Source organism: Lactuca sativa, chromosome 7, assembly GCF_002870075.4.
Source record: "Lactuca sativa cultivar Salinas chromosome 7, Lsat_Salinas_v11, whole genome shotgun sequence".
In the NCBI taxonomy this organism is placed as follows: Eukaryota; Viridiplantae; Streptophyta; class Magnoliopsida; order Asterales; family Asteraceae; genus Lactuca; species Lactuca sativa.
This window is the reverse complement of record NC_056629.2, coordinates 62,908,091-63,052,269: the sequence shown is the minus strand read 5'-3', so window position 1 is coordinate 63,052,269 and position 144,179 is coordinate 62,908,091. Positions and strand designations below refer to the sequence as shown.

Genomic DNA, 144,179 nt, shown 5'->3' with positions numbered 1-144,179 from the left:
AAGGTTACTATTATAGAAAATATAGGATTTTCTGAGAGATTCAAACTTTTGCAAATACTTTTAAACATTTATTTACATTTTTACAAACTTATACATTGGGACAAGTTCAAACGTTTTTGACAATGAACATTGACACTAAAATTCTTATGAACTCACCAGCTTAATGCTGATAAACTCTTTCAAAATAACTTGTATTCTCAGGTCATCAGTAGACAGGTACCGATGCCAGCTTTTGAGATGATGGAGCGTACTCAAGACTCATCATTTTGTTATTTTGATTTACGTTATATTTTTGGTGTCTAAAAATTTTACAGAACACACATGTATTAAATTTATATATTTAATGCAATGGATGATGTTGTTTGCCTATTTACATTTACTGTGTTGTGATTACCTTACATGACGTCCTCCGCCTCAGAACGTTTCCGCCGTTCTTGGTTTTGGGGTGTGACAATCTCTTTGGTCAAAGTCAACTTCCAGTTGAGTGGACTCACCGAGTCGTGGCACAGACTCGCCGGGTACTTCTCCTACTAACCCGATCCTACTCGCCAAGCCCCTCTTCCCACTCACTGAGTCACCCTTAACTCACTACTCGGGACTATAGAACCGAATCGTGATCTGAATCGCCGAGTTCAAGAACAACTTGTCGAGTCCCCACGAGCAGATCTCCTACTCGCTTCCAAATCCTCACCAGAGCATCCCTTAAGAGGATTTGGGGTTCAGGGACTATTGCTACACGTTAAATTGCTAATTCTGCATGCAGATACGAAGGGTTGGACCTTCAACACTTAAACCCCTCTTACTCAGTCAAAGTTGATATGACTCGCCGAGTTTGAAGAACAACTCGTCGAGTTCTAGGAAATCTTCATAGGACTCGCCGAGTTGTTCATCCAACTCGCCGAGTCTAAGACCATCTTCATAGAACTCGCCGAGTTCCACTTTGGGACTCGCCGAGTCCCTTCGACCCACCTCCCAAACAGACCAAAACTGAGACATGCAACGCTTCTAAACCATTGATCTATGCTCATTGGGCATGCTTATCACGTAAAGTTGCAAACTTTACGTGCATGCATGGCCTTATAAGCTCAAGAAGGCAAATCCAATCTCTTTAAGAGGTCATACACTCAATAGGGACCTCAATAACTCCAACCACAGAGACTTTACACTTCTAAGATGTCTATAAGGTCCCAATCTAAAGTCCTTTCAGAACAGAGAGCATAAATACATGGAGTTTGAGGTTTTAGGGCTTGAAAACCACTAATGTGGGACAAAAAGGGGATCTAATGAACTAGTGATCAAGGTAAGAACTTTTCTACCTGAATGGAAGCTTCTCACATTGTAGATTCCGGATCTACCTCCCCTCCTTGCACACTTCAACCTCTTCCTTCTTCTTCTAAGCTCCAAACCTTCTTCACAAAGCCAAAAATTACTCTCAAAAACAATATGGGGGCTAGGGTTTCTTTCTACAGCTCTCTGGAAGTGTTAGGGAAAAAGGAGGCCAAGTTAGAGCGTTTAAATAGGGTGCAAACACCCAGATTAGGGTTTTTGCCCAAACAGGGTCTACTCACCGAGTCCGGGGACCGACTCGCCGAGTCCAAAGTTCAAACCCCGCTTTTTATCCCGCTCCTACTCGACGAGTTGATCCTTCAACTCGTCGAGTCCAAGGCAAAAATGCACTTTATTAAAATATTAATCACAAGGAGTACGTACCAGGAACCAGGTGCTACATTTGTATTAAAAGGTTACACATCTATTTATTATTTTTATTTTTTTTTTGTGCGAAAAAGGAATGAAGTATAAAGTGGTTGGTTGAAATGGTCCTTAACCCTTGATAAAAGGTTTCGTGCCAAAAAAAATGGGTGAGGTGGATACCTACTCACTGCTTAAGTTGTAGCAGAATGTGGTCCACAATACAACCCACCCTTGGTCCCCAAGAGTAGCCACGATGGTCCTATTATATTATGAAGCGATACCCTAATTAGTTCATCCCGCCCACTTTGTTATCCTTATCGGTTTCTCTCTAAGTTCTTCCTTTGTTCCTAAATAGCTTTTAACCCTGCTTATTTCCAGACATTATCTGAACAAAGTTTCTCCTATAGTGGATTTCACGAGTCGAATTTGGATATTCCGACTACGGAATAGGAGCTGCTCGCAATGGAAACCCAAGTGGAGCTAGAGTAGATGAGACAACATTTGCGGGAGGAAATGGGGGTGATGAGGACCGAGCTTTGTGTGATGAGGAACATTTTGAAGGCAATGGTAGCGATTGGTATGACTCTCGTTCCCGCTATTATTGTGGGGTATTTTGTTTGGGTGGATGTAGTTTGTGGGTCGATGGTGGCAATTTTAGGGTTTTAGGGTTATGGATTGTTGGGGTTTTTTGTTGGTTTTTGTTCTAGTCGCCGTCATTATCGAATAATAACGCGATATGTTTAAGTTTGTTAGTAACAGTGGTATTTAGATGGGTTTAACCTGTTTTTTGGGGGTTTTGGATAGTAGAAAACCCCGTGAATCATGTATGTTGTTTGGAATCAAATGGAAACTATATTTTACTACATTTTCATGTTATATTTTGATTTTTTTATTAGTACATGGATTTCAAATCAGAATTCCTTGCATCAATGGTAGATTTGTGTTTAAGCTTTTCTTTTAATGTTAAAGATTGTCTTTAGATGGATGAAAGTACATTGATATGGTACCTATTTGTCAACAAACAAAGTATAAACTAAAGTACAATGATATTTAGGTGTATACTTGATTTGTGTTTATTATTATATTTTGATGTTAAATTTTGTATTTGGATATATAAATGAAAGTACACTAGGAAGGTACCTAATTTTGAACAGACAAATTACAAAACAAAGTACAATGTTATTTTCGATGTAGTGTTTGGTGTATCTTAGGTTTGGGTCAGCAGTCAAAGTAAAATGCTTATTTAGGTGTATAGTGGGTAATAGGGCTGTCAAATCGAGCAGTCGTATCATGTTTGTGTCTGAAAAAAATGTTTGTGTAAAACGAACACGACACGACATGATGTCGTGTTTTTTTCACGAACACAAAAATGAACCTATTAAAACACAACAACACGACATTAAACAACAAAGATTACATTACATAACTATTAGTTTATTTAATTCATACTTAGTCATATATAACACGACAAACACAGAAAACACATGTTGATTCATGTAAATTTTGTGTCGATTTGTGAACATGAACACGAACACGACACGACATCATGTTTTTTAAACTTGACATGAACACGACATAGACATGAATTCAAATTTTGATTTCATCCTGATTTCATTTCGTGTCGTGTATTTTTGTTGTGTCGTTTCATAAATTGACACCCTTAGTGGGTAATTATCAACAATAAAAGTACGTAATTGTCACCATTCAAAGTACAATGCTATTTTTAGTCGTTAGTTGTAAATGTCAACATACAAAGTACATTGTTTTATTTATCAATTAGTGTTTAAACCACACAATTACAAACAAAACAAGACCGTAACTAGTGTAAGGTCCCGTTTGTTTACCTCTTATTGCCTCTTAATAAGAGGCAGATCTGAATCTTTACAACTTAGAGCGTTTGATTAGCTCTTATTTTCACATCTTAATCTTAAAAATACATCTGACCGAATAAGTGTTGGGAGGAAGTCTGAAAAGAAAAATTTACACGCTCGTCCTCTATTCTCCTAATACCCTTCCATCGCTTTCTCTCCTCCATCAACGCCTCTAGCATCGATGCCTCCCACAACCATCGATTCCTTCCACGATCATCGACCCCTCTACCATCCATACCTGCAACCTCCATAATCCTCCCTGCCTCCGACGATCTCCTCCGGTGATCTCCTCCCTACCTCCGACGATCTCCTCCGGCGATCTCCGTTGTTGTCCTATGCTACGCTCCTCCTTCCCCACAACCGGTGTAGCCCTCCTCCTTCCACGCAACCAACAACGCTTCCCTAGAAACGAAATTCCTCCCTTCAGCCGCTCAAGAAGCTTGACATCGATGCCTTAGATTGATCACCTCACAATTCAGCAGAAACAGGTTAGGCCCATGGTCGTCTTTCTCATATGATCTGTGACAACCCGAATTTTTCATTCGGAAAAACTCTAAAGTCAATCACTTCAATTAAAATTCAATTACATTTCTAATAGGTGTTAGCCAATTTAAAAGTCCGTTTGAGCGTTTTTAGTGTTTATTCTTTAAACGAACGAAGGAAAGGAAGTACCGTCTCGGGTCGTGGAGTAGCAAACCCACCTATTGCACCCTAACCAAGAGTTCACGGCCAAACTTTTGGAGTTTGGGCCGTAAACTCTCCCTAGGCCGTGAACTCATGCCTTAAGCATGAGTTTACTCCCCAAACTCTCCATTTCCAACTTCCACCCACAAGTTTATTCCCTATTCTCTCTCAACTATCATCCCGTCTTTCACCCAATTTCCCGAAAATTTAAGTGGTTCTCGACTTGATTTGTTGTTATAACATAACATCTAGTGTTTATACATCATTTCACCCTTTCATTTTTGTTTTTTACTTAGATCTTCAAAACACCAAGAACACACACTAGTGTTCTTGGACCTTAAACACCCAATCAAGCTCCTATCTTGTAAGTACACTTGCCCTAGCTTCTTGTGTTCTTAATGTGAACTTGATAACGCTTAAAAATCATCAAGAAAAATAGGATTCAAGGAGTTTATAGCCAAGGGAGGTTCTTGGGCTGTAAAACCTTCTTAAGGGGATTAAAAGGACTTTAATCCCTTCCTAAGCCTAGGGTACTAGTCTAGATAAATTCCTTGAAGTATTTAGGACCTTAAACATCAAAGAAACTATATCCCATAAGAGTTTACGGCCGTGAACCCATAAGGAAATGGTCCTTAGGCCGTAAACTCCACAAAGTGGTCTTATTGTGCCCCTAATGCTTTCCTAAGGCTTGGACTTGACCCTAGAATGCTTACCCTTGATTTATAGGACCTTAAATCACCAAATGGCACTTAGTACCATGAGTTTATGGCCATAAGCTCATGGGGAAATGGTCATGGGCTGTAAACTCCATAAAGGGGTGGTTCATGGGCCATAAACACCAATACCATGTCATACAACCCTTAGATGCAACTCTTTGGAACCTATAGCACTTGAATCAAAGTGTTTCCATGACCTAGGGTGTCTTAACTTGATTAATTAGTTATTAATTGACTAATTAGATTACATATATGTTTATTATATGATAACTAGGACCATTGTGTGTGTTCAAGTCCTCACTTGACACCTAACACCTTGGCCGACACTTCCGAACAAACCACTCACTGCAGGTGAGTTCATACCCCTTGATTAACCTTTGAAATGCTTTTAAATGTTTTAAATGCTTTACCGGGGGGGGGGGGGAATACAAGTTGAACCATGTTAGTTATTAGATTAATCACATGTGATTAATAACCAACATACAAATGGATTTTCATGATTTAAACTGTTTTACCAAACAAATGACTTTAAACTGTTATCAAACTATTTTACATGTCAAACTCTTTATCAAATTCACTTTTATACTAAACCTTTCTTTTACAGCTTTTAAACTTATATATTGTTAAAACCATGTCTACTACATATATAGTTATATAAATAAGTCTTGAAGGACTTAGGAGAGATAACCCACTTTACTTCCTGTCCTCGTTTGGTTGTGGTCTTAAAGTACCCGGTTGTTTGTCCGAGTGTCGTTGAATCCTTACTTATATATTATGTATATATGTATAGATATAAAGACTTTTATCTCAGTTCAGTACATTCAATCATTCAACAAAGTTACTAATAAACTATAATAGGTATAGTTTAGAGTTATACTACCTACTACTTCTAGTTCAATGAAACATACAAGAGTCAGTACATTCATGAGTCATTACTTATTACTATGAGAACATATACAACTATAATTTAATGAGAACATATACAACTATACTAGAATGAGAACATATACAACGATACTATGATGAGTAACAATACTTTACATATACAAGAATACGTTAACATAAATGTGATCCACTGTATCGGAGCATGCCTTCGTTGTCATGGCCCGAGTTGTAGACAAAATCTCATGGAGGGAGAGCATGAGTTTGCGTATAGATCTATACTGGATTGAATATCCTACACCTTGCTGCTAGCTACAGTCGGACCTGCAGGTCTGTGGGTGCCAAACGTCATACCTTTTTACGACTTACAATGTCGTGTTTTCCGTTGATAGTATGGTATAATTAATCACATAATACCTTGATATAAATCCGGTTTAAGGTAGTTAGTACAACAGTAGTTCCTATAATACAACACTATAGTACTACATTAATTTACTCTTTACATTTATTTAGTGATCATTTCACTTAAACATTAATGTACAAACTATATTTTGATAATGATAGTTACACTTGGGAAAATTACACACTTTTACAAGAAACAAACATACAAAACAGTTATGCCTTGGTAGAAGGCTACTTTTAGTAGAAAATACAGGATTTTCTAGGAGTTACAAACTTTCACAAACACTTACAAACATTCACATAGTTTTACTACGAACGTTTACAAACTCGTACTTCAAACAACGGTTCAAACATTTTGATACAAACATAGACACTAAATACCTATGAACTGACCAGCTTTAATGCTGATAAACTCTTTCAAAATAACTTGTATTCTCAGGTCATCAGTAGACAAGTACCGATGCCAGCTTTAGAGAAGATGGATCACATACAAGACTTCTCTTATATTTTGATTCATATTTTGGTGTCTTATATACTACATAACACACTTGTATTAAAATTATTTATTTAATGCAATGGATGATGTTGTTTACTTGTTTACTATTATACTGTGTTGTGATACTGTACATGATGTCCTCCGCCCCAGAACGTTTCCGCCGTTCTCGGTTTTGGGGTGTGACAGATTGGTATCAGAGCATTGTTTATAGTGAATTGAGTATATCAACCCATAAAAGATATATTAACTATAAACCCATTGGGATTAAAACACTCTAACCAAGAGTGTATACTTTTAAATAATAAAATATTTAACTAAGTATACATGCCTGCATTCATACTAAAACCAGTGTCACAATGACAAATACAAAAGTATTACGATTGTTGAATATCACAAGTAAGCTCGGGGATGTATGGTCAGTCTTGGGAGTGGCATAGCCTGATCAACTATGCTGGTCCAAGGAGTGATTAGCATATGCCCTAGAATGGTTGTGATATGGCAACAAGTCTAAAAACTTACCAACACTACTACAATGAGAGCACTAGAACAGAACATATGTTTAAAAATACTATAGGAGTATTTTGTGTTGCTATAATCACATATCTGAGAACTAAAAAGGTCTTTATCAAGTAGATCAATAGTCGTTAAGTGCATACGCTAAAGTTATATGAAATTCAAGTGTTATAGACTAAGAATCTGTGATCTTTGCTTCACTTCTTGTCCTTATTTGGTTGTGGATTTGGAGTTAGGACCACTTATTCGAAGGTCTATCCTGCTCTGATTTCATATAACTGGTATACACTACACAAGTATTGACATAACTGATAAAGATCATCATATAATTATCTTAAGTAGTACGTCTATTTATATAAGATTCTTATACCCTTTTTCTCACGTAGATATCATGGCTGGATTTCATCATGGCGACCCGTACTTTCCACCCCAAGGCAATGCTGGATGGCTTGAAGAAGAGCCCAAAGATGAGCATCCAATCCCTTTGGATTATCACCTCGCAGAAGGCTTCTCGGATGGATCTGAATCCGAGTCTGAAGTCAACAACCTACCTCAATGTAACACCCGCATTTCCAGGCTAGGCATTATCTTTGATGTAATAGTCTAGGTTAACCTTTGTAACCCGTTTTAAAATAATAGAAGTGTATTATTTAAGTATTATGTGTTTTGTGCTTAATTGCTTAATTATGTGGTTCGATTAATTAAGAATAAAAAATAAGCGTCAAAACTTAAGTGTAAAATAAACTTGATATCTTTCGATAATGTTGTAGTAGTTGAAACGAGGTTTCCGAATATATAAAGAACGCCCAAATCTGACTTCGTATGAGGAAGTTATGATTTATTGAAGTTTTGACTTAGCGGTATGCAGACTGAAATACTCGATTTGAGATCGAGCGGTTTTTAGCCGAAACAATCTAAACGAGAATTGAAGATCTCGTTGTTGGTATCGAAGCGATGAAAAGTTAGGCGAGAACGGACGTCAAACGAAGAAGTTATGAATTTATAACAAAGTTTTTCTGTCCCGGCCTACTAAAAATAAATAATAAAAATAAAGTCAAAATTAGCCGACGAAGTCTAAACGGAAGTTGTAGAGCGTAGTCTCACCTACGCGTGGATATAAAGAACGTCGAAAACGGAGTTCATATGAAGAAGATATGTATTTCCGAAGCTTATTAAATAATTAATATTTAAATTTAATTATAAAACCCGGTATTATCCGAAGGGGGAGTCACCGGGCATATCCGAAGTACGCCCAGCGTACTGCTGTACGCCCCGCGTACAGCGAAGCATGACAACCTTCGCACTCGAGTTCTTCGGATGACGAACGCAATGACGATTTCGGACGAGTACGCCCCGCGTACTCCGAGGCTCCAGCCTCCTATAAATAGGATGCGAGGGCAGCCGAATCCTTTGCTATTTTTCTCTCTTTTCTCTCCCGTTTTGCATCGATTTGCATGCCAGAAGTACCCCGAAGCCCCGGTATTATTCCCGAGTCCCGAAGCAAGATCCGAAGCCCCGAGAATCTCGAAGAGCGTGATTCCCGAGCCGAAGCTCTGCTCGCGAGAAGTTTGATTTTTGTGAAGATCTTCTAGATCTGCCGAAGAATACTACTTCTACAAGCCGTAGTGTTGTCTGGTCGTCTTCTGATCACGTGAGTGTATACGACCTTGCATAAACACGATAATAATACAAGTATGGTTTGAGTGTATTAAGTATATTGTTGTTTATGTGTATAATTTTGTTGTTATATGTGTGAATGTATATTCATTCTCTTCTATCTCATAGATCTAATTTATTTCCTATGAAATACGTGTTATGTGGAATATGTATTGAATGAAAATGATATACAGGTTTTAAACTATGTATGAAAAAATATATTTTTATCTACTAATATGTTGGGTAGAACATGGGTAGATAGTTGGTGTGTAATAAACAGATGAAAGGCCTCGATGTTGTTGTTGTTGTTGATATAGTTATTCAGCGGAGTATGGATAACGACCACAGACTCTTTCTAGACAGTCCAGTGGAACGCTAGCAGGTTCATAACATGTAGGTGTTGTGAACGATGTGTTCACTGGTGTACTCTATCCCCCTCATGGTTGCCTTTAGGATATCTATTGTTGAGGAAACCCCTTAGCAGTAATGTCTGTCCCGATGAAAATCCTAGATTAGGTCCCTTGAGATAGATGTTATTTTAGGGACGTAAAGTGAGGATAACGGGAATGGGTAATCGGGATAATGATTGGTTGGTGAAATTAAATATAAATTATTTATTGTGGGTTGAAAACCCTATATGCTCACCAGGCTCCCAAGCCTGACCCACTCAGTTTTATTTGTATTACAGGAAGTGGCGCAAGGGCGTAAGATGGATGAATCATAGAGTTGTTTTGTTTACAAGTCTGTATATGTATATATTTGTTGAATGACTTGCAATGTTATCGTTTATGCTTTATGGTCTGTATCGGAACATGACATCTCGAGTTTTGATTATATAATGAAAATGCATCTCTTGATGAAATGCTTTGATAAATATTATTTTATCATGTTTTGTTTTGGGAACAAATTCCGCAACACTTTTAAATTAAAAGGATTTACTCTGAAATTATTTTAAAAAGCATAAATGAAATCGGTCTTTTCTGGCCGTGATTTTGGGGATGTGACAGTTGGTATCAGAGCATTAGTTTAAGCGAACTAGGAATTTGTAGGATTTCTAGACTTAAACTTAGAATGCTAAGTGGAGATTGTGAGAAGTGTGTCTGATATATTATAGACACGAGCACTAGTTTATTTTAGGAAAGTTGCATAAAATGCTTTTATGTGCTAAATGTTATATGTTGCCATATATGATATTAATTGTTCGGATCTACGGTCTGTTGCCGACCGGATCTTGAAACCTTATGTGTGTAGGATTCTAAGCGTATGCCTACGTTATTAGAACTAGCATGTAACGTTTCGGAGTAATAAGGATGATTTGAATATCTATCGTGAATGAGGATCTAATTTCACCTTATTTGGTGTGTAGATCAAAAATGGTGAGAACAAGGAGTGGCGTTGGAAACGCAGATGAAAACAGGAATCAACCGCCAGTAATTGAGCAAATACCTGTTATAGCAGCAGCACCAGAACCAATAACAATGGCTGGGGTGCTAGCCATGATTCGGGCTATGCTAGCCGAACAAAGGGATGAGATGCGACAGATGTTGCATGATAATAGGGACGAACCTATCATACCTATTGAGGAACCCGAATTGATTCCCGAGCAATCGGAGGAAGGGAACAATAGTCGCATTATGAGTCAAGTTGGGACTCAAGGAGAACGAAGGAACGATCCGGAAAGGAGAGAAACAACAAGGATGGGCTAATGTACAAGAACTTCTTGGGCGCCAAGCCGCTAAGTCTTTCTGGGAGCCCAAAGCTTGTTGAGATAATGGATTGGATCTCCCAAATGGAGATGGTATTTGAAAGTTGCGACTGTAGCAACAAACAGAAGACTGTCTTTGCAGTCAGACAACTGAAGACTGGAGTCTTGAGTTGGTGGAAGTTGTTGGCAGATACTATGCCACGAGGAGAAGCCTTGAAAATGTCATGGGAGGAATTCTTGGAACAGTTAAGGGTGCAGTATTGTTCAGAGATAGATCTGATTGATCTGAACAATGAGTTCCAAAACTTGAAGAAGGGGAGGATGAGCATAGATGACTATGCTACTGCATTCACTGAGAAAATGAAGTTATTTCCGTACCTAGTGCCAACGGAACTCTCCAATATTGAGAGGTTTGCTAATGGACTGCCTGCCGACTTTGGTCCGACAGTCAAGATGGCAACTACTCTGAAAACGGCTATTCGTGCAGCTAAGAATGTGGAGGCCCAGCAGAAGGAAAAGGGTCTGGAAAGGATAGAAGTTGGTGAAAGTAGGAAGTTCGATGGAACTTCAGGGTCCAACAAGGAAAACAAGTTCTCGAAGTCTTGTTCGAGGGGAAGTGGAGGCGAAGCGACAAATGTAAGAAGAAGCATCATGGAAAATGTGAGGTAGCGACCACGTGCTACAAGTGTGGAAAGCCAGGGCACTATGCCAATGAATGCACCCTCTCTAAGAAGGTTTTCTATGGTTGTGGTGATGAGGGACACATGTCGAGGGACTGCCCGAAGAAGAAGGAGGCAGCTAGACCCAACATTTCGCCAAAGCCAAAGGCGAGAGCATTCCAGATGACACTGGAAGCTGCTAAAGATGAAGCTGATGTCGCTTCAGGTACCTTTCTCGTAAACACATTGCCTGCTCAAATTTTTTTTGATTCTGGAGCCAACTACTCCTTTATATTGCATGAATTTGGTAGAAAACTAGCCTTGCCTGTTGTTAGACTAGATAATGCCTTATTAGTCGAAGTTGCTAGTGGAAAGTTTGTACCTGTTAGCTATCGTATGAAAAACATCTTAATTGATCTGAATGGGAATAAGTTCAACGAGGAATTATTGCCTATCGAACTTAACGATTTCGACATCGTTTTGGGAATGGATTGGCAAAGCGCCAATGATGCCGAAATTTTATGCAAGAAGAAGATAGTTAAAGTAAACCCGCCTGGGAAAGATTCGTTTATGGTGTATGAGGACAAACGCAGAGTGAATTCTGGAATCATTTCCCTAATGAAAGCCAGAAAATGCTTGACCAAAGGGTGTACATCATACTTAGCATTCGTGATCGATGCTAAGAATGAAAAGAAGGTGATGCAGAATATTCCTGGTGTGTGTGATTATCTGGAAGTATTTCCCGAAGATCTTCCTGGATTACCGCCTGATAGACAAGTGGAGTTTAGAATAGACTTGTTGCCAGGAACGACGCTAATAGCAAAAGCACCTTATCGATTAGCACTGACGGAGATGAAGGAGTTGATGATGCAACTTCAGGATTTATTGGACAAAGGTTTCATTAGACCTAGTTCATCACCCTGGGGAGCTCCAGTGTTATTTGTGAAGAAGAAAGATGGAAGTATGAGAATGTGCATCGATTACAGAGAGCTGAACAAGGAAACAATAAAGAATAGATATCCGTTGCCAAGGATTGATGACCTATTTGATCAATTGCAAGGTTTGAACTATTTCTTGAAGATCGATCTAAGGTCAGGATATCATCAGCTGAAAGTAAGAGAGCAGGATATAGAGAAGACTGCATTCAGAACTAGATATGGACACTACGAGTTCTTGGTTATGTCGTTTGGACTAACCAACGCTCTGGCAGCATTCATGGATTTAATGAACAGAGTTTGTAATCCGTTCCTAGATAAATCTGTGATAGTGTTCATAGATGACATTCTGATTTATTCGAAAAGCCAAGAGGAGCATGGCAGACACTTGCGAGAAGTGTTAAAATTCTTGAAGAAGGAGAAGCTGTATGCTAAGTTCTCGAAGTGTGACTTTTGGATTCGTGAAGTCCAATTCTTGGGTCACGTGGTAAACCAAGAATGGATAATGGTTAATCCAACAAAGATCGAAGCTGTGATGAAATGGGAACAACCGAAAAGTCCCACGGAGATCCGAAGCTTTTTGGGATTAGCTGGATATTACCGAAGGTTTATCCAAGGCTTTTCTTCGATCGCTACTCCGTTGACAGCTTTGACCCACAAAGGAGCTACTTATGCTTGGAATGATAAGCATAAAGAAGCATTCGAGAAGCTAAAGAAGAAACTATGCGAGGCACCGATACTTTCTTTACCCGATGGAGTTGAAGACTTCGCTGTTTATAGCGATGCGTCTGGGGTTGGATTGGGTTGTGTTTTGACCCAAAGAGAAAAAGTGATAGCATATGCGTCTCGACATCTGAAGGAGCATGAAAAGAATTACCCGACTCATGATTTGGAGTTGGCAACGGTAGTTTTCGCTCTGAAAATATGGAGGCATTACCTCTACGACACGAAGTGCAAACTTTTTACTGATCATAAGAGTCTCCAATATCTTTTTAATCAGAAAGAACTGAATATGAGGCAACGACGTTGGCTGGAGTTACTCAAGGACTACGACTGCGAGATACTTTACCACCCCGGTAAGGCTAATGTTGTTGCTGATGCTCTCAGTCGGAAAGTCAATCTTGAAAGGAAAAGGCCAAGAGCGTTGAGAATTGAAGTTGTCTCGACCATTGTGGAAAGTATAAAGAAAGCTCAAGAGGAAGCTTCTGAGAAGAATGACCGAAAGGAGGAACGTTTGGGAAAAACGTTGGTGTTCGGTGTAAACAGTCATGGACTGAAAGTGTTCCAAGATCGGATTTGGATACCTAAGACAGGAGGAGTCAGAGATCTTCTGATGGAAGAAGCTCACAAAACCATGTACTCGATTCATCCCGGTAGCACTAAAATGTATAGGGACCTAAAACCCTACTACTGGTGGCCGACGATGAAGCTTGACGTTGCAAAGTATGTGGCTGAGTGTGTGACTTGTGCGAGAGTAAAGACACAACATCAGAAACCGTATGGGAGTTTAGAACCATTGCCTGTGCCTATGGGTAAGTGGGAAGACATTGCTATGGATTTTGTCACTAAACTGCCCAGAACAAAGAATGGTCACGACATGATTTGGGTGGTTGTTGATCGATTCACTAAGAGTTCGCATTTCATAGCAGCCAAGGAGAAATGGTCTATGGAGAAGCTTGCAAATTCTTACGTGAAGGAAATTGTGAGGCTTCACGGTGTTCTGTTAACGATGTGTCGGATCGTGATATCCGTTTCACCTCGCGATTTTGGAAAAGTCTACAAGAGGAATTGGGTACCAAGTTGTGTTTAAGTACAGCTTACCATCCGCAGACTGATGGTCAGAGCGAACGGACGATACAAACGCTTGAAGATATGCTGAGAGCATGTACTCTGGAATTCCTAGGTAACTGGGATGAACATTTACCTTTGGTAGAATTTTCCTACAATAATAGTTTCCACTCGAGCATTAAGATGGCACCTTACCAAGCTTTGTATGGACAGAATTGTCGTACGCCGTCTTGTTGGCTTGAGGCTGGGGAAAAACAGTTTATGGGACCGGAGATGGTTCATCAAACTGCTGAAAAGTTGAAAATAATTAGGGAAAGAATGTTAGCAGCTCAGGATTGTCAAAAGAGCTATGCTGACAAGAAGCGAAGACCGATGACTTTTGAGGTTGGGGATTTGGTTTTGCTTAAAGTCTCGCCGTGGAAGGGACTTATACGATTTGGTAAAAGGGGAAAGTTGGGTCCAAGGTTTATTGGACCGTTTAAAGTTCTTCAGAGGATTGGGAACCAAGCTTACAAGCTCGAACTACCAGAAGAACTGAATGGAATTCATAACACTTTTCATGTGTGTTATATGAGGAAGTTCACGGGGGAAGTTCCCAACATGATTCCACTTTCGGAGTTGAGAATCGATGAGAACAAAAGGTTAATTGAAGAACCAGAGGCAATCGTTGACCAAAAGACTAAGAAGTTGCGACGCAAGATGGTCGAGTTAGTGCTTGTCCGATGGAAACACACGAATGGGACGAATCTCACATGGGATACGGAGAGTGATATGATGGGTTGCTATCTGCATTTGTTTGTTGATGTGTGATTCCGGGGACAAAATCATTCTAAGGTGGAGAGAATTGTAACACCCGCATTTCCAGGCTAGGCATTATCTTTGATGTAATAGTCTAGGTTAACCTTTGTAACCCGTTTTGAAATAATAGAAGTGTATTATTTAAGTATTATGTGTTTTGTGCTTAATTGCTTAATTATGTGGTTCGATTAATTAAGAATAAAAAATAAGCGTCAAAATTTAAGTGTAAAATAAACTTGATATCTTTGGATAATGTTGTAGTAGTTGAAACGAGGTTTCCGAATATATAAAGAACGCCCAAATCTGACTACGTATGAGGAAGTTATGATTTATTGAAGTTTCGACTTAGCGGTATGCAGACTGAAATACTCGATTTGAGATCGAGCGGTTTTTAGCCGAAACAATCTAAACGAGAATCGAAGATCTCGTTGTTGGTATCGAAGCAATGAAAAGTTAGGCGAGAACGGACGTCAAACGAAGAAGTTATGAATTTATAACAAAGTTTTTCTGTCCCGGCCTACTAAAAATAAATAATAAAAATAAAGTCAAAATTAGCCGACGAAGTCTAAACGAAAGTTGTAGATCGTAGTCTCACCAACGCGTGGATATAAAGAACGTCGAAAACGGAGTTCGTACGAAGAAGATATGAATTTCCGAAGTTTATTAAATAATTAATATTTAAATTTAATTATAAAACCCGATATTATCTGAAGGGGGAGTCACCAGGCATATCCGAAGTACGCCCAGCGTACTGCTGTACGCCCCGCGTACAACGAAACATGACGACCTTCACACTCGAGTTCTTCGGATGACGAACGCAATGACGATTTCGGACGAGTACGCCCCGCGTACTTCGAGGCTCCAGCCTCCTATAAATAGGATGCGAGGGCAGCCGACTCCTTTGCTATTTTTCTCTCTTCTCTCTCCTGTTTTGCATCGATTTGCGTGCCAGAAGTACCCCGAAGCCCCGGTATTATTCCCGAGTCCCGAAGCAAGATCCGAAGCCCCGAGAATCTCGAAGAGCGTGATTCCCGAGCCGAAGCTCTGCCCACGAGAAGTTCGATTTTTGTGAAGATCTTCCAGATCTGCCGAAGAATACTACTTCTACAAGCCGTAGTGTTGTCTGATCGTCTTCTGATCACGTGATTGTATACTACCTTTCATAAACACGATAATAATACAAGTATGGTTTGAGTGTATTAAGTATATTGTTGTTTATGTGTATAATTTGGTTGTTATATGTGTGAATGTATATTTATTCTCCTCTATCTCATAGATCTGATTTATTTCCTTTGAAATACGTGTTATGTGGGTGTGCCTCATCTGTTATGTGGAATATGTATTGAATGAAAATGATATACAGGTTTTAAACTATGTATGAAAATATATATTTTTATCTACTAATATGTTGGGTAGAACATGGGTAGATAGTTGGTGTGTAATAAACAGATGAGAGGCCTCGATGTTGTTGTTGTTGTTGATCTAGTTATTCAGCGGAGTATGGATAACGACCACGGACTCTTTCTAGACAGTCCAGTGGAATGCTAGCAGGTTCATAACCTGTAGGTGTTGTGAACGATGTGTTCACCGGTGTACTCTATCCCCCTCATGGTTGCCTTTAGGATATCTATTGTTGAGGAAACCCCTTAGCAGTAATGTCCGTCCCGATGAAAATCCTAGATTAGGTCCCTTGAGATAGATGTTATTTTAGGGACGTAAAGTGAGGATAACGGGAATGGGTAATCGGGATAGTGTTTGGTTGGTGAAATTAAATATAAATTATTTATTGTGGGTTGAAAACCCTATATGCTCACCAGGCTCCCAAGCCTGACCCACTCAGTTTTATTTGTATTACAGGAAGTGGCGCAAGGGCGTAAGATGGATGAATCATCGAGTTGTTTTGTTTACAAGTCTGTATATGTATATATTTGTTGAATGACTTGTAGTGTTATCGTTTATGCTTTATGGTCTTTATTGGAACATGACATCTCGAGTTTTGATTATATAATGAAAATGCATCTCTTGATGAAATGCTTTGATAAATATTATTTTACCATGTTTTGTTTTGGGAACAAATTCCGCAACACTTTTAAATCAAAAGGATTTACTCTGAAGTTATTTTAATAAGCATAAATGAAATCGGTCTTTTTTGGCTGTGATTTTGGGGATGTCACACTCAAGAAGGTCAAGCCCCAATTAACAAACCCCGTCCAACATTTTAGGGTCCCACACCCTTGTGGGCAACAAACTTAAATCGCTGGAGCGATGAGCAGGGTCAACCTTTACCCTACAACGGGGACCAAATGTTTTACAACATAAGCGAGGGTGGCTCAGCTGACAGAGCCCTGCCTATCATGGTCTGCAGGATTTCTCGAAATATCGAGCAGCCATCGGGAAAATCTTGGAAATTGATGCCAACTCTGGTGTCAACACGGTCCGCATTCGCCTTCTCGAAGAAGCAATGGAAAGGACCAGAAGGACCAATGAGACTCTACAGCAACAGTTGGCTGCCTCCCGAGTTGAAGTCATAGAAATTCGAGTTCGCCAAAGGGCTCATGAGCGACACCTTCAAGAGGTGGTTCGTCAAGTGGCAGATCTTAGGGTTCGCCCGAGGAATTGCCACCACCGTTAGAAGATGTCTAGCACATCTTTTCTTTTGAAGAAGGAATAGCCTTTTGTATCTGTGCTCTATGTAGCACTTGTCTGTAAAATATTCCTATATTTCAGTACACTTTGTAGCCTACTAAGCTGTCAAACATTTTCCCTCGTATGGTTTGATGTAAGACCTACTATTAGGTCGTTTTTCCCAAACTCGTTTACATCAGTAATACCAGTAATATTGGTAGTTATCTAACCTGTTGGAAAAATCTGTACTCTTGTAATTTCCTACTCTTCTGTTATATTGCTATTTCAAAACGTACACTCATTCAACTGTTGGACTATGGAGATTTAGCCCATGGAACACTCTCATTATGCTCACAATTGATCCTAACCACCATGTACATCTTTCTTTAAACTTATAGTTGAAAGATGCCTCCTCGCAAATCAACAAGGCGTAATCCTCCACCTCCTCCACCACCACCTCCTTTGGCAATCGATACTGCAACTCTAAATGATGCAGTAGATGCGACAGTGGCAACTGCCATGGCTCAACATCACTCCACTGATGCGAGCAGAGGTGGAACCCCTGTTAACTCTACTCAAGGTGAACTCCTTGTGCGCTCGAGAGAGTGCTCCTATTGTTGGGTTTTGAGCAATCTAACACTTCCTAAGTGTGCATGCAACCCTAATAAACCTTGGATCTATGTTTGTCTAAATACATGCAAAATAATAATTTTCCAAGGTTTATAACCTATCTAACATGGCATGGGGAACATTTCAACATAAAAGAGTTAGAAGAGATTACATACATTTGTTGTGTTGGGTTCTTAGGAGTTTGAGGGACAAGCACCAATAGTGTGAATGCCTCAAATGGAATCACAAACACCACAAACTCTTGGAAAACTTTGAGAGAGTATACACACTCTTGTATTTTCGGCCACACACATGCACACACACACTAGAACACTAGCTTTCTCTTAGGCTATCTTAGGCTCTCTTTCATGCTCCATAAGCATGCTTATATAGTATGCATGGTTAGGGTGAAACCCTAATAACCCATGTCTTTTCCTATTCCAAGGATCCATGGGTTAAAAGCTCCATGGATCATCCATGGACTTCCACATAAGCCTAGCCCATTAACAAATGAGTATTAGCCCACACTATATAAAACAAATAGCCCATAATTTAATTAGTATTCCTTTTAATCTCTAAATTAATCCATAATTAATTTAAGACTAAAACTAATTAAATAACGTAACTTCATATTAATATATTATAACTCATAATATATTAATAAACATATGTGTATAACTCTCATAAAATTATCCATAATAGTTTGGATGAGATGCAACCCAAATGGACCATGCCGGTCGGGTCAAGTATATACCAAATAAGTTATGGACTTAGACACCTTATCCAACAGACTCCCACTTGGATAAGTCTAATAACTATATTTGCCTATAACTTCAGGAACCAACCAACAATCGTAGCTCTCGAAAACTCCCTCGAACAATGAAGACTCTGTCGAACTATGAAGCGCCATTTTAGATAAGTGATCACATAATCCTCTGTTCTCATGATATCAGCCGGACAAACACATGGAACTATGTCTTGCTTATTGTCTAGCAGTTGTTTCTCGATTACCCGATTTGTTTGACGAAGAACTTCACTGAACACATCGGTTTAGTTCTGACCAGGCCTGGTATATGGGTCAACACAAAATCATCGAGGGGCCCGGATATCGCTTCTATTTCTAGAAGGAACAGATAAACTTCGACTGATATGCTTGTTCTACTACTTATTGAATTGTACACAAAGGCACGTTTTATAACATCAAGTTACTGATGCGTTTACGTGCAATCAATGCACAACCAACTCATAGGTAACAACTCATATATCTAGGTTTAAAGATTTATATGATGTTATCGTCTCACGATCACTCGAGATAAATTCCATGAAGTGATACAAGTGAGCGTGGGTTTATACCAATACTCATAACTTATGAGTACTCATGAATGTTGCAGCAACCATTGCCATGCCTAAACACCTTTAAGGCATCTACAAACCCAATTCATGACAATCTTGATTCATACCTACTTCCGACGTATGATCGATTGTGGAGGTTTGAACAAATTAATTATTCTGGAAGTCAAAACATGCAAAACTGAAACAATAGTAAATAATTGACAATGATAGTAACACTTTACTCATAAATAAATCACAAATTTTATTCATCATCAAACGTCGATTACATTTTACAAGTTTCAGGAAAACTATCTAATCTGTAAAACTAATATCGTCCCTCAGCCCGATGCGTCTCGCATGCTGAAAATGCTTAACCCTCGTCAGTCCCTTCGTAAGGGGATCTGCAGGATTCTCATCTGACGATATCCTCCTTGTCACAAGGAGTCCTTCTTCAATCTTGTGCCTTATGAAGTGATATTTTCTGTCAATGTGTCAGGATCTGCCATGATCTCTTGGTTCCTTGGCTAAGATAACCGCAGCATTGTTGTCACAGAAAATTTCTATAGGTTCCTTAATAGCTGGTACAACTCCAAGGTCTCCGATGAAGTTCTTTAGCCATATCGCCTCCTTCGCTGCTTCACTCGCTGCTATATACTCTGATTCACAAGTCGAATCAGCCACCGTCTCCTGCTTGGAACTCTTCCAAGAAATTGCCCCTCCATTTAAGGTAAAGATCCAGCCCGACTGAGAGCGGAAATTATCCCTATCAGTCTGAAAACCAGCATCACTATACCCTAATATTCTCAAGTCATCACTGCCACCAAGGGTAAGGACCCAATCCTTAGTCCTCCGCAGGTACTTGAGAATGTTCTTTACCGCGGTCCAATGAGCCTTGCCAGGGTTCCCCTGATACCTGCTGACCATGCTCAAAGCAAATGCCACATCAGGACGGGTACAAGTCATAGCATACATGATCGAGCCAACTGCGGAAGCATATGGTAATTGGCTCATCTCAGCTATCTCAGCCTCTGTACTCGGACTCTGAGTCTTACTCAGTTTGGTATTGCTTTGGATCGGTAAATCTCCTTTCTTGGAATTCTGCATGTTGAACCTTTTCAACACTTTATCCAAGTAGATACTCTGACTAAGTCCAATTAGTCTTCTACTCCTTTCTCTTAATATCCTTATCCCTAGGATATAGGTAGCCTCCCCTAGGTCCTTCATAGCAAAGCACTTCCCAAGCTAGGACTTAACCTCCTGCAAGGTTGGGATGTCATTTCCTATGAGTAGTATGTCATCCACATACAGTACCAAGAAGCTAACTATACTCCCACTAGCTCTGACATACACGCAAGACTCATCTTCGCTTCTCAAGAAGCCAAACTCTTTTACCTTCTCATCAAAACAAAGATTCCAGCTACGAGATGCTTGTTTTAATCCATAAATGGATTTCTTAAGCTTGCATACTCTATTAGGGTACTCTGCATTGACAAAACCCTCTGGCTGATTCATGTACACATCCTCAGCCAACTTTCCATTAAGGAAAGCGGTTTTGACATCCATTTGCCATATTTCATAATCATGAAATGCTGCAATGGCTAACATAACCCTAATAGACTTAATCTTGGCCACCGGCGAGAAGGTTTCATCATAATCAATACCTTGAGTTTGAGTAAAACCCTTCGCAACCAGTCGAGCCTTATAAGTTTGCACTTTTCCTTCCATGTCGGTCTTCTTTTTGAAGATCCATTTGCACCCGACTGTTTTACGGCCTGGTACATTGTCAACCAAGTTCCAAACTTGATTGTCATACATGGACTGTATCTCGCTGTCCATAGCCTCCTTCCATTTAGCAGACTCCGGGCCTGCCATGGCTTCCTTAACACTGCTAGGTTCATCCAAATTTACTAGTGTACTATCACTAATAAACGTATCACCTTCCGTAGTAATATGAAAACCATAATAAAACGAAGGTGTGTTCCTAACTCGTGTGGAACGTCTCGGAGGTACAGACTCGTCAGCTGGATCAACAGGAGTTTCTTCCTCAGGTTGATTGCTAGTGTCTGAGGTTCCTTCACCAATTGATTCTTGAATTTCTTCAAGATCAATCTGCCTCCCACTGTCTCCTTGGCTTATAAATTCTTTCTCGCGAAAGATCCCTCTTCGTGCTACAAAGACCACATTCTCACTGGGTCTGTAGAAAAGGTAACCGAAGGATTTCTGTGGGTAGCCGATGAAAATACACCTTTCACTTCGGGGTTCAAGCTTATCATGAGTTTCACGCCTCACGAAGGCTTCGCAACCCCAAATTTTGATGTGGTCCAAATTGGGAACCTTCCCAGTCCACATCTCATGAGGTGTTTTGGTAACCTTCTTTGTAGGGACTAGATTAAGGATATGGGCGGTAGTCTCTAAGGCATACCCCCAAAAAGAGATTGGTAACGAAACTCGACTCATCATAGAGCGAACCATGTCCAACAAGGTACGATTACGCCTCTCAGCTACACCATTCAGCTGTGGTGTCCTGGGAGGAGTCAATTGTGAGACAATCCCACACTCCTTAAGATAGTCAAGGAACTCGGTACTAAGATACTCACCACCTCGATCGGATCGAAGCATCTTAATGTTCCTGCCCAATTGATTTTCTACTTCCTGTTTGAATTCCTTAAACCTTTCAAAGGTTTCGGACTTGTGTTTGATCAAGTAGACATACCCATATCTACTATAATCATCAATAAAAGTCACATAATACCGATTAGCGTCCCTTGTGGCGGTTTTGAATGGCCCACATACATCAGTATGTATTAGGTCCAACAAACCTTCACCCCTCTCACAAGTTCCAGTGAAGGGTGATTTTGTCATTTTTCCAAGTAGACAAGATTCACAACTATCATCTGATTTGAGGTCAAATGATTCCAAGACTCCACTCTTTTGGAGTTGGTCTATGCGTTTCTTGTTTACATGTCCAAGACGACAATGCCACAATGATGCTTTATCTAGGCTAGTAGAAGAATCAATATACAACACATTATTTCCTAAGTTGTCTACAATCGACACAGTTTCATACACGCCATCACAAGGTAATGCTTTAAAATAAAACACATTATTAAAGAAAGCATTAATACCACCACATTCATTATCAAACGAAAAGGTAAAACCTTGTTTGTACAAAGCATGAAAAGAAATAATATTCCTCGCCATTTCAGACGAGTATACACATTTATTCAAATCTAATTTTAACCCATTATTAAGCAACAAAGTATAAACTCCAATCTTGGAAACAGGTGAAGCCTTCCTATTCCCCATGATTAAGTTTATCTTCCCGTGCTCCACATCCTCACTTCTTCTTAGGCCCTGCAAATCAGAACATATGTGAATACCACATCCTGTATCAAGCACCCAAGAGTTAGAATATGTTGAGTAATTAGACAATATAGTGTAAATACCTGCATAGGTGGGTTTCACTTTCCCATCCTTTAGATCCTGCAAGTACTTAGGGCAGTTTCGCTTCCAGTGTGCCTTTTCATGGCAATAAAAGCATTCAGCATCCTTTGGAATGGCAGAAGGAGTGACAGAACCGTTCTTAGTCTTGGATGAGGAGCCTTCAAGAGACTTTCCCTTGGTACCCTTCGAAGGGTGTTTCCTCTTTTTCCCTTTGCCTTGCCCAATAGCTAAAACAGGGGTAGAAGTTGGAGTAGGAGTAGTAGAGGTAACAACCGCTTTACCCTTAAGACCGGTTTCAGCGGTCTTCAAGAGTCCTTGAAGCTTGCTGAGGGTAACTTCCTCCTTGTTCATATGATATGTCATTCGAAAATGATCATAACAAGAAGGCAAGGAGTGCAAAATGATGTCAATTGCTAACTCCTCGGGGATGTTAACATTCAGCTTCAGCAAACGGTCCACATACCTTTGCATCTTTTGCATATGGCCCGTGACGGATTCACCGTCCTTCATGCGGGTAGTTATTATGGAGGAGATTATTTCATACCGCTCCTGACGAGCACTCTGATGGTACCTTTCCATCAAGTCTTGGTGCATCTCAAAAGGGTAGAAATCTTCATATGACTTTTGGAGCTCGGCTGTCATCGTGGCCATCATGATACATGCCACCTTAGTAGCATTTCTCTCATGAGTCCTGAATTCAGCGATCTCCTCAGGAGTAGCAGTAGACTCATCAAGTTCTTTTAACTCCTTATCGAGGACATATTCCTTGTCCTCGTAACGAGTAACCATCCTGATGTTCCTAATCCAATCCATGAAGTTGGAACCATCAAAGATGACCCTCCCACAAAGATTCATGAGAGAGAAAGAACCAGTTGGGTTAGAGCCTGAAGCATTAGTGTTGGAAGACATCTGAAAGAAGAAAGTAAGTTCAGATTAGATATTTAGGATCCTTAATAAGACACCCAAATGTAATATTAAGGCTAGGATCCAATCACAATATATTACACTTAGAAGAGGGATGCCGTAATCTAAGTAATAATATATTTGAAAGGTAGGCGAATGACGATTCACCAATTTCCACCATGAAAACGAAATGATTAATTAGGTTTAATTGGATTTGAAATTCCTAGATTCTTTTGAGATTCATTGAACTTTTCAATGGCATGTTTCAATCTCGATTGTGCCCTTCAAGTTTTGTGACTGGGATGCCGAGGATCACAAAACAAGGTGTGAATAACCATGCTAACTCACATGGTACTCCTAATATTATCACCTAATCAATGTGCCGGTTAACCACACACGCTCCATTGATCTATGACAATACTAAGTTACCCTTCGTGATCCTTACTAGTCTAATTAGTGTGCCGGTTAACCACACATGCTCCACTAACGACTTGGTAAGGTACAAAGTGTGAATTCCATGGATTAGCACCATGTTCACATTTTCCTAAAATAACTAAGATTGGGAATTAAAAGAGTTTAGTTATTTTATAATATTCATTATACTTTTAATGAGGATTTAAAGTCATTGTTCTACCCGTTCGGCTAACGACCCTCCACCGATCAAGCAAGCGGTGGGTGAGAGTATACACCCATTAAGTCGCCATTTTATAGGCAACAACCTTATACCCACCTTATAGACCGGCTTCGTGAATGAGGCCTACTAACGGTAAAACGACTTATTCTTATACATATATATAATAATTAACCATTAATGTTATAAATAGTATAAGGGTTGAATTTTAACCATTAAAACTCTAAGGTTTGGAATTAAAGTTTATTAAAGTGTGTGAAACTTTACAAATTCCAAAACTTGAGGACAAGTTTTGTAACTTTGCAAAACTCTTCATTTCATAACTTATGAATTAAAGGTTCATAAAAATGAAGACTCTTCATTTTCATGTAACTTATGTGTTTTAAGTGTGTGTTAAATGAAAGTGACCTATGGTAATCCATAACTTGAGGACAAATTATGGACTCCATTAAAACACATAAATGATTAAGAATTAATTCTAAACAATTCAGCAAATAATTCCTATCATTTTCTAAATTCATAAGAACATGAACATGATCATCAAAAATTCAAGAATTATATGAACACATAAAATCATGGATTTTTGATATATGCTATTGTAAATGGATTAGAACAACCATTACACCAACTAAAATAAGTTTTACAACACCAAAACAATTTAGGGTAATGTTTCCAGTCCATTTCCAGCAGCAAAAGTCGAGATTCTGCATTCTTTCGATCCTACTCGCCGAGTGCATGAACGGACTCGTCGAGTAGGTTGAAGTTTGCCTTGGACTCGGCGAGTCCCCCCAATGGACTCGGCGAGTCTAGCATGCAGACAGCAACGATTTCGACTTTTTTCACTATTTTGCATCAAGTATCAAACAAGCAAGCCTAGGCTCTGATACCACTGTTGGGTTTTGAGCAATCTAACACTTCCTAATTTTCCAAGGTTTATAACCTATCTAACATGGCATGGGGAACATTTCAACATAAAAGAGTTAGAAGAGATTACATACCTTTGTTGTGTTGGGTTCTTAGGAGTTTGAGGGCCAAGCACCAATAGTGTGAATGCCTCAAATGGAATCACAAACACCACAAACTCTTGGAAAACTTTGAGAGAGTATACACACTCTTGTATTTTCGGCCACACACATGCACACACACACTAGAACACTAGCTTTCTCTTAGGCTATCTTAGGCTCTCTTTCATGCTCCATAAGCATGCTTATATAGTATGCATGGTTAGGGTGAAACCCTAATAACCCATGTCTTTTCCTATTCCAAGGATCCATGGGTTAAAAGCTCCATGGATCATCCATGGACTTCCACATAAGCCTAGCCCATTAACAAATGAGTATTAGCCCACACTATATAAAACAAATAGCCCATAATTTAATTAGTATTCCTTTTAATCTCTAAATTAATCCATAATTAATTTAAGACTAAAACTAATTAAATAACGTAACTTCATATTAATATATTATAACTCATAATATATTAATAAACATATGTGTATAACTCTCATAAAATTATCCATAATAGTTTGGATGAGATGCAACCCAAATGGACCATGCCGGTCGGGTCAAGTATATACCAAATAAGTTATGGACTTAGACACCTTATCCAACACCTATAAGGACTAAAGCCCTTCACTGGGACTGGCGGAGTCATTGCCCTCTCGCAATGGTTCGAGAAGACGGAGTCGGTCTTCGAAATTTTTTCCTGCCCTGCCGCGAGCAAAGTTAAGTTTGTTGCGTGCACTTTTGAAGGGAAAGCCCTGACATGGTGGAATAGCCATGTCAAGTCACTAACTCTCGTGGTGGAAAACGACATGGGCTAGGAAGCTATGAAAGACCTCATGATTGAGGAGTACTGCCCGAGGGGCGAGATCCAGAAGTTGGAACAGGAGCTGTGGAGCCTAACCATGAGGGGCTCGAACATAGTCGCGTATACCGCCAGGTTCAGTGAACTGGTGGCTCTATGTCCCAACATGGTTCCCACTGAAGGGAAAAAGGTCGAAAGGTACATCTGGGGGCTGGTGCCTCCGTACCAGGGAAATGTCCCATCTTCACACCCTACTACCTTCGATAGTGCCAAGCGATTGGCACAACGACTCATCGATCATGGAGTCCAATCCCCATCGTCAACAACAAACCTGGCCATCTCAGAACCCTCCAAACCCGCTGACAACAAGCAGAAGTTTTGGGATGACAAGAAGAAACAGAAAGCTACCAAAAAGCAGCAGATTGTGGTGGTTCATGCCGCGATAGCACCCACCGTTGCTGCTCCGGTGAAGCAGTACGCTGGAAGTTTGCCAAAGTGCAATAAATGCAACTTCCACCACAACGGTCCCTTCCGGGAAATGCATTCCTCCAACTGCAACAAGAAAGGACACACTGTCCGTTCAGTAAATCTCCGGCAAGGCCAATCACCCAAGTTCCCGGCGTTGGTGTGGGCCAGGCTTGCTATGGATGTGGCGATGTGGGCCACTACAAAAGGGACTGCCCCAAGGCAAGAAATGCTGGTGGAGCAGGAAGAGTGCTGGCTATAGGCCAAGGGAAGCAGTTGCTGATCCTACGGTGGTGACTGGTACGTTTCTCCTCGAAAACTCTTATGCATGCATACTGTTTGATAGCGGAGCAGAGAGAAGCTTCGTGAATTATAAATTTGCTCGCCTACTTCAACAAAAACCACACACACTTAAGGAACCATTCACTGTAGAAATGGAAAATGGGAAAACTGCGAGCACAAATAGCATATACATAGGATGTACCCTTACTCTAGATAGCCATTCATTTCCAATCGACCTCATGCCGATCTCAATTAAAAGCTTCGACGTCATCATCGGCATGGATTGGTTGAGTCTTCATCGCGCCGACATCATGTGCTACGAGAAAGCAATCCGTCTAAATCTCCCTACTAACGAAACTCTCATCATCTACGGCGACAAACCCGACACGAGTCTTCGTATCATCTCGATTATTCAAGCACAAAAGTATCTACGTAAGGAATATCGTACATTTCTTGCTAACGTTATCGATACGAGCCTAGAAGCGAAAGAACTAAAGAACATTCTGGTAGTGAGCGACTTTCCCAACATCTTTCCAGAAGAACTACCAGGATTACCTCCGCAACGACAGGTCGAGTTCAGAATCGACTTAGTCCCAGGCGCTACCCCAATAGCTAAGTCGCCCTACCGATTAGCACCAACCGAGATGCAGGAACTATATGGTCAACTTAAAGAACTACTCAACAAGGGTTTCATAAGACCAAGCTTCTCACCCTGGGGAGCATCGGTCTTGTTCGTTAAGAAGAAAGACGGATCATTCCGTATGTGTATCGACTACAGAGAACTCAACAAACTGACGGTCAAAAATCGTTACCCACTGCCTCGCATAGACGATTTATTTGACCAACTGCAAGGGGCGAATTACTTTTCCAAAATTGATCTATGGTCCGGATATCACCAGTTACGAGTGCTAGAGGAGGATGTTCTAAAGACAGCCTTCCGAACTCGTTACGGACACTACCAGTTCGTGGTGATGCCATTCGGATTGACCAATGCGCCCGCAATGTTCATGGTCTTAATGAATAGAGTATGTCGTCCTTACTTGGATCAGTTCGTCATCATTTTCATTGATGACATCCTGATCTACTCTAGAAGTAAGGAAGAGCATGGCGATCACCTGCGACAAGTTCTAGGAACTTTACGAACGGAGAAGCTCTATGCGAAGTTCTCTAAATGTGAATTTTGGATCCGAAGAGTCGAATTCTTAGGACATGTGGTTAGCGAAGAGGGAATCCACATGGACCCATACAAAATTAAGGCCATTGAGAACTGTTCAGCACCGAAGACACCTACAGAAATTCGTCAATTTCTAGGTCTCGCTGGCTACTACCGCAGGTTCATACAGAACTTCTCCCGAATTGCGAAGCCTCTTACTACACTGACCCAGAAAGGAGTGGCCTTTGACTGGGAAGAGAAACAAGAAAGAGCGTTTCAAACGCTGAAGCGAGCCTTATGCACCGCACCGATACTATCCCTCCCCGAAGGGATAGAAGACTTTGTTGTATACTGCGATGCATCCAACCAAGGGCTTGGTTGTGTTCTGATGCAACGAGGTAAGGTCATTGCCTATGCGTTGAGAGAGTTGAAGACACACGAAGTCAACTACACCACACACGATCTTGAGCTGGGGGCAGTTGTATTTTCCCTGAAGATCTGGAGACACTACCTGTATGGTACGAAGAGCACAATCTTTACAGACCACAAGAGCTTACAGCACATATTCGATCAGAAGGAACTCAACATGAGGCAACGACGGTGGGTCGAGCTACTCAATGACTACGAATGCGAAATTCGTTATCATCCGGGTAAAGCCAACGTAGTGGCAGACGCCCTTAGTCGGAAAGAATATTTTGTTCGAAGGGTAAAATCATTGACAATGACTATCCATTCACACATGTCTATGCAAATTCAGGAGGCTCAACTTGAAGAATTGAAACCTGAAAATGTGGCGGGTGAATCCCTTAGAGGAATGGATAAGAACTTAGAAGCCAAGAGTGGCGGAGCCTTATATTTCATGGACCGGATCTGGACACCGAAACACGGTGGTTTCCGAGACTTGGTCATGAACGAGGCGCACAACACTCGATATTCCGTTCACCCAGGTTCAGATAAGATGTATCTGGATCTTAAAAATTTATACTGGTGGCCTAACATGAAAGCCGAGATTGCTACCTTCGTAAGTAAATGCCTTACTTGCGCAAAGGTTAAGGTCGAGTACCAGAAACCCTCCGGTTTGCTACAACAACCAGAGATACCAGAATGGAAGTGGGAGCGGATCACTATGGATTTCATAACCAAGTTACCCAAGACAACGGGTGGACTTGATACCATATGGGTCATCGTCGATAGATTGACCAAGTCTGCATACTTCCTGCCTATCAAAGAAACTGACAAGATGGAGAAGCTTACAATAACATACATTAGGGAAATTGTACGACTGCACGGTGTTCCTATATCCATTATCTCCGATAGAGATAGTAGGTTCACTTCGAGGTTCTGGTAGTCACTACAAAGTTCCCTAGGGACGAGGATGGGCATGAGTACAGCCTACCGTCCTCAGACCGACGGACAAAGTGAGAGAACCATCCAAACACTGGAATATATGTTGAGAGCTTGTGTGATCGACTTTGGGAAGGCATGGGATACTCACTTACCCCTTGTCGAATTTTCCTACAATAACAGTTATCATACAAGCATCAAGGCTGCTCCATTCGAAGCCCTCTATGGCCGGAAGTGCAGATCCCCTCTATGCTGGGCTGAGGTGGGTGACACCCAGTTAGCTAAAGGACGAGTTACTGACAGCACTCTCACAGGTCCGAAAATCATTCGGGAAGCGACAGCGAAGATCGTTCAGATTTGTGAACGATTGAAAGCCTCTAGAGACCGACAGAAAAGCTACGCAGACAAGCGAAGGAAACCTTTGGAATTCCAAGTGGGAGACCGCGTTCTTTTGAAAGTCCCACCCCGGAAGGGCTTGATATGCTTCAGAAAGTGTGGGAAGCTCAATCCAAGATACATAGGGCCTTTCGAGATTCTCGCTAGAATTGGCCCTGTAGCTTACAAACTCAATCTACCCAACGAACTTCGTAACGTACATTCTACATTCCACGTCTCTAACTTGAAAAGTGTCTGTCCAACGAGACTCTTGTAATCCCACTCGACGAGATCGAGATCAACGAGAGCCTCAACTTCGTGGAAGAACCTGTAGAGATCATGGACCGTGAGGTCAAGCAGACAAAACAAAGCCGTATCCCGATTGTGAAGGTTCGCTGGAACGCCCAGCGAGGATCGGAATTCACATGGGAGCGCGAGGGTCAAATGAAATTGAAATATCATCATCTTTTCGCTTAGTTATTTGTAACTATTTTATTCGATTAAACTTTAATTTCGGGACGAAATTCCCTTTAATGGGGGGATGTTGTGACAAACCGAATTTATCATTCAGACAAACTCTAAAGTCAATCACTTCAATTAAAAGTCAATTACATTTCTAATAATTGTTAGCCAATTTAAAAGTCCGTTTGAGCGTTTTTAGTGTTTATTCTTTAAACGAGCGAAGGAAAGGAAAGTACCGTCTCGGGTCGTGAAGTAGCAAACCCACCCATCGCACCCTAACCAAGAGTTCACGGCCAAACTTTTGGAGTTTGGGCTGTAAACTCTCCCTTGGCCGTGAAATCATGCCTTAAGCATGATTTTACTCCCCAAACTCTCCATTTCCAACTTCCACCCTCAAGTTTACTCCCCATTCTCTCTCAACTATCATCTCGTCTTTCACTCGATTTCTCGAAAATGTAAGTGGTTCTCGACTTGATTTGTTGTTATAACATAACATCTAGTGTTTATACATCATTTCATCCTTTCATTTTTGTGTTTTACTTAGATCTTCAAAACACCAAGAACACACACTAGTGTTCTTGGACCTTAAACACCCAATCAAGCTCCTATCTTGTAAGTACACTTGCCCTAGCTTCTTGTGTTCTTAATGTGAACTTGATAACACTTAAAAATCATCAAGAAAAATAGGATTCAAGGAGTTTATAGACAAGGGAGGTTCTTGGGCTGTAAAACCTTCTTAAGGGGATTAAATGGACTTTAATCCCTTCCTAAGCCTAGGGTACTAGTCTAGATAAATTCCTTGAAGTATTTAGGACCTTAAACATCAAAGAAACTATATCCCATAAGAGTTGACGGCCGTGAACCCATAAGGAAATGGTCCTTAGGCCGTAAACTCCACAAAGTGGTCTTATTGTGCCCCTAATGCTTTCCTAAGGCTTGGACTTGACCCTAGAATGCTTACCCTTGATTTATAGGACCTTAAATCACCAAATGGCACTTAGTACCATGAGTTTATAGCCGTAAACTCATGGAGAAATGGTCATGGGCCGTAATCTCCATAAAGGGGTGGTTCATGGGCCATAAACTCCAATACCATGTCATACAACCCTTAGATGCAACCCTTTGGAACCTATAGCACTTGAATCAAAGTGTTTCCATGACCTAGGGTGTCTTAACTTGATTAATTAGTTATTAATTGACTAATTAGATTACATATATGTTTATTATATGATAACTAGGACCATTGTGTGTGTTCAAGTCCTCACTTGACACCTAGCACCTTGTCCGACACTTCCGAACAAACCACTCACTGCAGGTGAGTTCATACCCCTTAATTAACCTTTGAAATGATTTTAAATGCTTTTAAATGCTTTATGGGGGGAATACAAGTTGAACCATGTTAGTTATTAGACTAATCACATGTGATTAATAACCAACATACAAATGGATTTTCATGATTTAAACTTTTTTACCAAACAAATGACTTTAAACTGTTATCAAACTATTTTACATGTCAAACTCTTTATCAAATTCACTTTTATACTAAACCTTTCTTTTACAGCTTTTAAACTTATATATTGTTAAAACCATGTCTACTACATATATAGTTAGATAAATAAGTCTTGAAGGACTTAGGAGAGATAACCCACTTTACTTCCTGTCCTCGTTTGGTTGTGGTCTTAAAGTACCCGGTTGTTTGTCCGAGTGTCGTTGAATCCTTACTTATATATTATGTATATATGTATAGATATAAAGACTTTTATCTCAGTTCAGTACATTCAAACATTCAACAAGGTTACTAATAAACTATAATAGGTATAGTTTACAGTTATACTACATACTACTTCTAGTTCAATGAAACATACAAGAGTCAGTACATTCATGAGTCATTACTTATTACTATGAGAACATATATAACTATACTATAATGAGAACATATACAACTATACTAGAATGAGAACATATACAACAATACTATGATGAGTAACAATACTTTACATATACAAGAATACGTTAACATAAATGTGATCCACTGTATCGGAGCATGCCTTCGTTGTCATGGCCCGAGTTGTAGACAAAATCTCCTGGAGGGAGAGCATGAGTTTGTGTATAGATCTATACTGGATTGAATATCCTACACCTTGCTGCTAGCTACAGCCGGACCTGCAGGTCTGCGGGTGCCAAACGTCATACCTTTTTACGACTTACAATGTCGTGTTTTCCGTTGATAGTATGGTATAATTAATCACATAATACCTTAATATAAATCCGGTTTAAGGTAGTTAGTACAACAGTAGTTCCTATAATACAACACTACAGTACTACATTAATTTACTCTTTACATTTATTTAGTGATCATTTCACTTAAACATTAATGTATAAACTATATTTTGATAATAATAGTTACACTTGGGAAAATTACACACTTTTACAAGAAACAAACATACAAAACAGTTGTGCCTTGGTAGAAGGCTACTTTTAGTAGAAAATATAGGATTTTCTAGGAGTTACAAACTTTCACAAACACTTACAAACATTCACATAGTTTTACTACGAACATTTACAAACTCGTACTTCAAACAATGGTTCAAACATTTTGATACAAACATAGACACTAAATACTTATGAACTCACCAGCTTTAATGCTGATAAACTCTTTCAAAATAACTTGTATTCTCAGGTCATCAGTAGACAGGTACTGATGCCTACTTTGGAGAAGATGGAGCGCATACAAGACTTCTCTTAGATTCATATTTTGGTGTCTTATATACTACATAACACACTTGTATTAAAATTATTTATTTAATGCAATTGATGATATTGTTTACTTGTTTACTATTATACTGTGTTGTGATATTGTACATGACGTCCTCCGCCCTAGAACGTTTTCGTCGTTCTCGGTTTTGGGGTGTGACACGAGTAGCTTCATGTGTATCTTTATGTATCTATATTTTGATTGAACGAAAATCTCATCATGCATCTTAATTACGATATGTTTCTATAAACTTGATAATTATTCAAAATCAATTTGAATCATGTTTTGATTATTCAAAAGCAATTTGTATTTATATTTGATTGAACGAAAAGTTCATCAGGTAAAAGCTTTGTTGGGTCATTAAATTACCATTAATAGTTAGATATCATATAGGATGAATCCTTTGTTTGTTTGATATAGGTGTCTGATAATAACTGAGGTCTACAAAGGGAAGATGATAATGGACATGAACAATACCAGGTCTACAAAAGGAGGGTGTCAGAGAGTTATGGACAATGATTGTTTTTTCAGCTTCATGATCATGATATTAAAGGTAAAGAAGGTTTATTTCATGTCTCACAAATGGATACAACTACAAGAAGAATCCCGACTGCAAAAGTAAACTTTTAAACATTTTGGCCGAAAAAGTAAAATTCTAAACATTTGGGCCGAAAAAGTAAAATTCTAAACATTTGGGCCGAAAATGTCTATTTTTCATAAAATTTGGGCCAAAATGTTATTTCTAACAAGAGTGAGCTAAAAATGTTATTTTATTTGAAATAAGCCCTTAAATGTAAATTTTTGGGTTTTAAGGGACTTAAAGTGTCATTTTTACCAAAAATATGACTAAGTTGTAAATTTTCGGTTTTACGGACCAAAAATGTCATTTATACAAAAGTGGGCCTTTTTGTGTCATTTTTGTAAACAATTGAGCTTAAACAACCAATGTAATAATGTTAGGCGTGTCAAACCCAACAAATAAATGGTACAAATGACTCCTTAAACATTACTACTATGCACTAATAATGTAGTACAAGGTAAGTAGGGTCGATCCACAAAGACTCGGGACAAGTGTTTATACCTTTTTGCGTAAGGTACAAAAATGGTCACAGAATGGGGGGAATTTATAAGCAATGTTTTAAACTATAGAATAAAGCAATAAGTAAATGATTGATTTAATGAAGTAGATTCAAGATTTGTAAGGACTCCAACTCCATGCAAGACAAATTAGCAATGTGATTCCAAGGATGAAATGATATTTGTTCAATTCTATCTAAATTGGTACATAGAAATGCTAACAAGATCTAGCACCTCCCATTCACCACATTGATTAACCAAAATAAGTTTTTTGATTAATCCTAACCTTACCAATCTAATCTAAACAAGCTCTTAGAATTAGGTTGAAAGATTGCATTAAACTTTATGTGAATGTTCCCAACAACACTCAATACTCCTCATAAGCCCGAGAGCGTAAGAATGTGTGAATAAGATTTACACTAAATTCATTCAATAGAAATCAGTTTAGTGCTTGTTACCTAGTCCAATTTACAAAACAATTACGGATTTTGCAATTAGATAACTTGAATGATCTAACCCTAATTCAAATGGCCAATAAGAATCACAATTAGAATCAAACATTCGATTGAAACAAAATCAAATTCACTAGATAGAAAATTGAAAGAAAACATCAACTCATATGATTGAAATCACAACTAGAAGTCAAGACATAAAGTTGGAGAATCTAGGGTTCTAGCCACTCATGACTAGAACAAGATCACGAATCTAGAAAATGAAATTAAAGTTCTTAAAAAATGAAATCAAATGTTCCCAAGTGTTAATCAACTTCAAAATCCTCAAGAATTTTGCCTTCTCTACTCTAAAAGTCGACCCCCTAAGTAAAAAGTAGGTTCCCCCCTTTAAGAATGGTGAAAAACTGCTTTAAAACCCACGTTTACGTTTACACGACCCGCGTAAATTAACACTGTCATTTACATGGCCCGCGTAAATGCAAAAATATACTGTGCAGAAATCTACGTTTACACGGCCCGCGTAAACGCAAGGCTTGCATTTACACGGCCGTGTAAATCTCTGTAAAGCCAAAATCTTCATTTCTTTGATATCTTGCTCCTCGGTGCTCCGCAAGTCCTGGAATTTTGTCCGCAACTTTTAATTACCTCCTCCAACAATATCCTACCTCCAAAAGTCCCTGAAATATCACAAAAGTATTTGAATGAAACTGCCTCATGAAAAATCCCAAAAAACATGCAAAATGCATGAGTTTAAGCCTATATGCAATGTACTTTTATGAAATAAAGCTACAAAATGGGTACATGAAATACACCTAACAAATAACAAACAGACTAAATACGTTATTTACATGCTTATTGGGCCTGAAATATACATTACATGTTTATTAGGCCTTAGTGGTCCATTTACATGCTTATTGGGCCTGGAACATACATTACATGCTTATTGGGCCTTAGTGGTCCATTTACATGCTTATTGGGCCTTAGTGGTCCATTTACATGCTTATTGGGCCTGGAATATACATTACATGTTTATTGGGCCTTAGTGGTCCATTTACATCCTTATTGGGCATGGAATATACATTACGTGTTTAATGGACCTTTGTGGTTCATTTACATACTCGCTGGGCCTTGTAACATATTCGCGTAAATAAAGTTAAGGTTCTTGTGAGACACGTTCTTTCGTTCGTACCTACCTAGTGTACAACCTTAGTCCTATAGTTATAACTAGAGTCTCCTGGAGGGAGAGCGATAGTTTGTCTATACGAGGTTGACAGCCCCGCACCTGAGTTGTTCACTACGGCTAGACTAGGTCAGTCTAGAGTGACAAATGTCTTACCTTAAACAAGTTGACGTCTGAAAAATGTCATGACACGCAGATCCGTCGTATCAAGCATGGTTATAACGCCTCAAAAAGAAATTAACTCCACTGTAAAATTTACGAAATACATAAACGATTCTACAATCACAACTCTATACAAACATCAATTTACGGTCTTTGGGTTTAATACCACAACACTTTTACAAGCAGAAAATATCCGATTTTCTGGGAAAACTTACATTATACATTACCTTCTACTTACAATAGAAACGTAGGATTTTCTGGAATACCCTCTTTATACATTTTCAAAACAAAAAACACACATGCTTTAATACAAGATTTGATACAAAGCGTTCAAACCATATATTTCTTTTATAGAAAATATCATATTTTCTGGTGTTTATAAAGTGCTACAAATCTTTCATACAAATATACTTATGAACTCACCAACATTATATATGTTGACCATTTTCAAAATAACTTGTATTCTTAGGAAATCATTAAGCAGGTTAGCTTCCAAGAACTCATGGAATTGATGTATTTTTGCTATCATCGTACACTTATATTTTGATAATGTAACTTTTGTAAACAATTATAATGATGTAAACCCAATATTGTACGTGTGATGATGATGCTTGCCTTGTTTCAATTATATTCACGGTGATGATATTACAAGATGAAGTCACCCAAACCCCCGGACGTTTCTGCCGTTTCTCCGGTTCGGGGGTGTGACATATATATATATATATATATATATATATATATATATATATATATATATATATATATATATATATATATATATATATATATATATATACATACATACATACATACATACATACATGTCCTGTTAAAATAGGTTTTCCCATATGTCATAGAGTTTACAGGCAATTTGATTGTTGACCCTTGATTAGATCGACCTTCTTATCTCCTCACCATATGAACATAATTTTGCATAATTTTCTACTATGGTACCTTCAACAGGAGACATTTCATGTTTCCTAGCTCTCCTACTCTGTCCCACACTAACCTTTATGCCAAATTTAATTTTTGCTTATTCTTTTAGCATCCTAACATTGAGTTTCTCATTCTCAAGAACTTGCTTGGTAAAATGACTACCAATAATCTATAATTAACAATTAAATCTTATTTAAAATTCATGGCATGATTATGGTCATTAATAAGGGACTTGATTTTGAATGAATTCTCATCACTCATCCATGAAGCCCATAGCCTAAATGTGCATTCACCATCACAACATTTAACCAATAATCTTATATTGTCAATTTTTCATATTACAATTGATACTCATTGGCTACAACATAATTACAAAGCATGAATTCCAGTTGTTTAGGATTAGTTAACCTTATACCTAAAATTGGCATATGTCTTCTTTAAACCTTGCTTTACCTTTCACATTTGGGACAATATCATCTTTATCATCTTATGGGATTTCAACTTCTGTGGCATCCTCATTTCCATTTTCCTGACTTACTCCATCATAGGTTACTCCTTCCATGTTGCTCTTTTGTGGACTCATGAAATGAGTTAGGTCAACATCATCTTCCATTTCCATTGGCATGTTTGGAATAACCAAAATGTTGTCCTCAATTTCATTTTCCTTACTTACTCCATCAATGAATACTACATATTAGTACCAAAATGGTCCATGTACACAAACATTTGTAATCCATACCGATAAGCAATGTCTATAAACTCTTGATATTCAAGTTTATTAGAAATCAATTTTAAACATTATGGGATTTCTATATCTGACAATAATAATAAATCTTCCCACGCTTCTCTTCTATATATGAATCGTTCAAGAAAATCAACAAATTCCTTATGCGACATACCATCAAAATCAATATTCTCGAACACATGATGAATACCATCAAAGTAACAAACAAGTTTGTTGACGAACACACCTTGGAAATGAACTTTAATTGTGATGAATATTGCCATCGAGAGGATCCTTGGTGGGAGAAAGGTTTTTTTTGACTTAGTATGACCAGATTGAAAACAGAAGAGTGGCGCTCTAATTTAAAGCCTGTTCATTTTAATTGAGTAAACGTGACATTTTGATTTGATGACTTGGGACATTAAGTTATTACATGGCATACAAGGTACTGGCTAACCCAGTACCTTGTTAAATAAGGATGTTTTAAACATTAAGATTCGAACTCCATTCCCTTTTTGTACAAAAAATAGATGGTTGGTCTTTTAAAACAAACTGACAAATTATATTCCACTAATTAGCAAATAGTAATTAAGGGTCAAACCAGGGCTGCATATGTTAACATTTGAGTAATTATATGAGTAAAGACTAAAAATTCAATGACTATGTTGAAAATAGTAACTAAACTGACAAATAGAAAAGGGTTGGGTTGAATAGTTGGAAAGATGATCGCTTGTGGTTTCAACGTAATTCCTAAGGTGTATTGTAGCAGGTGTTACTAGTTTTTCATTTATTCAAGCCACATAGACATATTTGTATTAATTGATATCTAAGTTTAGGTTCAAACTAGGTGCATCATCACCCCCTGTCATACATACTACTTTGGATGCTTTAACACTGTGGGGAAAACTGTATTAGAGTCATCTTGCACAAAGATAAATCAAATAGTGTTTCAACAAAGTAAGAGAAAACATTTATATAATGAAAGCATGAATAATCTAAAAACAACGTTTAACGAATCTAAAACATTCAAACCCCACATACATTAGGATAAATCAATAAAACCTACTCTCAATTGTGATTGCAGGAGGATTTAGCTAGATATTGTTGTAGAAGATGAACCCATGTTGTTGATCATGTCCATTATTTGAGAAATTGTCGAGGAGAAGGATTTATCCTAAATGATGAGATTGATTTTTTAAGGATTTGATGTGTTGAGGTATGAATGAACTTGGTGGATGTATAATGCACCTAAAATGGATTCAAGGGGTTAGGTTTCGTTCATGGAAATATGGGATGAGGTAGTCATGTATTTTAGTTTATTTCAGGAACACTATAAAATAGTTTTGAGTATAGTTTAATGGGTGAAGCTATGGTAAGATTCTTGCTTGAAGGTTTTGGATTAAGGTGTCTAAGCTCATAATTAAATTGGTATATACTTTAATTAGAAGCAATTTCTTTTTTGGGTTGCCCTCATAACTAGTGACTAAATAGAGTGACATTTGGAGAGAGAAGTTGATTTATTGATTTGTTATATGATTAATAAATTGTAATAAATGATTTGTTAATATATTATATGATTAATAAATTAATTGGAAATAGTAATAATTAATTAAGAATTAATCAGAATTAATTTAGATTTAATTATGGGTTAATTATAATTATATAAAGGTGTAGGGACTTAAGCTGTAATTGTTCAAAAATTGAATAAATACAGGTGGATAGTTTTTGAGGAACCCAATTAGGGTTTCTGGAAGCCTCCTGAAGATAAGGATATTAGATAATATCTTGAATTTGAATTATTATTATTTATTCAAGATTAAGGTTTCTAGGGTTTTCCTATTAGCTATAAATAAGACGTGTTGGGTACCTCATTTTCATCCACTTCTCATACCTAAAGGATAGCCGATTTTCTATCCCCTCTCCTCTTTCCTCTTGTCTTCTAGTTGTAAGGGTTTGTTTTCAAACCATTAGAGGCACTAAGCTTTTGGTGCTAGCTTTCTGAAGAACTAAAGGAAAGGATCAAAAGATTTATTTGCTATAATAAATCTAAGGTATGTAAATCCTACTTTTTCAATTTTCAAAATTCATAGGTTTTCTCTAAGGTTCTTTATGTTCATTGTATGTTGCTATCAATTAGAGTAAACATAGATCACTATAGATTGCATGTGAACTTAAGTGTTAAGATTTTTTGTTTTCCATGTTTTTTCGATAACCTAAAAGCCCATCAATAGTATTAGAGTCATTGTTTCCTATTGATTTTGTAACGACCCAAATTTTACAAAGAAAATTTTCATTTTTAATTAATAAAACACATTTGCATAAACAATGAAATTCCAACATAATTGTTTTCAAATCAACATTCATTACAACTTTGTTTAAATCATCAGAGTGTCCCCATAACATATTAGTGAAAGAGAGATAGAGTGCACGCCGCTCCATCACGCCTTGCCGTTGCCCTTAGGCTTAGATGTACCTGAAACAAATCCACAAACGGTAAGCTTGAAAGCTTAGTGAGTTCCCCAGAGCACACCCACACACAAACACATACAACATATCCTACTAGCTAATCAACTATACAAAAGACATAAGCCTTGCATACCAACACATAACGAAGCCTTGGAAACCCTCTAGGGTCTTACTCCGGGTGCCATGGGAACCCCCACATGGTCTTAGCCCAATGCCTCGGGAACCACCAGGGGTCTTTGACCAAGGATGCAAAGGAAACCCTCCACGGTCTTATACCTACATGCCTCGGGAACCCCCCCTGAGGTCTTCCATACACGATACACAGAAAAAACTAGCACATTGGATATCAAATAATCCAAATAGCATATATGTAACAATTAATGGGCCGGTCTTGGTGCCTTCGACCCATTGGTATGGTGAGGAGACTCAACATTGTCTGCTGAATACAAAAGCTGCTCTCCTAACAGTCCGTAACCCCCCGTGTTGAATAATAATATTAATCAATGTTAGGAATTTAATTAATCAAAGGAAACCCAAACTTCAAACCCTTCAATGAGGCTCAAATATCCTTCCCTTGTTAATGGGCCACAAAGTCCAAGTCTAAGATCATTAATGGGACTCTTGGCCCAATAAGGCCCAATCAATATGTCCATGGCCCATAAAAAATGAAATGACTCATAATTCCCAGAATACAACCATATCCAATAACCAAACGGGGTTACGCCTAGCATACAACCAGGTTAAGCACTTTCTCCATTAAGTGCTTAAAGCACAATTCCTTTACGTCCAAAAGTCAGATCTAAGCTTGATAAGACGTCCTAAGGCATAAAGTTGGCAACTTTATGCCTTTTCATGCCATATATGCACTGAACACCCCCATTAAGACCTTTCGAAGGCTCTTGACCCATGCATGAGGTCCAAGATCCCACCCAGACTCCATTTTTATGACATTAAAGGACCAAGGGTCCTTAGATCTGTCATTTCCATCGTCTAGAGTTGCTAAACTCACAAATGGAGGTCCAAAATCCACGAAAGGAACAAAGCTATAAAACCCTAGCTAGATCTAGAGACTTAAGTGGATATATGCATGCTTTTTACCTCCAGGAGCTTTGCAAGATGACCAATATGTAGATTCTTGAAGCATCAACTCGAACCAACCTGGATTAGCAACTCCTCCTTCTTGAAAGAACTCTAAAATGGCCACAAAACCCACTCCTTAAGCTCCAAAACCCTCACACACAATATCACAGTTGAAGGTAGACGAAAAGAGGCTAAAGAGATTGATAGGTTTTGGTCCAAGAGGCTAAAAGGTGTTTAAATAGGGGACAAGTCCGAGATTTAGGGTTTTGGCCCTCTGTTGCATACGCCCGACATACCCTTACGTATGCCCAACATATCCTTATGTACACCCAGCGTACGTAAGGCTCCTCCGCGATCCTTCATGCAGAGTACACTAAGCGTACTCATAAGTACACCTAGCGTACTCAAGGGACCAATTATGTCAAAATAGGAGTTCTTCGAGGGTTTCAAGCCATACCTGATTTAGGGCGTTATAGATTTTGCATGATGTGAATTGATCAAGATTAGGGTTTATTGAAAATAAACCCTAGCCTGTTGCAATTCTCGAGTTTTGCTAGGGTTTCTTGAACCCTAGCCTCCATGTCTTATTTTTTAAATTTGACTAGGGTTTCCTAGGGTTTCAAGCTTCATATCCTGTTATTTTAAATGCCTTAAAATTTGAACAATTGAAACTTGGTAACCCAAACTCTAATTTTCGAAAATTAGAAGGATAAGATTAAATTTGAATTATTTAATAATGTTTTAACTAAGATAATTATTTAATTCCAAAATGATTTAATTAATTTAAATAATTTTTTAATTAAAATATAAGTATTAAATCAAATTGGTTTAAATTGATTAATTAATTATATGATTTATTTAGATAACTAATATTTAAATCTTGTATTGTAAAATATTTTAAAAGAAACCAATATATATATATATATATATATATATATATATATATATATATATATATATGTGTGTGTGTGTGTGTGTGTGTGTATATATATATATATATATATATATATCATAAAAGATTAATTACTATATGTATAAGAAAATAAGTCGAATCAATAGTAGGCCCCATTTGCAAAGGCATGATATAAGGGGTATAAGGAAACGACTTATAAAATGACCATTGAATGAGTGTCATTTTCACCCGCCGCTCTCTTATGTGATGGAATGTCGTTAGTCGAACGGGTTTGATAGAACATAATCTTATTAAAAGTATAATGATATAAAGTACTAGAACCTTCTTTAAAATCTCACTTTAGTTACTTTAGTAAAACAAAAGGTGAAATGTATGCTAATCCATGAAAACACACATCATTCTGTATTAGTTGTTAGTAGAGTGTGCGTGGTTAATCGGAACACTAATTTAGGACTACAAATTTGAAATGATGGCACAACCCGAACATTATGATTATTGGTGGAGCGTGTGTGGTTTATTAGCACATCAATTTGACATGCTAACTAAAATCGGGGTTGTCAAGTAGGTTTGCATGATTATTCACATCTTGTTTGTGATCCTCGGTATCCCTATCACTAATTAAAGAGCATAATCTGAGATTAAACATGCCATAGATATGATTCAATGAATCTCAAATGATCTAGGAATTTCATAATATTGAAATTGGTGAATTGTTTTGCCTACCTTAATAAATTCATAATTAGGTTACCGTATCCCTCTTCTTAATTTCGAATTGTATTTTGGATCGTAGCCATGAATATTAAATTGGGTTAAAATATGAAAGATTTATATCAAATAACTAAAACTATCTCTCTTATTATAGATATCTGGAAATGGTGATGCTCTCGCTGCTTAAACCTCCACTCAAAACTCCAACTTCAATCTCTTTTCGATTTTCTAAAAAGTAAAACCAACAGGTCCAAAGTACATGGACTGGATGTGAATTCTACATATGACTCTTCACTACGAGAACACATATGTTCTCGAGAAACCTCTTCTTGAAATCTAAGAAAAGATTGCTACTCCTGAGGAAATCGCTTTCTATAACAAAAATCATGACGATGCCACTAAGTTCGTTTGCATCATGGTTGCTACTATTGCACCAGAACTACAAAAGTTCTATGAGGACCATTGGCCATACGAGATGTGCTTTGATTTTGCTGAAAAGTTTCACAAGAAAGCGAGACAAGAGCATTATGAAGTGGTCAAGTCTCTTATGGCATGCAAGTTAAAGGAAGGGACTCTGATTGCGCTTAATTACAACGAATTTAGAGATATGCAGAGCAGTTGGAAAAGCTCAATGTGTCGTTTGACAAGGAGTTGGCCATTAACATGGTCCTTAACTATTTTCCTCCTAGTTATGATCAGTTCATATTTACTTATCAATTGAACAACACAGGGATGACATTGACCCAACTCTACAACTTGTTGCAGACACCTGAATCGGGAACACTACTAGAAAAACGGTCTTTTGCGACGCACAATGCGTGTCGTAAAACGCTCAGACAACGTGCAAATGCGCGTCATGGAAGGCCCTGTCATAACGAGAGACGACACGCTTTTGCGCATTGTAGCCTTACGACGCGCATTTACGACACGCAATGCGTGTCAAGGAAGGCTCTGTCATAAAGAAAATGACACGCATTCGCGTGTCGTAAAACGATGCACATTTATGACTTGCATAACGTATCATTAAATCCCATGTCATAAAGAAAGACGACACACATTTTTGCATGTCATAAAGTTTAAATGTTTAAATATATATATATATATATATATATATATATATATATATATATATATATATATATATATTGTAAATTTACTAATTTTCAAAGTACATCACACATATAATGTCTCATAATATCAAATAAAATTTCATACACAAAAAATAAAATAAATTGCACAAATTACAATATGTCATACAAATAATCATTCAAATGTTAAACAAAAATAATACATTGCTAACATGGGTTATACATTCCTATAAAACTAACAACCCTCGGTGACCTTGATCTAGATCGAGGTCGACTTGGATCGATGACGACGATTGGATTTTAGATACAAAACATGATTACTGACCTAAGACCTTGTGCCACAAGTGCATCCCATACCCTATTTCCAGCAACCACCACACGTTGTAATGTCTCAAGGGCTAATATACTTCCTCCTTTCCATCCAATATCTTTCATTAACAATAGAACCACCTGTAATTTATTAAAAAAAACAAGGTTAAAACTGAAAACTAAGTATGCCATTGCTCCTTTTTCCCCTTAACATAGGTAAATAATGATGTCTGGATAAAGCTTGTTCCTTTTCTAGACTGTAAGAAGTTTTTGATTGAGTCATTAAGTCCATTAAGTCAATACGAAATAGATACTAACAATTTTAATGAAGTACATGACCAAAATCAAAGTGATCATAAAATATAAATAAATAAAAAAGTGAGAAACCTGATTTGTCCATTAAAAAAAATTCAGATTGCCTTTTGTCAGAAAGATGAGCAGTACCGACCCATTGCTCTCCGTAAACAACCACCCTCATGATTTGAATGTTCGAACAACCGTCACTGAATTCTATAGTGTTTACAATCCAGTCTTTTGTGACACCCTTTAACTAAACACTAATTGATGATAGAAAATAATTTAGTTTAAATTGGGGTTTCAAAACAAGATGAAACCACGGAAAAAAAACTTACTTGCTCGAATTTAAAAGTCGGGGATAGGAAGTAATTGGAATTATCAACTTCTCCAACATGTATGTCAACTGAACCCCTTGAATATGAGGCATCCTTTCATATAATATTTTTATAACAAATCAATAGAAGCTTTTTTATAACAAATCAACCAACCACATTAGTCATATATAAATTATTATAATAAAAACAAACAAACAAATTTACACGATACAATGAGTTAAGAATATCAAATCTACTTACCAGATGTTCTAGAATCCCACATTGAACTGCAAGAAATATGTAAAACAGAATGATGAGGGTGAGAAGGGCAATTAAGTCTTTTTCACAATCAACTTCATTTCTATTTAGCCTAAAAGAGAATACATGTTCTTTTACTAAGCCTTGTTCAACCATATTGTACCTGTAAATTGTAATTAGAAAAGGACTATAAGTCACAACAAAAAGAGAGGAAAAGAGTTGATCCAGATTCAGATGAGTTATTACTTGATTGTGGTTAACCAGAATGTGAAAACAAAATTTTTTAAAATCATGTAGTGGCCAAAAGAAGTGTGGGTCAAAGTCAAACAAAACTTATAATAAAAAAAGTCAAACCTCAATAATTTGGTCAGTTTAATGTTCAAAACCTGGTTGAACTACGACTCACTCACACCGTCCCTATTATAATATAACCAATAATCAATTTTTAAATTATTAATTTCTAAAAATACATCATTATATTCACGTGAAGATGAGAAATGACTAGAAGTCACCTGAAGATGATATTCTGGTCTGGCTTACGTTTAGTGGAACTTGTATAGAAGTCAAGGAGAAGCTCCCTGCCACAAACACAAAGAAAATAAAATCTCATCATTTGTTGTGATGTAAATCTAAAACTTCAAACTTTTTATTTGTAACTGACATTCTTAACAGCCAAGAACATGTTCGGTTTGCAGATTCCAACAGAATTGGAATTCAAGATTCCATTCTATGCCCTTTTTTGATCGTTTAATGGACATAATTCATGTCTTTTCTTTATATTTTTAACATTCCCGCCATTCTTCATTTTAAAAAAAAGACAAAAATACCCTCCCTCGTCATATATAATATATATACCTCATTATGCTTTCATCCTCAGTGTCGGAGACTTTCTTAAACAGGGAGTCGATCATCTCCACCTTTGTAGATTGGGTTCTTACAGAGGATCTATAGCGTGAGATCAAAGGCCAGTGTCGGCAACTAACAACCTGTTAGTAAGAATTAAAAACAACAATGTGGGACACTAACATGCGTAGAGGCTGATGAAAGTTTGTAATTATGAACAAGATAAAAGGTAGACTCTAATATGTGTAGAGGCTGATGAAACTTTGTCTAGCCAATGTGGGACACTAACATGCATGCTCTTGATAGACTATGCTATAGACCTCGACACTAATACTATAGGAGAGAAGATATATAATCTATCTCCAAAATGTATAGAGCATGCATATGAGAATGTGTCTAGTGATGTGGAACATCAACAATGTGGATTGATCAAAGAGGAAAACTTACTATTCTCCTACATCTCTAAGGATATTCATGAGTTGATTTTCGATGCCAAGACTGAGAGCATAATTATAGACGCTTGATGCATGTGATGATGATTCAGGGGAGATACCCATGACAGGAACAGTCATCAGAGCAACTGTACCATCAACATAGTAGCAATATAGGTAAAGTTCTTGATAATTTTCATAGCGAACTTTCTTGGTGTCCATCCTCATTCCCTCAATCATATCTCTGAACGGTTGAAAACCAAAAAAATTACTTAGACGTATGAAGCTTATAAACTTTAAAGCTGATTGTAGTGATTAGGGTATTACCTTAATGTCTAGTGGGAACTTTTTAACGGTGTCTGTGAGGGCAGCATCAAGCATGTCAAACGGCCGACCATTAAAGAGATCTTCGAGTCTATCTTCGCATATGTCAAGAACAGTAACAATCATGTGGGTGTCATTAGGGTCATCAACGAGGTCATCTGTTCTCCTGCACCAAACTGTAGATCAAGTTATGTTTTTGATCTTTATAACAACACACCTACATGAAAAAAATGATAAATTAGTTTTTCAAGTTATGTTCTTGAGAATGGAGGAATATATGATCCCTTATCTAAAGGACACGCTATCTGATAAGATCAGAGTTGACAGCGGCTTTTGAAAGCTACGATTGCTGATCAGGGTCTGAAGTCATACGGAAAATAGTTATTAGACTTATCCAAGTGGGAGACTGTTGGATTAGTGTCTAAGTCCATAACTATTTTGGTATGTACTTGACCCGATTATGAGCATGGTCCTTTTGGGTTACCTTCACCATAGCAATATGTAGGATGAATTAAGGAGAGAAAGGTTTAATTATGATTTATTAATATATTATGAGAATAATATATTAAAAGAGAAATCATATTGTTTAATTAATATTAGTCAAGAATTAATTTTGTGGCTAAATGAGATTAATTAAACTTAGGGGACTGAAGTTGAATTATAAGATAATTATAATGGGCTATGGATCACCTAATAATATATAGGTTGGACGAATTCTATGGGAAGCCTAATAGAAATCATCCAAGGGATATGTTAAAGGAGTCCATGGGGTGCTTAGGGCTTAAGCAGTCAGATTAGGGTTTCCTAGTTGAAAACCCTAATAGCCTACATATATATAAAGGGCCCATATGCCCCAAAAACGTGAACAACTGATTCTCTAGGGTTTCTAGTCGTTTTGGGCAGCCTCCTTTCTTCTCCTCTTCATCCAATTTGCATATGGTGTTTGTGACTCCATTAGAGGTGCAACACTTGAGGCACTAAGCTTTCTAAAGCCAATCAAAGCAAGGAAGTGATTGTTATTGCAATATAACAATCAAAGGTAATTCTCTAAACCCTAATTTAGTTTATTTTATGTTAGATCTAGGGTTTATGGCTTTGGATTCAAAGCATGTACAATAGAGAAACCTAGATCCAAGCATTAGGGTTTGTATGAGCACATAGGATTGTTTCTTATGAATAAAACCCATCAGTGGTATCAGAGCCTTGATTGGTTTCAGTTGTATGTGATGCTTTAACTGTTTGCTTGCTGAAAAACGAATTATGGCCTTCTGTTCGAACTAACTCGGTGAGTCACTACATGGCCTCGACGAGTCGGCCCTACTCGGCGAGTTCCAATGTGTGACTCGACGTGTCGGAGCGTCAGACAGAGGGAATTTTGGATTTTCTTGCTGTTTTCCTTAAGGATAATTACCATATTCGTTTTAAACTAATAAAATACGATTTTATTGTTCCTAAAAGATTATCCTTGCCAAAATACAAGATAATTGCCAATTGATTAGATAATAACTTCCTTATATGATTAAAGATTGATTATCTGTATTAATTGGGTAACTTATCTTGCAAGAAATTGAAATTAGGTCAAATATTGATAATGACCAATTTAATAGTTTAACTTATATTATTTGTTATTTGATCTTTTGAGATGTGAAAAAGTTTCAATTGCACCCTTTAGGTTTTATAGTTTAAATTTGAACTTTAAAGTTTTGTTTATGAAATTTAAATAAGTTAAACCCTAATGTTTTGAAAAGTTTCAAAACTTGCCCTCAAGTTATGGAATTTAAAATTTTGATTAAAAGTTTAATTTTGAAATATTTAAATTCTAAACCCTAATGTTTTGAAATGTTTCAAAACTTCCCCTCAAGTTTTGGAATTTAAAAGTTGATTAAAAGTTTAATTTTGAAACGTTAAATTCTAAAACCCTAATAATTTGAAAAGTTCAAATCACACCCTTATGGTTTTATTAATTAATTAAAGTGTATAATTAAAAGTGATTTAATAAATCCATAAAGTTTTGGTTTACATTTAATTAAATTAAAAGTATAATTTACAAAATTAAACCACCTAGTATTTTAAAAGTGTAAAATACACCCTATACTATATATATGTAACATTAAAGGTCTAATATTATATATATATATATATATATATATATATATATATATATATATATATATATATATATATATATATATATATATATATACATATGAGTAAAAGTCAGTCTTACCGTTAGTAGGTCTCATTCACGAAGCCGGTCTATAAGGGGGTATAAGGTTGTTGCCTATAAAATGGTTACTTAATGGGTGTCCACTCTCACCCACCGCTTCCTTGATCGGTGGAGGGTCGTTAGCCGAACGGGTAGGATATGACTTTAAATTCTCACTAAAAGTATAATGAATTATAAAGTAACTATACATTATAAATTCCCAATCTTAGTTACTTTAGGAAAATGTGAATTTCGTGCTAGCCCATAAAATTACACTTTGTACCTTACCAAGTCGCTAGTGGAGCGTGTGTGATTAACCGGCACACTAACATGGACTAGTAAGAGTGGCAGAGGGTAACTTGACTTTATTATAGATCGGTGGAGCGTGTGTGGTTAACCAGCACATCGATTAGGTAATATTGTTAAGGGTACCAAGTCAATTTGTATGGTTATTCACACCTTGTTTGTGATCCTCGGCATCCCAGTCACAAACTTGAGAGGGCACATTCGAGATTCAAACATGCCATTGAAAAGTTCAATGTATCTCAAAAGATCTAGGAGTTTCAAAACCAATAAAACCTAATAATAAAATATTTCGTCTTATGGTGGAAATTGGTAAATCGTCATTTACCTACCTTCAAATATTTTATAGTGTGGATTACGGCATCCCTCTTCCACCTATAAATAGTTTGTTGGATCCTAGCCTTAATATTTCATTTGGGTGACTTATTAAGGACTCTTAATCTAATGAAACTTATCTTCCTTTTATTCCAGATGTCTTCCAATAACGCTGTTGGCTCAAACCCGACAGGCTCCTTTTCCCTAATGAACTTGTGTGGTAAGGTTATCTTTGATGGATCCAACTTTAATGAGTGGATCAGAAACATCAGGATGATTACCCGCTATGAGGACAAAGAATATGTCCTTGACAGGGAGCTTAAGGTTGTTAATGAAGCCACTGCTACTCCAGAAGAGCTTGCAGAGTTCATTGCACATGAAAAGGATGCCACCAAGGTATCCTGCATCATGATGGCCACAATGACTCCATAACTCCAAAAATCTTATGAAGATTTCTACCCCTATGAGATGCACCTAGATCTGATGGAAAGGTACCATCAGAGCGCGCGTCAAGAGAGGTATGAAATCATTTCCGCCATGATAACCTCAAGGATGAAGGATGGTGAACCCATCACCGGTCACTTGCAGAAGATGCAGAGGTTAGTTGACTGGATGCTAAAGCTTAATGTTGACTGCCCTGAGGAATTGGCGATTGACATCATTCTCCATTCCTTACCTCAAAGTTATGATCAGTTTCGTATGAATTATCATATGAACAAGGAGGAAGTCACACTTAGCAAGCTTCAAGGACTCTTAAGGACAACTGAAAATGGCCTTAAGGGTAAAGCGGTTGCTACTTCTACTCCTTTAACAGCCCCTGTTCTTGCAATTGGGCAAGGGAAGGGTAAGAAGAGGAAAAACCCTTCAAAGGGTACCAAGGGTAAGACTCTTGATGGTTCCTCTTCAAGTGGGACAAAGAAAGTTCCCATTACTCCTTCTTCGAACCCAAAGAAGCACAGTGCTTCTATTGCCAAGATAAGGGACACTTCAAGCGAAGTTGCGCCAAATATCTGCAAGATGTAAAGGATGGGAAGGTTAAACCCACCCATGCAGGTATTTACACAATATTGTCTAACAACTCATCTAATGCTAATTCTTGGGTGCTTGATACAGGGTGTGGTATTCACATTTGTACTGATTTGCAGGCACTAAGAAGAAGTGAGCAAGTGGAGCACGAGAAGATAAACTTAGTCATGGGCAACGGGAAAGCATCACTTGTTACCAAGATAGGAGTTTATTCTTTATTGCTTAATAATGGGTTAATGTTAGATTTGAATAAGTGTTGTTACTCGCCCAAAATGGCGAGAAATATTATTTCTTTTCATGGCTTGTACAGACAAGGTTTTACATTTTCATTTGATAATAAAAATGGTGCTATTAATGTTTATTACAATGATATATTTTACTTTAAAGCAATACCTTGTGATGGTGTATATGAAGTTGTGAATGTTGTAGACAATTTAGGAAATAATGTGTTGTATATTGATTCTTCTGATAGCTTGGACAAAGCATCCTTGTGGCATTGTCGTCCTGGACATGTTAACAAGAAGCGCATAGGCCAACTCCAAAAGGCTGGAGTCTTGGAATCATTTGACCTCAAGTCAGATGATAGTTGCGAGTCTTGTTTACTTGGAAAAATGACAAAGTCACCCTTCATAGGTACTTGTGATAGGGGTGAAGGTTTGTTGGACCTTGTACACACGGACGTGTGTGGGCCCTTCAGAGTTGCTACAAGGGATGCTAATCATTATTATGTGACTTTTACTGATGATTACAGTAGATATGGATATATTTACTTGATCAAGCATAAGTCAGAAACCTTTGAAAAGTTCAAAGACTTTAAGCAGGAAATTGAGAATCAATTGGTCAGGAACATCAAGATGCTCCGATCCGATCGGGGAGGAGAGTATCTTAGCATTGAGTTCCTTGACTATCTTAAGGAATGTGGGATTGTCTCACAATTGACACCTCCCAGGACACCACAGTTGAATGGTGTATCTGAGAGGCACAATCGAACCCTGTTGGATATGGTTCGTTCCATGATGAGTCGAGCTTCGTTACCAATCTCTTTCTAGGGGTATGCCTTAGAGACTGTCGCCCATATCCTTAATCTAGTCCCTACTAAAAAGGTTGCCAAAACACCTCACGAGATGTGGACTGGGAAAGTGCCCAATTTGGACCACATCAAGATTTGGGGTTGTGAAACTTTTGTGAGGCGTGAGACTCATGACAAGCTTGAGCCCCGAAGCGAGAGGTGTATTTTCATCGGCTACCCACAGAGATCCTTTGGTTACCGCTTCTACAGACCCAGTGACAATGTGGTCTTTGTAGCAAGAAGAGGAGTCTTTCGTGAGAGAGAATTCATAAGCCAAGGGGACAGTGGGAGGCAAATTGACCTTGAAGAGCTTCAAGAGTCAAGTGGTGAAGGAACCTCAAATGTTGTCAGCCAACCTGAGGAGGAAACTCTTGTTGAGCCGATAGATGAGTCTATACCTCCAAGACGTTCCACTAGGGTGAGGAACACACCTGAATTTTATTATGGTTATCACATCACCACTGAAGGTGATACATTTATCAGTATAGTACACTGATAGATTTGGATGAACCTAATAATTATAAGGAAGCCATGGCAGGCCCTGAGTCTGCGAAATGGAAGGAGGTTATGGACAGCGAGATTCAGTCCATGTATGACAATCAAGTTTGGAACTTGGTTGACAATGTACCAGGTCGTAAGATAGTTGGGTGCAAATGGATCTTCAAGAAGAAGACCGACATGGATGGGAAAGTACACACTTATAAAGCGCGACTGGTTGTGAAGGGCTTTACTCAAACTCCGGGAGTTGACTATGATGATACCTTCTTACCAGTAGCTAAGATTAAGTCTATTAGAGTGTTGTTAGCCATAGCTGCATTTCATGACTATGAAATATGGCAAATGGATGTCAAAACCGCTTTCCTTAATGGGAAGTTGGCTGAGGATGTTTACATGGCTCAGCCAGAGGGTTTTGTCGATCCAAAATACCCTAATAGAGTGTGTAAGCTTGAAAAATCCATTTATGGATTGAAACAAGCATCTCACAGGTGGAATCTTTGCTTTGATGAGAAAGCCAAAGAGTTTGGCTTTTCTAGGAGTGAGGATGAGTCTTGTGTGTATGTCAGGGCTAGTGGGAGCATAGTTAGCTTCTTGGTGTTGTATGTGGATGACATACTTCTCATAGGAAACGACATTCCAACTTTGCAGGAGGTTAAGGCCTGGCTTGGGAAGTGTTTTGCTATGAAGGACCTTGGGGAAGCTGGCTATATCCTAGGGATAAGGATATTGAGAGATAGGAGTAAGAGACTAACTGGACTTAGTCAAAGTACTTATGTGGATAAGATACTGAAGAGGTTCAATATGCAAGATTCCAAGAAAGGAGAGTTACCAATCCAGAGTAATGCCAAGCTAAGTAAGACTCAGAGTCCGAGTACAGAGGCTGAGATAGCTGAGATGAGTCAGATACCATATGCTTCCGCTGTGGGCTCGATCATGTATGCTATGACCTGTACTCGCCCTGATGTGGCCTTTGCTTTGAGCATGGTCAGTAGATATCAAGGGAACCCTGACAAGGCACACTGGACAGCGGTAAAGAACATTCTCAAGTATTTGCGGAGGACTAAGGACTGGGTCCTTACCCTCAGAGGCAGTGATGACTTGAGAGTGGAAGGATATAGTGATGCTAGCTTTCAAACTGATAGGGATTATTTCCGCTCTCAGTCAGGCTGGGTCTTTATCCTAAATGGAGGAGCAATTACTTGGAAAAGTTCCAAGCAGGAGACAGTAGCTGATTCGACTTATGAATCAGAGTACATAGCAGCAAGCGAGGCAGCAAAAGAGGTGATATGGCTAAAGAACTTCATCGGAGACCTTGGAGTTGTACCAACTATAAAGGAGCCAATGGAAATTTTCTATGACAGTGAAAGTGAGGTTGCTTTGGCGAAAGAACCAAGAGATCACGGGAGATCTGGGCACATTGACAGAAAATACCATTTCATCAGACATAGAATAGAAGAAGGACTCCTTATGGAAAAGAGGGTATCATCAGATGAGAACCCGACAGATCCCCTCACGAAGGGACTGAGCAGGGTTAAGCATTTACAGCATGCAAGGCGCATTGGGCTGAAGGATGATATTAGTTTCAATAATTAGATTCCTGAAACTTGTAAAATGTAATTGACATTTGATGATAAATAAAAGTTGTTATTTATTTATGAGTAAGGTTTTACTATCTTGTGTTGATTGTTTACTATGTTTCAATTTTGCATGTTTTTACTTCCAAAATAATCATGTTATTATTCAAACCATCCACAGTCGGTCAAACTTTGGAAGTAAGTATTGACTCAAGACTGTCATGAATTTGGCTTGTATGATTTGTCTAAAGTGCTTTAGACAATGCAATGGTTGCTACAACATTCATGAGTACTCATAAGGGCGGAGTATTGGATTCAACCCACGCTCACTTGCATCACTTCATGGAATTTATCTCGAGTGATCGTGAGACGGTAATATCATATAAATCTTCAAACCTAGAGATATGAGTTGTTGACTATGAGTTGGTTATTCATTGATTGTACGAAAACGCATTGGTAACTCGATGTTATAAAACGTGCCTTTGTGAGTAATTCAACGAGTAGTTAGTACAAGCATATCATTCGAAGTTTATTTGTTCCTTCTAGAAATAGAAGCGATATCTGGGCCCCTCGATGATTTGGTTTTGACCTATGTACCGGGCCCGGTCAGAACCTAATTGATGTGTTCAATTTAGTTCTATGTTGAAACAAATCGGAGATCGAGAAACAAATGCTGGACAATAAGTAAGACCATGTTCCATGTGTTTGTCCGGCTGATATCATGAGAGCAGAGGATTACATGATCACTTATCTTAAATGTCGTATCATCATCATCTCAGTTCCAAGAGACTTTGAAAGAGCTACGATTGCTAGTCGGATTTTGAAGTCATATTTACAAATATAGTTATTAGACTTATCCAAGTGAGAGACTGTTGGATATAGTGTCTAAGTCCATAACTTTATTTGGTATGTACTTGATCCGACCCGGCATGGTCCATTTGGGTTGCATGGCATTGCAATACTTGGATAGACTAAATGAGAGAATATGGCACTTATGATTATTAATATATTATAAGTTCTAATATATTAATAATAGTGTTATTTAATTAGTATTGATCAAGTATTAATCTAGTATTAATTTGGTAATCAAAGTGAGACTAATTAAATAGATAGGGTTAATTATGATAATCATCAATTCTTTTATGGTGGATTAATGATCCATGGTTTATAGGTTATGGATGTAACCATTTGGAGCTCCATGGATAGTCCATGGGAGTTACAAACCCATGGGTCATGAGAAATGAAGAGTCATGACAATTATGGGTCTTCTTAATGAAACCCTAATTGTGACACCACTATAAAAGGAACCCTTTGGCTAGCAAAATGGTGACCTAGTGTTATTAGAGAGGGCATAACTAATTTTGAGTGCTAGAAGTATTCTCTCAAGTTATTCCAAGTTTTGTGGTGCTGTGTGAAGCATTTGAGGCACAACATTTGGGGTGCTAGGCTCACAAAGTCTTGAAGGAATCCAAGCAACAACACGGTATGTATTTCTACTAGTTTTTATGTTTCATATATTCCCCATGCCATGCTAGTTAGGAAATAACCTTGAAAAAGAAATTTGCATGTATATAGAGAAAACATAGATTCAAGGTTATTAGGGTTGCATGTACACTTAGGAAGTGTTAGAATGCTCAAAACCCATCAACGTTAGTGGAGCGTGTGTGGTTAACCGGCACACTAATTTGGGGATGACATTGGTAACGAAGGGTGGCTCGATGCTTATCATAGATCAATGGAGCGTGTGTGGCTAACCGGCACATTGATTAGGTGATAGTAGCATCAAGTGCACCATGTGATTCGTATGGTTATTCATACCTTATTTGTGATCCTCGGCATCCCAGTCACAAATCGAAGGGCATAATCGAGATTAAACATGCCATTGAAAAGTTCAATGAATCTCAAAAGATCTAGGAGTTTCAATTCATTTAAAACTTAAACTTCCTTTTCGTTTTTCATGGTGGAAATTGGTAAATCGTCATTTACCTACCTTCAAATATTCTGCAACTAGATTACGGCATCCCTCTTCTAGGTTGTAGAATATTGTGTTGGATCCTAGGCTTAATAACTCATTTGGGTGTTTTATTAAGGACTCAATCAACTTAACTTGAACTTTCTCCCGTTTTGTAGATTTCTAGTTCTGACAATCATGGTCTTCCCAAATCCCATGGAACAAGTTTTCCAAATGAAGATGACGTTCTAAGATACGATCAAGGAAATGAGAGTCATGCTTCACTTCCTCCACCTCCTCTAATTGTTCTCCCTAACCCACAAGTTCAAAGGCTTGAAAAGTTCAAGCTCACTCAAGCGCTTTTGGAAAGTAAACACGAAGATGGGAAACCTGTGTGTGCACACGTCTTAGAGATGAAGTCACACATTGATAGGTTAAACATGTTGGGTGTCGAGATTTCAAGTGAGTTGGCTGTTGACTGGGTTCTTCAGTCACTTCCTAAATCATATAGTGAGTTCGTTGAAGAGTACTATATGATGGACCACGACGTGACCCTTATTGATCTCACCTATTTGCTTATAGCTGTTGAATCAGCAATGATTTGGCGTGGTAATCAAGCAAATTTGTCTGGTGAATCAAACTCCCAAACTTCAATGGACACTGGCAACATTGGAAGTCCAGAAAGAACTGAGTTTGTGATTGTCCGATGTGTTGTGCCAAAGGAGTTCATTTGCTTTTGTTTCCAAGAGAAGGGGCATTGGAAACGAAGCTGCCCTATTTACCTGAGAGATCTAAGAGACGGGAGAGTCAAGACGTATGGCTCTACTTCAGGTAAAATCCATTATCTAACTCTTTTAAGTTCCTATTTTAGATTCTTAATACATGATGTGATAAGATTACATTTTGATGTTTTGTAGGCGAAGAAAAGAGAGGAAGCTTAAGGGAAGAAGTGAGCTGAATCTAATAGTAAAGAAATGGATTTCGATCGCATTGCTTGAAGATTGGATTCTTGAGCTACTACTTGGAGTTAGAATACATTGTTAAGAAATATGTAATAACATAGTTTTTCAATTGAATTGCATTGTAAGGACAAATTTTTTTCTGCAATAAAATGAATTTTGATTTTATCTTATTTATTTATCCTTGCAATGGCATGCATAAATAATTGATGTTTGAATGTTTCTATTATTAGCAATAATGGATTTGATTCTTAATTATGTTATTTGTGGAAATGTCAAAAGTTTACCAAATAGGGAGAGTTTCTTATTGGCCAAAGTTTCAATCGGACAAAAACTTGGAATCATGCAACGTGTATTGTATGATGAATGAAAAACTTTCACATTTGGGAAACTTAGACTAATTCTTTGACAAAGTGTCAATTGAAGGACTAGGAGATCGAGTACACTAGGTCGTATGTTGATCAAGTCTACCACAAGAGTGACAAAGATATTCGTCATGATTTACTAAAGTTTAGTAGATATGGCTATACTTATAAGATTGTGTATAATTCTGAGCTAACTGAAAGAGTTTCAATCAATAGCAGAATGAATAAGAAGAATCAAGAAGGCAGAAAGATAAAAGTTTCTCCATTCTAAGAAGAAGGGAGAGTACCTTTTATTGTGTTGAAGTCTTAATGATTAAGAACCATATCTCAATTGATCCTCTAAGTGAGTCTTAGTGCATTTTCATGTCTAAAAAGAGGAATCGAGAATTGTAGAAATGGTTAAATCAAAGAGTCAATCATACTTCGTTCCAATATCAAGTATTAGAGTTATACTCCAAGATTGTGACATTGAGTGAAAAGTCTTAAGTAGGTTTATAACACTCATCAAATGTAGAGTTTGGAAAAGTTTTCTCATTGTTGCACATTTGAAATTGGTAAGTTGTGTTGTCTTGGATAAGACAAAGACCAACTAGGACCAATTATGTGAAGTGTTTTGTCTTGATAAGAACTACACTAACTCTTGAATATTTGCTTTGTCAAGAAATGTTTCTTGACAAGAGAATCTTATATGTCAAGGAGTCAGTGGGAGTCTTAATGGTCTTTAAAGGTTTCAAGAACAAATCAAGAATAAACCTTATCGATCATCACTAGCACACGACTTGAGGTTTACAACCTATCGTGTTGACATAATTTTGTTTCTGTGCCATTCCAATTGAGTTAACTGTGTATGTGAGTTCTATGAGTTCTCATTTGAATGCATACTAGCGCCTTAGTCGATGGAAAGTACATCGATATGTAAGGACAAGTTACTAAACTACTTGGAAGACATGGCGGGCACTCGTGTTACCATAAGGCAAGAAATCACGATTAAGAAAGTTCAGTCCATATGAGTTTGGATTTGTCGCAAACCTTGGTTTTAGAAAATTCACATGGATAGGAACTCATACACCATAAAATCTAAGTGTCATAAGATTCCCTCCTTCATGAAAATGTCTGTGAGGAAATGCTTTCACTAAGAGAGATTTAAGAAGATAGCAATTGTGAAAAATTGTGTTCTCAAATTTGATTATGGTTATGGCGTCCCTTTCCATAGTTCGAATTGTGAGATTTGGCAATTAGTTTGAACATTTGTAACTTAGTAACATAAGTTCTAAAGTGTTTAAACACACATATGAGCTATCTAAGGCAAAGGTGTATAAGTTTAAGAAGCTTAGATAAAGGCTTATCAAAGCATCTAGTATTAGAAATATGAATTTCATAAATTAAATAGGCATTGTTTTCTGGAAGTTCATTTGTTTTCTGAATGCATGTCAAAGCTAGTGGGAGCATAAGTGTTATGCTTATATGATAATCATCATGATACTGGGAGCATAAGTGTTATGCTTATATGATTATTATGGCGAGTATTGCAAGTTAGCAATATTAATTATAGAAAAACAAAGATTCAATTTGCAAAGTTGCATGGGTTGAAAAGTTGTTTTACTATAATTAAGGGAGAGAATATTATACTTCGTTTCAAAACTAAAGCCTAGATTGAGAAATTTTAATAAATTTAGTCAAAGGATACATAGTGTCTTCTTAAATTTTGATTATGACTACAACATCCCTCTTCATAGTTCGAATTGTGAGAATGTGACACATAAAATATTATGGCAGAAGATTGATAGAGTATCATAACTTTATGTAAGACATTATGCATCGTGTCCCATACGCTTCGGGTATAGGATCGATTGCAAATGCTATAATATTTGACCATTCTAAAATTTTCCAAATGTCTAGCGCATTAAGAGGGAAAAAGGATTAGAATCAGTTTTGACTAAAATAATTAAACAACTATCAAAGGACGATCCAAAGTTCGCTGAGGATTGGTTGCTTGTGAGTAGTTGGAAGTATGGTATTGGCTGGACCATATCGACATTATTATGAATAGATAAGATTCTGTTAAGAGTGAGTTGTCATATGGCAAATATGGAAATGTTTCCATATTGGGGGTTGGATGTTGAGAGTCGATGTCTAGATTAGAAACTTTTATGCAAGAAGGATGTTCAAAGGAATGTACTTTGAATGTATGACTTCGCGTCTATGGAATTGTCTTGTAACAATTTCTGATAGAGTACTTTGTAATTTCATTGGCCAAGTCTTGGTCACTTTTGTGCTATGACATTACGAAAGGATCATTGCATAAAATATTAGAATCTAACATATTCTATTAATGGCAAGAGTGTTGTGTTCTTACACTAACGATAAGGATTGGGAAATGTGAAATGAGCATCGTTGGAAAAGTTTTTCAATTGATCTATTTCACAAAGTAAGGACCATAGGAAACAAGGTGTGCATGCTTGGCGCATGAGACAATTGTTGTTGTAATTCAAGTAATGAGTTGATTATCTGAAACATTAAGTGATAAATAATGAGTAATCAATATGGTGGATAAATAGAAGTGTTTTATTTACTCTCACAAGTTTGGGGCCATATAGGATTAAGTATTATTGTTATGGTTCAGTTTGCATGTTTTGACTTCCAGAATAACTAGGTTATTCAAACATCCACAGTCGTTCATACGTTGGAAGTAAGTATGAAGGAAGACTGTCATGAAGAGTCTGTAGATTGTCTGAAAGGTTTAGACATAGCACAAGTTTGCTGCAGAGTTCATGAGTGCTTTGATAAGATTAGAGTATTGGATTAAACCCACGCTCACTTGGATCACTTCATGGTTTTATCACGAGTGATTAGTGAGGTGATAATATTGTATATTATTGAAACCGAGACGTGTGAATTGTTATTTGATGGTCGGTTGCACACTGATGATAAGTAAACACACCAGTAACTTGGTGTTATAAAACTTATGGTTGTGTGTGATTCGATCAGTGAATGCAAGCAAGCATATGAGTCGAAGTTTATCCATTCCTTTTACCAAAAGTGGGATAAAAGCGATATATGTGGGCCTCTTGATGATTTAGTGATGACACCTAAGCGCTAAGCCAAGCCAGCACTAAGTTGATGCGTTCAATTGTAGTCTGTTGTCAGTCGTCATAAATCGGAAGTCGGTTAACAATATAGAGAGAATGATTAAAATTCATGTCTTATGTTTGTACGATATCTTGAGAATGGAGGAATATATGATCCCTTATCTAAAGGACACGCTATCTAATAAGATTAGAGTTGACAGCGGCTTTTGAAAGCTATGATTGCTTGTCAGGGTCTGAAGTCATACGGAAAATAGTTATTAGACTTATCCAAGTGGGAGACTGTTGGATTAGTGTCTAAGTCCATAACTATTTTGGTATGTACTTGACCCGGTTATGAGCATGGTCCTTTTGGGTTACCTTCACCATAGCAATATGTAGGATGAATTAAGGAGAGAAAGGTTTAATTATGATTTATTAATATATTATGAGAATAATATATTAAAAGAGAAATCATATTGTTTAATTAATATTAGTCAAGAATTAATTTTGTGGCTAAATGAGATTAATTAAACTTAGGGGACTAAAGTTGTAATTATAAGATAATTATAATTGGGCTATGGATCACCTAATAATATATAGGTTGGACGAATTCTATGGGAAGCCCATTAGAAATCGTCCAAAGGATATGTTAAAGGAGTCCATGGGGTGCTTAGGGCTTAAGCAGTCAGATTAGGGTTTCCTAGTTGAAAACCCTAATAGCCTACATGTATATAAAGGGCCCCTATGCCCCAAAAACGTGAACAACTGATTCTCTAGGGTTTCTAGTCGTTTTGGGCAGCCTCTTTTCTTCTCCTCTTCATCCAAGTTGCATATGGTGTTTGTGACTCCATTAGAGGTGCAACACTTGAGGCACTAAGCTTTCTAAAGCCAATCAAAGCAAGGAAGTGATTGTTATTGCAATATAACAATCAAAGGTAATTCTCTAAACCCTAATTCAGTTTATTATATGTTAGATCTAGGGTTTATGGCTTTGGATTCAAAGCATGTACAATAGAGAAACCTAGATCCAAGCATTAGGGTTTGTATAAGCACATAGGATTGTTTCTTATGCATAAAACCCATCACTTATCTCCACCAATTTCAAAATGCTTGCACCTCAGTCCAAAACAAAATAACCAAATTTATTAACTAAAACTCTATTAATTCATCCATTAACCATTAAGTCAAAAAAAATTATATTTTTAATAAAAAGATTCTAAAGAAGAGTAATAACCTTAATTGGGTGTTGTGAGACATGCTTGCAACCTCAGCACAATCTTATTTGTGGTTTTTGCCTGATTATATACATTATGTGAATGAGGTGAAAAAGAAAAGGTTAAAAAAGTAATTTTAGTTTTTTTACCTTCTTGTGAAAGACAAACTTTGTTTGACCACCATAACCAGATTGCTTCCTGTCATAACGACGTTTTCCTTGAGCAACCAAGCTATCTTTCCCCTTCTTGTACTATGTCACCCTATGCAATGTATGCTTTCTACAATCTTTATTCTTGCAGTATGCTTCTTTGTCTTTGGAACGTTAACCTTTAAAATTAATAAATATAATTAAATCAGGTAAATTAAAAGGAAGTCAAAAGTAGTTGAATAAAGAAGCTAATGGAATCGTATTGAGATACAAGGATCGAATTAGAACACCTATTTGATTCTTAGAACAAAATAACTACATTTAATTGAAAAGAAAACGCAATCGAAGTTTAGAAAATACCATAGTTACCTAGTTCACGGTACGCTCGGGTACGGGAACGAGGTTCGTTTTGGAACGATCCGCTACGGTGTCCCATTTTGTTTGGTAGTGTACTAAATTCCAAAACCAAAACATGAACTTTGAGTTAGTTCAGGAAATAAAAATATAACATAAATTAAAAAAGAAAAGACGAATGGAGAAAAAGAAGAGTAGAGTGTAGAACGGATTTGGATGATGGAATTTCGTATATGCATTTGTAGGTATATGTAATATACATGTTAGTGGTGTTGTGGTGCGTACTAGACTATAGAAATCGAAAGTTGGAAAAGTACTACAGACTACACAAACAATCATTGTAGAAGATGATTCAAAAATTAAGTATCATATAGAAATTTATAGTAGTCGGAATATGAAATTGAACATTACTGTGTAAGATAGTTAAATGTATAGAAGAATTAAGAGTCTCAAAGAGTCGTTGTGGAAGAGTCGACAGTTTCCCGTCATTCCAAAATCGGCATACCAAAATCATAAATCGGCAAACTAATTTTAGAAATTGAACCCAGAATTGAGTTTGGGAACTATCGAATTACTGAATCAAACTCGCTCCGGGTATCGATATGGAACTATCTCGACACCGTACCGATTTGCGATCCGGGAATCGTTTGGAACGCTTTCGTACCACGATTGGGTACGAACCGATTTGGCACGGGGTTCGTGGCCATCTGAGCGAATTAGGTAACTATGGAAAATACATAAGGACGCTATCATTGAATTGACATGCGATTATACAAACATCCAACATCAGTAAGGATCTAGAGTTCAAAATGAATAGTTTGAAATTCGGTGTGTAAAATTATAACCGGGGATTATTGATGTTAGAGATCCAAATGCACAAAATACAAGATTATGATAAAATTTCTAGTTTTCGGAACTACATACTCCACAAAATTGAAACGAAAAGAGAAATTAGGGAATGAATTAACAAGAAAAGAGATTGGAGTCGATACCATGGCTGAAGAGCTCGTGAAAGATGAACAGGAGAAAAATTGGAATGACAGCCGCACAATGCTATTAGGGTTTCTCTGATGCCTGGTGTTTGGTTTAAGGCGCCCAATGAGTTCTATTTTCCATGCTTCTATACAGCATCCATTTGGATCCTAACACGATTCGTCGGAGGATCGGAGAGGAGGGAGAGGGGAGAATCGATTGGGAAGATGAAAGATAGAAAGAACGTAGAAAAGAAGAAGGCGAAATTTTGGGGATTTCATTTTCCCCGGTACCTATTAAAATTATAAAGCGACACTTACAGAGGACGCACATTTAAGATGCAGCTCCCTCCGTGCTTTTAATTTTTTTTCTTATGACACTAGTTTAAGGGCACGCAATAATGCGTGACCTAAATCCTTAAATTTTTTTTTCGAAGATATGACACTTTTTAATGTCACTCTCTTTTGCGTAACATAAATCAATGAGTGTCGTGGTTTGCAGGTCGTAAAAGGGTCTTTTTCTTGTAGTGGAATGAAGAAAAATCATGTCTCTTCTATAACTAGTGCTCATGTCTAGAAGAGGAACAAAGGAAAGAAGAGGAATAAAAACTCTCTATCAAACTGGAAGGGTGAGGCCTATGCTGGAGTGTCTAGCATTGGGTCAAAGGCAAAGCCTAACTTTGATGTTCTTGGTCTTAGTGATCCAAAGGAGGCCACTTGCTTTCATTGTGGTGATAAAGGGCATTGGAGAAGAAGTTATCCAAAGTACCTTCAAGAGTTAAAAGAGGCGAAGATCAAACCATTTGGCCCCTCATCAGGTAAATACATTATTCAAATCAATAACACACAACTTTATCATTCTTGGGTCCTTGATATAGGATGTGGTTTTCATCTTTGTTTTGATATGCAAGGGATAAAAGAAAGTAAGGAATTGGAACATGGAAGGATGAACCTGATCATGGAGAATAGGTGTTCTCCACCGGTTACCAAGATTGGGATGTATAATATTGTGCTTGATAGTGTGATTAGGGTCGATTTGATTAATTGTTGTTATTCGTCAAAAATGACAAGAAACATTATTTCATTTCATGCATTGTTCATACAAGGTTTTCGATATTCATTTGATAATGACAGTGGTGGAGAGTATCATAGTATCGATTTCCACGACTATCTAAAGGAATGTAGAATCGTTTCATAATTGACTCCTCCAGAACACCACAACTTAATGGTGTGGCTGAGAGGTGTAATTGAACCTTACTTGATATGGTTTCTTCCATGATGAGTCGAGCTTCGCTTCCAATATCTTTTTGGGTGTATGACTTAGAGACAGTAACCCATATCCTAAATCTTGGTCCCACTAAGAAGGTTGTCAAAACACCTCATCAGATGTGGACAGGGAAAGCACCCTTGCTCGCACATATCAAGGTATGGGGTTGTGAAACTCTCGTAATATGAGAAACTCATGAAAAATGTAACATCCCAAAAATTCAAATAAAAATTTCACTTTTAAATTCATTTAAATCATATGGTAATCATATAAAAACAGTCGACAATATATCATAATAACATATTACCAGAAGACAAAATCCTAAAATCACATGATGCGGAAAATCATAGGTGGATATGGTACGATCATGTCCGGCCCTTCCCTTTCTAGCTAGAAGTACCTGAAACATAAACTGAAAACCGTAAGCACAAAGCTTAGTGAGTTCCCCCAAAATACCCCTTACCATACATACATAACAATCAAGCATATATGGGTGCTCGCAACCCTTCGGTCTCTTTCAACGGGTACTAGGTATATTTCAACCCCTTCGGGCTCTTTCAACCGATACTGGGTATATTTCAATTCCTTCGGTCTCTTTCAACCGAAATCATGTCTATTTCACCCCTACCCCTACCATATAATATCATAACAAAATAGTCACAGAGACATCAAGCAAATACATGCAAGCATGATAGAATTCAAACTCCGTAGGTAATTACCTACATATTACCTACGAAAGTTTTTGTATTATTCATTTTCGAAGGGTCAATTTTCGATTTTTTTTCGCTTCATTTCTTTCGCACCATTATTATACATTGATTACTTTGTTTTCACCAAATTCATAATATAAACATACGTACATGCATGTGCACCATCGAAACTCATTACTCATTTTAAGTTTAATCATTTTTTTATGTATGTGTATGTATACAATGGTATACATTGATGTATATATATATGTTTATATTATGTATAAATTTGTGAAAACAAAGTAATCATTGTATAATAATGTTGTGAAAAAATAAAGCAAAAAAACAACATTTGACGCTTCGAAAATGAAAAATACAAAAAAATCTGTAGGTAAGCTTTAGGCAATTACCTACAGATTACCTACGAAAGTTTTTGTATTTTTCATTTTCGAATGAACAAATTTCGTTTTTTCGCTTCATTTTCACAACATTATTATACACTGATAACTTTGTTTTCACCAAGTTATACAAAATATAAACATACGTACATCAATGTGCACCATTGTAAACATACACATACACAAAAATCGAAGGTCCAAGAGGTAGAGCCCCTGGTGGTGATTCCCTGACCAGTCAATGCACGTGGTTCTAAGGGGCAATACCTCGAAACCAAATGGATTTCTAAATTAGATATGAGCCCACCCATGCAATTTCCCATATACCGAAGGTCAAATGTTTTTTTTCGGTTTCATTTTTTCACAATAGTTATACATTATTATTTTTTCACAAAGTTATAAATAATAACAACTAATTTTTTTTTTATTTCCTTGAATAATATTATGATTATCTAGGTTGTTATTAAAAGATAATTGATAAAAACAAGTTAAAAAGATTTTAAAATTATTGTTTACAATATTCATGTATAAAGAAATCATAGTTTTAATTTTTAGAGGAGATTCATTGGTAAAAAGATCATTTTTATTTTTCGTAGGAGATCCCTACTATTGAAAAAAAACCAATACACATATACGTCCGACACTTCTAGTTCCTGTTTTTCTCTAAGGTGCTATTCATTTTTTCGAAGCAAAAATGTCTGAAGTCTGTAGACCACATCTGCAACCATTTGCAACAGAAGATGTGGACCAAACGGCTGCAACCTGTAATAAGAAACTTGTTTGTTTTTTTACATAATATTCACAATGTATGATAGGAACTCCTTTGATGCCTACATTCTCACTATTGAAAATAACCCGTAAGAAAAGTTTGTCAATTTATAAATCTAGTCACATGTAACAAACACAACCTTCAAGAAGTCAACAGCAAAGAATCAAAACGTGTACAGCTTCGCAACCACGCGGAACGATCTATAACAAAATAAAACAAAAAACTCAACAAGATTAGACATACTCCATTAGTAGATGAACAACATATTTCCAAAATTTTCAGCCACACAAGTATTAACAAGAGTGTATCTATCTTGGGTCCCTTTGTCTCTTTGTTCTTTTTCAGTGTGTTATATGTTCATCATCTCAACAACACATCAAAGAAGACATGCCCAATGATCTTCAGTGAATCAGTCCTTGATTATCATTATATTTATTCATGAGTTTCTCATGTGGGCTTCCATGGCTTTCTTGATTTCTGTTGGAAAAAGGCATGTTCTGTATACAACATGTCACTCAAGCAAGTTTTGCTAATCATTTACATCTAATTATGATTCTTAATCACAACATAATTTCCATTTTTTCGACATCATAATTTACATCTCATTACAAACGATTCCAAAACAACTGTAATTTCAATAATTGCATAACAAAAACGATTTCAGCAAAAAGTTAATAAAAATGACTTGAACTAATACCTGGTTCATGACGGAAGTTGTGGTGGTTGAGGGAGGTTCACGACTAGAGAAGCAACGACGGTGAAGGAAGAAGGATGGTTTTTGGCAATGAGAAGGAAGAAGGATGGCTGAGGACGCGACGACAAAAGAAGGGCTGACCTATGATAGTGTTGTGATGATGAGAGGCTACGGAGATCGATGCTTGAATGGAAAAGGATCTTGTGACGGATTCCATGGGGAAAGCAAGAAGCGGCATTTCTTTTATTTAGAGTTTGGCCCGTTCATTTTTTTAGGTTTTAGGATAGACGTGATTTGTATAGGTAAGTCAAGTGTTGCGTGGTGCAGAGAGATTTTTTAGTTTGACGACTTCTAAAAAAACAAACTGCTGTAAGATGGGATGTGTAACGACGTAAATTTTCAAAACAAATTTTCATTTTTAGAACGTAATATCATTCAATACAAAACCATAAAATCCAATGTAACATGGTCATTATACAAAACATATCCAATCCCAAGATCAAAACATATCCAAATCCGTCTATGTGTGTACGAGTCACGCCGGCGCCTTCCCACGGTCCTCATTAGTACCTGAAACACATTACACATAACATTGTAAGCAAGAAGCTTAGTGAGTTCCCCATATACCACTTACACATATACGCCTTTCCAGGCCATACTCTACATGACCTTCCGGTCCATGTGTCTCAGGGGACTTCCGTCCCAGTCCCAGTAGACCTTCCGGTCCTACCCATACCGGCCTTCCGGTCCATGACTCCCTGACCTTCCGGTCCATGTCATAATGCCTTCCGGCCCATATCATACATAGCATACATATCACATACATAACGCAAACAGAAAATGCAACGCATAGCATACAGTACATGCATCTCATAACATACAAGACCTTCCGGTCACACATAGGTACCTTTCCGGGTACAGTATAGTGAGAAGACTCACCTCGGGTAAATCTCGGAAATCTCGGACTCTGTGAGATAAAATCTAGCCTCCGCCTAATCATAACAAACACTTCTCATTAATACATTTCCCCAAGACTAGACTCTTTCCTTTCCTATCATTCTCAGAAGGGTAAAAGACCATTTTACCCCTCTCATGGCTCAAATATCCAAAATTTGACCAAACCTTAAAAGTCAACAAAAGTCAACCTTCTGAGGTACGCGGCGTGTACCAGATCTGTATGCTGAGCGTACCCAGAGGCTTCATAGAATCGGGGTACGCGGCCCCTTATGCCGCTTGTACAAGGATTACGCCCAACGTAACTCCCAGCTTTCTCCTCCTTTTCATTCAGGTCTTAATCGGTTAATACTTGCGTCCAAAATCCAGATCTGACTTCTCTAATACGAATTATTCCATAAAGCTGGTAACTTTAAGCCTTTGCGTGGCTATGGAAGTCACCAACACCCAAAACACTCCATTTCCAACCTTAAAAGGTCCATATCTCATGCATGAACAACCTTTAACAACCAAGACTGGATTTTTATCACATAACAACACTAAATGAGCTAGTATGGGACAGATCTCAGCTTCTATGAGCTCAACTACTCAAAAAGCTATGAACTTGGGGACCAAAAACCCTAAAACTTCTCTCTAAAAAGCATGAATAGAAAAGATGCAAAGCTTGAAGCTTTTTACCTCAAAATGAAGCTTCTATCACTGCTAAACTCGGATCCAAAAGCTTGAGCTCCAACCCTTCCTCTTCCAAGGCTATCACTTTGCTCCAAATGGCCAAGAACACAATACAAAGCCCTCCTAGACACTCCCTTGCTAGATGAATGAGATTTAGGGTTTTGAAATGGTAAAGCTCTAGAAAAGGTGGCCAACAAAAGGGCCTTAAGGTTGCTTAAATAGGGAGGCTCAACATATTAGGGTTTCTCTTCTTGGCCGGGTACGCCCCGCGTACACATTGGTATGCCCCATGTACCTGGTGACCCTTCCCGCTCAAGACGTGGACGAGTACGCTGAGCGAACACCCCAATACGCCCCGCGTACTCGCCAAACATGCGTTTCTTTAACAAGCGCCAAATGTGCTAACTGCTCAAAGATGAAGGTTCATAAGGTATATCTGATTTTTGGGATGTAACAATTCTCCCCCACTAGAACCATACTTCGGCCTCGAAGTCTCATGTTGTGAACAACTCCGGATGCTGCTCCCGCATCTCCGACTGCGGCTCCCAGGTCAGCCAAGACCCTTTCCGATTTTGCCACTGGACCTGCACTAGGGGCACTTCCTTATTCCTCAGAACCTTGATCTTCCGATCCAAGATTGCGATCGGCCTCTCAGCATATTCAGACTCGCGTCGACCTGGATATCCTCTAATCGTACCATTGCCGACTCATCGGCTATACACTTCCTCAGCTGCGACACATGGAAGGTATCATGAATCTGGTCCAATTCCACAGGTAGCTCCAAACGGTATGCTACTCTGCTCACCCTCGGGATCACCTTAAACGACCCAATATACCAGGGCCCCAGCTTGTCCCTCTTCCTGAATCGAATCACTCCTTTCCAAGGAGACACTTTCAGGAGTACAAAATCCCCGACCTAGAACTTGAGCTCGGATCGTCGCCTATCTGCATAACTCTTCTGGCGACTCTGAGCGGTCAACAACCTTTGCCTAACCCGTTGTATCTACTCTGTCATCTGAAGCACTATCTTCGTACTCCCCATCACACGTTGCCCTACCTCACCCCAGCAAATGGGAGTCCAACACCTCCTCCCATACAACAGCTCAAAGGGTGGTATACCAATGCTCGAGTGATGGCTCTTGTTATAGGAAAACTCAGCCAAAGGCAAATAGGTGTCCCAACTCCCTCCGAAGTCCAATACACATGCCCGAAGCATGTCCTCCAGCGTCTGAATCGTCTGCGCACTCTGTCCGTCCGTCTGTGGGTGGTATTCGGTACTAAAATTCAGCCTCGTACCCAACTCCTCGTGAAACTTCTTCCAAAATCTGGAAGTAAAACACACATCTCGGTCTGAAACAATCGAGATCGGTACTCCATGCCGCGATACCACCTCCCTTACGTACAACTCTGCCAGCCTCTTAGTAGAAGAACTCTCACTGATAGCAAGAAAGTGAGCACTCTTCGTCAACCTGTCCATAATCACCCAAATCGCATCGACACCTCTTGCCGTCCTTGGCAATTTGGTGATAAAATCCATGGTAATCTGTTCCCACTTCCACTCGGGAATCTCCAATGGCTACAACTTACCATGTGGACGCTGGTGTTCGGCCTTAACCTTGCGACAGGTCAAGCACCTCGCCACGAACCATGCGACATCTCTCTTCATACAGGGCCACCAATATTCCCTTTTCAGGTCCAGAAACATCTTAGTGGCCCCGGGATGGATCGAGAACCTCGATCTATGTGCCTCCTCCATCAAAATGGTACGTGTTCCGCCCACAAACGATACCCAAATCCGAACCTGAAAGGTCATAAGTCCTCGACTATCGGTAACGAACTCCGATACCTGCCCGATCACCCGCTCCCTTTTGCGGTTCTCCGGTTTCATGGCCTCCACCTGGGCCCCTTGAATGGTGTCCAACACCGGAGTCATCACTGTCAATCTCATGCAAACGTCTCGTATCGGGGCATTCTCCTCCCTACGACTCAAGGCATCGGCTACAACATTAGCCTTGCCCGAGTGGTACAGGATCTCACAATCATAATCCTTTACCACATCCAACCATCTCCTCTAGCGCATATTCAGGTTGGGCTGATCCATCAAGTACTTCAAACTCTTGTGGTCCGTGTATATGGTACACCAAACCCCATACAGATAGTGATGCCAGATCTTAAGGGCGAATATCACAACCCCCAGCTCGAAGTCGTGGGTGGGATACCTCGTCTCATGATGCTTCAGCTGCCTTGATGCATATGCTATCACATGCCCTCTCTGCATAAGCACTGCTCCCAACCCGGATATCGATGTAGCACAGTACACCACAAAATCGTCCATCCCTTCCGGGAGTGCGAGCATCGGAGCTTCACATAATTTCTGGCGAAGTGTCTCAAATGAGGTCTGCTGCACCGGACCCCAGGAAAAAGCGACATCCTTCCAGGTCAACTTGGTGAGTGGCACGACAATCTTGGAGAAATCCCTGATAAATCTCCGATAATAGCCGTCCAATCCTAGAAAGCTCCTGATCTCGGTGGGTGATCTCGGCACCTCCCACCTCATGACCGCTTCAATCTTGGCCGGATTGACCAAAATCCCACTCTGATTGACGAGATGCCCCAAGAACTGGACCTCTCGTAACTAGAACTCGCACTTAGAGAATTTGGCATAAAGCCTCTCCGATCTCAGAACCCCAAGGATCTCCCTGAAATGCTCCTCATGCTGCTCTCTAGATCTCGAATACACCAAAATATCATCAATGAACACGATCACCGACCGATCCAGCATCGGCCTGCACACCCTATTCATGAGATCCATGAACGCTGCTGGCGCATTGGTGAGCCTAAAAGGCATCACCACGAACTCGTAATGCCCATAACGAGTTCTGAATTCCGTCTTCTGGATATCTTCATCCCGAACCCTCATCTGATGATAACCAGACCTCAAGTCTATCTTGGAGAACCAAGACGCCCCCTGCAACTGATCGAACAGATCATCGATCCTCGGTAACGGATAACGGTTCTTGACTGTTAACTTGTTCAACTCCCGGTAATCAATGCACATCCGGTGTGAACCATCCTTTTTCTTGACAAAAGGGATCGACGCTCCCCAAGGCATTCCCCATCAGCTCCTGAAGTTGCGAGGATAACTCCTGCATCTCTGGCGGCGCGAGGCGATAAGGCGCCTTGGCGATAGGTGCTGCTCCCGGAACCAAATCGATACGGAACTCCACTTGCCTCTCAGGAGGCACACCCAGAAATTCTTCAGGAAAAACATCTGGGAACTCGCACACTATCAGAACCTCATCAATCGAACTTGGCCTCACAGCAGCCACTCGCGTATCCATCACATAGGCTACAAATCTGCTGCAGCCCTGCTGCAAACTCTGCCTCGCCCTGACAGCCAAACAAAACGCTAACCCACATTGGGTTCCCTCGTCGTACACCGTAAGTACTCCCCCACTAGGGTCTCGTATCGTCACCAACTGACGCTCGCAGTCTATGACAGCTCCAAATCGGCTCAACCAATCCATGGCCACTATAACACACACGTCCCCCATCACAATCGGGACCAGATCTATCGGGAACTCCACACCGAAGATCTCAAGGATACATCCTCGAATCACATCCGTAGCATACACCGCTCGCTCGTCAGCTATAGAAACTTGCAGAGGCCGACTCAACGCCTCTCAACGGATACTAATGTGCTGACTAAATGCCAAGGAAACACATGACCGACTCGCACCCGAGTCAAATAACACCAAAGCAGGTACATAACTCACAAAAAAAGTACCTACGCATATCATCATATAAGCACAATATCTCAACTAAAAAAAAAGATAAATACATAATACATACCAGCCACAACATCGGGCGATGTGCGGACCTCCTCTGCAGTCAACTGAAAAGCTCTCCCACGAGCCTTCGGAGCCTCGGCCTTCACTAGCCGAACCTCGGTAACCCTAGCAGCAGGCGCAGATCCCTGTGCTAACCCCTGATGCAACTGCGGACACTCGGCCTTCCGATGGCCAGATTGGTTGCAATGAAAGCAAACCATAAATCCATTGGGGCAATCTTTGGCGATATGCCCCTCCTTGCCACATTTGTAGCAAGCACCCGATCGACGGACCCCCCCATGTCCCTTGCCGCACTTCCCGCAAGTGCGGCCCTTCTGGCCTCCAGTCCTCGAATCAGCGGACTTGGTCCGCTTGGCTGCCGGCTGAGACTGAGCCGGCCGCCGATCCATCCTCTGAGACTCGGCATCCTCCCTGGCATGAGTCTCCAACTCAATCTCCCTCTTCTGGGCATTTTCCTGGAGCTCAGTAAATGTCCGGTACGTCGATTTCAACACGAACTCCCGAATGTCTCTCCTCAAAACGCCCAAATACCGACTCATACGTGCCTGCTCAGTAGAAACCTGCTCAGGGCAGAACATCACCCTCTCATGAAACTTCCTCGTAATCACAGTGATCGAATCAGTACCCTGCTTGAGGGTCAAGAACTCCTGAACCAACCGTTCCCTCTCCACCGGGGGAACATACTCATCTCTGAACATGGTGGTGAACCTCTCCCAGGTCACCTCTGAGATCTCTGCAACTGTAAAGCTTGCCGTCATGAACTTCCACCAATCCTTCGCTCCCAAGCGAAGCTGATTCAATGCGAACTGAACCCTCAGATGCTCCGGACATGAACATGTATAGAAGCATCCCTCAATATCAACAATCCATCTCATCGCAGCGATCAGATCCTGCGTCCCATCAAACTCAGGTGGCTTCGTGTTGCTGAACTCCCGAAACAACAACGAGTCACCTCCCTGAGGCCTAGCAGCAGCCACAACTGTGGTAGCTGCATTGGCTGTAACTTCAGTCACCGCGGCATACCGCTCATCGAAGGTCTCAATCAGTGTAGTCTTGATAGACCCAAACATCTCCGGAATCTCGGCCCTGATCGCCACCGCCACCTCATCGTGGATCATTTGACGAAGCTCCTCGTCACTCACACCGCTTGCCTCAGGTCATTGGCGTGTCCCAACCATGATGTCTCTGAAATATAACATAATAATATCAAAGAATCGTTCGAGCATGCTCGCACTCGATAACTCAACCCTACTTGTTCCTTAGTACCCAAAGGATTCTTACTTAGAATGCGCACTGCTCCGGTGTCTTCGGTAGTACGGGCCCTTATACTACCGTCTATACTGCATCAGTATTCACCCTAAGTCCTCCTCCTTGGATTCCAGTTCACAAGTACTATATATCTCACTGGCATAGGCTACCCTTCGGTAGACCTCTTATCAGCCCCTCACTGCTACCTACTCGCTCTCAAGCATCACATAGCAGCATAGTCCTTCCTAGGCTAAGGCATCACAAAATCAGGCCACTCTAGTCCTAATATGAATACCTAGCCAACTCTAGCATGGATAACATAACATATCATATCTCATAACACATAACGTAAGGGCATTTTGGGGATTCACCGTTCAGGCGCTGGCTGACCGTACACAATGCTCTGCTCTGGTTGTCTCAAAATCTCTTGCTTTTTAGAAAAAATTAGTTTTATCGTTTGAAAATTTTCTCGAATCCTCTGTTTGAGTTCAGATACGCCCGAAGGTGCATCCGAGTCCCTCAAACCAAGGCTCTGATACCAACTTGTAACGACGTAAATTTTCAAAGAAATTTTTCATTTTTAGAACATAATATCATTCAAGACAAAACCATAAAATCCAATGTAACATTGTCATTACACAAAACATATCCAATCCCAAGATCAAAACATATCCAAATCCGTCTGTGTGTACGAGTCACGCTGGCACCTTCCCACGGTCCTCACTAGTACCTGAAACACATTACACATAACATTGTAAGCAAGAAGCTTAGTAAGTTCCCCATATACCACTTACACATATACGCCTTTCAAGGCCATACTCTACATGACCTTCCGGTCATGTAACATTGTCATTACACAAAACCATAAAATCCAATGTAACATTGTCATTACACAAAACATATCAAATCCCAAGATCAAAACATATCCAAATCTGTCTGTGTGTACGAGTCACGCTGGCACCTTCCCACGGTCCTCACTAGTACCTGAAACACATTACACATAACACTGTAAGCAAGAAGCTTAGTAAGTTCCCCATATACCACTTACACATATACGCCTTTCAAGGCCATAGTCTACATGACCTTCCGGTCCATGTGTCTCAGGAGACTTCCGTCCCAGTCCCGGTAGACCTTCCGGTCCATTTCATAATGCCTTCCGGCCCATATCATACATAGCATACATATCACATACATAATGCAAACAGAACATGCAATGCATAACATACAGTACATGCATCTCATAACATACAAGACCTTCCGGTCACACATAGGTACCTTTCTGGGTACAGTATAGTGAGCAAACTCACCTCGGGGAAATCTCGGAAATCTCGGACTCTTTGAGATAAGATCTAGCCTTCGCCTAATCATAACAAACACTTCTCATTAATACATTTCCCCAAGGCTAGACTCTTTCCTTTCCTATAATTCTCAGAAGGTTAAAAGACCATTTTACCCCTATCATGGCTCAAATATCCAAAAGTTGACCAAACCCTAAAATTCAACAAAAGTCAACCTTCTGAGGTACGCAGCGCGAACCAGATCTGTACGCTGAGCGTACCCGAAGGCTTCACAGAATCAGGGTACGCGGCCCCTTACGCCGCGCGTACTGGGATTACGCCCAGCGCAACTCCCAGCTTTCTCCTCTTTTTCATTCAGGTCTTAATCGGTTAAGACTTGCATCTAAAATCTAGATCTGACTTCTTTAATACGACTTAATCCATAAAGTTGGTGACTTTAAGCATTTGCATGGCTGTGGAAGTCACCAACACCCAAAACACTCCATTTCCAACCTTAAAAGGTCCATACCTCATGCATGAACAACCTTTAACAACCAAGACTGGATTTTTATCACATAACAACACTAAATGAGCTAGTATGGGACAGATCTCGGCTTCTATGAGCTCAACTACTCAAAAAGCTATGAACTTGGGGACCAAAAACCCTAAAACTTCTCTCTACAAAGCATGAACAGAAAAGATGCAAAGCTTGAAGCTTTTTACCTCAAAATGAAGCTTCTATCACTGCTAAACTCGGATCCAAAATCTTGAGCTCCAATCCTTCCTCTTCCAAGGCTATCACTTTGCTTCAAATGGCCAAGAACACAATACAAAGCCCTCCTAGACACTCCCTTGCTATATGAACAAGATTTAGGGTTTTGAAATGGTAAATCTCTGGAAAAGGTGGCCAACAAAAGGGCCTTAAGGTTCCTTAAATAGGGAGGCTCAACATATTAGGTTTTCTCTTTTAGGCCGGGTACGCCCCACGTACACATTGGTACATCCCGCGTACCTGGCGGCCCTCCCACTCAAGACGCGAATGAGTATGCTGAGCGTACACCCCAGTACGCCCCGCGTACTCGCCAAACATGCATTACTTAACAAGGGCCAAATGTGCTAACTGCTCAAAGATGAAGGTTCATAAGGTATACTTGATTTTTGGGATGTTACAGAAAATGTTGCACATGTGTTGCGCCAGGCAACAATAAGTGGTTAGAAGAGGTTTTTTACAAAAAAAAAAAAAAACAAACACCTAAGACTTGAAGACGAACCCTACATCGATTGGGAGCGCCGATACCAAAATCACGATGATTAAACGCTACAACGCCCATCAGAATCATACGTATCCTTGTTAGGGGTGTCAGACCCAACAAATAATAGGGGTACGATATACTCCTAAGTAACACTACTCTATTGCACTAAAAAGTAGTACAAGGCAAGTAGGGTCGATCCACAGAGACACGGGACAATCAGTCTATACCCTTTTTGCGTAAGGTACTTGCTCACAAAAGATGAAAGAAAAAGGAGGGTTTGATTGCAATGATTAGACAAATAAAGTAAAATCACAAGTAATTGGCTGAATGAGTAAATTAAATTCAGATATTATAAAGACTCCAACTTCATGTATGACAATTCAACAATGTGAATCCAAGATGACAAGACCTTTATTTCATTCTATCTAAGTTGGTACTTGAAATTCTTAACAAGCTCTAACACTTTCCATTCACCACAATAATTAACCAAAACAAGCTCTTTGATGAATCCTAACCTTACTAACCTAATCTAAACAAGCTCTTAGAATTAGATTGAAAGATTGCATGAAGCTTTATGTGAATGTTCCCAACAACACCCAATACTCCTCATAAGCTCGGGAGTGTAAAAGTGTATGAATAAGATTTACACTAAATTCATTCAACAGAACTTAATTTAATGCTTGTTACTTGTTCAATTTCACAAAACAATTACGGATTTTGTAAAAGAGATAACTAGAATGACCTAACCTTAATTCAAATGGTCAATAAGAATCACAATTAGAATCAAACATTCGATTGAAGCAAAATCAAATTCATTAGATAGAAATTAAGAACAAACATCAAGTCATATGATTAGATTCACAACTAGAAAGTCAAAACATGAGTTGGAGAAATTAGGGTTCTAGCCACACATGGCTAGAACAAGATCACAAGTCTAAAAGATGAAATTAAGTGTAATTACAACTTACAAAAACAAGAATTAATGTTTCCAAATGATTGACGGACAAACCCTTTCAAAAACCTTCGAATTCTCCTCTCCAATGGTGCTTTGATATGTTGTGTGTGTGTAAAAATGACCCTCAACCCGTAATATGAAAGATAGGAAAAACTGCCAAAAGTTGGTTTTTGGGTCGAGCACGACCCGTGTTAAAATAGGCTAAACTGACACGGGTCGTGTTCAGCAACACGCCCCGTGTTGATTTACACTAAACTGACACGGGTCGTGTTCAGCAACACGCCCCGTGTTGATTTGCACTAAACTGATACGCCCCGTGTTCCTCTCTGACTCCAATTCCAAACTTGATTTTTCCAACTTTTTCGTTCTTCGCCCGATCATCCCGAAATCTTCACCAATGCTTCCCGGCACTTCGCAAAGCGCGTTCCAAGCTCCGGTTTACCTGAAAAAGACATGAAAGTGTGCAAATAAGGTTGTTCTAGAGACTAACATGAATATGATGAAATGCAAGAAAAAGGAAGAACAATTGTGCTAAATAGATACATGAAATGGGACTAAAAGGTGCGCAAAAAGGTTCACAAATTGCACCTAACAAATCTCCCCAAGCTTAGACCTTTCTTGTCCTCAAGAAAGAAAAAGAAAAATCTAGACCGGAGAAAATAAAAGAAAAGAAAAGAAACAAAAATCAAAATCAAGAATCTTATGAAACTTAATGCAAAAATCAAAACAATCATGAAAAAGATTCAACCCATTTAACCTCGTTTTTGTAGCATAGTTGAGAATGTATCTGTAGTGCCTTGAGTCAATTTGGCATTGGTCTCAAAATATTATATGACAATAGAAATATGACTTTGGCCACTCCCTAACGCAACTCAACAGAATCAAAGATCACAACAGTTGTTCCCTTTCAATAGCATCAAGTCAATTCATGGAATAAATTATGGTCTTACGCTCGTGAAATTATATGTGACAAAACATGCTCAACCATCTTTGTTTCATAAAATATAACAATGTCCGATTCAAGCTATTTTTTGGTCAACAACAATCTTTTTCTGAAAAATCTTTTTCTAAAAGTTCCCTAATATTTATCTAGATTGGTTACAAACTTCAAACCACTTACACCAGTCAAAGTAATTAACATTCAGTCCAATGTCATAAATTCAAATCCAAGTCTAAGGGAATCTTTCGACAACCAACTATTTTTCCTAAACACAATATTCTATTAAACTATAAACACAATTATATACAAACTTCTTAATTATATATTTTTTTACAAATAAAGCTCATGGCTTTCTTTGAAATCCATGTAACGGGCTTCCAACCAACACATCCAAATCAAATGACCTTAGTGTGCTAGATTTAAAGAGATCCCTCGGGTTTACTTGCCCGAACCTCAAAGGCCACAGATTAGCTTTATTTGCTATTATTAAGTTCATGACTTTCTATGGAACCCATGTAATGAATTTTCAACTCAATCAGTCCTAAACTATTCAGCTTTACGCGATTAGGTGTAAAACACCCCTCGGAGTTTACTTGTTCAAATCCCAAAGGTCACAGATTAACTTAATAATAGTGTTTTTTTTAATTTTTTTAATTTTTTTTTATTTTACGTAACACATATACAAATAACTATGTTAACACATAACACTCTTATTAATTTATTTATTTATTTGGCCAATTTCTTTATATTTTTGTCCTTGACTTTTCTATTGTGGGACATCTCACGGTTTATTACCGTGAGGACTTCTAAGACATTTTTCAAGGGACTAAAGGTTAACATGCAAAGACCCGTAAGTATAGTTGAAAGCTATGTCCCCAAACAGGGTATATAAAAGGGATTGAGTAGAAAGGAATTTTAAGAGCGCTGGAAGGCAGGACATTGAGATTTTGCATTATTTTTATGAAATTTTGAATTTGGCATTTTAAGTTATATTGAGCATTACTACTCATAAGACCGTTCATATGTCCCAAAGAACTAACTCATACCTGCTGTTATGCTCCAACGTTGACAATCTTCTCACTTTCTGTTTTGCACAAGTAGCTTCGGGAGGTGTGTTCGTGTGTGATTAACTTGCTTTTAGATTTTTCAATAAAAAAGCAAGCCAATTTTGTAACACCGTGAATTTCAAAATAATTTTTCGCAAAATATAAAAACATATTCATTTAATTTTCATAAAAACATCAGTGTTTGAAACTCCAATCAATGTTATACAAAGAATCCCAAGATCACATATCATAAAAATCCCATGTGTGTGTACTGATCAAGTCGGCGCTTTCCCATGGTCATCACTAGTACCTGAAACAAATAACGCCAACACTGTAAGCACAAAGCTTAGTGAGTTCCCCAAAATACCACACATAACACATATTAGCCACTCGAGGCTATAACTCTGTGGGTCCGTAGACCCTACTCTGTGAACCCTCTGGTTCTAACTCTGGGAACCTTTCGGTTCCAACTCTATAAACATGCACAACATAAATCACATAGAAATAATGCAGTACAACACATAACATACATATAGCATACAAATACTCTGTCACATAACTCTGATTACCTACTCAAGGTAAAGTATAGTGAGAAGACTCACCTCGCGTATCTTGATAACTCGCAAATCCCGAAAATCACTCGCGCTCGATCCTCCGAGCTATAATCCTCCTATAACACAATATATCTCTAATTAACACTTTCACAACTAAGGTTGACTACCCCTATCAAGTCAACACTCGTCAACTCTGGTCAACGGTCAACTTTGACCGGACTCAGCGAGTGCACTAGGGCGACTCGGCGAGTCTATACGTGTTCACTGACTCCTTAAGATCCTCCCTTGACACGTCGACTACTTCCCTGACTCGACGAGTTCCACCTGGCATGAATCGCGGGGCCACCACGACTCAACTCGCCGAGTCTCAAGAACGACTCGGCGAGTTCCAGCTTGACTCAATCCACTCGACAACCCTCTCTGACTCTCCCTGACTCACTGAGTCAACCCCTTAACTCGGCAAGACCACTCGCTGAGTGGTTAAGGACAATCTTCATGCTACTCGCCGAGTCTGTTCCTCGGACTCGGCGAGTCTAAGCCATGCATGAACTCAAATTCACTCCTGAGGTCAGATCCGTTCCAGTAAGTCATAGATCCAGTCCTTCCAAGCACATTCATCACGTAAAGTTACAATCTTGGTGCTCATGCAAAGGTCCAAAGGCCTTATTTGATGATATGGTCTCTAGAATGCTATTCTAAGCTCATGGCCTCCATTAACACTCATAAAGCTTGAGGGAAAAGAGTCTCTGGACCTCTTTGGGTCCAGATCCAAAGCATCAACACAAGAAGAGGCCAATTACTCCATGAATCATTCCACAAAGAAGCCCTAACTCTAAGATTTACACCAAGGGCTGAGAAAGGAACGAATGGTTACCTCAATGAAGTCTCTGGACTCAGGAATCACTGGATTAGCACCTCCTTTGGTCTCCTCTTGCCTTGATCCTCTTCTATATGCAAAATCACCCACAAATAATCAAGGATCTTCCTCTTCTCTCTCACAAAACGCTCAAGGACTCTTTTAGGGTTCTCTCTGGGGTTGGTGGCCGCAAATGACGGCCATAAGCCCCTTTAAATAGGTCTCATACCCTAGAAATTAGGGTTTCATTAAACAGCGTGGACTCGCCGAGTCCGGACACGAACCTGCGCCCAAACCGCGATCATACTCGGCGAGTTTGAGCTCCAACTCGCCGAGTTTGAGCTCCAACTCGCCGAGTCTCCTCACAATTCACCAAAGTTTATAAGAAGAACTAATACCTGGGAATCCGGGCTATTACAAATTTCAAGGCATACGATTCACTTACCAGCTCAACTGTTTTGAGAAGATTCGGCTGCTTGGGATTAGATCAATTTTTTTTTAAATGAATGTAATTCAAAAATTTAGATGCAAAATTCAAATAATAATAAAAATAGAATAGAAAGAAAATCTTTTTGGTTTTTGAAAAATTTTATATGCAGAAAAATAAAAAAGAAAAAAAACATTATGCAATATGTACAAAACTACATGCAATGAGATTTATGCATGGATGGATGCCCCTCCCCAAGCTTAAAATAAGCATCGTCCTCGATGCTTGGAGAGAGGCATAGCCGGCCTATTGAGAGCCGGATGGTGGAGGATGGTAGTTGGGTTGGGAATGGGTCCAAAACAGTCACAAATGCACACCAATTGAATTTTAAGTAAAATATGAACGATTAAATATATGGAAAGAATTTACCGAATCGTTCTTGGAGCCTCGCAATTATGGTTTAAACCTCCTCTTCATCCTCCCCAAGCTATCTGTGAAGTATTTTTGGAGCCGGAGATTCATTTTCTAGACATAAAAAATAAGTTAAAACCATTTGGGACATAAAAAAATTAAAATTTACCAAAGACTAAAAAGTTTTAAAAGAAAGGAAACAAATAACCCCGGGTTGCCTCCCGGTTAGCTGCCCTTGTTTTAAGTCATTGGCTCGACTTGGCCCCTGAATGTGCTTTGTTCTAAGTAGGTGGGCCTTTACAACACATTAACCTTCTCGCCACTTCCTTCAATTGAAAAACTTATCTTCTACCTGACTTTTTTTTAAAGCACATGCTCACAAAATGCTTGGCATAAACAATTAGTAACACCGTGTCCGCGACAACGGCGCCAATTTGTTAGGGGTGTCAGACCCAAAAAATAATAGGGGTACGATATACTCCTAAGTAACACTACTCTATTGCACTAAAAAGTAGTACAAGGCAAGTAGGGTCGATCCACAGAGACACGGGACAATCAGTCTATTCCCTTTTTGCGTAAGGTACTTGCTCACAAAAGATGAAAGAAAAAGGAGGGTTTGATTGCAATGATTAGACAAATAAAGTAAAATCACAAGTAATTGGCTGAATGAGTAAATTAAATTCTGATATTATAAAGACTCCAACTTCATGTATGACAATTCAACAATGTGAATCCAAGATGACAAGACCTTAGTTTCATTCTATCTAAGTTGGTACTTGAAATTCTTAACAAGCTCTAACACTTTCCATTCACCACAATAATTAACCAAAACAAGCTCTTTGATTAATCCTAACCTTACTAACCTAATCTAAACAAGCTCTTAGAATTAGATTGAAAGATTGCATGAAGCTTTATGTGAATGTTCCAAACAACACCCAATACTCCTCATAAGCTCGGGAGTGTAAAAGTGTATGAATAAGATTTACACTAAATTCATTCAACATAACTCAATTTAATGCTTGTTACTTGTTCAATTTCACAAAACAATTATGGATTTTGTAAAAGAGATAACTGGAATGACCTAACCCTAATTCAAATGGCCAATAAGAATCACAATTAGAATCAAACATTTGATTGAAGCAAAATCAAATTCATTAGATAGAAATTAAGAACAAACATCAAGTCATATGATTAGATTCACAACTAGAATGTCAAAACATGAGTTGGAGAAATTAGGGTTCTAGCCACACATGGCTACAACAAGATCACAAGTCTAAAAGATGAAATTAAGTGTAATTACAACTTACAAAAACAAGAATTAATGTTTCCAAATGATTGACGGACAAAACCTTGCAAAAACCTTCGAATTCTCCTCTCCAATGGCGCTCTGATATGTTGTGTGTGTGTAAAAATGACCCTCAACCCGTAATATGAAAGACAGGAAAAACTGTCAAAAGTTGGTTTTTGGGTCGAACACGACCCATGTTAAAATAGGCTAAACTGACACGGGTCATGTTCAGCAACACGCCCCGTGTTGATTTACACTAAACTGACACGGGTCGTGTTCAGCAACACGCCCCGTGTTGATTTGCACTAAACTGACACACCCAGTGTTCCTCTCTGACTCCAATTCCAAACTTGATTTTTCCAACTTTTTCGTTCTTCGCCCGATCATCCCGAAATCTTCACCAATGCTTCCCAGCACTTCCCAAAGCGCGTTCCAAGCTCCGGTTTACTTGAAAAAGACATAAAAGTGTGCAAATAAGGTTGTTCTAGAGACTAACATGAATATGATGAAATGCAAGAAAAAGGAAGAACAATTGTGCTAAATAGATGCATGAAATGAGACTAAAAGGTGCGCAAAAAAGGTTCACAAATTGCACCTAACAATCCTCTTCTCTCCCTTTCCTTTTTTTCTCGACTCTTGTAATCTCGATTTGATGAACTCTAGAAAATTTTAGTGTCCGATGGTTGCTCCACTCTGCCGCCATTGTCGTCGTTATCTTCCACTCTCCCACTATTGCAGTTGTCGCCGTTTACACCCACTCCACATCTGCTGTCAGGTAGGTATGCTGCTGGAGGAGAGCTCTTTGATCATATCTGCACCATAGGTCGATTCAATGAAGTTGAAGTACGTTTTAATAGTTTGTGGAATTTCCAATTTCTATTACTAAACACACACACACACACACACACACACACACATATATATATATATATATATATATATATATATATATATATATATATAGACACACACACACAAACAGAGAAAAACAAAATTTAATTACCAATTAATAGAAATGTGTATGTATGTATAGTGATTATTTGTATTTGTTGATATATCTTTATACCTTAATAAACGTTTAGCCTCAAATGTTGAATTTTAAAAGGTACAATGTAACATCCAAATTATGGTCCCAAAAATTTCGTTTTTATAATAGATAAAATAGTATTTTTCAACTATCATCCATACATCTCAACAAAACCAATGTATCAAATGTTATCAAAATCAGAGTAAATATCAAATGTGGAATACTAATGGTGTGTGCGATGCAGTTAACTCAAGCTCTTCCCCTTGGAACCAAAAGTACCTTAAACACAAACTAAAATACATAGGCACAAAGCTTAGTGAGTTACCCAAGATACCGCATACCAACATATCACATAATAGGCCTCGCCTAAAGAGATATAGCCCCACCCACACTTACATAACGGGACCTGCCCAATGAGATATGGACCCCGCCCACACTCGTAATACGGACCCCGTCGATGAGATACGGGCGCCCGCGCTTGCAATATGGGCCCTGCCCAATAAGCATAAATATACAAGCACATACAAGTATCACACAGACAGCAAGTATATCACCATAATGTTCAAGGGTCGGCCTTGGTGCCTTAGATCCACTAAACCCTGGTGAGGAAAACTCACCTTGAAAAAGTTGAATGAAACAAATGATCCCTGACTGCTGGTCTTACAGCTCCCTGAGCTATCAATTGTCAAATAAAAGCTAATTAACATTTGGGATATATATTATAACCAAAAATCTCTATGTGGGGTAAAAAGAGCAATTTACCCCTACCCTAGCTTGGTCCAAGAGTGAAGACCATAACCTCAATCCAATGGGACCAAAAGATAAACAATCCACTAAGGCCCAAAATATGGCCCAATTTACAATTGGGCCCAATTCCTTCACATGGGCCTTAGCCCAAAGCCCAATAACATACTTGGCTGAAAAATTACCAAAATAAGATGCCCCAACTAAACCCTAACCTTCCAAGCCCAAAAAAAGCCCTTAAACTCCATAAAGTTGGCACATTTATGCCAAATGAGTCCATGAAGACCTTAGATCTGAAGGAAAAAGCATTTAGGACATCCTAATACTAACATACAATCTAACCCAAAAGAAGATCTAAGCATCTAGCAACAAGATGAGAACTTGATACCTCAAAAGCTTGGCAAATAAGGTAGAGTTTTTGGATCCAAGACCTCCTCTTCAGGCTAAGAAAATTCAAGCTCCTTCAACTCCTTCAAAATGCACAAAGATAAACACCAAAAGCTTTCCAAAAGCTCACACACTTAATAATGGAAGATTGGACACAATTTAAGGGTTTCTGGACATAAGAGGCTGATAAAGAGGCCATCACTTAGGACATAATGACATTATATAGGGCTTGCACCTTAAAAATTAGAGCTTTTCGTCATGACCACGTATGCTGCGCATACACCCTGTACGCTAAGCGTACGTGCATGCCTCCGCGTTTCACTTGATCAACTTATGCCCCGCGTACACCAGGCTTATGCCCAACGTACAGCCTCATCGAGCCCACACATACAATACGGACCAATATACTAAGTCCACACAACTTAGACAATTAGACCATTAAATAAATAATTAATACCTTGGAACCATCGGGTGTTACGTACAACCCCTTAAAGCATTATATACAATAATTTATAGAGGGTCATCTCCATTCTTCTAAAACATGAATTGGTTAAATTGAATTGGTATATTCCTCACATTCAGCCGATTGAATTGGTCAACAGGAGATATAATCTATAAGGTCAGTTTGGTTACGATGGTGGTACCTTCAACCATTCACCATCACCATCTATCTATAAAAAAAAACCCTAAAATCCATCACGACGCTGCCATCCCTCATCTTTTGTAAAATGAAAACACCATTAACCCTAGATGACTTCACCTTCTTCGCTACCAGGTACCCCTACTACTTCAACGATCTCAAAGTTTTCTAACCACCACCTTCGTCATTCCCACCGCTACATCACTGGTTTTCCCCTTTATCTTCTTCCTTACAATCGTCTTCCAACTCTACATATCCATTTCAATGCCTTAGATCTAAAAGTCGAACAACTACACCACCACCACCACCACTCACTCTCTCTCTCTCTCTCTCTCTCTCTCTCTCTTTGTGTGTGTGTGTGTCACTTTCTAAGCATCGTGTGGGTATGTATTAGAGTATCAATTGGAAAAGGGTATTTGTAACGCCCGCGTTTCCAGGCTAGGCATTTTCGTTGATGTAATAGTCTAGGTTAACCTTTTGTAACCCGTTTTGAAATAATAGAAGTATATTATTTGAGTATTATGTGTTTTGTGCTTAATTGCTTAATTATGTGATTTGATTAATTAAGAATAAAAAGAGCGCCAGAATCTAACTTCGTATGAGGAAGTTATGATTTTCTGAAGTTTCGACTTAGCGGTATGCAGCCCGAATTACTCGATTTGAGATCGAGCGGTTTTTAGTCGAATCGATCTAAACGATAATCGAAGATCTCGTTGTTGGTATCGAAGAGATGAAAAGTTAGGCGAGAACGGACGTCAAACGAAGAAGTTATGAATTTATAACGAAGTTTTTCTGTCCCGACCTACTAAAAATAATTAATAAAAATAAAGTCAAAATTAGCCGACGAAGTCTAAACGAAAGTTGTAGAGCGTAGTCTCACCTTCGCGTGGATATAAAGAACGTTGAAAACGGAGTTCGTATGAAGAAGATATGAATTTTCGAAGTTTATTAAATAATTAATAATTAAATTTAATTATTAAATCCCGGTATTATCCGAAGACGAGTCATCGGACTCATCCGAAGTACGCCCCGCGTACACCGAGGTATGTCGACATTCGCACTCGAGTATTTCGGATACGTAAGCCATGACGATCCGAGGCGTACGCCCCGCGTACCCTCGTACGCCCCGCGTACTCCGAGGTTCCAGCCTCTATAAATAGGATCCGAAGGCAGCCGACTCCTTTGCTATCTTTCTCTCTCTTCTCTCTCCCTTTTTACCTCGATTTGCGTGCCAGAAGTACCCCGAAGCCCCGGTATTATTCTCGAGCCCCGAAGCAAGTCCCGAGATCCCGAAGATCCCGAGAAGTGCGATTCCCGAGCCGAAGCTCTGTCCGCGAGAAGTTCGATTTTTGTAGAGATCTTCCAAATCTGCTGAAGAATACTACTTCTGCAAGTCGTAGTGCTGTCCGATCATCTTCTGATCAAGTGAGTGTATACTACCTTTCATAAACACGATAATAATAAAAGTATGGTTTGAGTGTATTAAGTATATTGTTGTTTATATGTGTGAGTGTGTAGTTACTTTCTTCTAACGCATAATTATGAAGTATTTTATACGGAATACGTATTATGTGTATAAATTTGTGGTTATGTGTGTGAAGGTGTATTCACTTTCTTCTATTTCATAGATATGATTTATTCTCTATGAAATACGTGTTATGTGTGTGTGTGCCTCATCTATTATGTGGAATACGTATTGATTAAAGCATACTATACAGGTTTTTAAACTATGTATAAAAATGTATATTTTTATATACTAATATGTTGGGTAGAACATGGGTAGATAGTTGGTGTGTAATAAACAGATGAGAGGCCTCGTTGTTGTTTGATTTAGTCATCTAGCGGAGTTTAGATGACGACCACGGACTTTTCTAGACAGTCTTGTGGAAACATTAGCAGGTTCGCCACCTGTAGATGTTAATGAACTTGGGTGTTCATTCGCTGTACTCCATCCCCCTCATGGTTGCCTTATTTGACTTATATTGCTGAGGAACCCACGAAGCATGTGTTGTCGCCCCGATGAAATATTCTTAGACTAGGTCCCTTGTGTTAGTTATTTTAGGGACATAAAGTGAGAATAACGGGAATGGGTAATTGGGTTATTGTTGGTTGGTGGAATTAAATATAATTATTTATTGTGGGTTGAAAACCCTATATGCTCACCAGGCTCCCAAGTCTGACCCACTCAGTTTTATTTGTATTACAGGAAGTGGCGTGAGGGCATAAGATGGATGAACCATCAAGTTGTTTTGTTTACAAGTCTGTATATGTATATATTTGTTTAATGACTTGTAATGTTATCGCTTATGCTTATTGATCTGTATCGGAGCATGACACCCCGAGTTTTGATTATATAATGAAAATACATTTCCTTTATGAAATGCTTTGGTAAACATTGTTTTATCATGTTTTGTTTTTGGGAACAAATTCTGCAACTCTTTCAAATCAAAAGGATTTACTCTGAAATTATTTAAAAGCATAAATGAAAATCGGTCTTTTATGGCCGAGATTTTGGGGATGTCACAGTATCGACTAGAGAAAAAGGGGGACAAGGCCATTCACCATTACGTCTTCAGCCATTTGCATTTGTTAGATGGCAAAGGATATGAATGATCGAGGCAGGAAAGGTATAATAGTTGTAGTAGTACGTCCATCCCCATTTGTGGGTTCTAATATCATTACTTCTCTCACCACGTCCAACACATTGTTTCTCTCAATCTCAATCTCAAACCCTAATCCTCTTTATCTGATCGAATTGTCAGTCTTGATCTTATTTTGGTTAGGTCATTCAAACGATATTGCGGATATGACGCCTCACGTAAGCATCGATTAAGATAAAGATACATTTAATATAGAATACGTTTGTTTCATTTCTCAATTTTACACAATGTTGCAAAACTCACCGAGTTGGCTGATTACTCCTCCGAGTACTCGCTACTCGTCCCCTTACCGAGGCGAGTTATAGAATCCTAAGCACTCCCCGATCGGCCCCTTACTGAACTGAGCAATGTTGTAAAACCCGGTCAACTCGGTGATTAATATGCATAATATACTTAATGATATATTATTTAACACACACATGTGATTATTACTTCATATATATCTTAAATTTTTAGTAATTATTCACGAATTGTGACCATTATGTGTTTTTCAGTTTTTGTGTATTCACATGTATCTAATTTTGTTATATATTTCAATCAACTTAAGATTTTAACTTATGATTTTGATATATATAAGTTCCCTAAAAATATTTCTACATGAATTACTGAATCCGAGTACTCCCCGAGTACTCCTGAGTACTCGCTACTCGGTAGTCGGCCAAACAGGTACCAAGTAACGAGTTATACAACCTTGATTTTACATCAAATTTATGTTGGAACAAGAACATATTGGTGAAGATTATCACACTCCCCTCACCAACATTATGTATTGCCTTCCGTTTACCATTTTACATCTCTTTCTTTCTCTCTCTCTCTCTCTCTCTCTCTCTCTCCTACACTCTCTCTCGATCTAGAGTAAACCTTATACCTTTCTCTAACTGTGTGTGATTACAGGTCCTGAAAGAAAAAAGCTTTTTACTAATTTATGTCTTGGGGTTTTTTGGTTACATGTATGGCAATGAAGGTATCTATTTCTCTCTCTCTCTCTCTCTCTCACACACACACACATATACACACACTTCTATGTTTTTTCTTCTCTGATCATACTAAAAAGTTTGTGCTTTTTGTTGGTTAAAAACCATAATCCCTCTTTATTCCGGACTTGATTGTGATTTGGACTGTACTTTGTTTCTTTGAATCTTGACTTTGGAATGTGATTGTCTTTGAAAAAGGGCCATGAAATTGGTACAATGAATCGAGGCCAAGCAACAATAAGTAGAAGATGGAATGTAATCTCGAGAAAGAAGAGAAAGGAATGAGTACAGAGGTATTACTATTGTGTATTTTACCTAAATTGGATTTTTTTTATTTAATAAAATCAATATATTAATTAGAAGAATCAACAAGAAAAATGCAAATGACAACATGACACAAATGAACTGCCAACTGGTGCAAATGTTGGTGATGTTTACCATATGACTTAAACTTCGATGGTAAGTTTAAGTTATTCCTTGTTCCATATTCTGGAATTCGTTATAATTGACATGTTTTGGTTATGGATATCAGGATTGGGATTTCTTTGTGCATAGAAAATGTGTATGATCGGTATGGGGATGATAGAGAAGATGTAAATGACATACATGCCCATGCCACATTGGTTATTTGAGAGAATAACTTCTATACTTTGTTGTTTTAAGGATAATTATTGATTAGACCATAATTCTATTATTTAACACAATAATTATGAAGTTGTTTTTGGAACTACAGGTATGTGAATCACTATCAAGAAACAAATGGGAAATAAAAATTCAGATTAAAAAGTAGGCTTCAGAACTATGCCAATCCAACACCCTATAAAAAATTTGACATTTGTATACTCTTTTTTCATTATTTGATTGTTTGTTGGTGAATGTGATCATTTTATGTCATAAGTTTAGCTAAACTTCTTAATTGTATGTAGATCAAAGTATGAAAGGTTCAAAAGCAAGTTCTCATTGTTCGAAGCATGCTGATACGTAGCAACATCGAAGGAGCCAAATGGTGGAGGTACACATATTTATTTGGTTGGATTAATTTGAATTTTAGAAAAAAGAAATTTAACATTTAGATTTTATATGGATTGACCCAAAATTAGATTAAAAAAAAGGATTATCTGATATTTGGCTATACTGGATATCCGTATCAGAGGAAAAAAATCTAAAAAACAGCCGTTTGGATTTAACAAAAAATTGATAGCTAAAAAACTTATCTGATCTGAAGCGTATTAAAAAAACGGTTTTGATTTCAAATGTCTTTTGTATGTTTGAACTTTCATTTACAATACACAAATGAATGAAAATAGGTTGTTATTTCTTTACCAAATGGCTGTAACATTTCTCTATATTTTAGCCCAAGATAACAAGAATGTTATTTTTTCATACGGGAATGATCATGTGTTGGCTAGAAAATAAAATTTACACAATTTTTTAATGTATCATTAGCTAGAAAGTAAAATTCTAATCACTTTTGATTGTATCTTTTTGTTTAATACAATTTGCGATTTACTTTGGGTGAAAAAATTAAGTTTCAAGTCTTTGACTTTGGGTGCAATAAAGAAATGGGATAAAATGAAGTTGCAAAAGTTGAATTCATTATACATCTTATTTGATTAGTTTGAAAATACTTGAAAAATATTATATAGGTGTTTATATTGATATCGCATTGTGAATCAACTACCTTTTGGATGTTTATATTGAACTAGAAAGCTTTAGCCTTCTTTTTTCTGATCCAATCGGTTAACCATTTTGAAAAGTTTAACTATTTAAATATGAACATGATTTACAGAAGGCTCATTTTATATTATATATAATATTTTATTAGTAAAGTGAATAAGATCAAAGGAGCAAGTTCATCTTTTGGTGTCTTTGTGAACGATGTGGTATTTTGGTGATGACAATAACTTAAGTGAATTTCATTTTATTTATTTTGGTTTCTTATTATGGATGTCAGCTTCTTAGCTTCTTAAAATCACATTAAATGTTATGTAATTAACCATCTAACTTTTTCTGTTTGCCACTATTCCACTAGGGGTTGAAGACGACGAGAACACAAGAAAGAAACGAGACAAATTTGGAGGAAAAAAAGCCCCAACTTCAGTTCCTATGTTTATAAGTTCAAATTTTGTTTGAAATTTATTTATATATTCTTTTATAATAACAAGGTGGGTGAGTTAATGTGTTATATATATCAGGGTAAATTAATACATTATACTTCTTTAATTGTATGATTTGTTTGCTTTTTTTTTTTTTTTTTTTTTTTTTACAATTCACATAAATTGGAAGATGAAAATATAAAAATCTTGTAGTTCTATAATCAAATATATCAATATTATGGACATATTTGAAGCCATTGTTTAATACATAAATTTGTTGTATCTATATAAAAATAAAGACTGTACTCTTAAGTTTTAATAATAACTACGGTTGAAAGTGATTTACTCTTTATATTTGTTTTTGAATGTGTGGTCAAATAACTTTTGAATGTGTAGCTTTATCATTGTATTTAAATTTATTGGTGGTTTGATAGTGCGCTTTAAACAAAAAATGTGTATTTTTTCATCTTTTACCAAACAATAAAGTATTAATTAAATTGTGTAATACGGGTTCATGTGAAAAGTGTCGATTGATTTTTATTGAAATAATCAACAAGGTCGCAACAATATATAAAAAATAAAAAAATAAAAAAATAAAAAAATAAAAAAATAAAAAAAATAAAAAAAGTTAAGATATCAAGAACAAGAGATCACATACGTCATTTAAAAAGAAATAAAATCCATCATTTCCAATCCATGTAAATTAATTAAAACATATAATTTATTAAAAACGGTCCATAGCTTATATCAATAGTGAAAAAAATATCACTATATTTTTAAATGATAATAACCAAATAGGATCAATTACATTAATATATAAACAAAAATTATATTATAAAAGGGTTGTATAATAAAGATAAAAAAAAATATATGGAGATCACATCATATATATAAATACATTTTTATTTAGGATATCTATTCATTTAATAACATCTTCATGAAGATGAGATATCTTATTATTTTCCTTTATTTTATCTTGATGTAAGGAATAAGGGTTAGTTTCCAAATGTATTATTATTATCTTCTGAAGCAAATTATATTTCATTGTTAGTAGTTCATATTTTTATTACCTTGGTCTTAGAGTTGGATGTCCAATCATACATGTTTTCAAATATAAATAATTACTGAAAAAAATTATTAGCATCATATATATACATACATACATACACATATATATATATATATATATATATAATTTAACTACCAATTAATAGAAATGTGTATGTATCTATAGTGATTATTTATATTTGTTGAAAAATTGATATATATATATATATATATATATATATATATATATATATATATATATATATATATATATATATATATATATATATATATATATATATATATATATATATATATATACTTATTCTAATAAATGAGTAGCTTTTTTGTCATGTGTCACCATGTTAGCCATTGTAATTAATATCATGACACTTGTCAATCTATTAATTTTTCATTTCAAATTTCAAATTTCAAAATTTAAATCACATTTTAATTACATTAAATTAATAATATTATAATTGAAATAAAATAAAATTTATACCAATTATAATAAAATAAAATTTATACAAATTATAATATGATATATTTTACGTATTTATATGAATCAACGATTATAATTTTATATATAACTAAAAAAATATATTTTATTTAATAAGTTATTTTAAAATTATTAATTAATAGTTTTGAGTTTTTACTTAAAAAGTTTAATTAATTTTGTAACCGTGGTTACCACGGGTTATAAACTAGTATATATATATATATATATATATATATATATATATATATATATATATATATATATATATATATATATATATATATATATATATATAATTTAATTACCAATTAATAGAAATGTGTATGTATCAATAGTGTTTATTTATATTTGTTGAAAATTTGACAGGCAAGGTATTTCTTCCAGCAATTAATCTCTGGGGGTCTCATTCTGCAACTCCATGGTAAAAATCATTGTCTACTATCTGATAATGAACTATTCCAAGATATTAATGTATTGAAATATTAAAATTTTATTTGAATTTTATCTCTTAAAATAAATTTTGTATAACTAATGAGAAATTATGATTGTATAACGTTGATCATTTCCAACCTAAAGAAGTTGTGATAAGCAGCAAATATGTCATCGAGATTTGAAGTTGGAAAATACGCTTTTAGATGGAAGTCGAGCGTCTCGGCTGAAAATATGCGATTTCGGATATTCAAAGGTTATAATCTAGTTTTTCTTTGAATCGGTACCCCATTTTTCACATTTATCTAATGCATATGTTTTTCTCCATTTCTCTTAAAGAGGTGATATTTCCACTTATGTTTTTAATCCATTATGTTTTTGATCCATCCGTTAAAAAAATATGTTTCGACTTTATATCCCTTATCATATTCTTCTTCGATCAATATGAGGGGTATAAAAATCAGATAACATTTTTTTCTTCTTTTAAATGTGAGGAGATGAACATTCATAAATGGGATCAGAGGCGGACGCAGGATTTTACAGTAGGGGTTGCACGGTAGTAGAAAAAATAAAATTTTCGAAAATCTTCAAAAAAATTTCAATTGCGGCCGGAAATGTTAGGGATTGTCGGTGCCACCGTGGACCACCCCTAGGTCCGCCCCTTAATGGGATCCCTCAACTATAGATGTGATAAAAGTTGGGAAATAATAATTGATAATATATAACAATATTTTATTCTCGAGTAGTTAAAAAAAATTCAAAATGTTAACAGTCTGTTTTCGTTGTTTCTTTATAGTTGTCACTTCTTCATTCGAGGCCCAAGTCAACTCTTGGAACTCTAGCTTACATTGCCCCTGAGGTTCTTTCTTGTAGAGAGTACGATGGCAAGGTACAAATAACAAATTTATGCATTCAGATACAAAGGCCCGATTAGAAGAACAAGTTGCGGTCATTATTAGAAAGTTGAACAACCCATTGGAATAGTTTCTAGTTTTATGATTGTCAGACATTATAAATATGTGAATGTTACTGATATTTATTTTGGCCGCGTTGAATATGAATATTAATGTAATGAGTTTATTTTGGCCGGTTGACTATGAACAACCCATTCGGTAATCCGCTAGATAGTTTTGAGCTTTTTGTGAATGTTAGTGATATTTTATTTTGGCCGGTTGAATATGAATGTAATAAGTTTTTTCTATATTTGTAATGTATTATTGTTTTTTCTGCATTTTAGGTAGAAAAAACTTAAATATTTCTCTGTTTTTTCTTTTAAATGAAACCATTTTTAGCTATCGATTTGCGACGGATAAATCTATAACAAATAATCGGAAAAGTTGTAGGGAATCAGTAGGTAATATTTTTTTGTAGAAACTCTGTAGGTAATATTTTTTGTAGATAATCTGTAGCTAAAATTCCATAAGTTGTAGTAAAACATGTTCTGTAGCTAAGCCGTAGATAACTATAGTTGTAGGAAATCCGTAGGAAAATTACCTACATAAATTCCGTAGGCAATATGTTACAACCAATTAACCACGAGCTATATTCCTACGGAGCTTTTTCCATAGGGAATCCGCATGCAAATTGTTTTATCTACAGCTTACCTACGAAATTTGTTGTAGGTGATAGGGCAGTTTTCTAGTAATTTTAAAGTAAGCATTATCGGCGACCTCAATGGACGCGGCAAGAAAACATTAATTAGTGACAACACTTTCAGCGTCGGAAATGGTATTATCAACGACTAGATTACGTTAACTACTCATTAGTAACAACAAAAGAGTATTAACAACGACATGCAACAACGACGACATTAATAACGACGCCTTGAGACTACTAATTTCAAGACAATTACGCCAACTCAATAGCGGCTTTGTGGCTGCAAATCTCTTATTCCTTGTCGTGGCATGGAAAAAACAAATGTCTAATTACAAACGAATCTTTTTTAAGAACATTGTATTATACACATGTCTCGGCTTTTCACTTAATTTTGTGTTTCTTTTTTGTTTGCCCCGTTTATAATTTCGTACACACGGTACATCTAAATTGTAGGTTGTTACACTAGACTTGTATATACTAACAATTTTAGTTCGAATGCCGCACAATTCCAATGTTATTTATTTGGTTGTAGTCATCAATAACATTAACGCCTTGTTTCTGAGGTTTTTTTTTTTTTTTTTGTAAATTCAATAACATTAACATGATTTCTTGGCGAATGGTCCAAAGAGAATGCTCTTAATCTTCTTCGCATCCTTAGATGTTTCCATATCGCCTCTGGTCTAAAAGTTAAATCTTTCGAAAAGCAAGGTGATGGTATCAGGGTTAGCAACCTAGATATATCCTCTTTGGCCTGCCGACTCAATTGTGGTGTTAGGTCCCTCCCTTTCTCCTATCTTGGAGTGTCGGTTAGGGCCAATATGTCTAGAAACCCGAGTTGGCTACCCGTGATTGAAAATTTTCAAAAGAAGCTCTCATTGTGAAAGGCGCGTAACCTATCATTTGGTGGTAGATTAATCCTCTATAAGAATGTGCTTGGCAGCCTTGCTACCTACTTTTTTTCACTCTTCAAGGCACCTTTGGGAGTGATTAAACTCCTTGAAAGTATCCGTAATAATTTTTTTGGGGTGGTAGTTTGGACAACCGCAAAACAACTTGGATTGCTTGGAAAAAAGTTCTGAATTACAAGCAAAATGGAGGCCTTGACGTTGGAAGCCTTCATGCCCTTAATCTCTCTCTACTTGGTAAGTGGTGGTGGCGCTTCTAAAATGAAGAAGTCGCTCTTTGGAAAGAAGTCATCTAAGCAATACATGATAGTGATGGTGGAATTAGTCGTGTTAGATCTACTACCAATAGATGTGGTATTTAGGGAAACATTAGCCTCTTGCACCTTGCACTTGATAATCAAGACATCCACCTTACAAACATGTTTTTATAGCAGAATCAAAAGTGGAGAACCTGATGGTAAATTCACTGTTTCCTCCCTTAGGAGGATTATCGATGCTAAAATTCTGACCAAAGGTCCGCTCAAGACTGCTTGGAATAAATTTGCACCGGGAAAAGCTAATTTACTCGTTTGGAGGGCACGGTTAGGTAGATTACCAACTCGATCCAATCTTGAGCGCATTGGAGTTAAGGTGGGTTCTCTTCTATGTCCCTTACGTAATACAAAATAGGAAACAAAAGGTCATATTTTCATAGATTGCTCAACTGCTTTGGAGGTTCGGTCTACCCTTCATAACTGGTGGACCGATTTTCCTATTGTTACGACCTCGATTCAACATGCTTTCACTCCTGATTGTGTTGCTAATAACCTAAAGAAGGAACACACCGATATTTTTGTTCCTTTATTGGCCTTTGCTTGGGTGATTTGGATCTTCACGAATGGGATTGTATTTCACAGCAACACGAAGAGCACCACTATTCTTGTTAGCGAGGTCAAGGTTCTTGCCTTCCATTGCCTTAAAATTAGAGCTAGGAGAAGTTTTATGTTAAATTGGGATAACTAGTGTTTAGATATGAAAGCTGAATGTCTTGTATTCTAGCTTCTCGCTAGCGTTTTCTTTGGAATGATAACTTTCTTGTTGTTCAAAGGAATAAAAAAATGGAAAGGGAAGGAAATTTTGACAAAAAGAAAAGGAGATGAATGAAAATATTCATTATTACGTGTTCCCGATTTCGAAGGAAATGAAAGAAAAATTTTAAGTTTTTGTGTTCCCGAGTTAGGAGGAATAAGAAAATAAAACTTAAAATTTTACTTCCCTTTATTTTCTTCCCAAATCCACTCAATTTGGGAGAAAATTTTGGAAGGAAAATATGGCTCAAAAATCCTTTTCCTCCCATCATTTTCCTTTTCATTAGTGAAACTCGGGAACACGATTTTCCTTCGACATCCCTCACTATCCCTCTGTATCCTTCCATATCCCTCTTTAAGTAGAACTCAGGAACAAGGTGTAACTTTGCTTCACAAACTACTTGTTAAAAAAAATTTGAATGTTGTCACTATTAATATGTGAAAAGAGATCTCAAATATTTTATATGTTTGATTTGTCAATGTCCTCAGAACATATTCTTTAAATTATTATGTTATTTCCTTATCGTAACTTGTATATACATATAATTTTACCTTATGCGATTGTAACCGATCGTTTGTACTAACTTATTTGATTACAACACGTCTTCATTGGACTGCTCTTAGAACATGTTAGGTTAAAAGCACATTTTAGCGTAGATTTCTTTAAAACTGATTTGACTTGTGTACTTGGGTAAATGGATTCAAGCATAATAGCTCTTTGAATCCCGTATTTAGTTTTATTTAATCAACCAAGTTTCTTTAAGACGCGGACCATCTATAAAACGTTGTTGGGACATGTTAACGTAAAACATAGATAATCGATGTTTTCGTGAACGCGATCACATGGGTGAATTTCCACATTACTATATATAGACATTGTCTAGTCTCTATCATTGGACAATCATAAAAGCTTAGCCTACTTTTAGAATTTAGAGCCATTTTGGTACAATAAACTGCATAAATATAGAATATATTGCACTATATAAATTTCAACAAACAAAATGAACAATACACAGATCTCATAAAATCGTGGTGTGGTGGATACAGCCTTATCTCTACCAAGCTATTTGTAAAGGAAAATACAAGAAGAGAATAAAAAGATTGTAAAGCATCCTCCTTAATAAATAAAAAACTTTTTGTCACACGTCATCTTCTCCTTCATTTGGACACATGATATTTTCTAGAATTTTTGAATTTTCTATTTTCCACTTGTCATTTTATTGTATTTTTCATTTTATTAAATTAAAATTTCCCATTTAATTTGTATGGTAATATATATGTAAGGTATTTATTAGAAATGGTTTACATATGTAATGTATTCAATACATTAAAGTCTCATTAATTTTAATAATTCAAAAATTTTCTCATTTTTCTTATAAACTCAAACTTTTTAAATTGGTAAAATTTAATATTTAATTTTTTTAAATAAATCTATGTAATACATGAGTCTCACACCTAATTAATTATAGAATACTAAAACTAGAGAAAACTAATAGTAAAGATCGCATATTACAACATAATATTGACCTATTCAATTGGATCAAGATGGTAACTGATTCGTGATCCAGTTTTCATGGTTCTGTGCATAATGTTCATATTAGGTCCATTTTACGACCATAATTTTTTTTTGGCATGTGTATATATATCTATTGTTTGGCATGTAGGAAACACATTGAGAAAAACAATATATTCTAGAAATAAAGGTTTTTGCTACTTGTCATACTCTTATTTAATTTGTCACATGTTATTTTTGGTTATTTTGAATTTTTTTTTCTATATGTCATTTTATAAGTTTTATATTTTTTTAAATTTCACATAATATTTTAATGTAATAATTGCAAAAAATATAGTAATAAATGGATATCAATGTAATTATTAAACTTATCTTTTAATTTCAAAATTCTCAAAATTAAAGCTCATTAGTTTTTTTGTTTATTTATTTAAATTTAAAAGATAAAAAACATTTCATTATAATAATTCATTATTTTTTTTATTTTATTATAAAATCAAAGTTATCAAATATTTAGACCTTTATATTTAATTTTTTTTTCTTTAAATTAATTTGTATAATACATGATCTCACAACTAATTTGTATTATACACCCATAATACAATAATCATTCATCAAAGTTATTTGTAACTTATAAATTTTTATATATGCATAAATATACTAGCTTACCCCTACGAAATTAAAAGAGAATTAGGAGAATCTGTTTCATGACTTTCATCCGTCAATGAGCGTTCACACTTAGTGCTCTTTCAATGTTGTTCTAAACAAAAAAAATTATTATATTACAACTAAAATAACAGTTTATTTTATTTTATTTATTAACTAAGACATTATCCTTTTACTTATCAACAGCTAAAAAATAATTTTAAATAAATAAATGCATTATCTTCTATATATAGAAAGAAGATAGAAAGTGCACCAAGTCTGTTCATGCCCTAACTTGAAGCAAACAAAACACACACAGACACAATCGTTCTCTATTGATCAAAGTTATGTCAAGCACCAGCAGCACCTGCACAGATGTAGCAGCGGCGGCAGCAGTTTCTGAGCAGCTTTGTTACATCCATTGCAACTTCTGCAATATTGTTCTTGCTGTAGTCTCTCTCTCTCTCTCTCTCTCTCTCTCTCTCTCTCGATGTATGTGTTTATATGTTTTGTGTATTCTTGAAGTATATGAACAAAAACAATGATGTGAGTCATTTGATTTTACAGTGGAGTTTTCTTTTTCCACTTTGAGAACTCAGAAACATACAGACTGATCAGAAGGTTAAGTCTCCATCGTTTAAGGCTTTTTTCTTGAATCTTTTTCTGCTAACAGTCAGACGAAGTATACATGACACACTGACGTTCACAGACACACAGAAACAAGGACTAGTTGCATGTACTGGTTGAAAAAGTAAAAAAACCATTTTATTGTAACGCTTTGAGAGCATGTATATATTTTCTATATATAAACCAACTCAATTATAATAGAAAGAAAGGGGTCCTCTAACCCCAAACTGATCTTCTTGAATGCATGAGTTCCGAAGTTCTGTTCATTAGATGCAACTGGTAGCACTTTAATTTTCACTTCTTTACTGAAAAAAGAAAGTAGGGTTTTGTTCTTATTGCTTAGACTCTTCATCCCGACACGAAAAACATAATATTACCATGATGGATTCACTTTGGTGATGCTATCCCATGAATATTTACAAGGTGCAAAATTCCTTTCGTCCTTCTCTTTCTTTAAAATATCGAAAACCCTAATTTGTTTTGGGATTTATAACTCAAAGAGAGACACGAGAGGCAATTAACTTGACAACTTTACCCAGTTGTAACTGAACTAGATACTATACTACTAGCTAAGGAATCCCTAAGTTATATGTATTAAATTCTTGAATTGTTAGTTCGTGATAATAGAATGGTATATACGATATTCTGTGTATGAATGTTGGAACCCTAGTTTTCTCTGACTTCTATAGTAAACAAACCTAATAATATGTGTTGTTTTTAGTCGTTTCTGAAATGGGTAATGATGATTTTGTGAAAAAAAAATGGTTCAGGTGAGTGTTCCATGCAGCAGCTTGTATGATACAGTGACAGTGAGATGTGGAAACTGCACAAATATGTGGCCAGTGAATGTGGGCATGGCTGCTGCTTTTCATCAATCTCTCTCAGCTGGTTCAACTTCCAGTTTCCAAGATTCATCTTCTTCTCATCATCAGGTGAGGGGCATAAACGTCTTTTCACATATGAATAGTTCATTAACAAGAAAATTGCTTGGCTTTTTTGGGGGTTTTGGACGTTTTGTCTCTAGGGTTATTGTCATAGCCCACTCCATTGTATTTTAGTCATTAGGTTGGTTTTTCGTTGTTATCTTTATCGAGGAAGGTAATGACATCCCCTCTCCAGTAATTTATTTTCTATAAAGTCCATGTATTTTTCTTCTTTTCAGCAAAATAAAACAAAAAACCTATTAATATTTTCTTTTAAAAATCAATAAAAATGCAAAGAAACACACATTTTTCACTTAATTTCATAACCCTTGCTTGAAGATTTCTTATGACAATAGTGTTTTGCAAATTAAAAAAAATGTTTATTCATTTATGACCTGAACTCATTCTTTTATTGTACTTAAATTCATGCATAAGATTCGTTAATTGAATTACCGCTAGATACGAAAAAAATTAAAAAGACTATACAAAAATTGTCATTAAATTTTGTTGTATACATGTATTATCAACCAACTATAGATTGTTTATACATAAAATCATTAATATTTACCTTTTATTAAAAAATGTCATTGTATTATTAGTAATAACTAATTTATAACCTATAACAATCACGGCTATAAAATTAATTAAACTTTCATATTAAAAAATCATATTATTAATCAATTATTTTAAATAAATTAGATATTTTTTTAGTTATATAAAATTATAATATTTGATTTAAATAAATAAATGAAGTTATATCATCTTATAATCTTTATTAATTTTATATTATTTTTCAATCTAATATTATTAATTTAATATAATTAGAATGAGAAAATTTAAAATAAAGAATCAATTATTTATTTAATGTAATTAGAATGAGAAATTTAACAATTAGAATTTGAAATTAATAATCAATTATTAATTTAATCTAATTAAAGTGGAAATTTAAAATTTGAAATTTGAAATAGATAATTAATAGGTTGACAATAGGTATTATAAGTGATATATAACATTAATGAGGAGTTTTAATTGTATGTCACTTATCAATAAAAGATTAAACCTATTCTTTTATTAAAATAGGAAGATAAGTTATCAGCCACAAAACTTTTTTTGGTATATATTTTACCATTAATTTTATATAATCTATTCAAAAAAAATACAATTTAAAAAAAATACATATTATTACATAAAAATGGATTCCTCACCACCCTTTGTAGCCAACCGATAATACGATGTGTAAGCAGAGCCTCGTCATTGACAATTATACTAAACAGTAGGTTTTAGGATTGTATCGTTCTCCTTTCTCCTAGTAACCCATGGACCGAACGCTCTAAGATTTGAGCATCTGATCTCCCTTATTTGTTGCCCAAGCCTTACCCGACCAAGATGATGCTTAAGAATATGACATATATATATATATATATATATATATATATATATATATATATATATATATATATATATATATATATATATATATATATATATATAAATTATTTTTACAGATAATATCAAAGTACGTATTTCAATAGATATAAACCTACTTTTATCTATCTATATATATATATATATATATATATATATATATATATATATATATATAATCATATCTTGAATTTTAAGAGATATAAGATAAAAAAGATTTTGTACAAATCAATTATATATAACAAAATCATTAATATTTGCCAAAATTTTAAAGATTCGAATTAAGTAAGGTTATTAAAGTTAATTTTGAACAAAATGACATTTTTCATAAATTAAATTCATATATATATATATATATATATATATATATATATATATATATATATATATATATATATATATATATATATATATTTATTAAACTAGACACCGATAATAATTTATTTACATGAAATATATAAAAAAACAATATAAATATAAGTTCTAAACATAAATATTGTAATTAAAAGTGGTAATTTTTTATTACATAATAACTAATAATGAAATCTAATAACTATTTCCACATAAGAAAACTATTCGTCAAAAGAGATATTTATCGTCGTTGCCTTACGCGGGTACACATTATATATATATATATATATATATATATATATATATATATATATATATATATATATATATATATTAATGCATAAATATTTTAACATTTAAAACCCATATATTGGAAAAAAAAAAAAAGTATATATTATTACATTTAAATGTCTGAACACGTAAATACTAAATTATGCATTATTTTACTTATAGTTAAACTACAAGTCTAATCATGTAGTATAAGCACACCATAGTTTGAATAATTAAGTATTTATATATTTATTCATCTAAATCATGGACTATGGTTTTCAAAAGTAAAACCATTTAATTATACATTAAAATATCTATTTACACACACACATATATATATATATATATATATATATATATAGAGAGAGAGAGAGAGAGAGAGAATTTGAGTTTATTTGTAAAAAAATACAATATATGTAAGATTTATGGTAAAATATGTTTAAAAAAAGTTAATATATGTACAAAAACGGTTTGATAATATAATATGTACATAATAAACAGTAAAACAAATTCAGTCAATAGTCATGTGGCATGCATTTGTTGGCTTATTGTTACACAATGATATTTTTTGAATAAAGTTTAAAGTTAAATGGTTATATTCTTACAAAAGCTACATTTTGTTGGTAATATATGTACACAAAATATTCGATTAAGTCATTTTTCCCTAACTGTTAAAAACATCATTTGAGTTTCACCCCTTTATATCCGTTTACTTTCCTATCGGTGGCTTGTTTCCTTTTTAGATTACATTTCTTTTATCCACTAATCTACATTGTTTAAACAGTTATAAACCTTGAGTTTTGTATTTGTAATTATTTCAGCAAGAACTCAACCATATTGGTCCAAATTATCGGGTAGATTTGGGAATTTTATCTGACTATAACAAAAACTTGCCGATGACTATAAGGTCATGCCCCACTCAAGCTATCGGTACCCAAGAGATCAATAATCGTTGTGAGTTTATTTCTTGCATTCCCTTTTTCTTATGATGTATAGATGCACGCATAGTATAGTCACATATTTTTTCTAAAAATATTTAATGTTCAGTATTATTCATTTCTTTCCAGCTCAGGAGAAGAAGCAACGTGTTCCTTCTTTGTATAATCGCTTCATAAAGTAATGATCAAAACTCATATCCCTCTTAAATACTTTCATATGTAGCAAAACAAAAGGTTATTATTGAATTTTAGAAATAAACTTTTCGAAATGTCTCAAGTTGATAACAAATGTATTTTATTTTTTAAAATGGTAACCAACTCATGTTTTTTGTATACATACTTTGATATCTCAGGTTCAACATGTCACCTTTCTTTATAATTATTTTGACGAAGAATTTAATTTTTTTATGAATTAATTAGTATGAATTTAAAACTTTATAACAAATTCATCCTAAATTTATGTTTCTACAACTTAAAACTTAGATTTTTTACAACCTTATTTAAGATTTTTTATAAGTATTTTTAAATTCATCTATACAAAATTGTAACTTTCTATAAAAACATTTGTTAATTGTTATAAATATTTATAAAAATGTTATTAATTTGTTTTTTTTAATATTAAAGCATTTTAAATTTGGTTTATAAAATTTTAACTGCTTTTTACACTTTCATACAAATGCATTTAAATCAAATATTTTGTAAATATTTTAAACTTTTTTTACAACGTTTTAAAATTTTACTTTTATATTCTTATACAACTTTTTGTGTAACTTTCATATAATCCTAAATTTAATTACCTTTTTACAACATTTTTAAAATGTTTTATAGTTTTTTATAAGTTTTTTTTAATAATTTTATAAAAATTAAAAATACTTACGTTAAAGATAAGTCTGTGTGAAAGTGTAAAAAAAATCACGATAGTAAAAAGTTTATAAACATTTAGTTAAAATGAATAAAGAAGTTTTAAATTTTAAAAACTATTTACAAAATATTTATATATAAAAGTAGTTGTATTAAAAATATACGATAGTGTAAAAAATTTAAAAACTTACAACTTAAGTTTAAACGTTGGATTAGAAATGTAAAATAATTTTATTTTTTTATAAATAATTATAACAAGTATTAACTTTTTTCACATAAATTTATAAAAATATGGTAAAAGAAATTTAAAAAAAAAATATTTATTTTTATTTTTATTTTTGTAAAAACTTGTTAAATTTTTTTAAAAAGTCGTAGAAAAACAAACATGTAAATTAAACTAATTTCAGAAACATATTTAAAAGCTATGGGGAAAAAGTCTAAAATTGGAAAGAGATAGTGTCTTATTCAACATGACATATACAAGAAAATATAAATTGGTTATTCAAAAAAATACATTCGTCAACTTAAAAGACATTTAAAAAAAATCAATTAAGTAATAATTGCAATACAAAACTACATCTTTTTCTACATTTTGAACCAGATATATGTTGTTACTTAGTTTAAGTTGACAAAAATTATATTTCTTTTTTACGTTGACAAGAATATTATATGCATATATAATTGTCAAACTCGTACAAGTCGAGTCATTTGAAACCTAAAGCAACTTGAACAGGGACTTGGTTTTGTGTCTGATTCGTAAAATATGTGATTCAAAGTCTGACTCATAATGAATCAACGTGACTCATGATTCGGTCAATTCGAGTCACAAGTCAAGACTTTAGAATTTCGAGTCACGAGTCGACAACTATAATTATATGTCATATTATGTATTCATGTATAAAGATATTGAAGTTACAAACTATTGATTTGTCTGAAAAAAAAAATGATTATTTTATAAAGAAAATGTAATTGGCTAAGGAAAAAAATTACATTTTTATGTTCTGTTGTAAATGCAGAGAAGAAATTCAAAGGATAAAAGCCAATAATCCAGATATCAGCCATAAAGAAGCTTTTAGTACTGCTGCTAAGAATGTAAGTATACGCATATTATCACTTCAAGTAATTCTACTTTGGAAAAAAAAATCAAATCTATATGAGTTAGGTTATCCGTCACGCCGGAGAAAGGGCGTGATCTCATGCCATCACGTCATGAGAGAGAGAGAGAGAGAGAGAGAGAGAGAGAGAGAGAGAGAGAGAGAGAGAGAGAGAGAGAGAGAGAGAGAGAGAGAGAGAGAGAGAGATTCCAACCTCACCAAATATGACAGCGTCGGACACATGTGGTTTGTAGTCCTCCGATAGCCTTTTATTCAATCTTTGATACCATAAAACATCATAAAGAATGTACTATGTATTTTCATTTTGTTATTTTATATTTGGGCTAATTAGAATGGTTAATCAAATCCTGCAGATTTTCTAATATTAAATTGCAATTAATTTTCCTTTTTAGTTGTCCCTTAAACCAATTCAGATTTTAGTTAAAATCTTTATTGACAAATTAAATATCCTCTTAAATTTTATTATCTATCTGACAAGGGTAGGAATGACTATAAAAAAAATATAGAAATTAAAGGATATTTAATTTCTCAATAACTTATGGAAAATATATGGATTCCAGGTATATTTTGTTTTTATTTTCTATGTTGTTTGTTTTGTGGATTCAGATTTTAGTTTAAAAAAAAATTTATTAATGGAAAATATATGGTTTCCCGTTTCTGTTAATTTCTATGTTGTTTGTTTTGAGAATATATGTAAAGTTCTAAGTGGATTTAACGACACTAATTCTCTTATGACATTACACGATTATGTATGCAGTGGGCACATTTCCCTCATATTCATTTTGGGTTGATGTTGGAGAACAACCACCAAGCTAACCTTGATGAGGTATGTTAATTTTTTTATTTAATTCCGCGAATTAATCAAATAATTATATTTTCAATGGCATGAAAAATAGATAAGTTTTTTATTTAATTACAAGTCATTTCGCTTTATGAAACATAACGACTACGACATTGAAGATCTGATTAGTTTTGCATCATATTTTCAGCTTTTCATGAGAAGACAGACAAAAATTAAATAGTTTTTTGGGAAAAAAAATATCGCTTAATAGTTTATTTATGTGCACTTAATAATGGTAGAAAAAACTGCAAGTTCTCAAATATAACTGAAAGGTCGCTATATTTTATTATTATTATCGTTTGATAAAGAGTAAATTACACGAAAAACAAAATGTATGAATATAGCTACTTCCATCGTAATTTCTGGTCGTTCCAAAACTATTCAAAGAATTTAAATATACTTCTTCTTTAATGCATCGTTCGTCATATTCCAGGCTTCAAGAAAGAATTATCTTGCAAAATAAATTAAAGTTCATTTTGTTTTTATAAAAATAACAAAAAATTTATTAACTATTATAGAAGCAAAATTTTATTTTATTGCAACTCAAAAATTAATTTTTTTGGAACCGGCATATATTATTAAAACCACGGTCTAAAAGAAAAAAACCGAGCACAAAAGAAAAAACAAAACAACTTACAAAATGTCAAACCGGGAACAAACCCAACATTTTCATCTATAATTTCTAAAATTACCCTTATATTTTAACCAACTAAACACCAGAGAAATCATATTATCCGTCAACTTTGCAGAATTTATTTTAATTCTATTAAACCAATTATGGTTCCTTGCTTTCCATATATACCACAAAAATACATATCAGATAGCAATAAATATTCTCTTTCTTTTTTGGACAGGTCCTTCTTAGGCGACTCAAACATTAATATTTCATGGTTTAAGAAACAATCAGCATATATACTAAATAATAGTTCAAAATTCCTTTATAAAAATAACAAAAATTTCTTTCACCATTATAGAAGCAAAGATTTTGTTTTAATGAAAGTCACACATCATTAGATTATATATATCGTAAAAGTGATTTAACATTTTTTATATTACTTAATGTTTTTATTAATACATATATAGTATAAATAAAAACATTTTATTAAATGAGAACGTAAAAATATTACTTTTATGTTATTATTGTAATATAAATTATGTTTTTATGTAGTGTTTTTTAATTATTCAGTAATAAATATATGAATAATTATATTTTAATATTCATATTAAAATTTACTAAAATGTAATACATAAAATAAAATAAAAATAGTGTTCTCATGTTCATATTTATTTATTATTTTTATTTTAACATTCTCTCTCTCTCTCTCTCTCTCTCTCTCTCTCTATATATATATATATATATATATATATATATATATATATATATATATATATATATATATATATATATATATATATATATATATATATATATATATATATATATATATATATATATATATATATAACTCATCTTTGCTTCTTATATTACAGAATCGTGGGTTTCAACATCCAACAAATGATAAATCTTAATTTGGAAGATTATCAATATGCAGCCAATTAATATATATATATATATATATATATATATATATATATATATATATATATATATATATATATATATATATATATATATATATATATATATATATATTTGTGGGTTTTGGTGCGTGTGTATGTATTTTGGTGAGTAGTATGAATGATGATGTGGGTGATTTGTCTTTGTATTCTAATTATAAGCTAGGGTTTCACTTCTCTAAAAGTGTAAAAGAACGTACGTAGAAGAAGAAGAATATCTCTACTTTTTATCATAGATTTTATTTTATTTTATATATATTCTTAACAAAACTGACTTTATTGAAAAATGTTAGCGAGGCGCTAAAAGTAAACAATTTAGATTGTGTTACAAATCAAGTTTGGGATGATTGGATAAAAGTCCCATATTAAGTTTTTAGTATCTTTTACTCTACTCCTAATCCAAAGGAATGACAAGAGTTGCACATCACAAATAATAGATTTGCAATTCTTGACTTTGCAATTAAACAGCATAGGTTTTATTAATTGAAAATATCCATTAATTAGTAGTGAGCTAGTAGGGTTGGGACTAAAGCACGAAGAGCAAGACAACATAAACCTAACCCCAAATACACACAAACATCAAAGCTTATTGAAAGAACATGTAGTCAACACCCAAGAACTGGCAGTTTAAAAGAAAAATAAATTTAAACATGGCTTCCTTCACCGGCTTCAACATAGAACGTAAAATAAACAGCACCACGCCTAATTTTTTTTTTCTGAAACAGCAAATATATATTAAAATAAAAAGAGATGACACCCATATAGCAAGAAGCGACAACGAGGCCAATGTACAAGAAACATAAGGAATAGAAGAAAAATACAAGTTCATGAAAATGTTAAGATACAAGATGAGTAAAAGGCAAGGCATTGTTAGCGAGAGCTAAAAGTTAGGAACATTTGTTGTATTTAGAGTTATCTAGATCCTAGTTATCAGGATAGTTATCGTGTATATGTAACCTATTTATACTTGTAACCTTGTTAATATTCAATATATGAAAACATTAGGAAGATAATTCCTCCAAATCTGATCTAAACTACATGGTATCAGAGCGGAGAACTTTCTGAAATCACTAAACCGTATCGAAGCAAAGCACTGAGTTGACATGAGCGGAGGAGATAATTCCGGAGGATCGAATCCCGTAATCGTACAAAATGTTCAAGACTCTCTGTTTCCTACCGGAGTTGTTCTTGACGAAAGCAATTACCCCATGTGGTCTCAGTTGATGGAGATGCGCATTGGGGCTCGGAATAAGTCGGGTTTTCTTACTGGCAAGGCTGTGAAACCCACAACGAACGAGAAGGCACTTGAAGCTTGGATCACAGATGACAACAAAGTGAGGAGTTGGCTCATTGACTCAATGAGTCCAACGTTGATGCATCATTTCATTCGGCTGAAAACGGCGGCGGAGATATGGGATGCCGTCTCAAAAATGTTCTATGACGGATCGGATGAGACTCAACTATTTGAGTTGAATCGGAAAACATTCATCACTCGTCAAAACGGACGTCCTCTCCCAACCTGCTACAACGAACTTGTAAGTCTCTTCCAAGAAATAGATACTCGTATGAATGATAATGGTAATAATGTTGAAGCCACAGTGGCTGTAAACAAGGCACTGTCCCGTTTTAGGGTTCACATTTTTTTGGCGGGTTTGGACCCAGACTTTAACCAGGTCAAGAGTGAATCCCTTAGAAAAGACCCACCTTTAAGCCTTGAGGCGTGTTACGCCTATATCCGAAAAGACCTAAATCAGAGACAAGCTATGGACCCGATACCGATTGAACCCGACAGTGTTGTTAATAAGCTGCTCGAAACAGACCTACAAAAACCAAGGGGTCTAATGAAAAGGGTGGAAATAATTTTGTGTGTACTCATTGTGGAGAATCGGTTCATTCAAAATTAAGATGCTATGAAATAATCGGATATCCCGATTGGTGGGATTTCTTGAAGAAACCGAGAAAGAAGCTTCCGCAAAGCCAAGCAACCGTGGCCACATCTTCGCAGAATCAGGAAGGGTCTCCAGTTGCTGCTTATACCTCTACGAATCAGGGTAAGTCTAGCAGCAAATCTCAAAAAGATAGTGATTGGATTATTGCTACAGGGGCTACGGATCATATGATCAATAACCCAAACTTGTTGACTACATCGTATACTTCAAAACAACCAAAACAACTAAATATCTACACCGCCAGTGGAGATATTGAAAAAGTTACAGCCGAAGGCACTGTAAAAGTGTCTAGTTCTATGGAATTTGATTTTGTCCTTGTGGTCCCTTCTCTATCTACAAACTTGTTGTCAGTTAGTCAGATAACCAAGGCATTAAATTGTTATGTTACTTTCTGGCCAAATGACTGTGTTTTCCAGGACATGGAGACTCACCAGATTCATGGTTATGGTACTAGAAGAGGGAGGATATATTACTTAGAAGAAGGTCATCAAAGTCAAGCAAATCATGCAGGAGTAGCTAGAGCAAATAAGTCCCTGGCGATGTTATGGCACCGTCGGCTTGGACATCTTTCATTTACGTATCTTAGGAAGTTGAAACCAAACTTGTTTTTTAATATTTCAGACAATGTTTTTAGTTGTGACATTTGTGAATTATCAAAAAATAAACGTATATACTCCTAGTGAGTGTAAAGCTACTACTCCTTTTGCGGTAATCCATTCCAATGTATGGGGCCCGACTCTAATTGAAACTCCTAATGGTGCTCGATATTTTGTTACATTTAATGCGTTTAAAGAACTACACATACTTATAAAAACTGAATTTCATAGAAATATACGCACCCTTCAGTCGGATAATGGGGGTGAGTATGTGAGTCTTGAGATGGGCAACTACTGCAAAACGAACCTAATCCGGCATCAGACTTCATGTGCGCGGACTCCACAATAGAATGGGCTTTCCGAACGCCGTAATAGGTCCATTCTCGAAATTGTTCGAGCTCTTATCTTTGATATGAAGGTCCCACGTAAATTTTAAGGAGCGGCAGTTAAGTCGGCAGCCTACATTATGAATCGTACACCTTCACGAGGGATTGAATTTACTACACCCATGCAAAAACTCCATGACCTACTTGGAACCTCGCCTAACAAGAACCTTGAACCAAGGGTTTTTGGTTGTACCGTGTACGTACATCAGAATTCTGGTAAGCTAGAACCCCGAGCCACCCGTTGTTTCTTTCTTGGGTATGCTGATTTCAAGAAAGGCTACCGGTGTCTCGATCCCGCAACTGGTAAGGTGTACATCACTCGGGATGTTTCCTTTCATGAAACGATACCCTATTTTTCACTTGAGGGCTCACTTTAGGGGGAGAAGCAATGTAATGGTGAAGTTAGCCCGACAGAATCATCACCAGTGCCTAAACCCGTTTTTCAGACTGAAGTTAGCACCAGTGGACTGGATGACTCCGATGAAGATTATGAACCAGTACCTAATGAATTCTCGCCTACTGATCCCGCTGCTGAAACCCAAGCGGATAATACCGATAACACTGATGACGACATCGCTACTGCTGATGATAATGTACCGGGTTCACCTAGTTCTTTCGTTTTACAGGAAAATAATGGAAGTGGCGAGGAGTCCTCTGTCTTTGATGAAGGATCTACGCAAAGATACCCAACAAGGAGTACACGTGGAAAGCCAAAACGACAATATGAACCCGTCTTGACTGCAAAAGGGAAATATCCGATAAGCAATTACGTTTCACAGCACCGACTCACAGGGGCGCATGCGTCATTTGTTGAAAGCTCGTCAGATATTACCATCCCTAGAGACATACACGAAGCCCTAAAGGATGAACGATGGAAAAATGCGGTAAATGAAGAAATGTATGCATTACAAAAGAATTTAACGTGGGATTTGGTTGCACTCCCTAGCGGGAAGAAAACAGTTGGGTGTAGATGGGTGTTTAGTGTAAAGCTATACTCAAATGGAAAGGTTGTGAAGTTTAAAGCGAGATTGGTAGCGAAGGGGTATACGCAGAAATACGGAATAGATTACGGGGATACTTTCGCACCTGTGGCAAAAATCAACACTATCCGAATCCTAATATCAATTGCAGCAAATGAAAATTGGTCGTTGAAACAATTTGACGTGAAGAATGCGTTCCTAAATGGGTGTCTTGAAGAAGTGTACATGGAACCGCCACCGGGTATCGAAAGTCATGGTAAGGTGTGTAAGCTAAAAAAGGCGTTATATGGTTTGAAACAGTCGCCAAGAGCATGGTTTGGCAGATTCTCAGTGTTTATGAAAAAGGTTGGGTATAAGCAAAGTGATGCTGATCACACCTTGTTTATAAAGTCAAAAGTAGGTGGAAAGATAACAGCCTTGATTGTATATGTCGATGACATGATAGTAACAGGAAATGACGAAAAAGAGATGGAAGAATTACAAGCAATTCTAGCAGCCGAATTTGAATTAAAAGACCTTGGAAGCTTAAAATACTTATTAGGGATTGAATTAGCTAGATCGAAGAATGGGATAATGATGAACCAACGGAAGTATGTGTTGGATTTACTGACGGAAACCGGAATGCTAGATTGTAAGCCGATTGACACTCCTATTGAAGTAAACCATCATCTGGAAATACTTCCAAATAAGGTTCCAGCTAACAGAGACAGGTATCAAAAATTGGTGGGTAAATTGATCTATCTGTCTCACACTCGTCCTGATATAGCCTATGTTGTGTCTGTGGTTAGTAGGTTCATGCACGCACCTAATGAAAAACATATGAATGCGGTGTATCGGATTTTAAGGTATTTGAAGTCATCTCCTGGCAGGGGTTTGTTCTTTGGAAAGAACCAAGATCACCATGTAAGTGGGTTTACGGATACAGACTGGGCTGGAGATAGGATGGATGGAAAATCCACCTCAGGTTATTTTACTTTTGTGGGTGGAAATCTAGTTACTTGGAGGAGTAAGAAACAGAAGGTCGTATCAAGATCGAGCACGGAAGCAGAGTTTAGAGGTATGGTTCATGGTATGTGTGAACTGTTGTGGATCAAGAGAATCCTTAGGGATCTTGGCATTTCGTTGAAGTCTCCCATGAAGCTATATTGTGATAATGAGTATGCGGTAGAGATTGCAAATAACCATGTACAGCATGATAGAACCAAACATGTAGAAATCGATAGGCACTTTATTAAAGATCATCTAGAACGCAAGACAGTGGAGCTTCCTCACGTCGGAACTGAAGATCAATTGGCGGACATGTTGACAAAGGCGGTGTGTGGAAGAGTTTTTCGAAGCTCTCTTGACAAGCTGGGAATGGTAGATATCCATTCTCCACCTTGAGGGGGAGTGTTGGCGAGAGCTGAAAGTTAGGAACATTTGTTGTATTTAGAGTTATCTAGATCCTAGTTATCAGGATAGTTATCGTGTATATGTAACCTATTTATACTTATAACCTTGTTAATATTCAATATATGAAAACATTAGGAAGATAATTCCTCCAAATCTGATCTAAACTACAGGCACACCATTCAACCCAACTTCCACAACCATCATTGCCTTTATGCCTGCACCATGTGAATGAGAGTGAGATTGTGTTGTCAGCTATTTTTGTGGAATTCACTGTAATCTATTTAAAGATCTTATCATTCCTGGAGGTCCAGATATTCCAAATGAGGCAATAAAACACCGTGAGCAAGATTTCCTTTTTTTGGACAATTCCACCAAACAGCAACATGATTAATGAATTCCTTGACGTTTGAGAATGTTTTTTTCTTCAACTACACACTATTTAAGTATCCAGAATTGTACCACTCTAGAATAATTGACCGATTCAATTTCTTTGTCACATAAAGAGCATAATGAACTAGAAATGTTTACTCCCCTTTTAGCTAGAGTTTCAGCCACTTGAATTCTTCCTAGCACAACCCTCCAAATGAAATAGCGCACCTTCAATGAGATTGTCTTTCACTCGATTACCACCCCTTTGTATGTTATCATTTTTTACTCCAATAGTTTTCTCATTAAATTCACCATGTATTCACCGCTAGGATTAAGATTGAACCTGAATCCAAATTTGGATTTTTTTCTTGATATTCATATTCTCAATATCCATGTATAGCTTCCACAATTCATTCAATTCTTCAGGACCTGTTGGTTCGGATCTCCACATCCATGAGAACCCATTTATGGAAAGTCTACCACCCAGTAAATAATTTTTAACTGTTTCAAGTGCATATAAATGAGGAAATTTGGTCTAAAAGGGTGTGTTGTTGCACCAAGGATCTCTCCACAAAATAATCTTGACTTCCGACCCAGGTATGAGGGCAAAAATGTCCTTCCAGTCTAGTTGAAACAATTCTATAGACCTAAATGCCATAGAAATATTACTACATACTCCACTCCATGATTTTCTGGCAATATATGATGTTGGTTTGTTGTATAAATTGTGAATGCTTACAATAACATCTCTCCATAGACCATCCTTTTCGTTCATAAACCTCCACCACCATTTGATTAAGAGAGCAGTGTTTTGTGCAGATATTGGGCCGACACCTAGACCCCCATCTGAGTTCGGAGCTCTAACTTTTGACCCTATATATCTATTGTCGATTCAACAGAAAGAGTTTTGAACAATATGTAACATCTCCAAAATCAAATGGTAAAAATTTATTTTTTTAATATAATCAAACACTCAATAATCTTTTATTGAAACATTTAAAAGTATTTCAAAATAAAACATTTATCATAGTACACTCCCAAAAACCACAAGTTACGGAAACACGAGTGTATGCACTGCAATCAAAGCGGGTCCTTCCCTTTCGAACCGGAAGTACCTGAAAACATTAACCACAAACTGTAAGCATAATGTTTAGTGAGTCCCCAAAATACCACTACAGCACAACACAACTAGACATCTATAGATTATCGGTAACCCTAGAGACTATTAGCAGTCCCAATCAAATATAACAGCATAACACAATAATCACAGTAGTCCCAGTGGCTAACAGCACGCTCGGTGGTTTATCAGCAACTCTGGAGACTATCAACAGTCTCAGTGGCTAACAACATGCCCGGTGGATTATCAGCAACCCTAGAGACTATCAGCAGTCTCAATCACATATAACAAAATAACACAATAATAACAGCTAGACCCAGTTGGTCATCATAAATACAACTATTATACCACACAGGCACATACAAACATGTGAGAGTCAAAAGACAGCTAACATCCTACATACATAATTTAGTGAGCCAATACATACATAATTTAGTGAGCCAATATTGGTGCCTTCGACTCACGAGCACCAGGAGAAGACTTACCTCGCACTTTCAAATCACATAGACGATCCCTAGCTGTTGGCTGACAGATTCCTCGAACTGTCATTATCAAAACAATACCTAATTAACAACTGGGCCCCAATCCATATCAATAGTCCATACTCGGGGTAAAAAGATCATTTTACCCCTCACCTAGCTTGATCCAATACTAAGGCCCAAACCCACAATCTAAAAAGCCCAAAGCCAAATAATGAACCAAGGCCCAAATATGGACCAATTTTCCAGATTGAGCCCAAACCCCTTACATGGGCCTTACCGTAAAGCCCAACCAAATTTTCCAAGTCCAAAACACTTGTACTCAGATGGCCCATTAAGAATTCAAACACCTACCCAAAAAGGAAGCCCAATACGAAGCCCAAAATACAAAACCCTTTTGACTGAGTACGCCCCGCGTAGTAAGTGGGTATGCTAAGCGTACGCCCAAGAAACCCAGTACGCCCTGCGTACGAGGAAGTATGCCCCACGTACTGACCCTTCCTACATCCAACCTAGAAACGTCTTAATCCCTTAAGCCAAGACGTCCAAAACCTTTGAATAGCTAAATATAAGTGACTTGATCCATAAAGTCAAAGGCTTTAAACCTTTGCATGGCTTAATGAAGCCTAATACCAAAGATGAACTCCAAAGTGTCTTAAAAACTTCTTAATACCTTAAGACCTTAGTCCAAACTTTCAGATTTGATTCAAAGAGACTTCTTAAGTCATAAAGTTCCTGAGTTTATGACTTAGCAAGACTTAATGGGACCCAAATCACAACCCCAAGTCCCAAGCTTCACCAAAAGACTACCAAATCATGCATGGAAGGTTTATACTAATCAAGATCCAAACTTTATGACTCCATAACCCCAACAAGGGCCAAATATGAAGCTTAAAGGTTCTGGAGTAACTTCTAGTCACAAGAACCACCACAAAGGGACCAAAATCATAACAAATTACCACCTAGCTAGATCTACAAGAAAGAGTTGTCAAGGTGGAGACTTTATACCTCCATAAGTTAGATTTAGGTGAACAATGCCTGGATCCAAAAGCTCCAAGTCAAGCAATGACTCTTCAAGAAGTTCCTTCTTCCTCCTTAAGCACCAAAAATACATATAAATCAATTTGAAGCTCAAAAATCACTCAAATGGGGGCTATGAGTCGATTTCTAGGGTTTAGAGGGATGGAGGTTGAAGATATTAGGGTTAGGTTATGAGATAAGGAACTTAAATAGGGTCCAAGACCCTAAAATAGGGTTCTGGTCTGATTGGAGTACGCTAGTGTACATATGGTACGCCCAGCGTACTCCGTAGAGCACCCGCGACCATCCTGGTTAGTACGCCCTGCGTACACCGAGGTACGCCCCGCGTACTACCCTTCTTAGTAGTACGCTATGCGTACACATGTGTACGCCCCACGTACCCAGCTAAACTCCAAAACCACCAAACTTCCGAAGGCCATAACTTCTTCGTTATAAGTCTGTTTACAACGAACTTTATATCCACGGAAAGGTGACGAGAATCCCTACACTTATATCACATCACCTCCGCCTAAGAAACTTCCAAAAAAAACCCAAAATTCATAAAGGACCGAGTTATCAAATTATGATTATACCCTTGGCCTGCAAAACACAAACAAACACCCAGATCACATAGACTATAACAACCACATCCGAAAAGGGCCAAATCCTTTCTTCCCCAAGGCCTAAATCCTTATGATGACTGATGATCGGGCTACGACCCTAAACAATCAAACTATTTGAAACCTACAACTTTCCCCTACTTCAATTCGATTTCATTCTTGAAATCATTCCTTACCATTATCGGCATGCCCGACATCCTGAGGGGCTCAAAAACAACCTTGCGCATACCACGACCTTCCCAAGGCAAATGAACCCAACCCAGGAAAAACTTTCCAACCCGAAGAAGACGAATCCATAATCCCCTGCAGAAAACGAACCCTACTTTTCCTGAAGTCTGAAATATCGAATTGGTCTTACTCCCCGACAGGCCGCCCATACTAAACAATTGCTAAATACATTCCACTTATTCCCCAGCTGACTACTCATCTCCAAATAACTTGAGTTCCCCATTAGAAAACAGAATCACCGACCAATTATAGTTGCGGAACACTTATACTTGACAGAAGGCTCAGATAATCCTTCGAGTAGAGGATTCATCCCTACAACGGTTAGACTCAAACGAGAGCTGTGGGACAGGGTCAAATCTTTTACTCTGAGATTATTTAACCCAAACTGCAAGTGACCTAACATATTCTCCAAATAACAAGCGAATCCACCTACGAGATCCAAATCAACAATACCGACCTACCTTATCTTTACGCCCTTCACGGATAGAACCAACCCAAAACACAAACACATGAGCTTGATCTATCATCCAAACTGTATCCATTCCTTACCTTTAAACCCTTCAATTTATGCCCTCGGCATATAGATACCCTAATTTTTATCTTAATGAAAGAAAAATCCTACACATACACCCTCACGATTCCCAACTCGAGATCCACAGATCTGCACTTGCATTCCACTCAAACCTTCCGATTCACAACAACCCCTCACAAGCCCGAGTTATAAAGGTTTCCAACCATCGCTGAAACTATCAGTCTCACACCTAGTCCAACCACCAGGTTACCATAAGTCCAAATTATCAAGGCTACCCAGCCTATAACCCCTCTGCATCATACACACACACACATTGACCACCCACTTAATCCAGTAACTCAAGATCTAAAACATCGAAACAACGATCTCTACTAGGTCCCACCTATATTTTCAAAATCACATGGTTGTTGCCCACGAGTCCCACCCATCTAGAGCTACACAATCCCGAATCCACCTCATACCCCAATGGTCCTCAGCTTAAACAGATAATTAATCCTCGACAATCCTAGCTAGCGTGCCCAAGGCATGACTAATTCCTCCTTTACGCTAATGACCACCTCCAATGATAGTCTACTTCGAGCTGGTGAATGGTACGATCCCATCGCAGTCTTACAACATTTCTAACCAACGATGGTTATCACTCATGGCCTCACCACACCCAAATCATCATAACTACACCTCTTGAGCCGAATCTACATCCAATCAATTGTCCGGGTCACGCTTCAAATCCCAAAGCCCTCAACTCGGACTTGCCCACAAATATTTTATGCATAAAAAAGACGCCGACCAGTGGTTAGAAGTTTCCTAAACTCCTAATTACATAACCTCAATATAAACGGCTACTTGGGTCATCTCTCCTCTTGATTAAGATGTGAAACTTGCCCTAGTTCACAAACTTCCTACCTCCCGGAAAACCTAATCGATTCTCCCATACTTGGATTCAACGAAGCTCCATCATCCCTTAAATCGGATGGATTCCCAACCCATCAACCTCATATAGCATAAAGTGCCTACGACCTGTGCTAATCAATACTAACATTTCGTTGTTACCCAAACTCAAAGATCGCCTAATTCCTGAAATCCTGAAGAATACTATTGAAATCTTAACCAATCTGATAATCTAAATCACTTCCCATGATACCATACCAATTCCTTGCATTCTTATGCTAGCGACTAAAAAACCTAACCCTTACTCTGAACTGATGAATCTTCACCCCTACTTCCTGTAACACTCAAAAAATTCAAACCAATTTAAACTTTTAAAACAACCCAAGTTCCAATATTTATTACAAAAAGGTTTCCAAATAGTTTATTTATCAGAGTATCCCATAAACAACATCATAAAAGTGAGGAGCGGTACAATCATGCCTTTGCCTTGCCACGATCTCCTGATGTACCTGAAACAATAAACTGAAACTGTAAGCCCGAAAGCTTAGTGAGTTACCCCCAAAATACCCATACACATACAACAATGAACAACATACTATGGGTCCAGTCAACCATCGGGTTGGAATACCCCTGGCCCTCAACCATCGGGTTAGAATGCCAACATACTACAACTCCAATCATCATCGGGGTGAATACTCTTGGCCACAACCAATGGGTTGGAATGCCCACACTCCTACACATACAACAACTACTATGGGTCCAATCATCCATCAAGATGGAATACCCCAGGCCCTCAACCATCGGGTTGGAATGCTAGCATACTACGAGTCCAATCATCATCGGGATGAAATACTCTCGGCCCACAACCATCGGTTGGAATACCCACCTACTATGAGTCCAATCATCCTCGAGATGGAATACTCTGGGCACACAACCATCAGGTTGGATTGCCCACATACTATCAAATAAACATGTGCACCTACATCAGATAATTATATAACAGTCTACCAGATAACATACTAGGACCCTATCATCCTCGGGATGGAATGTCCTCAACTACCATAACAAGCATGTGCATATATAACAGGTACTCTCCTACCAGCATGCAGACAGTCCGACCTAACTATAGGTCACTAAACATAACCACATTTGATCTACCAGGATACCGATCTAACCGATCGTACTAGCATGTAACCATCCTATCTACCAGGATACGGAGCTATAATATCACAATAGTAACCATCTCAAATAACAATTCAAAGGGCTGGCCTTGGTGCCTTATACCCTTGAGTATAGTGAGGATAACTCACCTTGAAATGGTGAACTTAAGAGGTAAGATCAAATCCTCAGCTCATTGCCACGAACTCCTCCATCTAACACTTGATGAAACCATATCTATAAGTGCCCAATTTACCAGAATACACTTGGAAGTCAAACTGGTCAACTCTTGGTCAAAGTCAAAGTCCTGGTTAAATTCAGCCTTCCTGATTGACCCTGCTCGCCGAGTCAGCCCATTGACTCGCCAACTTCCTACACTAAGAAAATCCTCATATCACGACTCAACTCGCCGAGTCACCCAATGACTCGTTGAGTTCATCAATCCCCGAGTCCTAGCCTGTCCAACTCACTGAGTCACCACTCAACTCGCTGATCCTTATCATAACCAGCTAGGTTAGGGTTTGCGACCCGACTCGTCAAGTCCAAGAACAGGCTCGTCGAGTTCTCTTAGGTCATCCTTATTCAGACGATTTCAGTCCATCCCACTGCTTCCAACTCATAGATCCGGACTCCTAGGTCTAGTTTTACACGTAAAGTTTCCAACTTTACGCGCATGCAAGGTGATTTTGGCTCAAAACAAGTTAGAGAGAAGGTTCAAGACAAGAATGCTCACAAACAAGCTAAAAGGCTGATACTTTATGCCTCCATGGACCAAGATAAGTCTGGATCTGAAGTTGCAACCCAGATCTAGTCCCAAAACCTGAAATAGATCTCAAACATGCTAAATAGCCCCAAATCATCATCCAAGGATAGATCTAGAAGGATAGAGCTCAAAGCAACGACTTGTTACCTCCAGAATATGCCCAAGATGAAGTCGATTCTGGATCTACACAAATTCCTTGATGCTAGCCTCTTGATATACAAGTTTTCTTCACTATAATCCTCTTCCAAAGCTTCAAATCACTCAACAATGGAGGTTTACACGATTTAGGGTTTACTGACTCTCAAGGGGTAACAAAGAGGCTGAGGTGAGGACATAAGGTCCTTTAAATAGGGTGCAAACCCTAAAATTTAGGGTTTTCTCTTCCCAACACTGACTCTTCGAGTCCCGCCGCCGACTCGGCGAGTCGGATCACTTAACACGTGCCCAACACCCACTCAGACTCGACGAGTTAAGACACCTACTCAATGAGTCTACTCCTTTATTTACACATAGCACCCCGAACTTATATTCCTGAACTCTGGATGTTACACTTCCATTCTCAAAGAACCACTGAATTCTAACTGTCAATAGCCAATGCGAATATACAACTCCCCTGAAATATCCGATGACCAATCAACTCATGCAACTGACACCACTATTTTTTTCTACCGCTCTTTTCCTAGCGACAATGGTGGTTGAACCCAAAAGTTATTCCATAGGCTACCGTCGATCATACCAGAACAGGTCATAAAACCACTGAACCCTGACTTCACTAGAGAACTAACCGCAAACCCTGACCAAAGATCCTCCAATCAATACCCCTAAATTGATCATGACAAAGACCCGGATCAACAACTGAACACGTTGAAACCAGCTCAACAAGATACGACCCTCTAATGACTCACTGGAGACTTTTAACATGCAGGATGGCATATAACAATCCTTGGTAACCTAGATAATAGTAGAGAACTGACCCGATATATAACCTACCCATACCCAAGCAAAATTCCAACGCAAAACAAATTCCCGATATCAACCTAGGAGAAAACAGAAGATGTCATACCCGCAAGAGCCTCTGAAGGAATCCTGACTTCCTCCTCCTGAGTTACCCTAACCAACCTAGGAATATGGTGCAAACTTACCTCCAATCCCAAATGACAAGAACTAACAATAGGATCCTCCTCCCATTAGGGTTTCATATAAAATGACGATTAGGGTTTCACATAAAATGATAACTAGGGTTAGTGTTCCACACTAACCCCTTAAGGACTTAATCCATTAAGTCATATATTTCATTGAGTTAATTGTAGATAATTATTAAGTATTATTAAAAAGGGAGAAATTTGCACTACTTGGTGAAATAGGTTCTTTTATAATCAATTTAAAATCATCTGCTAGAGAGGCAATAGCAGCCCTCTCTGAAACTTAAAGATCCTACTCACGTTCACTTTAAGAGGTGGTTTAAGGAATCCATATTATGCAAGGAGACATTGCTTTTGTTTTAAGTTTAATTAATAGTTTTAATGCAAGTCCCGACCAACTCCAAGACTGGGGTTTCTTGACATTAGGGTTTTCTAAACCCCAATTAGGGTTTCTAACTCCTAAAGTTAGATGATTAGTTAATTTAATAAATATATATTTAATAAATCGGGCACCACCCACTACCACCACGGGCAGTGGTGGTCGGCGGCAGTCCATGGCGACAGGAGGTGGCAACCACCATTTTTATGGCGGGAGTTATAAGTTTTTAGGTCCAAACACACATATAAGCACACAGCTACCCAAGCTGGCGGCTGGTGGTGGTAGAACGGCGACATGAGGTCGCAGCCACCACCTCACGGTGGTAGTGGTGGGTTTTTCCTTGGTTCTCCGGCAAAGAAACGCTCATATAGCCCCATACCATTAAAACACACATACACACACAAACACCATATCACATACATATAGCCACCTCTCACGGTGGTTGGTGGTGGCAGAAGAAGGCAGTTGGCGGTAGCCACCATGGTGGTTCCTCTTTGGTTTTTGGCCAACAAAGACACACACACACATGTCAACAACCTGTAACACCCCATTTATTTATTAGATAAATAAATTAATTAATGAACGAGCGGTAGCCCTAAAATAAATAATTATATATCAAAGGTAAGTATCGGAGAGTTAATTGTCACAATTTTAGAAGTCAGGGGTTAAAAATTTAAATTATGGATTTAAATTGTAAGTATTATGGAAGGTAGGGACTAAATGGTAATTATTGGGACTTAAGTTGAAAAGAATCAGAGAATGAGGGACTAAAGATGTTAACATGGCTGAAGTTTATTCATTGGACCTAAATGGAAATAAATTGGGAATGTTGGGGGTTAAAAGGGTAATTATTGACTTATTTTGAAACAAAAAGGAAAGGGAGGGGTTGTTTTTGCTATTATGGCAAATTCATAAATGGAGTCGGGTATATAGCCTCCTTATCAATCAAACCCTAACCCTAAAACCCCCTCCCTTATGTGCAGCCGTCACCTTCCCCTTATGCCTCCCTCACCGCTCGCCACCTTATCTCCTTGCTTCTTCGACCACCGAGTCGCTGCTATGCCACTCCACAGAAGATGTCAACCACCGGATGCCGCCACAATCGTCGTTAAGGTTCCAGACCACCTTGCATTTATTCCCCGTCGGGTACCGGATACCGCCGCCATAGGATGGTGGCTGCCACCATGTGCTGCCATGTGTGTGTTTATCTTAGAGAGTGAGTGTGTATTTACTTGAGATTTAACCTTGTAAAATGTAATTGGAAATGGAGTAAGCAGAAGGAAACCCTAACCACCACCGTAGGGTGGTGGCTGCCGCCACCGGCCACCGTGTTGGGTTGCGGTGTGCTTTGTCTTGTTGTATTGATTCGTTCGGGGCGCTTAAGACCCTAATGGGCCCAAAAAATCCCTAATGGGCCCAATGAGGCTTAATGGGCCTAATAAACCCTAATGGGCCCAATGAAGCTTAATGAACCTAAAATCCTAATTATGTGACTAATTGACTTAATGAACCCTAATGGCGACTAGCCATGGTGGCTGCCGTCAACGATGCCGCTGTTACCGTTGCCATAGGCCACCAGGTAGGTGGCTGGGGTCTTTTATGAACAGATGATATGTTGGGTGTTGTTCTAATGGGCCAGAAAACTGAAGAAAGTCATCACCGCCACCATAGGATAGTGGCTGCCACCATGTGCTGCCATGTGTTTGTTTATCTTAGTGAGTGAGTGTGTGTTTACTTGAGATTCAACCTTGTAAAATGTAATTGGAAATGGAGTAAGCAAAAGGAAACCCTAACCACCACCGTAGGGTGGTGGCTGCCGCCACCGGCCGCCGTGTCGGGTGGCGGTGTGCTTTGTCTTGTTGTATTGATTCGTTCGGGGCGCTTGAAACCCTAATGGGCCCAATGAGGCTTAATGGGCCTAATAAACCTTAATGGGCCCAATGAAGCTTAATGAACCTAAAAGCCTAATTATGTGACTAATGGACTTAATGAACCCTAATGGATGTAAGGTTTTAGCTATTGGGCCTATTGGGCTAAGATTGGGCTGGAAACCCTAATTAGGGTTTAGAAAACCCTAATATTAGATTTATGGGTTTGGACCTATCGGGACCCACAATTGGGCCATTGGAATGGAGATGTGTGTTAAGCTCAATCACACAATATGAATTAATTAGTAGAGTGATGGACTTAATGGATTAAGTCCTTAATGGGTTAAGTAAGAAACACTTAACCCTAATCGTCATTTATAAGAGACCCAAATTTCACTTGGGTTTATTTTTGGGCCTTGATGATTGGGTTATTAATGGGCCATCAAAGATTAAGCAAATGGACTAGAATAATTAAATGGCTTTGGTGTAAGGCTCATATGAGGGGTTGGGCCCAATTTGGAAAATTGGGCCATAAGTGAAAAATATGTTGGGCTTTGATTTCTAGTTGACCTTGGGCCTATGGATTGGGCCTTGGGCTTGAATAAATCCAACCTTGGGGTAATGTAGCAATTATCCAAAGTATGTACTTATGGTTACGTAATGGAACCCAATTATTAATTGGGTGTTATTTTGGTGTTGACAGTTTGGGAATCTGTCATCCAGCAGCTGAGGTTGAGTTTGTTGGACTTCAGTAGTGTGGGATTAAATCTGCAGGACTTTAGCAATGCCATGTGAGTCTTCTCAATATACTTTACCTAGAGTGGTAGTTATGTGTGACCAGAGGGTCTTATGTGCTTGCCTGAGTTGTGCATTTTCTATGTGATATGTGCTATGTGCTATATTATGTAATATTTAGACCAGACCAGAGGGTCCAATGATTCATGAGACCGGAAGGTCCTCACTAGACCGGACCAGAGGCTCCAACGAACAGTGAGACCATATGGGCTTTCACCCAGACTGGACCAGAGGGTCCAACGATTCATGGGACTGGAGGGTCCCACTGTCACACCCCCAAACCGGAACGGCGGAAACGTTCGGGGGCGGATGACTTCATGTGGTAGCATAACAAATGAATACATAGTAAAGAAAGCAATACAACCATCATATATATAATTGAAAGTTTACATTGTTAAAAAGTACATGTTCAAAACCAATTACAATATGATGCCAAAATACGAATTTAAACTGACGACACAGCGTCCCTTCTTCAAAAGTTGTTTTGATACCTGTAATTACTGAATCCCTGGGACATACAAGTAGTTTTGAAAGAGTAGATCAACATTTAAGCTGGTGAGTTTCATAAGTATTAAATGACAATGTTTGTATGAAATGAAATGTTTTGTTTTTGTTTGTTTGTTTCTAGAAAATCTCATATTTTCTACTAGCATAAATGTAGCCTTCTATCAAGACAAATGTTTGTTTCTAGAAAATGTATGTACGTGTAAAATATCCAATATGTTTGAAAAACGCCGTAAATCAATATTTTTAATACCCCATGTGAGTTTTATAACCATACTATTGACTCGGATTGCCTATACACAACGTTCTTCAGGCGTTGGAATGTTGTGACGTTTGTCACCCCAAATGGTGGACTGTAGCTAACAGTCAGGGCGCGGGTTGTCAAGCCCGTATATATCTATACACAAACACCATGCTCCCCCTCCAAGGGATTCTGGTATATAATATAGGACTTGAAATGTGTACTCGAACGTACGTGAAGTTAATGTCTCACAAATCTTAGTATAAAAATAGATTTACGTGTTAAAATGTTCGTTTGTTCTTGTATATGAAAGTGACTTCTTGAAAATTGTGTTTCTAGTATGTAAAAGTTAGTAATATTCTCGTAAAACTATACCTATTATAGCTTTCTAAAAGTGTGCCTCGTTTGTTTAGAAATCCCTAGAAAATGAACCACTTGTTATGAAAGTATAGATTTTTATAGTGTCTAAGTTGGACATGTATACATGTAATCTAAGCAAAATGTTTAATTTATACACATATGACAACATTTTACATTTCAAAAGATATAATGTTATCGTAATATATTTTATATACGAAAGTTCCCTATAAAGTTTATAAATCACATATGATTCGGTTGAATAAAAGTGTATAATAAATCTTTATATAACACACGATAATAATCGTGTGTTTTACTTGTATTCCCCCCTTGAAAGCATATAAAAGCATTTAGAATATTTAAAAGGGTTAATTAAGGGGTATGAAATCACTTGAAAGATCGAAGAAAGGCGAGATGAAAACCGGGCAGAATTTCTTCTCGGGAAAACAGATTTTCTCGGGATTCTCGGGAATCTCGGGAGCACAAACGACCTTCGGGACTTGAGCAAAGTGACCGGGGCTTCGGGTTAGCACGGGCACGGAAAACGAGGCAACAACGCAAGAGAAATGAGAGAGAATGGCCATTTTCTTCGGAACACTCGCATCCCTTTTATAGGGGGTGGGAACCGCCTCGGTACGCTGGGCGTACGCGTGCGTCACGCATGACCGGATCCTCGACTGCCTCGGACTTCGGATGGGACGGGTGCTAGCTTCGCATAGGGCGAGACGTGGAAGATCCGAAGCCTAGCCCTTGAGTACGCTGGGCGTAACTCGGATCGACTTGCTGACTCTTCCTTCGGATAATACCAAGGTTTAATAATAAAATTTATATTTTATTTATTTAATAAAATTCTAAAATTCATATCTTCTTCATACGAACTCCGTTTTCGATGTTCTTTATATCCACGTGTAGGTGAGACTATGCTCTACAACTTTCGTTTAGATTCCGTCGGCAAATTTTGAAATTATTTTTATTATTTATTTTTAAAAGGTCGCGTTAAGGAAATTCCATTAGAAATTCATAACATCTTTATCTGATGTCCGTTTTTGCCAGACTTTTTACCGCTGAAATATCATTGTCGAGACCTTCGATTCTCGTTTAGGTCATTTCGGTCAAAATTCGCTCGATCTCCGATTCGAGTTTTTAGCTGTCTGTCGCTAAGCCGAACTTGGAAAAATCATAACTTCATTTTACGAAGTCGGATTTGGGCGTTCTTTTTACGTACGATCACGTTTTAATGACATCTAACATAGTAGGTAATTAAATAGAAACTTTTTGGACATTTTATTTTCGAAGTTAATTTCATTATTACAAAAGTGGTTACAATACTTGACTTTTAAGGTCATTACATAGAGTTGAAATATCGGGTTGTCACATCATCCCCCCGTTAGAGGGAATTTCATCCCGAAATTTAACGTAGTAAAGATACTAGTGAATACGAAAAAGATGAGGGTACTTTTGTTTCATCTGATCTTCGCGTTCCCATGTGAATTCAGGTCCCCGCTTGGCGTTCCAGCGAACCTTCACGATGGGTATGCGACTTTGTTTCGTTTGTTTGACCTCTCGGTCCATAATTTCTACCGGTTCTTCCACAAAGTTGAGGCTCTCGTTGATCTCGATCTCGTTAAGAGGAATAACAAGAGTCTCATCGGACATACACTTCTTCAAGTTCGAGACATGGAAGGTTGGATGTATGTTACTAAGTTCACGCGGTAGATTAAGCTTGTAAGCCACAGGGCCGATTCTAGCAAGAATCTCGAAAGGCCCTACGTATCTTGGATTTAGTTTCCCATGCTTTCCAAAGCGTATTAAGCCCTTCCACGGTGAGACCTTCAATAAAACGTGGTCTCCTACCTGGAATTCCAAAGGTTTCCTCCTTTGGTCAGCGTAGCTTTTCTGTCGGTTTCTAGAGGCTTTCAACCATTCACGAATTTGAACGATCTTCTCTGTCGTTTCCCGTATGATTTCCGGACCGGTGAGAGTGCTTTCAGGAACTCGTCCTCTAGCTAATTGGGTGTCGCCAACTTTAGTTCAGCACAGAAGGGATCTGCACTTTCGACCATAGAGGGCTTCAAACGGAGCAGCCTTTATGCTTGTATGATAACTATTGTTGTATGAAAACTCGACAAGGGGTAAATGGATGTCCCATGCCTTTCCAAAGTCAATCACACAGGCTCTCAGCATATCTTCCAAAGTTTGTATTGTTCTCTCACTTTGCCCGTCTGTTTGTGGGTGGTAGGTTGTACTCATGTCTAGCCTAGTCCCCAGGGAACTTTGTAGTGACTGCCAGAATCTTGAAGTGAATATACTATCTCTATCGGAGATAATGGATATCGGAACACCATGCAGTCATACTATTTCCCTTAAATATGCTCTTGTAAGCTTTTCCATCTTGTCAGTCTCCTTTATTGGTAGGAAATGCGCGGATTTGGTCAATCTGTCGACGATGACCCATATGGTATCGAGTTCACCCGTTGTCTTGGGCAACATTGTTACGAAGTCCATAGTAATCCATTCCCATTTCCTTTCCGGTATCTCCGGCTGTTGCAGTAATCCTGACGGTTTCTGATACTCGACCTTAACCTTAGCGCAAGTAAGGCATTTACTTACGAAGGTAGCAATTTCTGCTTTCATGTTAGGCCACCAGTACAGTTTCTTAAGATCCAGATACATTTTATCTGAACCTGGGTGAACGGGATATCTCGTGTTGTGTGCTTCGGTCATGACTATGTCCCTGAAACGACCATGTTTCGGTGTCCAGATTCGATCCATGAGATAATACGCTCTGCCACCCTTGATTTCTAGATTCTTTTCCATTCCTCTCAGGGATTCACCCGCCACTTTTTCAGGTTGTAATGCTTCTAGTTGAGCCTCCTTAATTTGTGTGGATAAGTTGGAATGGATAGTCATAGTCAGAGATTTGACTCTCCGCCCAGTGTATTCTTTTCGGCTGATTGGCCTTGCCAGGATGATAACGAATTTCACATTCGTAGTCATTGAGTAACTCGACCCATCGTCATTGTCGCATGTTGAGCTCCTTCTGATCAAAAATGTGTTGAAGGCTCTTGTGATCGGTGAAAATAGTACTCTTTGTTCCGTACAAGTAGTGTCTCCAGATCTTCAGAGCAAATACCACTGCTCCTAACTCAAGATCGTGTGTCGTATAGTTCACTTCGTGTGTCTTAAGCTGTCGGGAGGCATAAGCAATAACCTTCCCTCTCTGCATAAGAACACAACCAAGTCCTTGGTTTGATGCATCACAATACACTACAAAATCTTCTATTCCTTTGGGAAGGGATAGTATCGGTGCGGTGCACAAGGCCTGTTTCAGTGTTTGGAACGCCTTCTCTTGTTTCGCTTCCCAGTCAAAGGCCACGCCTTTCTGGGTTAAGGTAGTAAGAGGTTTCGCAATGCTAGAGAAGTTCTTTATGAATCTGCGATAGTAGCCAGCAAGACATAGAAATTGACGAATCTCTGTAGGTGTCTTTGGTGCCGACCAGTTCTCAATGGCCTTAATTTTGGAGGGGTCCACGTGTATCCCCTTCTCGCTAACAACGTGGCCCAAAAATTCGACTCTTCGAATCCAAAATTCGCATTTAGAGAACTTCGCATAGAGCTTCTCCGATCGCAATGTTTCTAAGACTTTTCGTAGGTGCTCACTATGCTCTTCCTTACTTCGAGAGTAGATAAGTATATCATCGATGAAGACGATGACGAACTGATCTAAGTAAGGACGGCACACCCTATTCATCAGGTCCATAAATACTGCTGGTGCGTTGGTTAATCCGAACGGCATCACTACAAATTCGTAGTGTCCATAATGAGTTCGGAAGGCTGTCTTGGGAATATCCCCCTCTAGTACTCGTAGTTGGTGATATCCGGATCGTAGATCTATCTTCGAGAAGTAGTTTGCTCCTTGGAGTTGATCAAATAGGTCGTCAATACGGGGTAGAGGATAACGATTTTTGACAGTAAGTTTGTTCAGTTCTCTGTAGTCGATGAACATGCGGAACGATCCGTCTTTCTTCTTTACAAACAGGATCGGTGCTCCCCAAGGTGAGAAACTTGGTCTAATGAATCCTTTTTGAAGGAGTTCGTTAAGCTGAATGGAAAGTTCTTGCATCTCTGCTGGTGCTAGGCGATAAGGCGATTTCGCTACTGGGGTAGCCCCTGCAACCAAGTCGATTCTAAACTTGACTTGGCGTTGTGGTGGTAATCCCGGTAGTTCTTCTAGAAAGATATCGGGAAAGTCGCGTACTTCAGGAATGCGCTTGATGTCTCTTAATTCCTGAATCGTATCAACGATGTGCGCAAGAAATGCATGATAATTCCTGACTCGTATCAACGATGTGCTTTGTCTTGTTGTATTGATTCGTTCGGGGCTCTTGAAACCCTAATGGGCCCAATGAGGCTTAATGGGCCTAATAAACCTTAATGGGCCCAATGAAGCTTAATGAGCCTAAAAGCCTAATTATGTGACTAATGGACTTAATGAACCCTAATGGATGTAAGGTTTTAGCTATTGGGCCTATTGGGCGAAGATTGGGCTGGAAACCCTAATTAGGGTTTAGGAAACCCTAATGGACCTATCGGGACCCACAATTGGGCCATTGGAATGGAGATGTGTGTTAAGCTCAATCATATAATATGAATTAATTAGTAGAGTGATGGACTTAATGGATTAAGTCCTTAATGGTTTAAGTAAGAAACACTTAACCCTAATCGTCATTTATGAGAGACCCAAATTTCACTTGGGTTTATTTTTGGGCCTTGATGATTGGGTTATTAATGGGCCATCAAAGATTAAGCAAATGGACTAGAATAATTAAAGGGCTTTGGTGTAAGGCTCATATGAGGGGTTGGGCCCAATTTAGAAAATTGGGCCATAAGTGAAAAATATGTTGGGCTTTGATTTCTAGTTGACCTTGGGCCTATGGATTGGGCCTTGGGCTTGAATAAATCCAACCTTGGGGTAATGTAGCAATTATCCAAAGTATGTACTTATGGTTACATAATGGAACCCAATTATTAATTGGGTGTTATTTTGGTGTTGACAGTTTGGGAATCTGTCATCCAGCAGCTGAGGTTGAGTTTGTTGGACTTCAGTAGTGTGGGATTGAGTCTGCAGGACTTTAGCAATGCCATGTGAGTCTTCTCATTATACTTTACCTAGAGTGGTAGTTATGTGTGACCAGAGGGTCTTATGTGCTTGCCTGAGTTGTGCATTTTCTATGTGATATGTGCTATGTGCTATATTATGTAATATTTAGACCGGACCAGAGGGTCCAATGATTCATGAGACCGGAAGGTCCTCACTAGACTGGACCAGAGGCTCCAACGAACAGTGAGACCATATGGGCTTTCACCCAGACTGGACCGGAGGGTCCAACGATTCATGGGACTGGAGGGTCCCACTGTCACACCCCCAAACCGGAACGGCAGAAACGTTCGGGGGCGGATGACTTCATGTGGTAGCATAACAAATGAATACATAGTAAAGAAAGCAATATAACCATCATATATATAATTGAAAGTTTACATTGTTAAAAAGTACATGTTCAAAACCAATTACAATATGATGCCAAAATACGAATTTAAACTGACGACGCAGCGTCCCTTCTTCAAAAGCTGTTTTGATACATGTAATTACTGAATCCCTGGGACATACAAGTAGTTTTGAAAGAGTAGATCAACATTTAAGCTGGTGAGTTTCATAAGTATTAAATGACAATGTTTGTATGAAATGAAATGTTTTGTTTTTGTTTGTTTGTTTCTAGAAAATCTCATATTTTCTACTAGCATAAATGTAGCCTTCTATCAAAACAAATGTTTGTTTCTAGAAAATGTATGTACATGTAAAATATCCAATATGTTTGAAAAACGTTGTAAATCAATATTTTTCATACCCCATGTGAGTTTTATAACCATACTATTGACTCGGATTGCCTATACACAACGTTCTTCAGGCGTTGGAATGTTGTGACGTTTGTCACCCCAAATGGTGGATTGTAGCTAACAGTCAGGGCGCGGGTTGTCAAGCCCGTATATATCTATACACAAACACCATGCTCCCCCTCCAAGGGATTCTGGTATATAATATAGGACTTGAAATGTGTACTCGAACGTACGTGAAGTTAATGTCTCACAAATCTTAGTATAAAAATAGATTTACGTGTTAAAATGTTCGTTTGTTCTTGTATATGAAAGTGACTTCTTGCAAATTGTGTTTCTAGTATGTAAAAGTTAGTAATATTCTCGTAAAACTATACCTATTATAGCTTTCTAAAAGTGTGCCTCGTTTGTTTAGAAATCCCTAGAAAATGAACCACTTGTTATGAAAGTATAGATTTTTATAGTGTCTAAGTTGGACATGTATACATGTAATCTAAGCAAAATGTTTAATTTATACACATATGACAACATTTTACATTTCAAAAGATACAATGTTATCGTAATATATTTTATATACGAAAGTTCCCTATAAAGTTTATAAATCACATATGATTCGGTTGAATAAAAGTGTATAATAAATCTTTATATAACACACGATAATAATCATGTGTTTTACTTGTATTTCCCCCCCCCCCCCCCCCCCTTGAAAGCATATAAAAGCATTTAGAATATTTAAAAGGGTTAATTAAGGGGTATGAAATCACTTGAAAGATCGAAGAAAGGCGAGATGAAAACCGGGCAGAATTTCTTCTCGGGAAAACGGATTTTCTCGGGATTCTCGGGAATCTCGGGAGCACAAACGACCTTCGGGACTTGAGCAAAGTGACCGGGGCTTCGGGTTAGCACGGGCACGGAAAACGAGGCAACAACGCAAGAGAAATGAGAGAGAATGGCCATTTTCTTCGGAACCCTCGCATCCCTTTTATAGGGGGTGGGAACCGCCTCGGTACGTTGGGCGTACGCGTGCGTCACGCATGACCGGATCCTCGACTGCCTCGGACTTCGGATGGGACGGGTGCTAGCTTTGCATAGGGCGAGACGTGGACGATCCGAAGCCTAGCCCTTGAGTACGCTGGGCGTACGCCTGTACGCTGAGCGTAACTCGGATAGACTTGCTGACTCTTCCTTCGGATAATACCAAGGTTTAATTAAAAAATTTATATTTTATTTATTTAATAAACTTCTAAAATTCATATCTTCTTCATACGAACGCCGTTTTCGACGTTCTTTATATCCACGCGTAGGTGAGACTATGCTCTACAACTTTCGTTTAGATTCCATCGGCAAATTTTGAAATTATTTTTATTATTTATTTTTAAAAGGTCGCGTTAAGGAAATTCCGTTAGAAATTCATAACTTCTTTATCTGACGTCCGTTTTTGCCAGACTTTTTACCGCTGAAATACCATTGTCGAGACCTTCAATTCTCGTTTAGGTCATTCCGGTCAAAAGTCGCTCGATCTCCGATTCGAGTTTTTAGCTGTCTGTCGCTAAGCCGAACTTGGAAAAATCATAACTTCACGTTACGAAGTCGGATTTGGGCGTTCTTTTTACGTACGATCACAGTTTAATGACATCTAACGTAGTAGGTAACTAAATAGAAACTTTTTGGACATTTTATTTTCGAAGTTAATTTCATTATTACAAAAGTGGTTACAATACTTGACTTTTAAGGTCATTACATAGAGTTGAAATATCGGGTTGTCACACCCACTAAGAAACTCGAACTGGAGGGTCCTACAGAGTTATAGCCTCAAGTGGCTAGTATGTGTATTTGCTAGTTTGGGGAACTCACTAAGCTTCGTGCTTACCGTGTTATGTGATATGTGTTTCAAGTTTTTCTCAGAATCGCGAGAAGGCACTAGCTTTATTGTGCACAAGAGAGAAAGAGCTATGTTTTGAGGATCCTGGATTATTAATCAAACAATAATGTAGTTGTGTTTTATAAATTAAATAAATGAGACTTTTGTGAATTGTGTTATGAGAATTATATGATTTTAAAATGAAAAATTTGTTCGAAAATTTACGGTGTTACAAGTTGGTATCAGAGCCTTGGTTTGAGGGATTTTGATGCACCTTCGGGTATGTCTGGACTCAAACTGAGGATTTGAGGAAATTTTTCAAAAGAAATGATTTTGTAAAACGAACAAGAGTTTCTAAGAGAAAAACGAGAAAGAGCAGTGTGTACAATCAGCCAAAGCCCAAACAGTGATTTCCCAAAATACCTTTACTTATTTGTGTTATTAGTTGTCATTAGGATATTAGCGATGCATGCTAGAAGATAGGCTAGGTATTTCACATATTAGGGCTAGAGTTGCCTGATTTGAGTGGTGGTCACATGGTTCGAGTACTATGATCCGTAGCAGATTGGGAGGTGATCACATGGTTCGAGTACTGTGATCCGTAGCGGATTGGGAGGTGATCATATGGTTCGAGTATCGTGATTCGTAGCAGATTGAGAAGAGATAACATGGTTCGAGTACCATGATTCGTATCGGTTAGTGCTTCAGAGTTTACCAGCTATTCCATTGTGATTGGTTAGACTGAGAACAGGTACGATAGAATGTGGGGCCAGAGGGCCACGGCGAACGAGTTTTAGTGGGGTATACCCTGAGGGGGGGAATCGAGTTAGTTCCTGAGAGATGACTAATGGTGAGTTACTAGTTGGAGTCGCAAGACTCAGGGATGAGTAGAGAGAATGCTTTATGGGGATTGTGAAATCAGATGAGCAAACGGTTGGTAGTGGAGATATCAATTTCCGTGAAAATAATTGCGCTCTTTTGTTTTTTTATGTGGAGCAAAAGAGATATCGATCTTCTGGTTTCAGAGTTTGGAGGTTAACCCTGTGGAGTAGTATATGGTTGCGACATCTTCATCAGAGTATTTTGTAGTAAGTCTGCTGCAAGGTATTTCATATACCGAGAGGGGTCATCTGTGTGGACTGAGATGAATGAGGTGGGGTACGCCTTAGTTGAGTATATCGAGGCAAATGTTAGCACCAGTATTGAGTAAGCAAGAAAAGTATGTGGGGCGGAGGCCCTCGTTGTTCCCTTTGGACAATTGAGAGGCCCGGTAGTGTGTTAGTATGGAATTTTGGACGACTAGAGGCAGTCATAAGATTCCAAGGATTTTATCTGGGATTCGGGGTACTTGGAGTTATTTGGTCATTTTCCGGAAAGTCATCGAGAGCTATGTGGTACGTCCCCTGATTTGGGAATGATACATATGGAGATCCAGCCTGTAGTGTGGTTAATTGGGTATGACATTGGGCGATGGTTCGAACCTTAAGTGGGGGAGAACGTGGTATTTCATTGGGAGGATCAGAGACTTGTTCAAAAGCGGTTAGAGAACTGGACATGGAAACCTATGGTGCGGATGCATAAGACCGGGGATATTGGTGGGCGAGGCAAGGTGCAGAGCGAGATGATGCATATTTCACGTGTCCAGGAGAGAACGAGTGTACCACGGCCAGTAGCCATTGGCCAGAGATCTTATTGCAGTTATGAACTTTTCAGGTTTGCAATGGTTGAGTTCGAGGCAGTTGGTTAGTCGAGGTCTAGTTTCGATTGTTAAGATTTGATAGTTTGATGTACAGATTGTATCTATACTCTAGGAGGAGCAGAATTTGATTTGTCAATTAGTTTCAGAGTTATCATGAGTAGTTTCGCATGGGTGTTGATCAGTAATACGATGGGGTTTCGGATGATCGTAATCGTGATCTCAGTTATTGACGATTTCTCCGTGTTTCAATTTGTGAGTGGAGTATTTCAAGGTTATGAGTTGTGCGAAAAGAAGATCAATGGTCGTAGCAAGACATTGTGAGATTCGATGATGGTGCATCGGGGTATCCGAGTAAGATGCCCTGAGTTGTTGGGTTACTTTGAGATTCGAGTTTATGATATGATAAGTGGAGTGTCAAATAATCATTATTCCAGTGGGTACCCATGATTCGATTGTTCAGACGGAGATTATCCAAGAATATGAATTGTATCGAGAGAAAGTGTGTTGTTGCTACAATGGGCGTCATAAGCAATAATGCTCAGTCTGGGTGGGTGGGTGCACCTGTCCATGATGGATCGCGGAGCATGAGTTCAATGAGGCGCAATATGGTGATGGATTAATGATGAGATTGTGGGGTGGTAAGAGTGGAAGGATCCAAGTGGGAGCCTTTTTAGCTCAACGACCAACCCGGTATTTCAAATGACCGACGGGTGAATTGAGACCAAGAAGGTCTCGATAGATTTTGGGAAGCAGCTATGTAGAATCATACTGCTTCAGGCAGTTCCAACGTTTGGGCAGTGTTAGTAATTGCGTTTAGGGTTGCAAGTACGAGTAGAATAACAGATTGCTTGGGTTATACTAAGTGACATGCAGGGATAACTAGGTATGTGCTTCTATTTTATAATGGGGGAAACCGCAAGCTATTAGAAATGGAGTAGTCTGTTGGAGAATAGGCGGACTGGATTCACCGATAATGATTCAGTGTGAGTGGTCTGCCAGGAATTCAGACCATTCCGAGATATCAGAATTCAGACGAAGTGAATGTGACCTTTTTGTGAGGAATTCGTGCACCTGCGGATTTTAGGGCTTTGCGAAGACTGGTCACAACTACCCTGGGAAGGCTAGGGTGTGCCCAGGATGGTGACCATGTTACTAGAGTGGTTTGGCATATAAGAAATGGTAAGGGATGATTTCGAGGACGAAGTCTATTTTAAGTGGGGGAGAGCTGTAACACCCCATTTATTTATTAGGTAAATAAATTAATTAATGAACAAGCAGTAGCCCTAAAATAAATAATTATATATTAAAGGTTGGTATCGGGGAGTTAATTGTCACAATTTTAGAAGTCGGAGGTTAAAAATGTAAAATTCGAAATTAAATTGTAAGTATTATGGAAGGTAGGGACTAAATGGTAATTATTGGGAAAAGAATCAGAGAATCAGGGACTAAAGATGTTAACATGGCTGAAGTTTATTCATTGGACCTAAATGGAAATAAATTTGGAATGTTGGGGGTTAACAGGGTAATCATTGACTTGTTTTGAAAGAAAAAGGGAAGGGGGGTTGTTTATGCCGTTATGGCAAATTCATAAATGGAGTCGGGTATATAGCCTCCTTATCAATCAAACCGTAACACTAAAACCCCATCCCTTATGTGCAGCCGTCACCTACTCCTTATGTTTCCCTCACCGGCCACCACCCTACCCCCTTGTTTCTCCGACCACCGAGCCGCTCATGTGCCACTCCGCAGAAGACGTAACCACCAGATGTCGCCACAATCGTCGTTAAGGTTCCAGACCACCTCGCATTTATTCCCCGTCGGGTAACGGAGCTGTGGGAGTTGCTACCCGCCAACTGCCTTTCGCAGCGAAGTCCAGCCGCTACCTCTTCGCTGTTGCATCGACCATCGCTGCTCCCGCTTCCATTACCGTCAATGAAGACCAAGCAGGGCCTTTCCTGCCGTGGCTGCTGCTGCCATTAGTTCCATTCCCCAAGCTTGAAGACCAGCCGCGTGTTCCACCTCGAGTATAGATCTGGGTTTCAGTGGTTGGTGTGTGTGTTTGTTGGCTGGTGACCATGAAGAACCACCATGGCGGCTAGCCATGGTGGCTGCGGTCAATGATTCCGCTACTACCATCGCCATAGGCCACCAGGTGGGTGGTTGGGGTCTTTTATGAACAAATGATGTGTTGGGTGTGGTTCTAATGGGCCGAAAAACTGAAGATAGTCATCACCGCTGCCATAAGATGGTGGCTGCCACCATGTGCCGCCATAAGTGTGTTTATCTTAGTGAGTGAGTGTGTGTTTACTTGAGATTTAACCTTGTAAAATGTAATTGGAAATGGAGTAAGCAAAAGGAAACCCTAACCACCACCGTAGGGTGGTGGCTGCCGCCACCGGCCGCCGTGTCGGGTGGCGGTGTGCTTTGTCTTGTTGTATTGATTCGTTTGGGGCGCTTGAAACCCTAATGGGCCCAAAAAAAATCCCTAATGGTCCCAATGAGGCTTAATGGGCCTAATAAACCCTAATGGGCCCAATGAAGCTTAATGAACCTAAAAGCCCAATTATGTGACTAATGGACTTAATGAACCCTAATGGATGTAAGGTTTTAGCTATTGGGCCTATTGGGCTAAGATTGGGCTGGAAACCCTAATTAGGGTTTAGAAAACCCTAATATTGGATTTATGGGTTTAGACCTATCGGGACCCACAATTGGGCCATTGGAATGGAGATGTGTGTTAAGCTCAATCACACAATTTGAATTAATTAGTAGAGTGATGGACTTAATGGATTAAGTCCTTAATGGGTTAAGGAACAAATACTTAACCCTAATCGTCATTTATGAGAGACCCTAATTTCACTTGGGTTTATTTTTAGGCCTTGATGATTGGGTTATAAATGGGCAATCAAAGATTAAGCAAATAGACTAGAATAATTAAAGGGCCTTGGGGTAAGGCTCATATGAGGGGTTGGGCCCAATTTGGAAAATTAGGCCATAAGTGGGCCATATGTTGGGATTCGATTTCTAGTTGACCTTGGGCCTATGGATTAGGCCTTGGGATTGAATAAATCCAACCTTGGGGTAATGTAGCAATTATCCAAAGTATGTACTTATGGTTACGTAGTGGAACCCAATCATTAATTGGGTGTTATTTTGGTGTTGACAGTTCGGGAATCTGTCATCCAGCAGCTGGGGTTGAGTTTGTTGGACTTCAGTAGTGTGGGATTGAGTCTACAGGACTTTAGCAGTACCAGTTGAGTCTTCTCACTATACTTTACCTAGAGTGGTAGTTATGTGTGACCAGAGGGTCTTATGTGCTTACCTGAGTTGTGCATTATCAATGTGATATGTGTTGTGTGCTATATTATGTGATATTTAGACCGGACCGGAGGGTCCAATGATTCATGAGACCGGAAGGTCCTCACTAGACCGGACCAGAGGCTCAAACGAACAGTGAGACCATATGGGCTTTCACCCAGACTGGACCGGAGGATCCAACGATTCATGGGACTGGAGGGTACCACTAAGACACTCGGACTGGAGGGTCCTACAGATTTATAGCCTCGAGTGGCTAGTATGTGTATGTGGTTGTTTGGGGAACTAACTAAGCTTCGTGATTACCGTGTTATGTGATATTTGTTTCAGGTTCTTCTCAGAATCGCGAGAAGACACCGGCTTGATTGTACACAACAGAGAAAGAGCTATGTTTTGAGGATCCTGGATATCATCAGATGAGGGTGCGCGATGAGGATATCCAGAAGACGGCATTCAGGACGTGTTATGGACACTATGAGTTCGTGGTGATGCCTTTTGGGCTCACCAATGCACCAGCAGCGTTCATGGATCTCATGAACAAAGTATGTGGGCCGATGTTGGATCGATCGGTGATTGTGTTCATTGATTATATCCTGGTATATTCTAGATCTCGAGAGCAGCATGAGGAACACTTGAGAGAGGTTCTTGAGGTGTTGAGATCGGAGATGCTTTTTGCCAAATTCTCCAAGTGTGATTTCTGGTTACGGGAGGTCCAGTTCCTGGGGCATCTCGTAAACCAGAGTGGGATTTTGGTCAATCCGGCTAAGATTGAGGCGGTGATGAGCTGGGAGGTACCGAAGTCTGCCTCCGAGATCAGGAGTTTTCTGGGGTTGGATGATTATTATCGGAGATTCATTCAGGATTTCTCCAAGATTGCAGTGCCACTCACTATTTTGACTCGGAAGGGTGTTGCTTTTTCATGGGGTCCAAAGCAGCAGACCTCGTTTGAGACTCTTCGCCAAAAGCTATGTGAAGCCCCGGTGTTATCCCTTCCAGAGGGAGTTGATGATTTTGTGGTTTATTGTGATGCATCGATATCAGGGTTAGGTGCGGTGCTTATGCAGAGGGGGCATGTGATAGCGTATGCATCGAGGCAACTGAAGCCTCATGAGGTAAGGTATCCCACTCATGATCTGGAGTTGGGGGCGGTAGTGTTCGCCCTCAAGATCTGGCGCCACTATCTCTATGGGGTTCGGTGTACCATATACACTGACCACAAGAGTTTGAAGTATTTGATGGATCAGCCCAATCTAAACATGCGGCAGAGGAGATGGTTGGATGTAGTAAAGGATTATGATTGTGAGATCCTGTACCATCTGGGCAAGGCTAATGTTGTAGCCGATGCCTTGAGCCGTAGGGCAGAGAGCGCCCTGATGCGAGACATTTGTATGAGATTGACAGTGATGACTCCGGTGTTAGATACCATTCGAGGGGCCCAGGCGGAAGCCGTGAGACCGGAGAACCGCAAAAGGGAGCGAGTGATCGGGAAGGTATCGGGGTTCATTACTGATAGTCGAGGACTTATGACATTTCAAGGTCGTATATGGGTACCGTTTGTGGGAGGGACGCGTACCATTTTGATGGAAGAGGCTCATCGATCGAAGTTCTCGATCCATCCCCGGGCCACTAAGATGTATTTGGACCTGAAAAGGGAGTATTGGTGGCCCTATATGAAGAGGGATGTAGCATGGTTTGTAGAGAGAAGCCTGACCAGTCGTAGGGTTAAGGCCGAGTACCAGTGTCCACATGGTAAGCTGTAGCCGTTAGAGATTCCCGAGCGGAAATGGGAACAGATTACCATCGGTATATTGGTCCCTTTCGGGTGACCGCTAGGGTGGGCAGGGTAGCGTATCGTTTGGAGCTACCTGTGGAGTTGAGTCAGATTCATGATACCTTCCACGTATCTCAGTTGAGGAAGTGTATCGCCGACGAATCGGCCGTGGTTCCTTTGGAGGATATTCAGGTGGATGCGAGCCTGAACTACGTTGAGAGACCGACCGCGATTCGGGACAGGAGGATCAAAATTCTGAGGAACAAGGAGGTATCATTGGTTCAGGTCCAGTGGCAACATCGGAAGGGGTCCGAGCTGACTTGGGAACCGGAGTTAGAAATGCGTGAGCAGTACCCCGAGTTATTTGTCGAGCGAGACTTCGAGGGCGAAGTCTGATTCTAGTGGGGGAGAATTGTAACACCCGGTTTCCTCAGGTATATTAATTATATTGTAAATTCTTCATTTTTTAGGCGAATCGACGAGTTGGTGCTTAGACTCGTCGAGTCTGGTCGCGATTGGATGATGTGTTTAATGAGGGGACTCAACGAGTCCGAGGGAGTGACTCACCGAGTCCGAGCTGGCGAAAGAAACCCTAATTTCTTGGGTTTGTGACCTATTTAAAGGCCCTTGTGGCCTCCATTTGCCGCTACCTGTTCTCAGAGATAAACCCTAGAGTGTTTGAGCGATTTGGGAGAGAAAGGAAGCCATTATTGACTTTTGTGGTGTTGTTTAGCAAGAAGAAGGAGATCCAAGTCAAGGGGAAACAAAGGAGGTTGCTATTCTGTGGATTTGAAGCTTATATCATCACATTTGAGGTAGTAATTCGACTCTCCTTCTATTCTTCTGATGATCATATGGAGTTAGGGTTTCTTAGACCCTTTGTTGATTAGATTTGATGACCAAATAGTCCCTTTTGGTGATGAGGCTGTGGATCTGGATCCATAGAGGTCCATAGAGCCTTACTCATTAAGCCTTATGAAGAGCAATGGAGGTTATGACCTTGGGTTATGGTATTTGGGGCTAAATCATCATATATGACCAAATAGATGTTGTATGTGCATCAAGATAGAAACTTTACTTGGTTATTGGGTTTGGGAATGATAGATCTATAGGTTAGAGGTCTGGATCTTACCTCAGGAAGTTGTTTGAGGATGTGCATGGAATGAACTCGCCGAGTCTGTGCAAGACTCGACGAGTCGGGGCGGGTTGTACCGTGTCTCAGATTAGTTGATGACCCTCCGAGTTGGGTGAGTGACTCGGTGAGTCAGAAGGGATTCAAAGAAAATGAATTCACGTATGGACTCGACGATTCTGTGCAAGACTCGACGAGTCGGGTCAAGGTTGACCGTTGACCGTTGACCAGGGTTGACTTGTTAGTGTTAGACAAAATAAGTCAGGAAAAGTATTAATTAGAGATGCACTTATGATATAGGAGGACGAGAGGTCGGGAGATCGAGCACGAGTGATTATCCGACATCAGTAAGGTGAGTTTTCTCACTATGTCGTACCCGATTGGGTAATTATATGTGACCGGAAGGTCTTATGTTTATGATGTATATGTGATGCATGTTATATGTGATATGTTATGATATGAGAATGATGATGTGGACCGGAAGGTCAAGATGATATGGACCGGAAGGTCAACAAAGTTACGGGATGGAAATCCCCTGAGACACTTGGATCGGAAGATCCTAAGGCTTGGAAGGGAGTATGTGCTATACATGGTATTTTGGGGAACTCACTAAGCATTTATGCTTACCGTTTGTGTGATGTGTGTTTCAGGTACCAGTAATCACTGCGGGAAGGCGCCAGCTTGATCAGTACACACTTGCAGATGGCATGTTTTTGAGATCTTGGGATATGGATTTTGTTATGTATTTTGAGAGAATACTGGATATTTGATTTTTGAATGATTTGTAAGTGAAATGTTTTATTAAAATAAATTGAAACATTGTTTGAAATTTTAACGGTGTTACATATTGGTATCAAAGCCTTGGTTTGAGGGATTCTAATTCACCTTCGGGTTTATTTGAACTCAAACTGAGGATTTGAGAAAAAATTTCAATAAATAAACAATTTTTCTAAAAAGAGTAAAAGAATTTGAAGGATACGCGAGAAAGCAGTGTGTACGATCAGCCAGCGCCTGATGAGAATTGTTATCGAGATTTGAGAAAGCAAAGTTTGATTTTAGTAATTGAAGATTTAGAACACAAAGAGTAAATATTAATCAGATCTCATATTGATGAAGACTGATTACAACATAAGCAGAAAAGAGATATCAGTTACGAAAAGTCTCCTCCTACTTCTAACCTCAGTCCCTATTTATAGGGAACATGAGTGTACAAAAAATATACTAAGTCTAGACATTTCACTTCGCATAAAGATGACTTAGTAAAATAACATAAAATGCGAAACTATACAAAACACTATATTCGACTTTTACAATTTTACATCTACATTCTCCCCCTTTGTAAACAGTCAAAGCTATTCATCCCATAAGCTTTTGAACAGCTGAGTGGATTGTCTTTCGCACTTCTCTATACCAGGAGATCACCTTCTTAAGATCTTTCTTGTCTCCTTCATTGTTCTTCTTGCAATTGTTCATACGAACAATAAAGTGCGTATATTGCGAAAAATTATATCTTTCAATCTCTGAGACTTTAAACAAGAACTTCTTAGGTTTCCCTTTTGTATCTCTTCCAGAAAACACCATGCCGAACAGTTTCTGGCATATTTCCCCAACAACATATTTCGATAATGCTGGTTGAGATAAAGTTTCTTCCCAAGGAACGTTCACTTTTCTTCCCAACACATTAGCCAGTTCTTCATCTGTAAGAGCCAAACAATTGAAGTAGTTGTCAATATATGTCTTCACATGTGTGAAACCTATCTTGAACACTTCAGTCTCAGAGCCTTTGAGATTATTTTCTTCCATATGTTTCAAAATCAGAGCCACTTGAATTAAATCATTGCAGTTCATCAAAGGAAAATCAGCTACCGTGAAGTCATACTGCTTGTTGTCTGCTAGGATAACAAAATAACGAAAATTTTGAAGCATGTCTTCAAACAATACATCTTTCTTGATTGTAAGTACCTTTTTGATCTTCATTAAAGACCAAAATTCATCTGGATTCTTCCCCAAGACAGCATGAAATCTGATTTTCATGTGTGTATAATCATCAGGATTATCAAACTTCTCACTAATCTTGTACTAAGCAGTGATGAATAGCATTTCATTGATTGGAAAATCCAGCTGACAATTGTCTGAATTCGCAATATCATAACTTCTCTTTGGCTTCTTCTCGAATTCGTACATTTCCCTCCCAACAACTTTTGACTCTATAGTTTCGTAAGAGTAAAGCTTTGTAGGATCTCCTTTGTTCATCGTGGGAGGATCACTTGCCCTCTGCCTCATGATGCTTTGTACTTATCTCATCCTTTCCAACTCTGCTTCAGCTTCAGCTTTCTTCTCCTCCTTTGATTTTTCAAATAAAATCCCTTTTCCTTTTCCCACCATATTTGTTTGAGGTTTTGAACTTGAACCTCCTTCTTTTTCTCCAATAACGATTCCTTAGGCAATCGTTTTTGTGGTTATTGTGGTTGAGGAAATTGGCTTCGTAAGTATGGGAAGAGTAGTTATAAGCTGAGTAGATATAACTTTTCCAACTGTCTTCGCATCCTCTTCTTTACTTAAGCTTTTCTCTCCCCCTTGCACCCCTGTGAAAGCAGGTGGGGCACTCCTTGGTAGTAAAGAAGTAAAATTGGCGAGTGGAGCAAGAGCTTTCTGAATTGCTTGTTCTAAAGTATTAATCTTTAGAGACAAGAAGTCAGGAGTGAGAATTTGTGTAGTTGAAGATTGCGAAACCACCATTTTAAGCTCAGACACCAACTTGGTTAGCTGATCAAGCTTCTCCTTTGTTTCTTCGTTATGGGCTTCAAGAATAAGAACATCAACAAACTTTTGTACTCTTGAAGAAACCTCCGCAATCTGCTTTTGAACTTCAGCATTTTGAGTATGAATATCCTGAAGCTCCTTCGCAAGTTCAGATTTCAACTCTTGAAGCTTATAGTTGACATCCTCCCGAACTTTCTTCACATCCTGTACAAAAAGAACATGACGTTCTTTTGCAACAGCTTTCAAATCCTTGACCACTGAAGAAAAATTGCTCCCTTGTGCTTGAATGTGAAACTCATTATTCTTGTCAGATTGATCAACCTTCTCCATAATACGCTTCTCAGCACCTTTGATCATTACATCAATCTCCATTGCTGATATAGAAGACATCCTGCCGGAATCAGCTTGCGACTGAATAATAGCATTCAACTTCTGATTCAGGATTTTAAATTGTTTTCCTGTCATAAGCATATGATCAGGAATATCCTCCTCCTCTAAATCAAAATGAATGTCTTCAATTATCCCTCCAAAGACACCTTCTTCAGCTTCATTATCAGATAAAGGTTGTGAAGGTTGAGGATTTTCGGGTGATTGAGATGGAAAAAGTGTTGTAAATGGGTTTTGAAGAGCATGATCAAAAATTGATGAAGTGGTGGATAAAGTTGTAAATGGAATTGAAACAATTGGTAATGAAATAGGTAAGGAGATTGGGATT

At 37.8% G+C, this 144,179-nt stretch overlaps 2 protein-coding genes across 2 annotated transcripts; one reads left to right on the top strand and one right to left on the bottom strand.

Moving 5' to 3' along the window:
* Positions 1-46,236: 46,236 nt before the first annotated feature.
* On the bottom strand, positions 46,237-96,068 carry LOC111892957 (phytoene synthase 2, chloroplastic-like). Its single transcript, XM_023889035.1, has 3 exons — positions 95,966-96,068; positions 46,554-46,721; positions 46,237-46,478 (listed from the first exon to the last, which is right to left on the bottom strand). Exons 1-3 carry the CDS (start codon positions 96,066-96,068, stop codon positions 46,237-46,239), a joined length of 513 nt encoding a protein of 170 aa, XP_023744803.1.
* A 2,618-nt stretch (positions 96,069-98,686) lies between these two features.
* LOC111892956 (axial regulator YABBY 5) lies at positions 98,687-107,244 on the top strand. Its single transcript, XM_052765469.1, has 7 exons — positions 98,687-98,788; positions 99,737-99,898; positions 102,757-102,889; positions 103,003-103,051; positions 104,751-104,826; positions 105,607-105,675; positions 107,182-107,244. The coding sequence occupies exons 1-7, from the start codon at positions 98,687-98,689 to the stop codon at positions 107,218-107,220; spliced, it is 630 nt and encodes a 209-aa protein (XP_052621429.1). The 3' UTR covers positions 107,221-107,244.
* Positions 107,245-144,179: the final 36,935 nt, after the last annotated feature.

What these genes read in the sequence shown, in the direction of transcription:
- LOC111892956 (XM_052765469.1), top strand. Translation starts at nt 98,687, where the DNA reads ATGTCAAGCACCAGCAGCACCTGCACAGATGTAGCAGCGGCGGCAGCA. An exon ending in TCTGCAATATTGTTCTTGCT is followed by an intron (nt 98,789 to 99,736) that starts GTAGTCTCTCTC and finishes AAAATGGTTCAG; the next exon opens with GTGAGTGTTCCATGCAGCAG. An exon ending in CCAAGAGATCAATAATCGTT is followed by an intron (nt 102,890 to 103,002) that starts GTGAGTTTATTT and finishes ATTTCTTTCCAG; the next exon opens with CTCAGGAGAAGAAGCAACGT.
- LOC111892957 (XM_023889035.1), bottom strand. Translation starts at nt 96,068, where the DNA reads ATGGAAGGCAAGAACCTTGACCTCGCTAACAAGAATAGTGGTGCTCTT. An exon ending in TCCAAATCACCCAAGCAAAG is followed by an intron (nt 46,722 to 95,965) that starts GCCAATAAAGGA and finishes CTTGATCTACAG; the next exon opens with TTTGGTGCAGGAGAACAGAT. An exon ending in TAAAAAGTTCCCACTAGACA is followed by an intron (nt 46,479 to 46,553) that starts TTAAGGTAATAC and finishes ATTTTTTTGGTT; the next exon opens with TTCAACCGTTCAGAGATATG.